General features: G+C 37.8%; 1 protein-coding gene across 2 annotated transcripts; it reads left to right on the forward strand.

The window, feature by feature from the left end:
- Window positions 1–23963: 23963 nt before the first annotated feature.
- ANO5 (anoctamin 5) lies at window positions 23964–115218 on the forward strand. 2 transcript variants are annotated; one of them, XM_030333175.1, is made up of 22 exons: window positions 23964–24358; window positions 36828–36874; window positions 40390–40440; window positions 48400–48441; window positions 51381–51494; window positions 54455–54523; window positions 55820–56104; window positions 60283–60396; window positions 63225–63340; window positions 77728–77862; window positions 78212–78317; window positions 78414–78474; window positions 91078–91229; window positions 93428–93502; window positions 95620–95842; window positions 97586–97755; window positions 98396–98493; window positions 101962–102092; window positions 104330–104535; window positions 106906–107084; window positions 108504–108609; window positions 111576–115218. In XM_030333175.1, exons 1-22 carry the CDS (start codon window positions 24319–24321, stop codon window positions 111795–111797), a joined length of 2742 nt encoding a protein of 913 aa, XP_030189035.1. In that variant the 5' UTR covers window positions 23964–24318; the 3' UTR covers window positions 111798–115218. The 2 variants fall into 2 exon arrangements, with proteins under 2 accessions (XP_030189035.1, XP_030189036.1); XM_030333176.1 differs by having other exon boundaries at window positions 40393–40440.
- Window positions 115219–132326: the final 17108 nt, after the last annotated feature.

Raw genomic sequence — 132326 nt, forward strand, 5'->3', positions numbered from 1 at the left:
TTCACCATGCAATAGCCAGAATGATCTGATATGTCACCTCTGCTTAAAACACCTTAATAGCTTTCTGTTTCTCATAGATAGAGGTAGAGATAGAGATAGAGATAGAGATAGAGAGATAGATAAAAATGCTTGAATGGTTTACAAGGCTCTGTTTGCCCTGGCCCCTAGTCATCCCATTCCTCACCCACCCCTTGCTTGCTTTGTTTTAGTCACACTGGCCATCTTCAAATAATTGAAGAGCCATATTTGCCCTGCGTTCTGCATGAAATACTCCCACTCCTTTACTTTACCCAAGTAACTCTTAACTTATCTTTAGATCCTGCTTCACTCATCAGCTCCCCTAGAAACCTTTCCTGATATCCCTGTCTAGATCAAACCTTCTTATCATATGCTCTCATGGTAGCATTTCCCTCTCTTTTATTTAATGTATCACCTTTATAATGTTATACTTATTTGTGTAATAATTTCATTGATCTTTATCTCTCCTATAAGACTATCTTTATGGAAGACAGGGAACATATCAATTTATTGGCACCCCCCAGAATCAAGCATGTCTGGTTATCATTAAGAATGTGTTAAGTACGTAAATAAATGAAAGGAATTTTACTAGTTTTTGATCTACAAAATCATTTACAGGGAGCAGACTTTCTGCTTTTGAGGGTAACATTGAACCACTTATGGGAAGGAGGCATTCTGTAAATTTCCTTTATTGGTCAAAATGTGCTCCTCAAGAACTTGGAAAGCCTCAGAGGTGATCCAGAGGTCAATTGGGATGTAAACAAGAGGGAAGGTTACCTTGGTTGGCAGGGAACCAAGACGCCTGCCAGCCTCTTTGCTCCATTTGAACTAGATTAACTTTGATTTTCCCTCTGTTTTACATTAGATTTCCATGAACTATTTTGTTTGGATAAGTGCCCACTCTTCTTCCTTATCAAAAAGATTTGAAGATGACCAAACTAGTAGATAAGAAAATGGGTAGGTAAGAAAATAGAAGCCCATATTAAGGAAATAACCCCAACTTGAAGAAGTGGCTAATGTAGAATTTCTATATTGGATGACAAATAAAGAATCCCCAAGAGGAGGAAAATCTCTTGGAAAAAATATAAGTAGTCCTCTTAAATAACAAAGAGAAATGGTTCTTTTCTCACTTCTCCTTCGTCCTCCTCGGTAGTTCCCATTTCCTCTTGCTGCTTTTATTCTCACAGTATTTGTTACATTATCAAGAAATAGACTTCACAGACTGAACATGAATGTTCATTGTCTGGCTTTGTAAAGGAGAGCCATTCTGGTAACTAAGTTTCCCAGGCAATTTTCATTCTGGCATTTGCCAGATATTGTGTGATCCCCGAACTTTCCTCAATTAAATAATTGACTGTCACTCATTTTTGTTTCTGAAGTGAATTTGAAAATATTCGAGCATTACCTCAATCCGTATAGACACAATCCATCCGTTCCAAGGAATCCTAATAAGCAGAAATGAGGCAAAATGTATTGTTATCCCTTCTTTGCAAACACCAGAGGGCGCTAAATACCAAAAAAGAAGTCAGAAATGTTCCAAATACATAAATAGATTTTCTCACTAGAGGGAGCAAATGATAAGTTTCAATAATATACTGTACATACTGTTGAAAGAGCCTATGTAGAATATATATACTACTTTAAGATAGGGGAATGAATATTTCACTCTAGAGAAACATTGCTATCAGAATTTTAATAAAAATCAACCAAAAAGATAATGTCTTTCTCAGGAATCTTAAAGCGATAGAAAATCTGTTTCCATATCATATACATCATTACTATCCTCTCTTCCTCTTTGTTTCTCCACTTTTCTCCCCTTTCTCTCCTTCTATATTTATGCCTCTATTTTTTTTTTCTTTTTTATCGTAAGTAGGCTCCACTCCTAGTGCAGAGTTCAACTCAGGGCTTGATCTGACTCTGAGATCATTATCTGAGCAAAAATCAAGAGTCAGATGCTTAACTGACTGAGCAACCCAGGTGCCCCTTATGCATTTATTTCTATCTCCATCTCCAGCAATAGGACTATCAATATATCTCTATCACGTAAAACAATGAAAACTAAAACTTCTCAATAGAAAAGTGAGTAAAGCATGAAAACAGAAGTCACAGAAATAACATGGCCCCAAAAAAATTATTAAAAAAAAAAGTTCATCGGTATTAGTAAGAAAGTAATACAATGAAAAACCAAAAATCATAGTGTGAAAAGCTAGAAAGTATACAGCATAATAGGCACTTTCACATACCACTGGCAGGAGTATTAAATTTGTTTTAAAAAATTTCAGAAAGCAATTTAGAGATCATTTGTGTAGATAGATAAATAGATAGATCTTTTTCACCTGAAAATTTTCACTTCTTTAAATCTTCCTTAAGAAAATAATCATAAATACGTAAAATATGAATGTACAGAGGCATTTGTCAGAGCAATGTAATAGTAACAAAGTGGAAGTAAACTTAATGTCTTATAGTAAAGAAAATGTTATAATAAATTACCATTATAGCCATAGAATATTATATTTTCATTAAAATGTACTTCTTCAAAAATTATTAAATGATATTTGATAACATCATAATATAATGTTAAATTTTAAAAAACCCAGAAAATATAATTATTTACCCAGTATGTTTACAATATATTTTTCAATATTCCTTTATTAATGGTGGTTAGATTTATGGAGGAGGGTTACAGATACTTTTAATTTTTTTTCTAAAGTTTTCACACTTTGTAAAGGCTGTAGGTTGGGTAATGTACTAATCTTAGATTAGAGAAAAGAACCCAGTTAACTAAACCCTTTCAACTGAGAAAACCTTTAAACCTGAGTGTTTAAAACATGTAATGCCATCTGCCTGTTTGTCTATCTATCCATCCATCCATCCATCCATCAATACACACGCATTTGAGTGGGATGTGAGAGTACTCATTTTGCAATATACTTGCCAGCATTGAATAATATAGTTTGTTTTCATTTTATGTTACATTGTTCGATTATTGTTAAAACAATATATGTCTTAGGATTTTTTGGCCATTAGTAATTTTATTACTGCAGCAAATTTTCTATTGTATGATATACAGGCCATATTCAAATTTCACCTCTATACCAATAATTGCCATTTCACAGGGTTTTTCTTCAGTCCAGAAACAAATTCAGCATTACACAATGCATTTACTTGCAATATTTCCTTAGTCTCTTTTAACCTAAAATAGTTCTTTAGGCTTTTTATTTGTCCCTGGCAACACTGACTTTTTTCAAAAGACCACAAGCCAGTTATTTTGTAGAACATCTCTCAACTATTTGTGGAGTTTTTTTTTTTTTTTCCTTCTAGTTTAATTCATGCTATTCATTTTTGTCTGGGACAACAATGAAGTAATGCTTTCTTCTCAGTGAATCACATCACATCTCCCATCTTTGGTGATTAATAACTAATTTCTGGAAGGTGCTTTGATATAATGTGCATACCCTGTATCTCATCAAAATTTACACTTTAGTTTTATCAGCTTTTGATGATTCATGCCTGAATCAATTATTACTAAGATGATCACAAGATGATTTTTTAATACCATCATTCCTTCCACTTTCAACAGTTTCATTCTTCTATTACAAAAAGTTGTCTTTTCTATTCATACATATTAGCAGTATAGGCACATGGATTCTTTTTTTAGTCAGTGGGCTATAATCCATAACTACTATTTTTAATTGTGATATTCCAACTGTGCCAGATTTGACCACTGTGGCTCTCCCACACAGGGAGGGGTCCCTCCCGGCCCTTCGGCCCTCCCACCTCCCCCAGGCTGGAGAAGGTGCGAGGTGGTCTCAGCCTGGAACCTGACACAGCAGCGGAGGCAGGCCAGGTGCCCCCACATAGAGCCGCCAGGTCCTGGCATTTCAGCCCCCCAGCCCCAGCCGGCACCCAGTCTTGAGCAGGCAGGGGCAGTGGATGGGTGGGGACGGGCTGTGACACCCCTCAACTCCAAGCTCCGAGGCCCAGGGACAGAGCAGCGAGGCCAGGACAGGGACCGTGGCAGGGCTGGGGGCCGGCGGCGAAAGCTGGGGGGGTTCAGCTCGGCCCAACCCTGGGCACCCAGCCCTCGCTGCGCCCCAAGCTGGGAAGGTGACATCACTGCCTTCTATGGGGAGGGCCCAGCCGCCACACAGACAAGCCCACCCACGGGATTGCGCAGGAAAGGCCCCTGCCTTGGCCCGCCACTAGCACTTCTGGAGAGCCCCTCGCCCCCCCCCCCCCACAGCCCCGCGCCCCCCGGGGCGTGAGGTGGCCATGTCCTCCTCAGGCGGTGCCCCAGCTGGGCTCCCTCCATCTTTCTCAGAGGCCCTCCTGGCAGGGGAGGGGGCCGGACCCCCACCCCGCCGTACGGCCTGGGGGCCCTGGGCTCTGATGCTCTGAAAGGTGTGGGTGGGAGCCCGGGGTGGGGGGGTCAGATGCCAGAACACGGGCCCCCCTCGGGCCCCCACATACTTGAATGTACAAGCATATTTATTGCTCACACGCGTTTGCCCTGTTGTCAGTGGGTCCTTTCCAACCCAAGAGGTACATGGTTTTTGTTTTTCCCAAAAAAATAAAGTCTGCCAAGTGAATGCTGTCGCGTCAGGGTTAGTGCTAAGGGTGCGGGGACGCTGGTCCTTTGGGAGGCCCCAGGTGGCCCACTTTAAAAAAAAAAAAAAAAAAAAAAAAAAGGCTTCCTTCAGGAGAGCCTTTTGTCCTACTGACATGCCCCCACCAGCTTTTTTTTTTTTTTCAGCACTTCCTTACTTTGTGGCACCACAGAATGTTCCCAAGTCATCTTGTACTTTTCCTGTCTCATCCATGGAAAATTCCAGTCTAAAAGTACAGGGTTCTTTCTAGCCTTCCTCTCTTCCATATTTGTATCTTCCTTCTCTAACAGGGAAAACCCTAGCTCCAAACATCATCAGCGCCTTTACTCATTCACTCAATACTGCAATACACAGAAAGTAGTATCAGATTTGCTATGCGCATACTGCTGTGAAATCTATCAAGTAGAATGAAAGCTTAGTTTACACTTCTTTTCGTCTTTAGAATACAGATATAGTTCAAAAGTTATCTGAGTTTTAAAAATGTTTTTAAATGTTATTTGTTTAGTCCTTTTATCCTCCTCATACGGTTATGTTATTTGAAAATTTATTTTTTTCAAATATAATTACATTTGATTAAGGTTGCCTTACTTGAAAAAGTTAAATTGAAGGTACTTATGGTTTGTTGATGCATTTCCATGCAATGCCAATTTAGAAATATTTTCATTTTTACAATGTCTATTTTTGAGGATGAAAAGCATCATATAACCCAAAGTACAAAATAAATATCAATGAGCCCATACTGATACAAGTAAATGATTGAATAAGTAAACAGGGAACAAGAGATAAGTCTTCCATGTAGAAGAATTCCAAATAATTTGTGTAGTTATTTTGTCCTGAAGGAGGTAGCGCATAACTCTTTACTCTCTTAGTGTGGGCTGTACATTGTGACTTCCTTCCAAAGAATGAAAAGGAGATAAAAAAGTGACTTCCTTCCAAAGTATGAAAAGGAGATAAAACCAAACACTGTGTCATCCAATTAACCAAGGTTAACATCACTAGTGATAAACCATGTTGATAGTACTTACCCTTGATATGATGGGAGGAAAGTGGCCCTTTACCTCTGGTCTTCCTGCTCAAATAATGTCTAATCATGAGAAGAACACCAGACAAATCCCAGTTGAGTGACATTCTACAAAATATCTGGCCAGTATTCTTCAAAACTGTCAAAGCCATCAGAAATAAGGAATGAATGAGAAAATATCACGGCCAAAGGAGTCTATGGAGACACGACCTACTAAATGTAATGTGGTGTCTGGGTGGGATCCTGGAACAGAAATAGGGCATTAGGTAAAAAATAGGGAAACTTAAACAGGTATGAACTTTAGTTAATGACAGTATATTAACTTTGGCTCATTAATGTAACAATTGTACTATATTATTGTGCGGTGTTAATAAGTAAAACTGGTTGTGGTGTATATGGGAACTCTCCCTACTGCCTTTGCAATTCTTCTGTAAATCTAAAACTATTTTACAATAAAAAGTCTATTTTAAGGATCAATATAAACTATTTGGAAAAAGCAAAATGTTTGGAGGGCAAAACTTAAATTATCTTTCTCACCACTCCAGCATAAACACATTAATATTTTTAACATATTTCTCTTTCTCTTTCTCCCCCCAATCCTCCTTCCCTTCTTTCCTCTTCCTTATTTATCCTTATCTGTCTATTTCTACCTCCATTGTTTTCAACAGTTTTAGTACACTCCTCTTTCTCCCTCTCACATACACTGACTCTATTTGGGTAAGCATATGTGTGATTTGACCAGGATCCCAAAATAAAATAGATGTGAAATTGTAACTGACTCTTGAAAATCTCAACCAAATCAAAAATTTAGAGGGATTGGAAAGTAGGCAGAAGAACTGGCAAAGAGATGTCCTTAGAGTTGTTTCTACACTGTGAGTCCTCACTCCTGGCTACTCCAGGCGTTGGATAAACCTTTACCTGAAGCTTATCAAGGCAGGGTAATATTTATAGGACCACTCGTAAGAATTAAACTGTGTTTCTGAAATTGAGAAAACTTGAGAAAAATTTATGTCTGAGAATACCACCATAGTCTATGACAGCAGACCACCTACAGGGAGCTAGTTACATTGGGATAGGTATGAACTCTCAGACTTTATTGAAGGAAGGGAAGGGAAAGAGTTGCCCATGAACCGGGTATAAACTATGCAGGAGCAAGGGACAGTATTTGGGTTATCCTAGGTCCTCTCCTGCAAAGCTATCTAAAAGTGCAGATGAGCCCTAGCTGCAAGAAGCTGGATATAGCCAGTGGATTCCTGGGGGCTAAGGAAATGAACTATAAGCAACTTGGAATAATGATGCATCTGCCCAGGTCAGGGGAATTGAGGGAGAGAGTACTTATTGATGGCGACCACTAAGGATCCAGTAATGTTTGCAGGTGACTGAGATCACAAAGCCATCCAGGCTAGTCAAGATGCCTGTGTTCTTGCCATGGGCTGGATGGATAGCTGTTCATATGTTGAAGCTCTAATCTCTAATGTGACTGTATTTGGAGGTGGGGTTTTGGGGGGGATAATTAAGTTTAGAGGTAAGGTATTTATTTAAAGAAATAATTGGGGTGCCTGGGTGGCTCAGTTGGTTAAGCATCTGACTCTTGATCTCGGCTGAGGTGATGATCTCATGGTTTGTGAGTTCAAGCCTGCATCATGGGGCTCTGTGCTAACAGCTCCTGGAGACTGCTTGGGATTCTGTCTCTCCCTTTCTGTGCCCCCCCACCCCCCTTAAAATAAATAATTAAACTTAAAAAAAGAATTAAGTTAAAATGAGATCAATAAAATGGGCCCTAATCCATTATCATTAGTATCCTTTAAAAAAGAAGAAATCTAGGGGCGCCTGGGTGGCGCAGTCGGTTAAGCGTCCGACTTCGGCCAGGTCACGATCTCGCGGTCCGTTGAGTTCGAGCCCCGCGTCAGGCTCTGGGCTGATGGCTCAGAGCCTGGAGCCTGTTTCCGATTCTGTGTCTCCCTCTCTCTCTGCCCCTCCCCCGTTCATGCTCTGTCTCTCTCTGTCCCAAAAATGAATAAACGTTGAAAAAAAAATTAAAAAAAATAAAAAAGAAGAAATCTGGAGACACAAAGAGACACATCACAGAGGGGAGACCATGTCAGGATACAGAGAAAAGATGACCATTCACAAACCTCAGGAGAAACTGAACTTAACTAAACGGGAACTTCCGACACCTTGATCTTGGACTTCGAGACTCTGGAACTTTGAGAAAATAAATTTCTGTTAAGCCACTCCATTAGTGGTATTTTGCTATGGCAACCCTAGCAAACAAATACAATATCATCTATATATCTTTGACATATCACACTTAATTTCCCTTCCTGTTCTCTTTTCTGACTCAGAACTCATTCCTCAAACATAATCATTCTCCTTTTCTGTTATTGTTCTTGGCTTCTTTCCTTAGCTGCAACTGGCACCTCTTCTATTAGGCCTGCTTTTAGCTTCTACGCGTACACAATGGATCTAAATGGATGTTGGCACTTTTCCTGAGACCTTTTACACAGAGCTAATGGACCACCAAATCCCATCCTTTCCATTCTCAACCCAAATCCTGTGGTTGAATTGAACCAAAGCCTGGAAGCAACACCTTATAAACTTCTCATCAACGAATATCCCACCAAGACTTGGAGGAGTGAACTTCTTCCCCTAGGTGGGTGTTTGAAATAGTAAAAAGTCACACAGAACCTGGAATACAAGTTCAAAGTCTCTGCTGGCTCCTCAGCAGAATAGGCTCAGCCACGGGAGAGAAGCTGTTTGCCTCTGACAACCTCAATTTGCTCTATACTAACAATCACCTCCTTTCCTTCTCTTTTTCCTTATGCAGTGAGGCTGTTACCTGGATTGGAGCTGTGCATAGTTAGGCGATATTCCTCTCTTTTGCCAAGTGTTCTTTTTACTTAAGTTGTTATACATGGTGGGGCTTTTGCTTTGGCTAAAGGAACAAAGTTTATTTCCTTTTTTTTTTTTTTTTAACTCTTTTTTTAGAAACAGGTGCCAAGACAAAGGAAGAGATGGAAAGAGCAGAGACAATGAAATGAGGTTTGCTGCCCAACAAACGCCTTGGGTCATGTGAGAGCTTCTGGGAAAGAGAGAAGTTAAGACCTGAGTGTGATGGACCCCTTTTGTGAGGGATCTGGTGAGAGTCTAGGAACTTCCAATGCTGCGATGGGACTCAGTCACCAGGAAATTGAAGGGAGGATCTGTCCCCTCCCTTTCCTACAAATACCCTACTTTGACCTCCCGGAGCATGAGGAGCTCAAGCTTGACTGATTGCGTGTATTATCACAGGCATGCTGAGGTTCCTCCAAGCAGCTGTGAAATCCTGGGTTTTGACAAGGGAAACCTGAGCAAGACACAGCAAATGCTCCACAGCAATTTGCTGGCTGAGGCTGAGCTGAAAGACCGAATTCTGAGCATGTTTTACATGCTCATTAAAGATCCCTGAAAAGGGGGAAGGAAGATGCTTTGCTGGGCAAAGGAGTGTGGGGGTACATTGCAAGTACTGACTGGGGCAATTTTAAGGTGGGCATTTACTTTCCTTTTACTCCATGTTTCCATGTAGAGGGAACTCTAAGTCCAGGATGACCTCATCCCGTAGTAATCAACTTAGTTACTTCTACAAAGACCCTATTTTCAAATAAGTTCACATTCACAGGTACCAAGGGTAAGGGCTTGAACATATCTTTGAGAAGAAACTATTCAACCCACCACACTGCCCTGCCGAATGAAGTGTTCCTTCCTCTGAAAGTCACTGTATTTTCTGCTGATCTCAATCAGGTGAGAACATTTTGTCCAGCTTTATTTTCTATAGTTTGCATGAACAAAACATTAGTGTTTTTCATTTTCCAGGAAAAAAAAATCCTATTTACTTGAATTTCATTTTTTAACATACATTCTGTCTTTACTCACCTCCCATCTGTATGGAGTAAGAAGCCCCAAAATGCTTGCCAATTACACTGTGCTCCACTGATACCTACCAAGAAAGGCAGCCTCGGGCAATTCACGACACAGGCTGTGATTGATTGAACTATTTCTCTTTATTCCTGGGCACCATCAAGGCTACATTTTCCACTTTGCTTTGCAGTTTGGTAATTCAATTCTGCCCAAAGGGACATGAGCAAAAGTGCTTCGTATCTCTTCCAGCTGGCCCATCCAACCTCTCATGAGATCACACATTCTTTCCCCAAATTCCCTAACCAACCCCCAGTCTGGATATCATGGCAAACTTGAAAGCTATATGTTAATGATGGTGAATCTTTTATTAATCTAGATTCATGAATGATTAAATAAACACTGATCAGGGACACTAGTTTGAAATTTAATGGAGTAAGAAATACACTTCTCTTCCATTCAGTATTAAGTTAGAGAGATTTTGAGGGTTATCTGTCACAGGAGTGAACACTTGATTAATACAAGCAACTAAGATGATGAGTAATATTCAATTAGATCTTTCCTAATCAGGAAGGTTGAAATTCAGAGAAATAGAATGGAGGGGTGAGGGAGGAAATTCCATCAAAAATGAAAGAATAAAATTTAACTATTTTGGTGACCCATTATGTCATAATGAAATAACCCTTACTACCCCCTCCTTACCCTTCTTCTAACATCCACATCTTACTTGCTGGGTTTCCTTCACTTTGATCTCTTTGGCTGGACTTGAACATGTCACAGGGCCTTTGTGTATACTACTTTTTCTACCTAGATTACTCTTCTTTAATTCTTTGTAAGATTAGCTTCTTTTCATGATTTGGGCCTCAGCTTAAGTATCGTCTTCCCAAAGAAGGTTTCCTAGATATTCCTGTATAAATTACAAACAAAGTAACTTCCCCCACACACCCAATCCAATAATTCTTGATAACATTATTCTGTTCCTGTTCCTATAACCCTTTGAAATAATCATTTAAAATTGTTTACCTGTTTATTTCTTTCTCCCCAGACACAGAAGTTTCTTTAGAATAGGGACCTTATTTGTCTTGGCCACTTTTGTGTCACCAGAACCCAGAATAATGCCAATCAACAATGAAGATGCTCAGTGACATTTGTTGAAAGAATGAGGGAGGAGAGAAGAGAGGGAGAGAAAAAAGGAGAGAAAGACATATGGTAGAAAACCTTGGAAGATCACTTGTTACATAAACTTTTAATTAGTTAAGTCCTGAGTTTACTCCTTCCTGGTTCTGTTAAAGGACTTACTATGCACTTTACTGTATACTTAAAGAATAATATTCTTTCAGATTAGTTACCTGTATTTTTCAATGTTCTCATGTAGTAAGTGGCATATTTCACAAAGAAGAGAATGTTTAATTTGGATCCACAATATCAGAAAACGCTTGAGAGGTACAGTTTTTGCAATTTGAGGACAATTGGCTGGTTTTGGCTGCAACCACAGAAGGAGACTTGGCAAAAGACTGTCAGGGCTCAGAGATTCAACATATCTCAAGAGGGCTGGACTTGGGAAAGAGACAGAAATCAAAGCCATTTCAAAGGGCCCAGGAACAGGAGAGGCAATAACCATCTTACGGTAGAAATGGTCTAGGCAGGATACCCAGCCGTCCTCGATTTGCTGCTGCCACATCACGTACCTGAGCATGGTCCCTCTGTGAGGTCCTACCTGCCACCATGGTTGGATGAGTTCAGATCTTTTATTTTTGTGCCGTTTGCACAAGAGCCAAAGAATCAAATAGGAGTGTCTGACTGGCAAAGTCTAGGTCATGTGACTGTTCCTTAGGCATAACGCCATCAGTATCTGCTAGGAGAGAGGGGAGTACCCAGAGATGAGAGACACATTCCAGGAAACTGTAGTTACCAAGGCACAGAGGCAAGAACCTGCATGGTGAGTACGTGGAAGACCTTGGAATGAGGTCGAGATGACGAGAAGGAGAGAGTTTTAAGGTCACTAAGGAAGGCTATGGTCCAGTTGGGAAGACCCTTTTCTGCTGGGCTCAGAAATTTGGGCTGTATCCTGGACAAAATGTGCATATTATTTCTCTAACTAGATCCTAAGTTCCCTGAAGGTTTAGAAGGTAAAATATTTATCGCTCCACTCTACCGACACCGCCAACCACAAAAATACACAGCAGCAAGCACCGTACTTTATACATCACAGCCAATCAATAAAGTCCTTTCAAGTTAAGTAGAGATGATAACAAGTTGACATAAATTTATAATAAAACAATATAAATAAAAAGCCAAAACAGGGCAATCTTAGGAAATTAGAAAGAGGCTTATTCATCTCCAACCCCTTCCACTTCCCCTTTGTAGGACTCTGGATACACCTCTCCCCACTAGTCTCCCTTTCCCTAGAAGGTACACAGGGTAATGGAGGAAATGGCACATAAATACGCTGTCAGTGAGACATGACTTCCAGTCCATGCTCTGATGCTTACCAGCTATGTGACCATGGCTAAGACCTTAAACTCTCGGTCGTTTAGTTTGCTCATTCACAAACAGGGACTCATGGTAGTGAGCTCACAGTTGTGATAGTTTAACCTAACAGGGAAGTCCCTTTCTGTCCCCTCTGCCTTCCTGTTACTGAGTCACCAAATCCAGTCCTGACCTTTCTGCAGCTTTCCAATGCCCCAGGATTCATTTCTCTCCCTCTCTCCTCCTGTGCCCAGCCTTAGGTTCTCATCCATCTTAAAGGGCATAGCTTGTGATTCATATAAGTGAAACTTTAATGGTGCATTTAGATGCAGTTAGAGAGTTATCTTTGTCAGCACATCACCCAGGGGCATCTCCTGGTATTGCTTGGTAATTGATTGGTAATTGCTTTCACCTACAACACATCTGCTAGGTAGTAAGAGTTTTCAGCTGTAATGTACAAAATTAATAACCCATTAGGAGGCAGAATAGAGCAGAGACTGAGAGCGTGATTGCTGGAGTCTATTCACCTCCATGAGAATTCAGTTTCCGCCAGTTATGGGCTATGTGACTTTGCGCAAGTTATTAAAAACCCTCTGTGCCTCAGTTTCCTCGTCAGAAAAAGAGGGAGGATAGCCTCTGTTATACGAGGTTGCTAAAAAGATTAAATGACTTAATATACGTAAAGTCCTTAGAACAGTGCCAGAGATAGAATTGAAATCAGTGCATTAAAATGACTAAGAAGAATATCCCTAAATGTGAAGAAAATGATACATATTCTTGTACTATTAACTTTCTATTATTCAAAACAACTGAACTCATAGTGTGAGCAGACTTGCAAACTCTGACTCGAAGATAAACATTTCAAGCTCCTAACAAATGAAGGGAAGGCACCTGGAGATTTATGAAGTGTGACACATACTAATCATTCATTCATGCATTGAGAAGGAAAAAATAGGTGACCTGAACCAGACACAGGCATCTGTAATCATTTTCTTCCTCCACCCTCTCTCTCTTTCTCTGCTCTCTCTCTCTCTCTCTCTCTCTCTCTCTCTCTCTCTCACACACACACACACACACACACCTTTTTTTTCATGTCTTTTAGACTTGTCTGAAGGATTATTATTTTTTATGCAATTTGACTTTAATGCCATTATGAAGACTATAACATAGTATAGTTCTGAGCATGAGCTCTGAGCCATACTTAATTTCCTTATCTTTTTCTGCTTGTTTTGTAGATAAACACATTGAGAAAAGGAGATGTTAAGATACTTGCACAAGAATATTGGGAAATGGAACTATTTTTACTGAGCATCTGTAACAGGCTAGAGATTTTAGAGTTCTCGGCTCATCTAATCTCTATAACTCTTCAAAAAAAGGCATTATGCCCATTTCATAACTGAGGAAACTGAGCTCCAACAAGAATTAGAAGTTTGTGCAAGATTATAAAGCTAGTAAGTAGCAGAATTATGATTTAAAGTTCATTTTGCCCACCCAAAATGTCATGATTTTTCTTGGTTTCTCAACTCTTATAACTCATTCTTCAGTAGTTAGAAGGAACTATAGGAAATGAATATGGAATTTTTATGTCAAAATGGACACATTTGGGAATTTCATGTAATTCAATGTGTGCTTAAAGGTATGCTATGCAGAAATCATGACAACTCCTTGCTACCACTCTTGCTTCCCTATCTTTTACTTTCTCAGATTGACAGCTTGACAGCTTAATCCGTAGGTATTGACACCAATTTGAATGAAACACTATTGGGAAGGATTTTGGAGGGATCTAAGGTGTGGTCTCTGCTCTCAGATGACTACAACCTAGTTGGGGAGAGAAGACAATCACCAAAGAAACTAGCAGAGAGAAAAACAATGAAGAAGAAATTCATCTGGCTATCTATCCCTGAATATTCTTATATTAAGCCCTGTCCTATAGCCTCTGGTGGATGCAGTGATGAGTAAAATAGATATGGTACATGTTCTCATGGAGTAATGAAGGAACGAATAGTCAACAAATAATTAGATCATCACAGATGTAAAATATGCTTGGGGTTCCCGTCAGTTCTTTTCTCTTTCAGCTAACACTCTCCTTACCTGGACAAGTTGTGGTTCTTTAGACTCTGTCCTGGGGTCCAACTGTAGGGACTTCTCTGACCTCAGTGGAGTGTATATTAATTTTTGAAGCAGACCTGTTTTTATTTTATGGGCTCCCATTTCTTTGTTTCTGAAGACTGACCTTTCTGGCAATTCAAATTAGAACCATACCCTTAATGTAAAGCAACTTTGTAATTAAGTCTGGTGGGCTCATTTTTTTTTTTTCCCTGTGACTTTGCAACTACAAATAAGTATCCGGCTTGGGAGAACTAAATAAAGAATGTGATTACAAACTTTCTCCTTAAACTTTCTCTTAAACGTGAAATTACAAACCACAGTGGGTTCAGTTGCAAGTATGCTCATGATTTGGGGAGAGTCAAGTATATTCTTGATGCTTTTATGCTACTAGTGGAAACCATGTAGCCACTGGGTGGAGAACATGAAGGAGGATTTAATAAGGTAGATAAAACCCCAGATGTAACCACTGAGGCAGTGAAACTCTTTAATCACATTTTCTTTGTACTCATGGTTGAAATTGTAACCAAATTAGATACTTTGAAAATAGACTGTGTTTTCATGAACATATCTTATAAAAGGCCTGACCAATTTTAGCATACGTAATTGTACGCTTTGACTAACTTGAAGCTCCTGTATTTCAATCGAGTTTAGTTTTCTATTTAACCCCAGTTTTAAGGACTTCTTAAAATTTTGGTACTGGCTATAATATATTTTAGGGACTACAAATTGGCTAAAGCATATTTGAATCCAAGCATTAAGTCATCTTTTAATGGGAACCTACTATTTCTCAGAAGCTTTTATTTCATTGCCACAGCACAAAAGATCATCTGAATGCCACATAATGGAGCACTTTGATCAATATGTGAGTCCACTGGGTCTTAAGAGTTCCTTCCATTGCTTCCAGCAATATTTATATTGACATTTTTATGCATCATGCACTTGATTTCAAAGTCCAGAAATCTTTGGGCTTGCTTCATAGATTAGTAGAAGTATATAGACTAGTAAAAATAAATCCTTTCACACACACACACACACACACACACACACAAAAGGAATGAATAAACATTTAACAATAAAAGGCTCTAGCTTCTTCAGGACTCTACCACTTAAAATCAGCTCAACAACAATAATAGCAAATGTGATAAAATGGATATGGCATGCTATAGTTTAATATTTAAACAAATGAAAACATATGAATTATTATATTATTGCACCAAACAACCCTGTAAGTTAGGAATTACTTTCTCCATTTTATAAATAAGGGAACTGAGGCTTAGAAATGGAAAAAGCCTCACCAAATATCATAGTTAAGAACTGAGAGAATTAAGATTTGAATCAGTGCTATCAACCCCCAAAGCCAATACACTTATCTGTAAATAATATTGCGTGATGACAAGGAAGAAAATCACCTATCGGGCTGTCATAGGAATCTAAGAGGGAGGCTGTAAAGTGATAGCAGTAAGAAATTACCCATTGCGGTTTCCAACTAGATGAAAGCATTGTGAATAACTGATGAGTGAGGCATTTTAAAAGAAGAAATGACAGAACACTGGTAATTTAGATATACATCATAAACATATTGGGCAGAATCAAAGCTAATTTTAGTTTCTACCTTGAAAAGCAATATAGTGATTAAGCATGAAATGTGGAGTCAGGCTGTTCTGGATCCAAGCTTTTGCTATGTATTTTAACAGCCATGCAATTCTGGGCAGTTACTTTCTTCCTTTTTTCCTCTCTCCCTCCCCCCCCCCCCCTTTCCTCAATTTCCTAAATGCTTTAAAAAATAGGGTTACAAAAAATGATTCTACCTTAGTGTGGGTTTCCCCTAGTAACCTGAGGTAAGACTTCTGCACAGAAAAATTATTTTGAGAAGTGATTTTAAGGAAGTGGAGTGGCAAGGAGGGAATACTGGGAAGTGTCAAACATGGAAAGGAAGGAGGAGCAGATCCAAGGGCAAATGGGGAATGGTCCTTCTGTTATACCCTTGAAGAGCTAGGTTAAATGCACCCCAGAATTGCCCCATCAAAGAATGGCAATAACCCTATTGTCAGAGCCATCTCCTGTTGTGCTAACTTCCTCCTTAAAGGTTTGCACACGTGTCAGAGTAGCAGAGTGGTCACATATACCAACCCCACTTCGTCATGGTAGAGAGACCCTAGGGCAGAAAGCAAGAGATCCTCAGGGGAGTTGAGACAAGATCCTTTCAAATTATACACGTGGACAAGTAATTGTAACAGTACAAACTGGAATGGAAAGAAAGTAAGCCCCAATACTAGTGATAGAATATCAGTGATTGCCAGGGGTCAGGGGGTGGGGCAAGGGGACTGACTACAAATGCATGCAATAGTTTTGGGAAATGTTCTATGTGGTGAAAGTGGTATTTATATACATGTCACAAAATCTATCTAATTGCACACTTAAAATTGGTGAACTCAATTATTAGTATAATCATAATTATTATAAATTACACCCCAATAAAGTTGATTTTAAGAGAAAGGGTGAACCAAGAAGATGTGCAACACACACAAGAGATATCTGATAATAAGTACCTACCTATAGTAATAATAGTACCTACCTAGCTATTATATAGTATAATATATAGTAACAATATATAGTAATAATATATAGTATAATACATAGTACTATATAATTAATATAGTATATAATGTATATAATATATAGTAATAGTACCTACCTAGCTATTATAATCAGTAGCTTGAGGTAACCCTAATAACTTTGAAATAAGTGGGAGAGCTGGAGTTGAACTAGTCTGAAGGAAGATTGATTTGTTCAAATTAAGGTAATGTTAGAACATTCAAGTGACATAAATTTCATGAGAAATTTAGAATTTTTCAATGAGAAGTAAGTGTGGAGCTGGATATTTGAGAAAGAGTCTTTTTTTTTTTTAATTTTTTTTTTCAACGTTTATTTATTTTTGGGACAGAGAGAGACAGAGCATGAACGGGGGAGGGGCAGAGAGAGAGGGAGACACAGAATCGGAAACAGGCTCCAGGCTCTGAGCCATCAGCCCAGAGCCCGACGCGGGGCTCGAACTCACGGACCGCGAGACCGTGACCTGGCTGAAGTCGGACGCTTAACCGACTGTGCCACCCAGGCGCCCCAAGTCTTTTTTTTTTTAATGTTTATTTAGTTTTGAGACAGAGAGTGAGACAGAGCATGAGCAGGGGAGGGCCAGAGAGAGGGAGACACAGAATCCAAAGCAGGCTCCAGGCTCCGAGGTGTCAGCACAGAGCCTGATGCGGGGCTTGAACCCATGAACTGTGAGACCATGACCTGAGCCGAAGTTGGGCATTCAACTGACTGAGCCACCCAGGCGCCCCAAGAAAGAGTCTTAAAGAAGGATAGTTAGTGGAGAAAAACAGTAAATGGGAATAAAAGGGACATTTTGCTGAAAGAAATGAAAGAACCAAGGAAATCATTGAGTGTACTAAAGGAAGATGAAAACTTCCTTTAATTTAATTTAATGCCTCCTGTGTGCCAAGGACTTTATAACCACACCATTTGGTAGATACAACTGTTTCCATGATATAGATGAAGGAATTAAGGTTTAACAAGGTAAAGCCACTAGCTCACGGTTGTGCAGCTACCAGGGGTCTGAGGGAGCATTCAAACCTGGGATGGGTCTGCCAGATCCAAAACAGTCTGACTAATGTGCACTTTTGGAGTGGGACAGTGAGAATTATGGAGACTCGGAATGGCATAGGTCCTGAGAACCAATGGAAGGATTTGGAAGGAGGCACTTGATATAATGACTGATACACAGCAGTAAAGATAATCTCTAAGGGTAGTGTGATGACGCTTCAGTGCTATAATAAGGTTCAAAAAAGGATGTGATGGTACAGAGAATATAGAGTTAGTGAACATAGACTCACTGATGGAAAACTTTATCTGTGAAAGATGAATGAGAACTATGGTAATATAGGTATATCCACTCAAGGCCCAAGAAACAGATTCTTATTTGATGCAGCCAGTGTAGACCATTCATTTTTTATTCCCTATTTACGTATATGCCAAAGACAAATAGCAATACTAAACACCTGCCATTTAAACAAGAAAATGTGATTACTTTACACTAAAGGACACTTGTTGGGGCACCTGGGTGGCTCAGTCTGTTGAGAGTCCAACTTCAGCTCAGGTCATGATCTCATAGTTTGTGAGTTTGAGCCCCACATGGGGCTCACTGCTGTCAGCCTGTCAGTGCACAGCCCGCTTCAGATCCTCTGTCCCCTTCTCTCTGCCCCTCCCCCACCTGTGCTCTCCCCAACATAAATAAATATTAAAAAAAAATCTAAAGGACACTGTTGATACAGGAAGACAGTAGCACTGAAGCATCGGTGGCTCTTGACTTGCTATTTGCTGCCGTTGTTTGCCAAAGATCCAACATCTGTGTTCCAAGAGAAGCCAAGAGATTGGTGCTCAGATGGTGAGATGAAGTCCTGATTTACTGTCTGTATCTCTGCTGATTCTACCAGCTTCTTTAGCTTTTTATTAAAACTGTTTATAGAAGTTTTATAGTTTTTTTTTTTTTTTCAGAATTAGATTATTTTCCCAGCTGCTAGAAAGCATGGGGCATTGGGGGAGTTAGGTACTGCCTGGACTAAAAGATAGGAAATTTGGTGATAAACCTTGTTTGTATCATTCATTCAAGAAATATTTCTTGAGAGTCTTTCTGTGTCAGGCACCATTCTAAGCACCACAGAAACCACAGTGAAGAACCAGGAAAACCTGAGCTTCTATGTAGATCTTATACACAAGTAAATGCGCACGAGCGAATAAATTTAGAGTCAGAAAGAGATAAATGCTATGAAGAAAAGTAACACAAGGTGAGTAGAGTGATGTGAGGTTATTGTCTTAGGGTGGTCAGCAAAATTCTTTCCGAGGAAGTGACATTTACATAGAAACTGAATGATGTAAGAGAGTTAGCCATTAAGCATCTGTGTGAAGATCTTTATGGGGGGGCGGGGGGACTAGCATGGGCAAAGTGCTTGAGGGAAGTAATGGATAAGTGCTTTTTGTGTTTGAGGAATAGCAACAAGACAGCATAGCTGGAGCATAATGGGAGAGGTGGGAAATAATAGATTTACCCGGGCCAAATCATGGAAATGTCTGACAAGAAAGACATTTCAATTTTCCCTTCTATGTGATAGAAGCCATTGGCAGATTGCAAGTGGTGGAGTGTCATTTCTAACTTAGGTGCCATCCTAAGCAGGCATAGGAGAGAGTAACACACCCTTGTTCCTTATTTATCCTTTGCTGAGACAGTGCCCCATGATCCGTATAGTCTGGGAACCAACGCCATTTCCCTAGTAACAGGGCAGAGTTGACACGCTATCCTAGGCATTTATCTTGGTAATTATCAACATGTCCATGAGTGCCAAGTATTAAATCAGTGTTTGATGACCACAGTGGTTCCAGGTGCCAGCCTTTGAGTGAGGTTTTTTGTTTGTTTGTTTGTTTGTTTGTTTTTAGAAGAGGGAAGAATATGAGATGGTAAGCCAGTAGACAGAACTAGAGATTATTGTAAAGGTCCAGCACCAAAAAAAAAAAAAAAAAAAAGAAAGAAAAAAATAGTCAGGATGCAGAGAGATAAATTTTGCAACTAAAGACACACAGCCTGTCTTTTGAAACCAGGGAGTAGTGAATGAGGAATCTGTATGGAGTCAGAAAGTACCTGCAAATTCCAGACACATGGTTGAAGCTGCATTTTGTGGAGGAAAAACAACACCCACTACTATTCCTACCTACTAGTAAATCTAGGACTTTACCTCTGCCAGTCAATAAAACTTTCTCCTGTTTGTTACTCTTTTATTGATTCCAAACTCCTTTCATGCTTATGATTTGTTTGACTTTCACAACAACTTTGAGAGATGGGCAGAACAGGTAAGAGCCTTAATATTCACAGATGGGGAAATCTGTGGCTCAACAAAGCAAAGTCATCTGTTCAAGGTCATTGTGCTGTTCAGCTTATCAAGGGACAAAGACAAGGATGGAATGTATGTCTTTTGATTCCTGGTTCAAAGCTCCATACCTTAAAGCATGGTGTGGATTTTTTGAGGATTGTAGTGATGTTAAAAATAGTTGATCCTTGAACCCCAAGGGTTTGATCTACTTTTGCACGGTAATCTTTTTATAAATACAGTATAGTACTATAAATGCATTTTCTCTTCCTTATGATTTTAACAAACTTTTGTCTAGCTTACTTTAGTGTAATCATACAAAAAATAATGTTTATGTCATCACCAGGCTTCTGGTCAACAGTAGGCTATCAGTAGTTAAGTTCTGGGGAGTCAAAAATTATATGCAGATTTTTGACTGTGCAGGGGTCAGTGTCCCTAACTCCCACATCATTCCAGGGTCACCTGAAAACGGAGTGAATGAAATTTTTAGGGGTTAAAAAATAATAAATGCCTATTAGACCCCAAAGGAGGAAACTAATGCTAGGAGATAGAGCCTTGATATGAGGAGAAATCAAGAAAGCCAACTGATCTGGAATATTGACTGGAGGTCCCATGTCCTTTCTTTGAATACCAGGAGGATAGAGGGTGGAGGATTCATCAGATGACTTCTCAAGGCCCTTCTGGCCTCCAGAATCTAGCTCATGAACTTGTCCTCTTCAGAGTTAGGTCCATCTACTCAATCAGGTTGCTAGAATAAAACATTACTCACATGCAGGTGTTGCTCAAGTGTATACATTTAACTTCCATACAGCTCAGGCTTTCACACATTATATACTGACACTCCTTAAGTGTCTTCCCTTTTTTTTTATTATTTCAGAGAGTGAGAGAGAGAGCACGAGCTGGGATGAGTGGCAGAGGGAGGAAAAAGAGAGGATCCCAAGCAGGCTCCAGACTCAGCACTGAGCCCAATTTGAGGCTCTGTCCTGGGGTCATGACCAGAGCCAAAATCCAGAGTTGGAATCTCACCCGACTGAGCCACCCAGGTGCCCCTAAAGTGTCTTTCCCATAGCACATTCATACTTTTACTTCTCAATTGGCAATTATTTCAATCTGCCAGTTTACAGTTTGATTTTCAAAGTGTCACCATTTATATCATTATAGCTATGTTCCTATTATTATTTAAATACTTTTGCATACCACCCTTAGTCTAGGAAACATAAGGCAATGTTTAAAAATTTTTATTTTAATCATCATGACAAGTGCACTCCTTAATGCTCATCAACAAAGGGCAATTTTTTTTTTTTAAAAAGGCACTACCAGATGATTGTAGTAACATTGAGGCAAAGGCCAAATAATCTTGAAACAAAGGGAGAACTCATTTGGAAGGCTAAAAAAAGAGTGTTTTTTTTTTTAAGATAAATTTTTTATCTCAACTCAATACTTAACTGTATATTCAATTACATTAGAAGAACATGTATTCATTATTCAGAAAATAATTCTGGAAATGTATGGTCGATGATTCTGTTGAAGGATGCAGGATGTAGCAATGTAGAATAAACAGATCTTAAAACTGTAAATGGATAAGCAACATAAAATATTTCAGTGATAAGAATACAGAGAAAATTCCTTAAGAGCTCCAAGAGTTGTGGGTAAGATACAGACCTTTACAAAGGAACAAAAGAAGCCTTCAACTTTTTGGTAACAAAGTTTACAGAAAGTTGATAAAATATCAGCAAATATACCATCAAAAATTCCATTTACTTTTGTGCAAAATCATCAACATTAAATGTCTGCTCATATATGTCACTTCCAATATGGTACAGAACCAAGGAATATAAAACATGATTTTATAAAATTATAGAAAAATAATTTTATTGCATGTATTTTTGTTTAATCTATGTAAAACAAAGATTGTAGTCATCTGTTCAATGACATATCCACAGTACCTACCAGAGTTCTGGTATACAGGAAGAACATGAAACAAATCATGTTGTAAACAGCTTATTAGAATCAAACAATTATTAATATTCAATCGGAAAAACCAAACATTGTATCACAACTAGTGATTTATTTTAATCACATTTAAGACTATCGCTTGACTTACATACATTCACATTTCAAACACAGTTCCAAAGCATATCAAGTAAGGAATTGCCTACAGTCTCAAATTGCTTGACCAGCACTGATGTACTCCTAGAAGTTTAAATAGGGAACAGATAGCAAGGTATAGAGATCTCTAGGAAGGAAGGAAGGAAGGAAGGAAGGAAGGAAGGAAGGAAGGAAGGAAGGAGGAAGAAGGAAGAAGGAAGGAAGGAAGGACCAGCCCCTCCTTCCTCCTTCTCCTTCCCTTCCCTTTTTACCTTCCTTTCCTTCCTTCCTTCCTTCCTTCTTCCTTCCCTCCTTCCTTCCCTTCTTCCTCCCTCCCCTCTCCCTTCCTTTCTTCCTTCTCCTTCCTTCCTTCCTCTTCTTCCTTCCTTCCTTCCTCCCTTCCTTCCCTCCTTCCCCTCCCTTCCTTCCTCTCCTCCCTCCCCTCTCCCTCCCTTCCTCCTCTTCCTTCCTTCCGCCTTCCTTCCTCCCTCCCTCCTCCCTCCCTCCAGAATACCGAAAGCAAGACAGAAGAAACACGACCCTGTTTTAGTTCCACAGTTAACCATGACCCTTCACCCAACTATTTTCTAGGCCTGTTTCACTCATCTGAAAAGGTAATTCTCAGTTCCAAAATGTCAATAGAAAGGGGAAAAGAAAGAATGGCATAAAAATGAAGAAAGGTCAAGTCTTCCCTGGTCATCTCCTTATTCTTAAATCACTGCATCCCTGCCCCAAACTCAGTCACTACCTCCTGAGCACCATCAAGGCCTTCAGCTCAGACCACTGCTTCACCCTCAGTACACTGTCATTCATCTGTTCCCCCATCTTAGTAATTGACCTCTTCTCCCAACGTTGGGGAGCTGGCGGTTGGAAGGGTCTCAACAACACAGAACCAGTTCAGAGGAGCCTGTGAAGAGTGGGACCGTTCACTCTGCTCAAGGCACTAAGGGACACTTAGAGGCAAGGCTCAACGTAATATGGGTGAGTTCTCTGAGAGCAGCGAGATTTTAGTGCAGTATGCCATCACTCTATACTCACTACACCCCTGGGTGGTGGGTGCTGTGTTCTCATTTTTAAGACGAGGCACCTAAAGCTTATAGAAACTCGCTCAATGCCATCCAACTTTTAAGAGGCATTGCTTGAATTCGAACTCAGGCCAAAAATGTATGAGTTGTCCCCAGATTTGTTAGAGAGAGATCCGGTTCGGCGCCCAGGAGGGAGGCCCGGTCAGGAGAAAAGCTGAGACCCCGCGGCAGGTGGCAGAGGCAGGACGGGGAGGCTGCAGGAACCTCGGAGACACGCCCACGCGCCGGCCTTAAAGCAGGGGTCGCCTTAAGGAAGGGGGGCTTTTTCTCACCCGACAAAAAATAACTCCCCAACTGGGAGGGGGTTCCGTCCGAGTGCCACCCGCGGAAGGCGGAAGGCTAGGCAGATGGACGAGGACCAGGCCGCTCGGCGGAGATCAGAGAAGGAGGGTTTGGAGAGAGGGGAGGAGACAGCGGGGGAAGGCCAGCCGTCTCGGGCTTGGCACAACCGGGTGGAATGGGACCAGCAAGACCTGTTGATGGGGCTGAGCGGCCGGGAGAGCCGGGAGGCGGCGGGCCCCGAGGAGGCGGCGGAGCCGGAGCCGGAGCCGGGGGTACCGGGCGGCCGGAGGGGAGAGGGGCGGGCGGGCTGGGAGCCCGCAGGGCCAGGGGGCGGGGAAAGGGCGGCCCCCGAGGGAGGGGTGGCGGCGGGTCTGGAGGGCGGGAGGGGCGGAGAGGGGCGGGGAGAGCAGGACCAGACCGACGGGGAGGGGCCGGCCGGGAAGAGCAGGAGTAGAAGCGAGGCTCGGCAGCAGGCGGGGAGCCAGGGCGCCCCGGGGTCCGGCACGCTCCGGGGAGGGTACTGGGAGGGCTCCCGGGAGCGCCACCGGGAGAGGAAGGTGAAGCGCAGGGCCAAGCGCACGAAGCAGGTCGAGAGTAAGTCCCGGCTGGAGAAGAAGCCCAACCTCCTGCCGGAGCGGAGGCAGGCGGAGACCCAGAAGAACGTGGTCTTGAAGGGGGAGACGAGCGAAGCCTGTCCCTGCTGGTTGTCGGAGCAGCGACGACGGCCGCCCACCATCCAAATCAGCCTCTCCCCCAAACCTCGCCGCCAGTCGCAGTGGTCCTCGCTCTGCCACACCTCGGTCAGTGTCATTAACGAGCTGGCGCAGATGGGCGACCCAGACGTCCTGGAAATGGTGCAGGAGGAAGGTAGGAGCCGGCGGACTCGGTGGCGCGGGGGGAGGGCGGGCCCGGGCGCGGGGACCCCGGGGGACGTTGGCGGCCCTGCGGCCTGGATCCCGGGGACGTTCTCGGGGTGGCGTGCTCTGCGCGAGACAGGGGCTGCAAGATGAACAGCCCCTGCCCCGGCGGGTGGCTGGGTGACGGCGCGCTGTGTTTCCTCTGCTACTCGCGCGAGCCGGGGACCTGTGTCCTGTGACCCCTGCGGTTCTGAGGCCGCCCTCCTCGCTCCTGTGTGCGCCGCCGAGCGGTTGACTAATGCAGGGAGCGAGGCGAGCGCGCTGGCCGCGTGCGCTGAGGCGCTCCGGCCTCGGACTCCCACGGAGAGCCGCAGCTTGGGGTGCGTGACGGCGGTGCCATGGGTGGGGGAGCTGCCCCCTGAGTCCCTCTGCCTCTCTCCATTTGCCGATTACTGGCCAAGCTTTGAGATCCCTGTTAATTATGCGAGCGCCAGGCTCTAAGATCGATCAGCTTGGGATTCTGGTGCACCTGGGAACGCTGCTGTTTCACCAGCTTTCATGCAATCTTTAGTTCCGTGGAGAAATGTCTGTTCATTGTTTGCCAAGGCCGTTGCACAGACCTATGTTCTGTGGGTCTGTTTTGGTACACACGTGTTCCTGAGAATGCACGTATGTTTCTGGGACTATCTCCAGGACTCTCAGCGATACTCAGTTCTCTCCGCGACACTCTGTTTTCATGTCTTGTGTGGTATTAGATTTAAACATGGCAACAGTGTTTTTAGGCGATAAAAGGTCTAAGTAGTCTTATGATCCAGTCTTGAGAGGCGCTAGGAAATGCAACGCGTTACTGCATCCTCCTCTCTCTTCTAAACAGCTTTATTGAGGTACACTTTAGATACCATGTCACCCGTTTAAAGTGTGCAATTCAGTGCCTTTTAGTGTATTTACAGAGTTTTGCAATCATCACCACGATGTAATTTTCATCACCATAAAATAGAAACCTTAGCAGTCACACCCCCATTGCCTACCCTTAGCTCTAGGTAGTTACTAATGTATTTACTCTGCAGATGTACCTATTCTGGAAACTTCCTGTAAACTGACTCCTACAATATGTGGTCTTTGGCAACTGTCTTCTTTCTCTTACCGTAACGTTTTTGAAGTTCATCCGTGTTGTAATTCGCATGCTTCCTTTTGATTGCCACCTAATACTCCATTGTTAAAGATAAACCACATTTCATCCAGTCATCAATTGGTGGACATATGGGTTGTTGCCAGTTTTCACTGCCACGAATAATGCTGCTCTGAACATCCATGTACAGATTTTTGTATGAACGGCTTTTCGTTTTTCTTGGGTATATCCCTAGGAATGGAATTACATGATCATATGGCAGCTTTATATTAAACACTTTTGAGAAACTGCCAAACTGTTTTCCACGTGTCTGTGGCATTTTATATCACAACCAACAATATGTAGATGTTGCAGTGTCTCTACATCTTCGCTAACATTTGTTGTCTATCTTTTTTATTTATAGCCATCTAGTGGTTGGAAGTGGTATCTGTGTGGTTTTGACTTGCATTTTCCCAGTGATTTCCCAATCAAATATCTTTCCCACGGCTTATTGGCCATTCGTATATCTTCTTTGGTGAAATACACATTTAAGTCCTTTGCTCATTTTAAAAGTTAAATCATTTGTCTTATTATTGCGTTGTAAGAGTTCTTTACATATTCTGTATATATGATTTGCAAATATTTTCTCCCATTCTGTGAATTGCCTTTCCCTGTTCTTGATGGTGTCACTTAAAGCAATTCCCCCTTTCTTAAAAAACAATTGAAGGTAGAAGGAAATATGACTATTGAAAACTTTAAACTTTGCCTAATGGCTCTGCTAAATGATACAGTGAATTTATTTGTTAGTGAAAATGAGTGGTTCAGTGTACAAAGTGAAATGACTTTTAGGTGTCTAAAATTAAAAGCCCTTTTCTATACTTAATGGTTTCCTCAGTTGCCGAGAATTACTTTTCAGTTGTAATTTCAATAATCTGAAGGTCTTAATAGATTTTTTTCCACTTGAAACATTCAGTAATTCTTTGTAATCAGTCCTTCTAAAGTAGAGTTATGAGAAGGTACAGAAATAGTATTTCTCATTGAGGGAAGAGAGGAAGGAAAAATGTGGAGTATGTAACTTTCTGTGCATAATGAAGAAAAAAAAAATCTACCAGTGCAGCATTACAGACATTGACCATTATTCTTTTTCAGATATTAGAAGTGTGATCTAATTTAGCCGCAGGATAATTCTGCTTACTAGAATGTATAGTTAAATTAGTATAACTTCAGCCGTGAGGTCAGATTGCAGCTTGAGTCCATCTAAGGAAGATTAAAAAAATTTTTTAATGTTTATTTATTTTTGACAGAGAGAGAGAGAGACAGACAGACAGAACATGGGTGGGGGAGGGGCAGAGAGAGAGAGGGAGACACAGAATCCGAAGTAGGCTCCAGGCTCTGAGATGTCAGCACAGAGCCCGATGTAGGGCTTGAACCCACAGACTGTGAGATCATGACCTGGGCCGAAGTCGGACGGTCAACCGACTGAGCCACCCAGGTGCCCCTATCTCAGGAAGATTTTAGAACTTTTCCCAAGCTAATTTGTTTTCCCTTTGCTTGGCAAAGACCTTTATAACTTGTCTATATTCCCTCTTACTGTGATTGAAGCTTTGCCTCTGTTTTGGGCCTAGGTAGCAGAAAGGAGGTTGATATGGAACACCATGTATCTGATGGATGAGGGTGATGACCACATCCAGCCCAAGTTCCCGTTCCCGATTTGTTCATAGATCCAGCATCCAAACAGGGGAGGAGCGGGGTACTGGTGAGAGTAAAGCCTGAGGCTACTCAGAGGACTCTTAGTTTTCTAAATGTTTTTTCAATATGTCAGTTGTTTTGCTGTGTTGGTTTTACTGCCCGTTACTGAGACCTGTGTTATTACTGTAGTTGTATGAAAAGTGCATTAAAATGACAGTGTATTTTTAAAATATAATGTATTGTCAAATTGGCTTACATACAACACCCAATGCTTATCCCAACAGGTGCCCTCCTCCATGCCCATCACCCATTTTCCCCTCTTCCCCTCCCCCATCCACCCTCAGTTTGTTCTCTGTATTTAAGAGTCTCTTGTGGTTTGTCTCCCTCCCTCTCTGTTCGTAACTAGTTTCCCTCCCCCACCCCCCACGGTCTTCTGTTAAGCTTCTCAAGATCCACAATATGAGTGAAAACATATGATATCTGTCCTCTGACTGACTTATTTCACTCAGCATAATACCTTCCAGTTCCATTCATGTTGCTACCAATGGCAGGATTTCATTCTTTCTCATTGCCAAGTAGTATTCCATTGTATATATATACCACATCTTTATCCATTCGTCAGTTGATGGACATTTAGGCCCTTTCCATAATTTGGCTATTGTTGAAAGTGCTGCTATAAACATTAGGGTACATGTGCCCCTATGAATCAGCACTCCTGTATCCCTTGGGTAAATGCCTAGTAGTGCTATTGCTGGGTCATAGGGTAGTTCTATTTTTAATTTTTTGAGGAACCTCCATACTGTTTTCCAGAGTGGGTGTACCAGTTTGCATTCCAACCAACAGTGCAAGAGGGTTCCCGTTTCTCCACATCCTCTCCAGCATCCATAGTCTCCTGATTTGTTCATTTTAGCCACTCTGACCGGTGTGAGGTGGTATCTCATTGTGGCTTTGATTTGTATTTCCCTGATGATGAGTGACGTTGAGCATCTTTTCTTGTGTCTATTAGCCATCTGGATGTCTTCTTTGGAAAAGTGTCTATTCATGTCTTCTGGAGGGGGTATTTTTTAACATCAGCAATCCAAGGGGTTTTCAGAAGCCATTCTAAATATCCTAAATATATGTTTCTTCCTGGAGTTTAATGACACAGTTACAAAAACTGAAGGGTTGGTTGAAGGAGGCTGAAAATGGCTGGGTTCCACAGCATCCATTTTTAGGAGCTACTTTCAATTTCGTGTTTTAAAATATAAATGGATTTCTTTGAGTAAATTTACTGATACAGGTAAGCCTGGATCTTGCTTATTAATGTATTTCCAAAATCGTCTTTGAAGAGTAAATAGGAGAAAGTTAAATGGCTGAGTTATATGTGATGAGATTTTTTTTTTTTCCCAGAGAGAGAATACTAACATTTTACCTTTTAGACGTAATAGTTAACAAGGTATTCCTAGGATTTGTTAGGTTTTCTCAATTTATTTTCTTCAATATTGAACACATAAGCAATCTTCTCCAGTTAGCTCTTTTCCCACTATCTAGTGATTTTTAAAAGGAAATTGTAAAGGCAAAGTGTAGCAGAATGTTTAAATTATTATGTGAACAAACACTGCTAGTAAAATATCAGTGCTGAAGTTGAACTATTGACTGGTTGACATTGTAAGGAAGTCTTGATTTGAAGTATTCATTCTTAGGCTGATTTATGACTCATTCAGCATGGGAAATGACACTTTAAGGGTTTAACATTGGAAAAGGCACTTTTACAGTTGAAAGAAAAGTGTCTTGAATCTTTACAACTGCATTAAGCATTGTATTTAACTAAACCACCCTTCCTTTGGGAATGTGGATATTTATTTGATTGCATGTATTTTATTTTATGCTGCTGGAAGGGGTGTAAACTGAGAAGATCATCTGGTAAATGCAAGAGCTATTTTTGGGCTCAGGGTTTGTTGGAGTATATATTCTTAGCAACTTGCTTTCAGTTGAAAACTCAAAGCTCAGTCTTTGGGCTGGCTTTACTTTTAGCTCGCATTTTATGATCTCCATAGCAGTCAGTATTAAACCCTTCCTATCTCTGGTTTCTAGTGCACAGAAAGAGTATAGTCACTTCCATGGGGCTTAGAGGATGCTGGAGGAATGACAAGAAGCCGTTAAAGTTGTTGGCTTCAAATCTTGCCTCCTCAGATACGTTTCTGTTTTGACAGAGGTTTGGTGATTATGTGTAGCGATGCCAGCCTCATACTCTGTGACCGAGTGTGACAGTTTGTCTATATCTCTGACATGTGCAAGCATCTGATTGTGCACGTGTGTGTCAGAGAGATAGAGCTAGTGAGCACTAGGTGTGAAGGGGAGCATAGTGTGTGAGGAAATACATCTATTTTTTCTAAATCTTTCTGCTTTTCAGAAAAGGATAGAATTTACAAAGTGTGTCCCACCCTGGTGCTCCGCAGTGGAGGTGGGGAGGGAGGGCCCTTGCCCTCTCCTGAAGGGTGATATTCTTGGGCTGGGGACCCAGAGAGGGCTTCATTATTCAGGATGGTATGAAAGCAGGACGCTAACGTAGGAGGCTGATGAGGAGGTTTCTGGTCAACATTGAAAGGAAGGTGTCAGAAGTGATACAGTGTGAAAAAGAAACAGTAGTTAGCCAAGGAAGAAAACAGTTGTTAGTTCTAGGGAAAGGAGGCAGCAAGTTGAAAGGGAAGAGGGTAAGAAAGAACTAGTAGGGATAGGAGATAATATGGAGGAACTATTTTTTCCCTTTCCACATTCTCAAATAAACACACTGCATCAAACTCCGATAGCAATTTGCAAATGTTCTTTCAATGCTACATGTTCTTTAAGCTACATGCAGGAAAAATAATTAGGGGAAGGAAGGGTTAGTGCTTACAGTTTTTCCAAAACCAGAATTATAAAATACTCTATAATCCTAGCTTGAGGCGTGCACATCTTCACCCCGTACTTGGAACAGTTCTTCAGCATAATGACTGTTTTTGTTCTCAAGAAAATAAAAGCCTCCCCTAAGTCAGCGTTCAAGTACCATACATTGAGAGATAAAGCGTGTATTCCTTAGAATCCTGTTCTTTATGTACTCATTATAAGACTTTGCAAGATTGGTTTTCTTCACATTCAACATTCCAGTGAGATGGTTGCAACATTGTGCAGTTTTGAGTTGTAAATGTAGACAGTATTCATGGGTAAAACACTTTGATGATGGTACTGGACCATGTTTTATATTTTTCAAGTAATTTTTACTTCTATTTATAGTCTTTTAGATGAGAAAGCCTGCACTCAGAAAAGTTGAGTAATATAGCTATTAGCCGTAGTTTTGCTTTGCTTAAGATGACTATTAACTTTCTTTTAACAATTCTTTTTTTTTTAATTTTTTAACATTTATTTATCTTTGAGAGAGAGAGAAAGGGAAAGAGAGACATAGTGCAAGCAGGGGAGGGGCAGAGAGAGGGAGACACAGACTCCAAAGCAGGTTCCAGGCTCTGAGCTGTCAGCACGGTCTGACGTGGGGCTCGAACTCATGAACTGCAAGATCATGACATGAGCCAAAGTCAGACACTTAACCAACTGAGCCATCCAGGCGCCCCACTATTCCAGTTTTTAATCGCAGATCCTGCAACAAAAAGATCTGAATACAAAATAAGTTCTTTCATCTTTATTCTGACACTTTCAAATTTATCTCAAAGAATTTAGGTTTAAAAAAATTCCAAAGTTTATTTATTTATTTTGAGAAAGAGAGAGAAAGAGAGAGAGAGAGAGAGAAAGAGAGAGAGAGACTGAGCAGGAGAAAGGCAGAGAGAGAGAGAATCCCAAGCAGGCTCTGCACTGTCAGTGTGGAGCCTGATGCAGGGCTCGAACTCCTGAACCATGAGATCATAACCCAAGCCGAAACCAAGAGCCTGATGCTTAACCAACTGAGCCCTCCCAGGTGCCCCTCAAAGAATTTAAGTTTTGAAAATTAACAATAGAATATATCCTAACAACAATAATATCATCAAAAATAACTAACATTGACTGACCTCAGTGCTGCATGAAGCATTTACATGAATTGTCTCATTGAAATGCTTGCACAAACCTGATGACATAGACATCAATGCCATTTATATGACACTTGAAAGCTTTCAATTTATGTCTTATTCTCCAGTTGCAAGGAAGGCTGGGAAATGTGTTTTTGTTTTTGTTTTGTTTTGGTTTTGTTTTTGTTTTGTTTTGTGTTTTGGTTTTTTGCTGGAGCACATCACTTCACCTAATTAGGGTTTTGTTAGTAAAGAGGAAGGAGGAGAAAGGATACTTGAGGACAGCCAGTGGTAGCCTCTCCTGTATTTGCCCACCATTAGTAATCCTACCTATTTTTTTACATAGGATCTTCCCAAACTGCTCAAGCCTAGGAGAGTTCTCACTCAGTCTTTGTCCCTCAACTTGCACATCTGAAATTTGACAGCAGTTTATTTCAAACGTTTACGCAGATATCAGTAATCCATGGACATTCCTTCACACGCACTGCCCCCACTGCAGTCCAGACAGCCAGATCTCCCTTGTGGTTCACTGCCACAGCCTCCTGATGTCTCTTTGCTCCATTCCCTCTTCCTTTCTTTCTTCTTTGGTTCCTATTTTTTTTCTAATGTTTATTTATTTTTGAGAAAGAGAGAGAGAGAGAGAGAGAGAGAGAGAGAGAGAGAGCGCGCGCGCACCAGGAAGGGCGAGAAAGAGGGAAACAGAGGATCCGAAGCAGGCTGTGTTCAGTGAGCTCAGAGCCTGACACTGGGCTTGAACCCATGAACTGTGAGATCCTTTTTTGCTGAAATCAAGAGTTGGACACTTAACCTGTTGAGCCAACCAGGCACCCCCCTCCCTGCCCCCCACCACTTCCCTTTTAGCTCATTCTTCACTGAGGGACCAGTGCTTTTCATAAAATGTAAATGTAAAAATGACTTAAAAGCTTTTTTGTGGCTTGCTGTTTCATTTAGGAAAGAAAAAACAAAAACAAAAACGGGTATACAAAGTCTTCCACAAACTATCCCCCACTCCATCCCTCTCCAACATCACGTCATGTCACTCTGCCATTTACCTTCTCATCTCTAGCTTGGCTTTCATTTCTTTGAACACCTCAAAACTGTTCCTGTCTTACAGCCTTTGTGTATTCTCACATGGATTGAGTGCCCTCAACTTTCAGATCTCAGTATATGTATTACTTGCCTCAGAGAGATTTTCTGATTTCTTCATATCTAAACTTCCCCACCCCCAGCTCTGTTTATAGCATTTATCTCAAGCTTTGGTCTGCTTCCACTACAGTACTGCAAACTTCTTAACAATAGAGAATCAATAAATGTTAACCATTATCACATTATTATCATTGTTATATTAATGATCAATATCAAGAACTGCAAAAGGTCTGAGATTTTACTGTACTTGGTAGTTAACAGAATATCCTTTTACAGTTTCATGGATACTGGTAGAAGACATAAGATACATAGATCAAAGACAAAGGACAGTGTATTACTCACAGCATTAACAGTAGCCAGCCAGAGTGGCAGTATTTGTGCCCGTTTCTTGAACCCAAGTCGCCACAACTCAATGCAAAGAGGGCCAGATAATACCCGTGTGTGTGGTGGCTTGCAATACAGGAGAGCAATCTGAACTTAAGGAACTTGAGTCTTTTATATTGGTCAGCAATTATGCCTTCCATTTGCTCTGGAGGAAGACTTTACTCTGATATTCCTAGACTGTGTGCAGACCTGCCCTTTGCTACAGAAGGAGACTCGAGATCTTCCAAGGGTGTTCACACAACCAAGATCCTTGAAAAGACTTTCAGTCAGTGTCTCACTTGCAAGATGTACAGAAACGTGAGAGACCAAAGGAGAATTATCTCCAAACAGTAACTACCTTTAAGTATCGATTCCTAAGTAACATATTTTGGTTTTGCATAATTAACTTTATGTAAGTGAAGTATTAAAGTTTCTTCTTGTTTTTGTTTTGTTTTTGGTAAATAATATTCTTTGGAGATTTATCCACATTTTTGCATGTAATTGAAATTCATTTAACTTTGTTGCTAAGTATAATATGTGGTATTATTATACTACATTGTATGTATCCATTTTACTGTTTGTGGGTATTTGAGATGATTTCGGTTTCCTGGTTATTCCCAGCAATACTTTTATGAACACTCTTGTACATCCCCATAATGCATGTGTTTCTATTGTTTATATGTAAGGTGGTACTTCTCGAACTTTTTTTTTTTTTTATCTCAGGACTTCTCTATACTTTAAACAATTATTAAGAACCTCAAATAACTTTTATTTATATGAGATATGGCTATTGTTATTTACTAAGGATATCCACTTTTACCCCTTCTATTAAAAATAATACTGGGAGTTCTAGCCAAACTACTTGGGCAAGAAAAAGAAATAAAAGGCATCCCCATTGGAAAACAAGAATTAAATATCTTTATTAACAGATGATATGATCTTTTATGTAGGAAAACCTAAAAATTCCAGTAAAAAAAACTTTTAGAATCTATAAATGCATTCATTAAAGTAGAATACGAAGTCAGTACACAAAAACCAGTTGCATTTTTGCACACTAACAATGAACACTCTGAAAGGAAATTGAGAAAACAATTCTATTTATAGAATAAGAGACATATCTAGAAAAAGGTTGCTATGGCTAATGTCAAGCAAGTTACTGCCTGTGTTCTCTTCTAGGATTTTTACGGTTTCATGTCTCACACTTAGGTCTTTAATCTAGGAGTGCGCTTATTGTGATGAGCGCTGGGTGATGTATAGAACTGTTGAATTACTATATTGTATACCTGAAACTAATATAACACCGTAGGTTAACTAACTGGAATTAAGATAAAACTTAAAAATAAAGAATAAGATCTTTAAAAATTAGCCAAGGATGTGAAAGACTTGTACAAATAAAACTACAAAACATGGCTGAAAAAAAATAAAAAAACAACATTTAAATGAAAACATACCCCATGTTTACAGATTGGAAGACTTAATACTGTTAAGATCTCCATACTACCCAAAGTGATGTATAGATTCAATGCAGTCTCTATCAAAATTCCAATGATGTTTTTTGCAGAAATAGAAAAAACCCATCCTAAAATTCATATGAACTCTTGAAGGACTGCTGAATAGACGATCAATCTTAAAACAGAAGAACCAAGCTGAGGACTTACACTTCCTGATTTCAAAACTTATTACAAAGCTGCAGTAATTGACACTGTGGAGTACTGGAATGGAGACAGACATATAAACCAATGGAATAGAAGAGAGAGTCCAGAAATAAACCTTCACATATATGGTCAAGTGACTTCTTTACAAGGGCACCAAGACCATTCAATGGGGGAAAGGACAGTCTTTTCGACAAATGGTGCTGGGAAATTTGGATACCCACATGCCAAAAGAATGAAATCGGACCCTTACCTACCACCATATACAAAAATTAACTCAAAATGGATCAAAGATCTAAATGTAAGACCTGAAATTATCAACTTCTTAGAAGAAAACACAGAGCAACAAGTTCATGATGTTAGATTTGGCAGTGGTTCCTTGGATATGACACCAAATACACATGTAAAACAATAAAAGTAGACAAAATGACCTCATGAATATTTAAAAATGTACATCAAAAGCAACATAAACAGAGTTAAAAGGCAAACCACAGAATGGGATAAAATGTTTCCAAATCATATATGTGATCCAGCATATTTAGAGAACTCCCAAAACTCAACAATAAAAAAAAAATCTGATTAAAAAATGGGCAAGGGACTTGGATAGACATTTCTCTAAGAAGATATAAAAATGACCAATAAGAAGCTGAAAAGATGTTCAACAACATAATCATTGGGTAAATGCAAGTCAAAACTAAAATGAGATACCACCTCAAACCCATTAAAATGGCTACTGTCAAAAACCCCAAACACCAAGAGTTGGTGAGGATGTGGAGTAATTGGAATCCTTGTGCACTGTTGGTGAGAGTGTATAATGGTATAGCTGCTGTGGAAAACAATATGGCAGTGCCTCAGAAAATTAAAAATAGAATTACCAGATGGTCCAGCAATTCCACTTTTAGGTATATACCCCAAATAGTTGAAAGGAGGGTCTTGAAGAGATATTTTTTTTTAATTTTTTTTCAACGTTTTTATTTATTTTTGGGACAGAGAGAGACAGAGCATGAACGGGGGAGGGGCAGAGAGAGAGGGAGACACAGAATCGGAAACAGGCTCCAGGCTCTGAGCCATCAGCCCAGAGCCTGACGCGGGGCTCGAACTCACGGACCGCGAGATCGTGACCTGGCTGAAGTCGGACGCTTAACCGACTGCGCCACCCAGGCGCCCCTTGAAGAGATATTTTTATAGCCATATTGATAGCAGCATAATTCACAATAGCTAAAATGTGAAAGTAACCCAAGTGTTCATTAACATATGAATGGATAAATATAATGTATACATGTACAACAGAATATTATGCAGCCTTAAAAAGTAGGACATATGGTACAATACTGATGAACCTTGAAGACATTATGCTATGTGAAGTAAGCCACTCACACAATGACAAACACTGTATGATTCCACTTATATGAGGTACATACAGGAGTCAAAAATTATAGAGACACAAAGTAGAATGGTGGTTGCCTCAGACTGGAGGAGAGGAGAATGAGGAGTTAATGAGTATTGTGCTTCAGCTTTATGAGACGTAAGAGTTCTGGAGATAGATGGTGGTGATGTTTGCTCAATATTATGACTGTATTTAATACCTTTCAACTGTGCACTTAAAAATGGTTAGGATGGTCAAGTTTATGTTATGTGTATTTTACCACAATAAAAAAAGTGGGGAAAGAACAGCAAAAAAGAAAGGAAGGAAGGAATAAAGAAAGAAAGGAAAAAAGAAAGGAAAAGAAAAAGCTATATGAATGGCAGGTTTATATTTTGTATATTTTCAGCATATGTTCTAACATTTCCTAAAATTACAATTACTGTGGATGGTCCTTTATTTCACTCCCACTGTGATTTTCTCCAAAGAAATGTTTTTATATGGGAAGTTTTTGACTGGAGAAATATTTCTCAGTGTTTTTCCATGTCGGAGGCAATGGAGAATAAGAATCTTCTATGTTTAACTTTTTGTAGTGTCAGAAACTTATTTGAAGATGTATTTTAGTCCAAATGACTCAACAGATAGCTATCACGGAGATGCTTGTGTGTGAGGAAAGTAATTTGGCCTATTTAGAACTGGTAGTGCCTGTTTGTTAGTGCTTTCCTTGCAGACAGTTTGGTTCAGTTCCAAGAAAACATGCTGACAGAATATTAAATCTCACACAGTGAGAACTAAGATGTAACCATGGATATCCCTCTTGGATGTCTTCCTCTCTGCAGTTTCATGGCTATGGATTAATAACTGCATTTGTCAGGGTTAATTTTATTTCTTAGTGGGGGAGATTATATCCTACACATCAGTATTTGCTTTTCCCCTACATCATAGACAGTTTTTGGTGCTGACTTCCACTGGCAGCTATTTTGAACAACTTAGCTCCAGGAAGGGCATCTAAGACCTTCCTGTATTTTTTCTTTGAATTTTTGGTTTCATTTTAGAATTTCTATTTTCTCCTCATGCAGACTTTTAACCTGTTCTGATCAATTGGCCATTCTGACATGTTTTTTTTTCTTTCTTATTTAATTTAGAGAGAATATCCAATAGAGAAGCAGAATATATTTTCGGAATGAATGAGGTAAGTCAAATGTATATGTATTAGTTTCCTATAAGTCAGCACAAAAAATTGAGACAAGGTTAGGAATGTACTTTGTATGAATACTTAGGTCTTTGTACTTCAGTTATTTACTCATACTCTATTAACTTTATTTTGTCTTCTGATGTATTCATGTTTTTGGTAAAGAAAACAAATTCCAAGTTTCATGCAGATTTAATATTCTATCTTGCTAGGTATGATAAGGGGGCAAATAGAAGTACGAATTTGTTTTGAGGCTCCCTGTGAACAAACTCAGATATGCTGAGTCTTGCTGTGCAAGAGAATAGTATTGGGCTCAAAACTTTGCTAGAGGATGATGCAGGGAGGATATGTAACAGTCTTTGATGTTACCATTACTAGTATGTGATGAGTACTTATTACTTCAAGTGACTCAACTCAACAAAATATATTAAATGAAATAATAAATAATAAAATTAAATACAACTTATAAAAATAAAAAAAATTCTCTTAACTAAAGGCCTTATTTAGTAAAAGTTACTAAAATTTTAGATTTCTTGTATACAGAGGGTAAGCATTCTAAAGATATTTTGGATCAAATAATCTTTCTGGTAGGGGTCCAGGTGACACAACACTAGTCACGGAGGTAGATTTCCTTGAATCAGGTTACAGGTGACCAGCTGGATAGAAAAAAATTCTTTAAAATTAGTTTTTTAGGAATGACCGAAATTCCCACCCTGGGAAACACAACCCACCAGAATAGGTTGGCTAGTCCTAGCTGGCTGGATAGACTGGCTGGGTAAGCTGGTTGCTTAAGATTCCCAGAAGTTCTTGGATTCCTTTAAAACCTGTGATCAAAATGCTGAGAGAAATAGACTATGAGAACCAAGGGGGCAATGAAAATCATTTAGTCCAGTAATTTTTACAATGCAATTTGTAGACTGCCTGGATGACAATTACATTAAAAATTTCTTAAAAATGCAGACTCCTGGGCCCAACCTTACACACTTAATCGCATTGTTGGGGAATAAGGTTATGGAGTCATGATTTAAAAATAACACCCCAGGTGATTTTTATTGCTCCTAAAGTTTGAAAACCACTGTCATAAAGCAGAATCTCCACAACTAGAGTGATATAATGTGGTACAGAGTATGTATTCATTAAATGAATAAGTGAATCAAGGTAACTGTGTAAAAAACAACGTGAAAAATTAAAGTTTGTGTGTCTTTGGAGTAGACGGAAGAAAGTTATTGTATGAGATTGACTGATTCAGTTTAAATGATAAAACGTTGTCATTTTCATTTTGTTCACATCGACATAATAGTAATATACTCCTCACAGATCTCTATATGTATTGCTCAAGTTAACTTCAACTACGGTTCATATTCTTTGCTTCTCTATGTGTCTTTCATATTTATATATACTCTAAACTTCTATAAGAGAAAAACAATTTCATCAAGTCATATTTGTTCTATTCCCTAACCCTTTGCACATTTTTTTAAATGTTTATTTATTTTCGAGAGAGAGCGAGTGAGCAGGGGAGGGTCAGAGAGAGAGGGAGACACAGAATCCAAAGCAGGCTCCAGGCTCTGAGCTGTCAGCACAGAGCCCGATGTGGGGCTCAAACTCATGAGCCGCGAGATTATGACCTGAGCTGAAACCGGACGCTTAACCAACTGAGCCACCTGGGTGTCCTTCCCTTTGCACATTTAAAAAGCAATGATATTGCTTCCATGCCTTCAACCTTGGATAGGTCTTCATTTGAAACAATTTTGCTTAAAGTTTTAAGGCTTTACGTTTGGCTTGACACACTGAGAAATGTATTCAATTAACTTTAAGTTACAGTATTTTAGAAATACCATATGTTTTAATTTTTAGTTCTGATTCTATATAAACTTTACTTTTGTTGGAAAGCAACAAGTGAAAGGGGAATTGATTCAATTTTAGGAGAATTTATTTTTAAGAGAGAGAGACAGAGTGCAGGTGAGGGAGGGCAGAGAGAGAGGGAGACACAGAATCTGAAGCAGGACCCAGGCTCTGAACTGTCGGCACAGAGCCTGATGGCGGGGCTCAAGCTCACAAACTGCAAGATCATGACCTGAGCCTGAGTCGGAAGCTTAACTGACTGAGCCACCTAGGTGCCCAAAACTTTTTGAAGAAAAACATAGGAGAAAACCTTTGGAAAGTAGGTCTTAGTGAAGAGTTATTAGACATGACACAAAAGCATGATCCATAAAAGAAAAATTGATAAATTGGACTTTTTAAAATTTAAGAACTTTTGATCTGCGAAAGATCCTGTTAAGAGGAGCAGACAAGCTATAAACCTGGAGAAAATATTTGCACATCCTATATCTGTGGCATTATAAAGAAACAGCAAGGGGAGCCTGGGTGGCTCAGTCAGCTGGACGTCCAACTTCAGCTCAGGTCATGATCTCACAGCTTGTGAGTTTGCGCCCCACGTTGGGTTCTGTGCTGACAGCTCAGAGCCTGGGTCCTGCTTTGGATTCTGTGTCTCCCTCTCTCTCTGCCCGCCTTCCCTCCCCCCCGCCCCCATTCATGCTCTGTCTCTCTCTCCTTCAAAAATAAATGAACATTAAAAGAAATTAAAAAAATAAACAGCAAAATCCAGTTATTTTTCAAAACTATGTCGATAGTACTTTATATCTCCTGTTTTCAGAACTGGTCTGCCCAACATCACCTGGGTATAAATGAGATGCTGTTTGTGATTTTCTAAGAGCCAGGTAAATAAATTCTCAGTCTAGACATGAGTTTCAGGTCATTTTTGCTGGCTACTGCCTCTCCAGGCCACCCTGCTCTACCAATCACTAGAGACTGCTGAGAAGTGATGGGGAGCGGTCTCAGGAGCACGTGCTGTGGTGTGCAATCTGTCGTGGAACATGAGGATTTAAAATCCACCATATGCCAAGGGAGGCATCGCTATTGCTTTAATTACAGGTGTTTTGTGTGTCTTTATATCCATGCATGGCTTTTCTCTTGGGTTGTAAGTACAGATCCTTAGAAATTCTGGTGTTGCATTTCCTAAAGTATTCACTTTAATAATTCCAAACAAATGCTGAAAGGCCTAAAATAGCCAATTGATTCTACCTTTCATTGTGGTCCTGTTCAGGGCTCCGTATCATTAAAACAGTGGTGTACCTTGTTATTTCTCTGTATGTAGTAGTTCTTAACCATTTCTTGCATCTCAGATTTTTTTTTTATGATTTGATAAAACTACCTCCAAAAATTTCATTCTCTCTCAGGCTGTCTCTCTCCATACACACACACACACACACACACACACACACACACACACACACATACACACACACATGCAAGCACACGTGAGCATGAACACACATGCACATGTATACACATATATATCCACAGTTTTGCATTCACTTTCATATGTTTTATAAGTCCTCTGAATTGCAGGTTTAGTATTTGTATATCGAGAACCTAGGATTTTTGTTGTTGAAAGTTATATGCTCCCCACTTGCATTATTACTAATGGCATTATATCTTCCCCATGGTACTGTTAGCAGTCCCTGAGCAGCAGAGAGACCAGCTTTCTCATCAGTGAAGAACCAGCGGTAAGCATCAATCGATACTATACTTTCTTGCATGGACACAAATGGGGTATTATTTTGTAGTCAAAGATGGAGATGCTCTGTTTCCCAGGTTACAGTTATTTTTCAGGTCCTCATATATGAAATTTGAGGGTCAATTACTTTGGAAAAAAAAAACAGTTTCTTATGGGGAAAAAAAGTAACATAAGACATATTAATGAGAATGACAAAGCATGGCCATTTGCTTGCATTTTAATTTCTCAGTCTTACAAATGAGGAAAAGTGAAGGGTCTGAGAGGTTTAATGACTTGATTAAAATTATCCATATGTTTAAGAGGCAGATCCTGGGCTAGAACTTGAGTTTCTGAATTCTAGTTCAGTATTCTCTCTTCATACCTCATTTCTTTTACCTGTAAGTACATGCCTAAGAATAATCATGAAGTATAGTTTATTTAAAAATCAAATTTGAATATCAACTAAGAGGTCAGTAAAGGGATTTAAAATTTTTCACTAATTTCTTAGTAAAAAAAAAAAGATGCTGTTTGGGAACATGGGAAAATAGAGTTATATTCTTACGCTGACAATTTTAACATAGGTGATATTTTGCTTTTTGCTAGCATACTGATCTTTAATCTTTCAGAATGAAGGTTGTGGGCTGACCAATTGAAATAATTGAAACTTTGTTAGGTTTTCTTTTTTTTTGATCATGTGAAAGATATGATGTCAAAGTTTAAAACATTAAAAGGTGTCCTTTACTTTTCCGTGTGTGTGTGGGGGGTGTGTGTGTGTGGTGTGTGTATAAAGATACATGTGTAAATTTATATTCCTCCTGCTTGTTTACACTAAAGGCATCATACTATATGTACTGGTCTGTTCCTTGGTTTTCAGGATTTAAAAACATAACCCAGAGTTCATGCGATATTGTACATAGATTTTATTCCCATTCATTTGTATGTTGCATAATATTATATTGTGGGTGTTTAGCATGGTGTATTCATTCAGTCCCTTTATTGATGTATATTTGAGTTGTTTTTAATCTTTTGTTATTACAAATATTGTTGTCATATATACCTAGGGAATCAGTCTAACAATATTTTGGCCAGTGCTATCTTTATAGCTAGGATTTTGGTATTAAAGAATAAATGCATATGTTATTTTGCCATAGATAGCCAAATTCCCCTCTGTTTTGCATTTCTAACAAGTGTAGGAGAATACCTATTTGCCTACAGCCTCATCAACAGCATGTTGTCTTGAGTTTAAATTTTTGCCCATCTGATAGTAAGATAGCTAGTGGCTGTTGGGAGCTCTTTTAGTTTGCCATATATCTTAGTGTGGTTTAAATTTGTATTTCTCTCAATGAGTGAAATATTCACCTTTTCCTATGTTGGTGGTCATTTTAATTTATTTTTCTGGGTAAACAGATAAATCTATTTATCGTATCTATTTTCTTGTCAAACTGTTAGTTTTTTTTTTCTTTTGTTTTTTTGGAGATGTTTACATATTTATTGTTATCCCCTTGCCTGAGATATGAGTTGCAAATACTTTCCCAATTATGTCATATGCTAGTAATTAAAATTTGAGATTCCAAATGATTTTAAAGTGATTTATGATATTTCTTTTTTTATGATGACATTGTCTTTGGTTAAGCAATAAGTTGTTAAAATTAAACAGTAAGCTTCTTTCTTAAATAAACTTTTTATTTTAGCACTGCAAGGTGCTCTCAGCTCATTTTATACTTTCCCTGCATCAGTCCTGGAATCAACTATTTCTCCAGGGAAATTTTTCTTTTAATGTCACAGATGTGTCACAAAAGAACAATTTGTTTCAATCAGGGCCCTATTGGCCATTTTCAGAGTAGGATAGTTTGGGGAGAGCTTAATGAAAAACTTATAAATATGGGGTGCTGAAGAATCCTGCTACGTATACATCTAGTAACCATGAGTCTGTTGTCATCTATAGAACTGAGGGAATAGAAAGAGAGCATTATGTACTGAAGACCCTGAGAGGCTCAATGACCTTCAGTGGAGGGATACAGCCTTCCTGAATCTGGCCTCCAGAAGGAAGTCATTCACTCTCTTCCTTCTCTCTAATCATATTTGGGAAACTAGAGGTCTGGGGAGCTCTTTCATATCTATACCAGCCATCCTCACAAGAAAAAGCCAGGTAGAGAGCTAAAGAGAGCATCTGCTGGGATGAACCAAAAATATCCAGCAGAGTACGTGTTTTCTTTTACACTATTAATGATTCTATAAATATAGAAGAATTAACATAATTTTACATTTTATTTGAAATAAAGTGGTCAACAGTGGATTTGATTGAGTGGCTAGCTAAGAGGCTAGCTGAATTGCTAGAAGATACTAGAAGGACCCTAAAGCCATTAAATAGGAAAATTCAGAAATTCAGAAAAATTGGAAAAGCCATACCTAATAAAACTTGTCCCAAAGCAAATACCATCTGTGCTTGGGGGTATAATTTAATAAGTATTCAGAGTTTAATGAGGGATGGATGGAATTAGAAAGTCACACTAGGGGCATGCTTTAGAAACAGTATACATGCCATTCACAGGTTCTGAAGGGGTCTGGGTCTTTAACCTCAGGAATGATATTACAGATATTTGACAACTTATATGGTGCAGAAGCTACCTTTGAATAAATGGACCAGAACCAGTCAGTATAAATATGGCATAATATTTATAATTAGTCAATGTATATATTTAGATATGGTTACTCCAGGGCTCAGACATTTAATTTGCTATCCTGGCTTTAAATACCATTGATACACTGTAAACTCTCAAATTTAAGTTTCTCAATAGACATCTCTCCTGAACTTAAGACTGAAATATCCAAGTGCTTTCCCATCATATGCACTTGGATATCAAAAGATGTTTCAGGATTACTGTGTCTGAAATGTAATTTTTTTCTTTCTCATAAAAAAAATCTCCCTGGTGAAGTGTTTCATATTCCAGCTCCACACAGTCCAACCTTCTAGTTGTTCAAGCCAAACACTTTTTAAAAAATTATTATCTTTATTTTTATACATTACATACAATGAAATGCACTATTTTAAGTGTATGGTTTGATGAGTTTTAACAAACCACAACAGTCAAGATACAGATTTCTATTATCTGCTGTTTCACCTCTGTTCTGGGCAACCAATGATTTGTTTTTTATTTGTTTCTAAAGTAGTATGTGAATGGAATCAGACTCTATAGGCTATTTTGTGTCTGGCTTCTTTTGTTTAGCATAATGTTGCTGAGATGCATCCAGAGCTTAAATGATACTGATATATTGAATCTTGTTGAACACATCTATAGTTTTTTTCTTTGATTTATTTTGTTTTATTGCTAAATAGTATTCCAATGTATGGATATGCCAAAATTTGTTTATCGATTCACCTGTTGATGGATATTTATGTTGTTTTCTGATTGGGGACCATTATAAGTAAAGCTGTTATGAACATACATGTAAGACATAATATAGTTTGAATAGATGTATATTTTAATTAATCTTGGTTAATTTGCTAAGAGTAAAATTTCTGGATCATATGAAAGCATATGTATAACCTTATATGAGACGACTGAACTATTTTGGAGAGTGGTTCTACCATTTTTCTTTCCTACCAGTAATGTATGAGAGTTCTACTTCTCTCTACCCTCACTGGAACCCTCTCCACCCTCAAATTAAGTAATCTAATGGAAGGTAGTGGTATCTCGTGATTTCAATTCTCATTTCCCTGATAAATGATGACGTTACACATCCTTTCTTGGGCTTGTTGGCCATTCATATATCTTCTTCTGTAAACTATCTGTTCAAATCTTTGTGTATTTTTAAAAGTCAAGGTCTGAATGTGAGACCCTTGTCAGCTGTTTTCATTGCAAATATTTTCTCCCAGTCTGTGACTTTACTTTTCATTTATTTAAAAATATCTTAACATATTTTAAATTCTATTATGTTTGGTAAAAACTTCCAAAGTTTTTCTCAGAAAAACCCCCCAAAACTAAAAGCAAAACTAAAAACAAAGAAAATGATTAAATGAGAGTGAACAGTGACATTATTTATCCCATTACTGTAGAAGGGAGTGTCTACTCCTTGGTGAAACTGACTGAGAAATTCAGACATTGAAATTTTGATTTTTTCCTGGCCATGTAAGACTGTCATCTTTTGTCGTTTTTCCTAGTGTTCTCATAAATTGGATTCTCTATGTGCAAATATCCATTTCCTTAAATTTTTTGCTGCATAACTAGTTGTTTCTCTGTGATTTCTATGTGCCTGGTCTTCAAGGAACAATCTTAAAGCTTGGTGTTTCACTGTACATCCTTAAGGTCCACTGCAGGTATTTACAAATATTTCTGTGTCTGATTAATCCATCTGCTACTTTAAACTAGAAAAATAGGAAAGTTTTACATGGCTGTTTTTGTTTGTTTTGAAGCTATAGTTTAAACATAGGTATATGTAGACCACAGAGGCTGGGAATATGAAACGCACTCCAAGCAATCTTATCCAGATGTGGTTACGTATAACTGGGGATTTTCCAAATTAACTTCCATTTGCTAAATTGAAACTTACATCTAGAATATTAAAATGCAATAGAAGCTCAACATTCATTGAAGATTGAGACAAACATATTTTTCAAGAAGGAGTATTTTACCAGTGTCTTAAGAAATTGCTGGTAGTTGACTTTTATTGCTTTTATTATTTTATGGTTGCTGGCTTCAAGGTTGCACAGCACTTACTAGCCAGCCTTTTGTGTACTTAGCCAGTTGTATGTCTTTAGTACCTTTTGCTGATAATTAACAGGATCTACCTGATAACATTAAAGATATGAGTACACAGTATTTGGCACAAAGAAATCAAGATATGCTAGCTACTGTTTAATTGCTGTGGTTTTGTTTAAATTTAGGACTTCTGTAGGGTCCACTCAGTAAGCAAGTTTTACAGTTTATAGATTGAGTATCTACATCCTTAACATCGAGGGTTAATGTGGTTTTTAATGTGAAATCGAAGTCTCGAGAGCAACTGGACTTTTTCTTGCTTAGAAATTCACAGCATTGAATGGCTTGTGGTATTACAACTCCATGAATTATATTGATTTTCATCTCTTACAATATATATTCTAGAAATGTCTATGATATTGGATTCCCCCCCCACCCCACCCTGCTGTCTCACCAATGATCTAGTAGCTGAGACGGGAGCTGGAGCCAGCAATCTCAGAAGTGCTGCCCTCTCTAGCACACTAAGTAGTGTGCATATTGGTCAGTGGCTGGTCTGTTGATGATATTCAAAAATGGCCAAGGAGGAGTACGAGAAGAAAGAAATACATAAAGAGGACTACAGATGTGTGATACAAATTATGTATAATGAGAGGAAGATGCTATTGACACCCCCTACTATGTGGCATAATAATATAGGTGATCAACTCTCTTCCTAGAGAAAGGACTCTAAAGTGTCTTCTTACAAATAATTAAAAAAAAATTTTAATGTTTATTTAGTTTTGACAGAGAGAGACAGAGTATGAGCGGGGGAGGGGCAGAGAGAGAGGGAGACACAGAATCTGAAGCAGGCTCCAGGCTCTGAGCTGTCAGCACAGAGCCTGACACGGGGCTCGAACTCACAGACCATGAGATCATGACCTGAGCCGAAGTCGGATGCTCAACTGACTGAACCACTCAGGCACTCCAAAATTAGTTTACATTTAATGAGTTGAAATTACATGGAGAAAACTGTTTTTACGAAAAGTTTATAATATATGAAAATTTATTTTAATATTGTAGTATTATGAAAAAGGCAAGAAATGTATATTAAAATTAATGATTTACTATACTAAAAAAATTCAGTCAGTGCTTAGAGAAAACCAGAAATAAATACACCAAATAGTTACTAAGATAACAAGGAAATAGTAATGATTATAAAAATACCTATTCATTACTTTCAGTGTTGCCCACATTTTATTTATGTTTATTTATTTATTTATTTATTTATGTTATTTTTTTTTAATTTATTTTGAGAGAGAGAGAGAGAGAGAGAGAGAGTGCAAGAAGGGGCAAAGACAGTGAGAGAGAGAATCCCAAGCAGCCTCTGCACAATTAGTACCGAACCCAATGCGGGGCTTGAACTCATGAACTGTGAGACCATGACCTGAGCTAAAACTGAGCTGGCTGCTTAACTGACTGAGCCACCCAGGCACCCCAGGTGTTATCCATATTTTAATAAAAAGCAAACAATTTAGCACGTGATGACCAGCTGCTGATATTGATCCCATTGGTTTTTTTGTTTTTCAAATATTTTTTTAAAGTTTATTTATCGAGGAGGGGGAGGGACAGAGAAGAGAGAGAGGATCAGTTCTGCATACTGTCAGCGCAGAGCCCAACACGAGGCTCGGACCCACAAACTGGGAAATCATGACCTGAGCTGAAACCAAGAGTCAGACACTTAACCAACTGAGCCACCCAGGCACCCTGATCGCATTGGCTTTTATATCATGAAGATATCATATGATTTTGGAAAGCTGCAAACTAACTTGATATTAGATGTATTGATTACAGAAGGCTTTTTAGCACTCATCTAAGTAACTTTTTAAGCCTGCACTCTTAATAGCTCTTGAATATATGGTATCTAGTTAATTCATGACCCTATGGCCAACTTATTCTTTAGGCACAGTAAGCACAGTGCCTTCTAGGACCAAGGATATTTTTTGAAGCCCATGGAAGTGTTTTAATTTTAATTTCTTTTAAAATCAAAATTAAAGAAACAAAAAAAAACCACCCCATAAGTATAATAGTGTGTGTGTGTATGAATATATATATTCATTTCTTTCTTTTTAAATTGATAAAAACAATTTCATGGAGAAAGGAGCACACAGAAAGCAAATAGGCCAGACAGAACCCATGAAAGTCATAATGTGGACCTTCTTGGCCCCTTAGTGTATAACTCTTTCCTTTCCCTTAATGATTCTGTAATGAACTGAGGAAAAACATCTGAGAGTAACAGTAACTTGTGGACCTCATGAAAGATTCCAGGAAAATCAAAGTGCTAAGATGAAAAATTTCAGCCCAGGAGAAAAATACAGTTTAAAATACACTTTATGTAGTGACCAACATCCATCTTGTGTCTGTTTGCTCTAAGCAACAGCAGTATTAACTAGTCTATGCAGAGTAGGTTCTCAGGTTATGGAGCAGGGATTTTTCATCCAGTAGTCACCACTGCTTAGGGCTCTAGCTTATTTTATGAAAACAACAGGTTCAGCAAAACTTTCCATGACAGGAACTAAAACTTTTAATTGATAATTTTATTAGGTTATTTATCATTTCATTATAGTATAAAATACACACAGTACTTGCCTTTTTGTGGCATTATTTGGTTTTCTTTCAAATATTATTGATTTTCCCAGATGTTTTTCGGTACTTGCCTTGGTGTCTTAAAAATAATGGTCACCGTAACTGAAGATTGAAGACAGCTTAGCATTTAACTGAATGAGATCCCCTTTCCTTCCCCCAGTATTTTGGGAGGCTGTGAAATATTGTCTGCTATTAGGTGAACCTTCTATACCATACAGTATAATTGTAGTAATTTTAGTAGTAATTTTCTTCTCCTGATATATATGGGCATACTTAACTGATTACATATTTTACTTTACATTTCCCTTTTTTTCATGTTTTCCTTCATTATTTTTTTCTCTCTCCTTTCTTCCTTAATTCAGTTCCACTTAATGTTACAGTATAAAGAACTTAGGGAAATTTACTTTGAAGTCTCTTTTATTCCCCTTTCCTTTATTCTTCATTGTTTTCTTCCTATATTCGTTCTTCTTTCCTTCTTGCCAGCTTCTCCCACCCTGCAACTGTAAATATCACACACACACACACACACACACACACACACACACACCTGAGTAATCATACTGAAGATTTGTGTCTTTGTGTGTCTGTTTTTTGGAAATCTTTTCTTTACTCTGGCAGGATTTGCTAACTTTCTGTTGGTTGTTTCACAGTCTGCAAAGCGATACAATTTGTTCCTGAAGCGACGTCTTTTGGTAAAAAAGTGCTGAATGCTGCTGCTTACGCTTTGGATGGCTGCAGTAGTAGCCCCAGTCCTTTTTATCCAGTGTATACTATTGATTTGTGGGGACTTTGTCACTGATTCCCAGTCTCCAGGCAGTTGAGATTTTAGAATGGTGATTCTTAATTCTGTTTGGATCTGATTAAAGCTGTAGATGCTCTTTCTAAAAAATGTATATGTGTGTCTATCTATATACATATAATATATATATATTATTTATATTGCTGTGTATACATATATATTACATATATGTAATGTATATATTTGATATATAATATATTTTTTATATTTGCATATAAACACACATATATATTACATACATATACACACATATACAGACAATTTACCTACAGTTTTAGAATTTATGAACTCCTAGTGGGAATCCTGGACTATGAACCTCAGAATAACTACCTCATTCAAAGAAAATCCACCCAGATGTTCACCCATTATACACTGGAATTTCTAAGAGCAAATCAAATATAAACACAGACACGTACACACATGGCAAAATGTTATCTTTGTGTCATGCCTTGAGCAAAACAAAAGAATGATGTTTTTTAATAGCCTTCAGTTATATGTAACAGAGTTATCAAGTTTTTCTCCCCTCATTTGCTTCAATCAGTTTTTTGTTAACAGTACTAAGACAGGTACGTCATGGTGATCTACAAGGTTACCAGTGATTTCTCCATCTGTTTTAAAATGTTTATTTATTTTTGAGAGGGAGAGAGAGTGGGGTAGGGATGGAGAGGGTGGGAGAAAGAATTTAGGAAGTGGGCTCTGAGCTGACAGCATAGAGCCTGATGTTGGGCTCAAACTCATGAACCATGAGATCATGACCTGAGCTGAAGTTGGATGCTTAACCGTCTGATCCACCCAGGCAAGCCAATTTCTCCGTATTTTTAAGCAATTTACTCTTTATATTAGGACACAGCATAATGAGAGAAGTTTGGGTTTTCCTAGGTAGCATCTGGCTTTCAGAAGTATATATACCCATTTTGACTGAACACTGAGAAAACTAATTGTTTTCGGGGTTACTTTGTTTACTAAGAGTCAAATACTCTGCGTGTGATTTTTTGTTGCCTTCAATGTGCATGACTTCTGTCATCAGAACTTCTCTTTGTGGACTTAGATTTAGCTTGCCCAAACAATAAAAATACTTGTAAATGTATATTGTTTTAAAAATAATCTCTCCCAGGGGCACTTGGATGCCACAGTGGATGGAACATGCAACCCTTGATCTCTGGGCTGTGAGCCTACTTAAAAAACCATGCAAATTTTGGCTGTCACAGATTTTGCTTTGAGAGCAAAAGGATTATTAGGATTTTTACCTCTAATTTTTTGCTTTGATTATATTTAGTCTAATTGGTCTTTTATTTCCTGCCCCAAGTCCATGAGTTTTGGTGAATTTCATAAACTATGTTAATATTATGATGATTTACAAGAGCTCAAATGACTTTTTTTTATTTTGTTTCCTTTTTCTTTTTGTAGTGAGTTGTAAATCAAGGGGCAACAGGAAAATAGTTTGAGTTTTCTCAGGTTCTTTTACTTTGTTTTAGGCAAAAGGAGATGATTATGCATCTTTTGGTAAGATGCAGAGAACTCAGACATAGTATTTGAATTACTATTTTCTATATTTACTCTCTAGACTCCCTGGATGTGTTTTGTTTTTTTGCTCATTTTCCCACTCATGTCTTTCTGTGCATTAGGAGCTGCTTCTTCCTGAAACATATCAGCTATGCCTTCACATAGATAAAATACAGTTCTATTTTTCATAGAACACACTTCAAACATGAGATTTTTGTCTTATTATACATGACTGTTGTACATCTATTCTTTTTTAGGGGAGGTCTCCCTGGCTTGAGTTGGGTGAAAAACAGCATAGAATACCATAACAGAAACTCATAAACTAACACGAGTAGCAGTTACAAAAACTAGAAACATCCCGTTCTCCATTCACAGGTTAGCTGAAGCAATTGGAAAGTTGCCAGTGTTAAGTTATAACTGCTTCACAGGGTTAGAGAGATCACTAACATCCACTATATCATCTGTTTGCGTCAGTCTAAGTATTAGATATATCTGGGCTATTTGAAATATTACGTATTACACATTACATATAAACTCTGAGGAAGGCCACATCAGTCAAACGTGAAATCTCTTCTTCTAAAGCTCTCTAGTGTTTTTGTAGTTCTGAAAGGAAAGGAATTAATGAAATATACAACATGTGAATGCTGAATTTGTCAGTTTGACTATTCCACTGAGAGAATTGATAACATCCGATTTTAACCAAAGATGGTCTCGGGCTCACGTAGGGATCAGAATTGAAGGGAGATCTGCATGAGCATTTACGTGCTGTAAACCCAGCTGGCAAGCTATCTGCTTTCTGATTTTTAACTGCACTTTGATTTTACTTTAACCCTTCAGAAGTTGAATTAGAAAGTGGCAATTTTATGAAAACAGAGAAGCATTAGTCATAAGTTAATTTTCTTAGAATGAGATTCATTAATTGGTCGGTAATTAATTCCACCCCAAAGCAGTGTGTGAACATGAATTATTTGTCTGACTCATTGGCATGTTATTTAATGAAGCTAACAAGTCTGTTTCCGAATATGCATTTTGGGATCCATGTATCCATGTGTTCATTTTATATATTGGTATAATTGCACCATTTTTGTTGTGTGTGCATGTAGTTAAATGCTTACCTTCATCTTGAGCCTTCCTGGTATATGTATATATCTTCCCTATGGAAGTTCACTTTCCAAAATGAGCATAATCTGTTGGTGAAAACTCTGGCTATTTGTCTTTACCCATCAATTCAGGATTGAAAGAAATTAGACCAAATGTCAGCTAATTCGTTTCATTTTTTTGCCATTTGAAAATAAAACTGGAAAGTTGTGTCATTTCTGTCTCCTACAGTTTAAAAAAGATGAACAAAGCAAAGATTCTATCTTCTTCCGAGATGGGATTAGGCAAATTGATTTTGTGCTCTCCTATGTTGATGATTTAAAGAAAGAAGCAGACCCCAAGGCGGTAAGTACTTTAGGGAAGAGAAACTGGGAATCCTTAAAAGAAACACTTCCTGTAGTTCATCAGGGTTGTTCCCATTGAATTAAGCTGTAGAGGTCAGAGGCCTCTGAAGTGTTATTGAAAGCTAAGACTGAGGGAGAAGATTAGAAAACAGGCCTAATAATGGATTGGATTGGATGTGTAAAGTCAGTTTGTTTTTTGGGGTTTTTTTTTTGGACATCTTGAACACTACCTTCTTTTTCTTCTCCCAAGTGACTGGGAGTATGTATATTGTTTACATAGCTCCACAATATTAAACGTGACCTCCAAAATTTGAGGTGTGTGTCTGAATATAATATTTATTTTCACTTTGAAAATGTATGGCTAATCCAGGCCATCTGAAATGTCCTCCACATTGTGCTCTATTCCTTATCCTGTTTTCTTTTCATTATAACCCATCACTTTCTGAACTTGTGTATATGTTGTTTAACTTGTTTGCTGTGTGTCCAACACCCTAAATTAAGTTCATGAGACCAAGGACTTTGTCCTGTTCACTGCTGTGTACCCAAATGCCTAAAACAGTGTGGTTGCAGCATAGTGGATGCTCCAGAAATAATTATATTTGAAACAATGAATTAATACATTAATCCATATGTGTAAGTGTGTACACACACATTTACTAACATACTTACCTAGGAAATAAATGTCATATAAAATAAAAATAAAAGAACAACAGATATTATCCCCATAAAACCCTGTCCCTCTCTTCCACACTTTCCCTGGAAACCCTTCCATCAAGCCCCTGAAATTCACTCATTTGTCATCATTTTCTTTTTCTCTGAATGTCCGCCTGTAACCGGGCTCTTCATTGAGTTCCCTGCATTCTCCAGGTGTCCTCTCAGGTGATGGTTGCCTTTTTCTGGAGATGGGCAAATGCCTGCTCCGCCCTTCTTATATCTCATTGTTGATTACAGGCAGCTCTCCCTACCTCATCCCTAAAATTCCTGAGCTTTTATTCTTCTCACATTAATTATTGCCCTGCTTTACTGCTGTCATTAATGTGTCCCTGGGTCTTCCTTTCATTTCTCAACAGTTTGAGCCCTTGGTTCATTATCATTCTCTTCACCAATACTCCTTAAATTATTGATTATTGCAATTCATACATCAATGACTATTTTATTTACAAAATTTTTTTAAAATCTGTGTTTATTTTTGAGAGAGAGAGAGAGAGAGAGAGAGAGAGAGCACGATAAGGGGAGGAGCAGAGAGAGAGGGAGATGCAGATTCTGAAGCAGTTTCCAGGTTCTGAGCTGTCAGCACAGAGCCGACGTGGGGCTTGAACTCACAAAAGCAAGTTCATGACCTGAGCCGAAGTCAGACGCTTAGCTGACTGAGCCACCCAGGCGCCCCAGTGACTATTCTAGCATCCTGGCTCTCTTCCTTGAACTCCCCTTTCCATTTATCTTAGTTTCTTGCTCAGCCATTCACTTCCCTAGAACTTGTCATTATTGATAACTGCAAAAATATTTTTGAATGAATTAGAGTTTTTCCTAGAATGATGTGGTTCAGGTTCAACTATACCCCTCTCTTGTTTTTTTATGGCTGTGTCAATTAAGCTTGTTCAGATAAATGAGTAGATTGGAATAGAAAGATTATCGTTTATGCAGTTTTAATCTTTTTTAGACACTGAGTTATATCCCCAAATTACAGTGATGTATCATAAAAGTAGTGTTTAATGACCCATCACCTAGTAATCCTATTAGCTCTTCAGTTTTGGCAGTCATGTTACTTGCAAAAGCATTTGTTACTATAATGAAAAGAGTGGTTCACTTTCTCAGTTCTGATAAGAGATAACAGTAATTTGAATGCCTAAGTCCTTTTTTTTTTTTTTTTTTTTTTTTGGTTTTCTGGAAGTTTGCAGTCTGCCTCCCTCTGGTAATGTGAAAGAAGGGCAATTATGAAAGGAAAATCTGTACCACTGTCATAGGCCTGTGCTCATATGTGGCAAACTTTGGAAGTAGGGGAAAAACACCTTAAATTATCTTTTACTCTTTCTTGTAAACTTTAAGATATATCAAGGTAGACCTATCCATTTGAAGATAGGCATTCTATAATACCATAATAAAGTCTTTTAAAATTTCATTTACTATAAAATTCTTCAGACTTAGGTAATAATGAAAGCCAAAAAAAAAATTTCAACAATCAATGCATTCTTTTAAAGCCCACAAGTAATGATTGTTTTAACTTAATCTAATTTAATTAAATTAATTAATTTATTTTTTTTTCTAAGTGAAGCTATTCTTTTCTTCAGCATTAGAAAGTTATAATGAGGGGCATGTGGGTGGCTTAGACGGTTGAGCGGCCTACTCTTGATTTCGGCTCAGGTCATGATCTCAATAGTTGTGAGATCAAGCCCTGTGTCTGACTCCACGCTGAGCATGGGGTCTGCTTGGGATTCTCTCTCTCTCTCTCTCTCTCTCTCTCTCTCTCTCTCTCTCTTTCTTCCTCTGCCCCTTTCCCCTGCTCACATACTCTCTCTCTCTCCTCTCTCTCTCTCAAAAGATAAAATCAAAATAAAAACTCACAATGATACTTTGGCTTAAATTTGAATTAAATATATCCTTTCTTTTTAAGAGTGTTGATGTGTTTCTAATACCGAGTCTTTCTGACCAAGGGCATGACAGGTCTCTCTATTTATCTAGTTTTTTAAACTGTTATTTAGTAAAGTTCTATACATACTTTCAGATAGCAGTCCTGCACATTTCCTGGAAATTATTCCTAAATATTTTGGATTTTTATAGTTATATTGTGAATTTTAGTACAGACGAAAAGCAGGACATGGTGCTGAGATGGGGGTAATGTATAAAGGACTTTTATATACAAGCATGGGAGGGGCAGAGCACCATCTGGAATAACGAGTCTGTTTATCACGGGGCAAATAAAAGTGTTCTGCATAATTCTACCAATTTTTTTTTTTCCCATAGGAAAGGAGAAAAGAATTTGAACAAAATCTCAGAAAAACAGGTCTTGAGTTGGAAATTGAAGACAAAAGGGTAAGTGTAGCTGTTAATTTGTACCAGAGTCTTGGTGTTTTAAGCAATTGTTTTCTTCTGTTACGGACTTTGACCAAATAGACTTTGTGTTTGAGAGCAATACAATAGTTTTTTTGGCTACTGTTATCTGGATGGTAGGGCATATGGTCTTCCTGGTAAAGAAGTAGGTCAAGGATATGAATATAAGACAATGAGCAGACACTGAAAAAAATAGACATAATTCCATTCAGGATACAAAGAAAGTGAAGATACGGTTCTTGTTTCATATCTCTCATTTTTTTAATATGAAATTTTTTGTCAAATTGGTTTCCATACAACACCCAGTGCTCATCCCAACAGGTGCCCTCCTCAATGCCCATCACCCACTTTCCCTCCCTCCCACCCCCCCATCAACCCTCAGTTTATTCTCATTTTTTAAGAGTCTCTTATGGTTTGGCTCCCTCCCTCTCTAACTTTTTTTTTCCTTCCCCTCTCCCATGGTCTGGAGAGTGTTATGCTAAGTGAAATAAGTCATGCAGAGAAAGACAGATACCATATGTTTTCACTCTTATGTGGATCCTGAGAATCATATCTCTCATTTTGAAGGCTGTCTGTAATCTGGCACTCTAACTAGTTAACCTGGCCATCATCTGCATACCCACTACTTAAGCCAAGACAACTTTCTTTGCTCATGAATACGGCAAATTCTTTTACTTATTTATTTTTAATGTCTTGCCATCTATTGGTTTTCTAGAATTTCCTTCAAAATGTTTTTTTAATTTTTTTAAGCTTATTATTATTATTATTATTATTATTATTATTTTGAGAAAGAGCAGGAGGGAGAACAAGAGAGTGTGCACAAGCAGGGGAAGGGCAGAGAGAGAAGGAGAGAGAGAATCCAAAACAGGCTCCACACTGTCAGCACAGAGCCCAATGTGGGGCCTGAACTCACGAACTGTGAGATCATGACTGGAGCTGAAGTTGGACGCTTAACCAACTGAGCCATCCAGGCACCCCCTGAATTTTATTGTTAAAAATATTCTTTGTTTGTCTCTATCACCCACATGTGCACACACACACTCACACACACACACCCCGTGTATACATATACATACATACACATATGTAAGTGTAATAATACAGATACACGTTTTGAGCATTTGTTCCTCTGAAAATTTTGCTGAAAAGTTTCAATAAATTGAAAGTGCTGTGACATCTGTGATTTGTTCGAGTTGTCATAAAACTTTGTGTCTTTACTCAGTTCGGTAAAAAGTAAATCGATATGCTTCCTGTTATCTTTGCCTTCTTTTTCTACAGAACTCTGAAGATGGAAAGACGTATTTTGTCAAGATCCATGCCCCTTGGGAGGTCCTAGTTACTTATGCTGAAGTGTTGGGAATCAAGATGCCTATTAAGGAGAGCGATATTCCTCTGCCTGAGAATATCCCATTCAGCTGTATGCTTGAGCCTCTGAAGCTCCCAAAGAATGTGAAGCACCCTCATCCTGAATATTTCACTGCCCAATTCACCAGACATCGGCAGGAACTCTTCCTCATTGAAGACAAATCAAGCTTCTTTCCGTCCTCATCAAGAAACAGAATTGTAGGTAGAGAAGACCTTTGAGCACATCCCTTCAAGTGAGGCTTGTGTATCTGCACGTGCTAGTATACATCAATGCTATGTCTGCACTGGGTTTGTGCATACATTTTGATAAGTACTGGGTGCTATTGAGTCCAGGTCCACCTGGACTGCTTAAACCTGTTCACCTACCGACTTCTCAAACTGTTGTTTACACGTGAAAGGGTGACAGTGTGGGCATAGTCAAGACGGATGCTTTGTGCAATATCGGGAAAAGTTCTTAACGAAGAGCCAGGGCTTCGGTTTTACTGGTTCTTTGCAAAATGGTTTTATAATCTTAGAGTGGTTTTATAAATTCAGTGCATAGCAGGAGGAATATTGGTCATTCCAAATGGAAATGGAATTTTAAAATTTCTTTGTATATCGATAGCATTTGAGAAACCTCAAAACTTTTTCCTTTCATTTAAAACCATTTTCAATCATGGATAATATTTCCTCCCCATTTGTAGTCAATAAGACCTTTAAGTTTCCTATGAAGAGCCTCTCTGTAAAGAATCATGCTTTCTGAGTCACTGCTTCTTCATGTTAAGATAGGAATAAAGTCTAGGTTTGCCTAGAAAATTAAATGAGTTAAGGTATGAAAGGCTTCGATACCTGGAATATACTAGGTGCTCAGTAAGTGTTAGGTGTTATTATTATTATTGACCTGACTTGAGCGGGGGAAAAAAGTAATGTTCCTTTTTGCTCTGACCCTCCTCCCTGTTGCCTACTAATGTGATCACAGGGTCTTAATGATCACTTACTGCCTTTCCCAACTTGAGACTTATTTCTTTTCGGTTCAGCACTCTTCAGTGACTAAGGATTTTGAAATCATCATTTTTTCTAGTTTCTCATTTTTTTTTTTAAATTCACAGACAGGAATATTACATACAATACAATGCCTAGAATTTGCATATAAAAATATGAACCTACAAACTAAAAATGTTCTCCCTTTTCTTCCCAGCAATAAAAACCCACCACCACCACCACAACTACAACCTAAGGGGCAATCTCTAAAAAGGGAGTAAAGAGCCTATGACATGGAATCAGAAGACCTGGTTTCAAGTCGTAACTCTGCTGCTCTCTAAATAAAACAACCTCTCTTAAAACAGAGATAATGATGGTCAACACTGGCATTTCTGTCAAAACCAAATGAAAGAATGTGTGTGAAGCACTCTGCAAATTGTAAAATACTTTAGATAGACTTACTACGTTAAAAAGTAGCTACCAAAAGGCCGGCGAACCAGACCAAATTAGGAACTAGATTAAGTATAGAAATACTAGTATCCATTTATTTTTACTGCTTCTGTGTAAAGAGTGCCAATACCTTAGATTAATTCAACATTAAAACACAACAATTTTAATAATTTAATAATTTAAAATTTTATATTACATGGGGCGCCTGGGTGGCTCAGTCAGTTAAGCATATGACTCTTGATTTCAGCTCAAGTCACAATCTCATGGTTTATGGGATCAAAGCCCTGCATTAGGCTCTGTGTTGACAGCAAGGAGCCTACTTGGGATTCTCTCCCTTCCTCTCTCTGCCCTTCCCCTGCTCGCTCACTCTCTCTCTCTCTCTCTCTCTCTCTCAAAATAAAAAAGATAAACATTAAAAAATATTTATGTTACACTATCACTCTTGGCAAAAAGATGTACTAATTTAGGGTCCTAGTAACAACAGATGGAGTGCTCAGTGCTCCATAGCATTCTTGACACTAGTATTTACAAAGCTTTCTTTTTCTTTCTTTTGTAATTATAGCATAACATGAATAGAGATAGGCCCACAAGTCATAAATGTACAGCACACTGAAACAACACAAAACAAACACGGCCATGTAACCACCACCCATATCAAGGAGAAGACTTTGCTAGCCCCCCAGAGACCCTGCTGCCTCCTTCCAATCACTATTCCATCATCCTCAGTAGAAGTGGGCTTTAACTTCCAACAGCAAAGATTACACTGTTTTTACACTTCACAAAAACGGAATCATGCCGTATATATTCTTTTTTGAGTATGGCTTCTTTGGCTTAACATTTATTTGTGTGATTAATTTAGCTCTTATATGAGTTATTGTGCATTCATTTTCATTACTTGGTTTTGAAATTTATTTGTGTATGTGTCATGATGGTTGTTTTGTTTTGTTTTGTTGAGAGAGAGCGAGCGAGCATGTGAGTGGGGGAGAGGAACAGAGGGAGAGAGAATCTTAAGCAGGCTCCATCCACACTCAGTGCAGAACCCAATGCTGTGCTCAATCTCATGTCCCTGAGATCATTACCTGAGCTGACATCAAAAGTCAACGCTCAACCGAGCTACCCAGGCACCTCCGTCATTATGGTTTTAATTTGCCTTTCACTGATATAAATGGGATTGATTCTCCTTGTATATGTTTATTGCTTATTTAGATATGCGCTTTTATGAAGTCCCTGCTAAAGTCTTTTGTCTGTTTTTCAATTAGGTCTTTTCTTTACTTGTTGATTGGTAGGAATTGTTTATATATTCCTTTTATGAGCCCTTTGTTCATTATATATGTTTACTGATCTTTTCCTACTTCTTGCTTCCTTTTTCTAATGGTTTCTTTTGCTCAACAGATGTTTTTAATTTTAATGTAGTCCAATTTCTCAAACCTTTACTTTATGAATCATGCTCTTAATCTTTAACTACCACCAAGACCATGAAGTTAATTTCCTATATTATTTTTTTGAAGTTGTATTACTTTACTTTCCCCATTGAGGACTACTGTCCACCTGGAATTAATTTTTGTGCATGGTGCAGTTTTCCCACCATATGTGGTCATCGGTTTGCAACAATTATTGAAAACATTCAACTTTTCACCATTTTTCAGTTTTACCTTTGTCATAACTCATGTATCTATACATTCATAGGCCTACTTCTGGGCCGTGCTCTGCAGCTTTGATCTTTTTTGTCCATTCTTGCATCGATACTGGCAATGTTGAACTTTACTTGAGTTCTGTAGTCGTGGAAAACAGGGACAGTTACAGAAATCGCCCACTCTTCTCATTCTGGGCAACTGTAAAGGATCGCCCTTCACCACATGACTTAAAGAATATTCATAGATAACCACCACCCCCATCTCCCAATTTGACTTGAGAGCACCATTTGCCACATAGTTCATCCTAAATTCTCCTGGTCATTGGCATGTCCATTTGTGTTAGTTGTCTTTATACCAAGAAAAAAAATTAAGCTTCTCATGTCTCTATGGCAAGCGAGTAGTTACAAGTTGGAGCCAGTTGCCCGGGCTACACTGCCATAGAGACAGGGAGGTAGTGATGCTGTCTTTCTTGATGTTTACATTTAGAAGAGATGGGTCCTAGAAAACTTAAGAAACACACTCCTGCATTGTAAAACTGTCAAGAGGCTTATCTAGTAGATTTTTACAGATTTATATAAATCTCAAAGGGATGGAGAAAAAATTTATAAGTTCTCTAAAGAAATGCTCTAAGAAGAGAGAGATGGAGGAAATCCCTTTCCCTTGTGGCTCCAGGGAAATTTAGATTCACACTTAGCCTTATAATTTCTCCCTTTTGTTATTAGTTTGTGGTAATAAGAGTCAGACACAGGCCTTCCACATGCCCGCTCTTTGTTGGATAAATGGCTAGCTGAACTATTTATCTGCACTGACCCATCAAAGTATTTGTTAGCTAAACTGACCAAATTTTGATTAAACTTGGCTCCCACAGGACCTTAACCTTTGATGTACCTTTAACCCAAGCTGACACTGGCAGGTGTAACAGTCCTGCCTTAACACAAAGAAAGATGCTCTCTGAAACTGCCTTGCCTCTCCTGAATGAATGAATGAATGAATGAATGAAAAGACCCTTTCTGCCTGACTTTTCAGATGTCTGCAGATATCGCTCTTGCAATAGTTTTCCTCCCCCTCTTGCTTTTTGTTTTTAATGTTTATTTATTTATTTTGAGACAGAGCGCACACATGCGTGGTGGGGAAGGGGAGGGGCAGAGTTTGTGTGTGCAAACTACACCACCCCACCTTCTACATCTTCCTTCAGACAACAAAGGGAAGGTTTAGAGCCTGTGTCTACATTCAGACAAAGTTGGACATTGTTAAATTGTGATGGAAACAAAATGTGGAAAGCATAAAGTTCAGAAATGTGTTGTCTAATGCTTACTTCAAATTACGTCATAGGTTTATTATATTCTCTCACGGTGTCCTTTTGGAGTAGAAGATGGGAAGAAAAAGTTTGGGATTGAAAGACTGCTAACTTCTAATACCTATTCATCTGCCTATCCACTCCATGATGTAAGTATAAGCTTGGTTTTGAAATCCTGAATCCATTTTTCCTCTCCCACATTCAGAGGTTGCCTTGTTGCGAGAGAGAATCTTCCCTTTGCTTCCTCTTTAAGACAGGTTGCTTAATTCTTTCTCATGTTGGGAAAATCCCTCAAACTCCCTAGTTCCAAGCTGAGAACTTTAACAGCTATGCTGAAGCACATAGTTTATACATCTTTACATTGAGGTTTTAATGGAAATTTATTTTAAAAAAATATTACATTTGTGTGTGAATTTTCTTTAGAACTCATATTGAAAATAGTGGTTTTATTAAAAGAACATTACAGAATATGTGGAAATTTCTATCTCCATCAGATCTTTTCTATTATAAAGTTTTGAATCCATAAAGGACTTGAATTATGTGCATTAATGTGTTCATTTATTAGATACATAATTGATTTTAATGACAGGCATTTTCTTGTGTGTGTGTGTGTGTGTGTGTGTGTGTGTGTTTTTACAAATTGAAGGATTGTGGCAACCCTGTGTTGAAGAAGTCCATTGGTACCATTTTTCCAACAACATTTGTGTATTTCATGTTTCTTATTTATTTAAAAAATTTTTTTTTAATATTTATTCATTTTTGAGAGACAGAGAGAGAGACTGAGTGCGAGTGAGGGAGGGGCAGAGAGAGAGGGAGACACAGAATCCAAAGCAGGCTCCAGGCTCTGAGCTGTCCGCACAGAGCTTGATGCAGGGCTTAAACCCACAGACCACGAGATCATGACCTGAGCCGAAGTCGGATGCTTAACCAACTGAGCCACCTACGTGCCCCTCATGTCTTGTTTTTTTGAGACATGAGTTTTTTGGTTTCCCACTGCATATATAAAATTGTTTACACAATACTGTAGTCTGTTAAGTGTGCAATAGCATTATGTCTAAAAAAGAACAATGTACACCTTAATTAAAAAAATAATTTATTGCTAAAAATGCTAACCATCATCTGAGCCTTCAGCGAATTGTAATCTTGCTGGTGGAGGGTCTTGCTTCTGGACAGCTGGAAACTGATTGCTGAAGATTGGGGTGGCTGTGGCAATTTGTTAAAATAAGACAGTGAAGTTTGCTACATCAATTTGATTCTTCCTTTCACAAATGATTTCTCTGTAAGGTGAGATGCCTTTTAATGAACTGGGTCTCTTCAACAACTGTCAAGCTGATTAAGCAGAATTTTCCTAAATGGGTGACAGGTTTTTATTATTATTATTATTTTAATGTTTATTTTTAAGAGAGAGAAAGAGAGACAAAGTGCAAGTGGGGGAGGGGCAGAGAGAGAGGGAGACAGAATCCAAAGCAAGCTCCAGGTTCCAAGCTGTCAGCACAGAGCCTGACATGGGGCCCAAGCCCACAAACCATGAGATCATGACCTGAGCCGAAGTCAGCTGCTTCTCTGACTAAGCCATCCAGGTGCCCTAAATGGGTGGCAGTGTTTAACAGGAGTATCAATTCAGGTGAATTTAATTTAAGTGTTAGAGAAATCATCCTCCTTCCCCAACTCTCCCTCTCCCTGTACACACATTTTTTTCCCCTTGGGCAAAAGAATTTCTAGGTGATTATAGATTCAAAATAATGCCATGGCCATTTAGTAGAGAGAGAGATATATAGTCGGTTAATAAAACATTTCACAATGCATTCTCTGTCAGTTTTCACAGAAAAAAAGTCCTTTTGAAGATTTTGAGAATTATTTCTTTTTAGGGCATTCATTCTCTTTTTACTATTACCAGGTCATTAAACCAAACTAATATCCTCAGTCAGCAGCAACTTTAATCCATAAATCAAACCTTCCAGCAAGCAGGGTGCTTTATGATCACTAGAAACCTTAGCTGTTAGAGATAGATGTAACTTACCATTAATTCTACTTTTTTTTCTTTGTTTTCTATCCTGAATGTAAGTTTAGGTGCTAGATTTCCCCTTATGTGCTTTAAAGAATGGTTTTTCAAGATACCCAAATAGGCTGCCTTTTTATTATTTTGTTTCTCAAGATTCAGTAGGATTAGTGACAGAAGAAGAAAACAAGACGGAATCTACGTGATAGAAAATCTTCTATCTTATCACGTAGAGATTTTCACATGTGCTTAATTTAGATTGGATATTCATTCATGCTGTCTCTAGCAGTTCATTTGTCTGGACCAGCAGTTGAAAGAAGGTGTTGAACTGCCACGTGTAGACAGCACTAGTATTCTGCTCTGTTGTGAAGGGGTATTAATAAAGCTATTCAGTAGGTAACAATGGGGAAAATCTTAGGCATGAAACAATACTGAGGTTCTTTGGTGTAAAGTTTATGATACATATTTCAAGTTTTCTGGGAAATGACGGCAGTGATTGCCAGTGAGGACCAGATGAGTTTTCTGGAGGAGATTCCTGTCATAGCAGGATGACTTTGGATCATTCACTGGACGTTGCTTGGGTCTAATTTTTCTATATGTGAAGTAAAAGTGTTAGCCTATTTCTAATGTCCCAGCCAGTTACGTAGTTATATTAATCCCTGAGCTGTGACTATTCTAGTATGATTTGAGTAAAGAAAGGGCTTTCGACGTGAAAGAGCAGCTTGAGGAAAGCCAAAGGTTCAGACTTTAACTTGTATTTTTAAATAACTGGGTGCGAGAATTTAATGAATCCCTTGTGTCATCGTTTATTGTAGTTTTGGGGAGATAATTGCACATCAATGGGATATGAAAATCCAAATCTAAAAGTTAAAGAGAACATTTGCTTCATTCACTAAACTTCCTATAAAACAGTGTTTATTTGCTTCACCCTCATCTTTTGCTTTGTCATTCAAGTACTTTCATTTTGACTATCTGTAGGGTCAATATTGGAAGCCATCAGAACCTCCTAACCCTGTCAACGGGAGGTACACACTTTGCCAGAATTGGGCTCGGTTTTCCTATTTTTACAAGGAGCAGCCTTTAGATTTGATTAGGTAAGTTCCTTATTAAACACTATCAAACGGATTAAAACTTCATGATGTGATTTTTATTCACAGCAGTATCATATTCCATTCTTTTCACCACTGTTTTCACCCACCACATGTCACATGTCCCCAGTTTTGTACCCACACTATCACTTAGTCATTCATTTGTGAGCAGAATGCTGTCGGTGGAATGCGCTTCATCACCATACAGAAGTAGCTCAGTAGTTCAGAGGTTGGGACTTGGTGTGTAGGGTGGGCTGGGTTCAGATCCAAGTTGGTCAAATTATTTAACTTCTGTGAGGCTCATCAGTAAAATGGGAATAACAGTGGTGCTTTCCTTATGGGGCTATTTAATAATAAAATGAGATAATGTATATTTTTTAGCACAGGGGTAGCACTTAGTGCTTAATACGTATTAGCTTTGTTTTGTTTTGTTCTGTTTTTCTCTGAGTTCAGGAATTTAGAAGATAGCAGAAAGGTTGTGTATGGACGTCTGTGTGTGTGTGCATGTGTAGATCTCAGAGATCTGGGAAGGCGTTTGTCCTGTGACCTCAATTCTTTAGACAGTTTCATTGGCTAAGCACGAAGACTGCAGTAGCGAGTTCCTGCTTTGCACCATAACAATACTACATACATACAGGATGTTAGGAGACTCCTGCTATGATTTCAGTAAAGGAACGATCAGATTAGACCCCTGGTTGTTACAGACCCTGTTTTTTACTCCGTGATTTATATTTGTAGTACTGTGTTTACACAACATCACAGTATCCTTTTTATGAGACTGATTTGGATGCATACATCCAAACAGGTGAACGATTATCTCAACAGGTTTGTTTAAGGCAAATAAGAAGGGAAATTTTTAAGAATAAATGAAAGGCAGATAGCATATATAAGCTGGTACTTTTGGTAAATCATTGTCTGAACTCTTTATTTGATGGATGTTTTAATTGTTTTGAATAATGGTCATTTCATTTTTTAAATGATGAAAGTAGCACACGTTTATCAAAAATTCAAATAAACAGATGTGCAAAGCTTTTTTTTTTTTTAAAGTTTAATTTTGAGAGACCGTGCATGCAGATGTGTGCGAGCATAAGCAGGGTAGTTTCAGAGAGAGAGGCAGAGAGAAAATCCCAAGCAGGCTCTGCACTGCCAGCACAGAGCTCCATGCAGGGCTCAAGCCCACGAACTGCGAGATCATGACCTGAACCAAAACCAAGAGTCGGATACTCAATTGACTGAGCCACCCAGGCACCCCAAGATGTGCAGAGTTTTAAGTGAAATTCTACCTCTATTGAACTTTGCAGAAGTGACTGCTGTTGATTTGGTATATCCATTCAGTTCTATTTTTATGTGCATAATAAAATGCATACACAATCATATTTTTTCCTTAGAAAAAACAATGACATCTTTATTTACCTTTCAGCTGCAATTTTGTGTTTGCACTAAATAATATATTATTGGTACTCCTCCTGTGAATACATACAGTTCTATCTCATGCTTTTTAAGAGAACACAGAGTGCCATATTGTAAATTTTGCATAATTCATTTATCTGGTTTTTAATTGAAAAACAGGTTGTCCCAGATTTTTCACTGTTACAAACGTGTGGCTAAGAACAGTTGTCAGACATTGTGCCCTTGGAGGATGTTTTCATAGCATATTTTCAAAGAAGCAAAGTCATCAGAATGAAGGTTTACATAGTTTTACAGTGTTCAAAATATATTTAAAATATGTATTCATTTGACATTTTAAAACTATCAACAGGTGTTTCTGCTATGAGTATTCCCCAAAGGTTTGTATTTATAACCCTAGATACACACAAACACATTACATCTTGGGTCAGTGCCAATGTAGCTGTAATACTTCGTTAGCCCTTGCTAATTTCCTTTTACGACAAAGTGGAAGCTCAAGTATTTAATCAGATGACAGTGTCTAGCTGAAATTTAAGAACTTTTAAGTTTTTCATTTTCTTATAATAACTTATAATTTATAGCAAGTTATACTGCCTTTTCTGATTCAATAGTGAAATAATATTTTTATTTATTTAAAAAATTTGTATTGTTTATTTAATTTTGAGAGAGAGAGAGAGACAGAGCAGGTTTGGGAAAGGGGCAGAGAGAGAGGGAGATACAGATTCTGAAGCAGGCTCCACGCTCTGAGCTGTCAGCCCAGAGCCCAACACGGGGCTTGAACTCAGGAGCAGTGAAATCATGACCTGAGCTGAAGTCGGCCACATGCAAAACATGAATCTTGATCCTTTCCTATACAGAAATTTAAACTAACTTGAATGGATCAGGGAACTTAGTGTAAGGGCTAAAAATACAAAACTTCTAGAAGAATATTTAGGAGAAAAACTCATATGGCCTGAGATTAGGCATGGACTTTTCACAAAAGACATAAAAAGCCCAATTTAAAAATTCATAAATTGGATTTAATTAACATTGAAAATGTCTGCTCTCTAAAAGACACCGTTCTAAAAATAAAAAGGCAAACCACAGACTGGAGAAAATACTTGCAACACACCTATCAGTAAAGGACATCTAGAATATTGAAGGAACTCTTAGAATTCAATAATGAGACAAAATCTCTAAAAATGGACAAAAGATTATAACAGATACTGCACCAAAGAAAGATATTTATGGATGGCCAATTAGTACATCAAAAGATGCATAACATCTGTATTCACTAGAGGAATAAGAGTTAAAATGTTTGCCATTGAGATACCACCACACCACCCACTATAATAGCTAAAATCTAAAAGATTGGCAACAAAAAGAGCTGACGGGTGTGGAACAACTTGAAGACTCAAAGTGCTGCTAGAATGCCAAATGGAGTAGCAACTGTATAAAAAAATTTGACACTTTCTCATCAAGTTAAATACGCACTTTGTGTATGACCAGGCAATTCCGCTACTAAGTCTTTGCCCACGACAAATGGAGCATATATGTCCACAGAAACACCACCGATTGAATGTTTATAGCAGATTAATGCATGGTAAGAAAAAACTGGAAACAACCAAAGGCCGCCAATGGGTAAATGGATAAACAAATTATCATATATTCATACAATGGTTTTTTGTTTTTTTGTTTTTTTTCCTCTGAGAGAAATTACAGATAGATGCAACATCAAAGGATGAATCTTAAAAGCATTATGCTAAGGAAAAGAAGCAGGCCATGGAAGGCTGCATAGTCTTAGGTTTCCATTTATAAAACATTCTGGAAGAGACAAAACTATAGGGACCTAAATGAAAGTAGTGGTTGCCCAGATCTGGGGTTTGGGGAAAGGGTTAGATGCAAAGGACCCTAAGGGAACCTTAGGTTCCATCATCTGAGATGATGGAAACTCTCTATGTGTTGACTCTGGTGGTGGTTACCTGAGCGCATGCGTCTGAACTTACCAAATTATGCGCTTAGGTGTATGCACCCCAATCAATTTGATTAAAAAACAAAAAGAAAGAAACACCACTCCTCTTAAAGGATTAACTTTCTGGGATAGAGGGTGAGCTAGGGTTTGGTGGATTCCTCCTTGGAGAGATGAGCACCGTTGGCCTGGAGGAGCTGGAGTCCTTACACAGTGGCCTGGAAGCGGTGTTGGACGCTGACCCCCAAAGATATTCCCAGTATATGTGAGACATATCTGGGGGACTCCGGGGACACCGGAAAGGAAATGACGCGGGAGACGGGGGGGCCAAGGCCTGCAGTTGTACAGGTAGGAAGTGGCAGTTGAATAGTGGATTCATCAACGAACGCGACGTGATCTCATTGATACGGTGTACCAGTCCTTAAGCTGTGGTTCCTCAGCTGCTTCATGAAATTGAGGATGGAACTCTCAAAATCACGAGTATGCGTTGCCACTTGGCTCACTGGGACTCTGCCAGCAGGAAGCACTGGAGGAGGAAACAAGGATCTGTTTCTGTTGTTTTTTGTGGGTTTCCCGTTTGCTTCCTGTGAGCGAGCGATTCCCCAGCAACGCTCCTAGTCCTGGATGGGGCAGTGCCTTCCTGTTGCTGAGGCTGCACGCCGCGTACAGTTTTCCCGACCCTTGCAGACCCGACCCCGTCTGACCTGCTCTGAGGTCCCAGCACGAGCCTGCCAGGACCTCCTTCTCAGAGACCTGGGTCCCAGCCCCACTGGCCCCCTCCCGTGACTTTAGAGACACCAACAGCAGCTATGAACAGCTTCTTCTGAGATGACATTCAGCTCCGTGGAGCCCCGGGTTGTTTATGACAACTTCGGTCATCCAAAGTGTGATCCTGTTTCTCAACTCTATAGTTTATGTTTTCTTCCTTGCTTCTAATAAGTCCCCCATTTTTTATATGAATTTTGACTATCCAGCTACAAATCTTGTTTGATTTCTCCACTGTTTTCACTCTGCTTAGTAATAAACAATCTGTGGGGAAGTTCGGCTACTCATTAAAATTTCTCCCTAGACACAGCATATAGAATGGTTCTCACCTGAACCAATATTCACTGTTTTGGTTGCAACGTGAATTTCCAACTGTATTATTCCTTCCTTGTTTAATTGTTGTCACTCAGCATCCTTTTACCCAACTTCCATCAGGAGCCCTGGGAGCTGGATCCTATGTCTTTATAACATTGCTCCTTTTTCCTCACCAGAACTCTACCCCACTCACTTCACACGTTAAGATTTATTTCAGTTTGTTTTCAGTTTTAGTGAAAACCCAGGAAAGTGGCACTCTATCCCTGATCCCTTTCATCCCATTCCTTGCCCTCTTTTCTTATATATTATCCCTTATAACTGGCCAACTTCTCCATTTTCTGATTTATCTTTATGAAAAGAAGCAGATATATGTATTTTCTGAACTTTCTTTTTCATTTTTAAGTGGCATTCTATATAGACTCTTCAGCAATTTGCTATTTTCACTTAATACAGTCTGAAGATCAATCCATATGCATTCATTGAGCCACCCTCATCCATTTTTCAGCTTTCTGGTACACCATTATGTGTACTTGGACATTGAGGTAGCCTCCCGGATTTCATGATTACAAAGTGTTTCCATGAGTAAAAATGTACCTGTGTATTTTTGTATTGTTGAGAGTGTGTTTTCAGGGTAAATCCGTATGTATGAGGTTGTTGGGTTGCAGGGTAAGTGCGTATGTAGTTGTGTTACATATCGCCAAATTTCCCTTCACTGGGACTGGACCATTGGGAATTCCCACCAACAGTATATGGAAGTGCAGAGTGCACGATTAAGTTTTCTAATTCTTGCCAGCTGACTGGTGGGAAGCAGTGTTTTAGTGTAGCTTTAATCTGTACTTCCCTTATTATGTACACAATTGAACATCGTTTTGTATGTTAAGGGATAGTTTTGTAGCTTTTTAAATGAATAGTATATTCATATCTTTTGTCTATTTTTTCTATAGGATTTTTGCCTTCTTTCTCAATGTTTTTAAGTTTTTAATATACTGAGGTTTTATTACCCTTTATCTGTAGTATGTATTCTTAGTATTTTCTTCAAGTTTTCCATTTGCATTTTGACTTTGCTTATGGGTTTGTTTGTTTGTTTTTTTAACTTCGTTTGGTTCTTGCTATGTAGAAGTATTTTCTCATTTTTTTCATGAAGTCAAGTTTATCAAAATTTTTATTACATTTGGATTTTTAGAGACAGAATGCCTTTCTATACACTCAAGATATAGAGGATTTCACCTACATTTGTTTTACTTGAATAGTTTCAATTTTAACGTTTAGATTCCTGATCCATTTAAAATTTATTCTTACATATTTTGTGAGGAGTATATCTAATTTTATCTACTTGTCCCAAACCATTTATTAAGTTTATTGATGTTGCAGTAATTTGAGGTATGACCTATATCTTCAAGGTTTTTTTTAATGTTTGATTTATTTTTGAGAGCGAGTGTGAGAGGGGGAGGGGCACAGAGAGAGAGGAGGACAGAGGACACAAAGCAGGCTCTGTGCTGATGGCAGCGGGCTCAAACTCGCGAATAGTGAGATCATGACCTGAGTGGAAGTCCGACGCTCAACTAAGTCACCAGGTGCCACGTATCTTCAAGTTTCTTTTAAAAAAAATTATTTATTTTGAGAGCGAGAGAGAGGGAGGGGCAGATAGAGGGAGAGAGAGATCCTAAGCAGGCTCTGGGTTGTCTGCGTGGAGCCCGACTTGGGGCTCGTACTCACAAACCATGAGATCATGACTTGAGCCAAAATCAAGCATCTGACTTTGGCTCAGGTCATGATCTCACAGCTTGTGAGTTTGAGCCCCGAGTCAGGCTCTATACTGACAACTCAGAGTCTGGAGCCTGCTTCGAATTCTGTCTTCCTCTCTCTTTGCCCTTCCCTGACTAGTGCTCTGTCTCTCTTTCAAAAAATAAATAACATTAAAAAAAAAAAAAAAAGAGTTGGATGCTTAACCAACTGAACCACCCAGGCACCCTGGTACTCCCTTCATCTTATACTAGATTTCTATATGCAGTTGAGTTTATATGAATGTCCTGTTTTATTCCTTTGATCTAGCTAACTACTCATGCATCAGTACCAGGCTGTTTTAATTATAGCACTTTGGCTGTAGTATGTTTTACTATGTGGTGTCTTTGAGTATGTTTTAAAGTCTGTTTGGGCTCATAAACCTCATCATGGCTTTTACTCTCAGTGTTTCTTTGTATATTCTGCATGTTTATTCCTCCATATAAACTTTATTATCAACTTGTCTAGTGCTTAATAAAAAGAAAAAGATCACTGGTATTTATAAGGGATCACATGAAGTTTATAGTTTAACTTAGACTGGCCTGATAGCTTGGTGATAATTCAGTCATTCTAACCAAGGAAAAGCCATGTTAAGGAAAAGATAGGTCTTTGTCCAAACCTACTTTTGGGTTTTTCAAGAGTGTTACAGACTTTTCTTTGTATACATTAGGAAACTTTCCTAAATTTAATCTGAAGTATTCTATACTTTTGTTGCTTTATAAATTTATGTATTCTCTTATAATATATCTTTTAACTTGTTATTATTTATATATTGAATGCTATAATTTTTGCATCATAATTTTATATTCTGATGCCTTAATTTTTCATTGAACCACTTTTATCATTGATTCTTTAAGGTTATCCAGGTATATTACCATGTCATTTTTTTTTTGAGAGAGAGAGAGAGCACGTGTGAGAGTGAGTGGAGGAGGGGAGGAAGGAGAGGGAAAGAGAGAATCTTAAGTAGGCTCCACTCACATCCATCTCAGAGCTTGACTCTGGCTTGATCTCAGAACCTTGAGATCATGACCTGAGTCAAAATCAATACTTGGACACTTAACTGATTGAGCCACCCAGGCACCCTGCCATGTCATTTTTAAGTAGAAGGAGTTTACTTTTTCTTTACCAATTCTTAGGTCTCCAGTTATTTTCTTTTGTTCAGTTGCATTGGCTAGTAATTCCAGGACATCTTAAATAGTAATGGATAGTGGGTGTCCTTGCCTTGTGGAATGTTTCCAGTGTGTCCTCGTAAGTAGAACATTATTTTGGCCTTGTCCATTGCTTTATCATTTTGCTAGGAAGCTTCGAGAGTTTCTTTTTTTTTTTTTTTAATGTTTCTTTATTCTTGAGAGAGAGACAGAGACAGAGACAGAGACAGAGTGTGAGCAGGGGAGGGGCAGGGAGAGAGGGAGACACAGAATCCGACCATGCCCTGAGCTGTCAGCACAGAGCCCAAGGCCGGGCTTGAACTCACAAACCGTGATATCATGACCTGAGCCGAAGTCGGACGCTCAACCAACTGAGCCACCCAGGCGCCCCTTTTGCTTGTTTGTTTTAAAGTTTGATTGTTTTAACACGTTATGTTTTGGAGTTGATTATTCTAAGTCAGTTTTTCCTGGTTCCTCCTGGATCCTTTAATGCGTACCTTCTATTTTTGTTTTTTTGTGTGTGTTTGTGTGTGTGTGTGTTTCTGGAAAATGTTCTTGGGTTATAGTTCTAAAACATTAGTTCAAGTATTTTAATTTTCTTTGGATTCCAATTCGTTGTATGTTTGGTCTTTTTTGCCTGTCTTCATACCAAGTAATTTCTCTGAGATTCTGTTTACTTCTGCGTGTTATTTTCATACTTTTGAAAGGTTTCCTGTTTTTCTTATCATCCTTTATTAGATTTTCACTGAACCCTCCCTTTCTTCTCTCTCTTGAATACCTCATAATTTCAGCATCAATTCTGATATTACAGTATATGATTTTACTTTTTCCTCTCTTTATGGAGTTTCCTCTATTTATTCCATTTCCTCCCACTGTTAATTTTCTATTCCTGGTATTTTCTTATATCTTCAAATATTTATTTGAGGACATTTTAATTCAGTTTGTAGTGCTTTATTACACTATTTCTTTTGTTCTTTTGGGAGAATATTCATTAGCTGAAATTATTTGTTTAACATTTTCAGTTTTTGTAACATAGATTTGTATGGCTATGGTCTGCTTTTGTCTGTCTATATTTAACGCACATAAAGAGTTTCTAGCATTAGAGGGCACTCTTCTCCTAGTTCTTTCCTATTCCATGCATTTCTTTTATGGGTGATGGTATGTGCTTACCATGTGCTATTTCCCTCATTTCTACAGGATCCTAACTACCTCTCTTATTTTCTTTCTCTTTACTGCAACAGCTTTAAGAAGTACCACCCTTTATAACTGATTATTCCCCCCAAATATCGCTTCTCTGAGATGGACTCTTGCAACTGTTGCTTATTTTCAGATCCCCTCCTTTTGCCCAGGACTATGAATTTCCATGTCGCAGATAGGTTCAGTGTTGATTTAGTTTTTTCCCCCCCAGCGAGTGATTTTGTGTGTATTTGTCTAATGTCTCCACCTTACTTTACATTTTTTTTTTTTTAAATTAGAATTTCCTAAGCATCATCTTCACTGCTCTTTGGTGCTTCAGATTTGTGGCAGCAAGTGGCAGGTGGTCTGTTGGATATGGGTTTATTTTTTTACCTATAGGTAATTTGATGGTCATGGTGTTCTTTGTCATGATGCTGAAGGCCTGTATCAGGTGTGGTTTTATTTCCTCTCCTTGTTGACTTTATGGTTTTTAGGAAAAGTTTTAGAGATTTGATGGCACTTGATAGCAAGAGGATAAAAATAAAAACATCCTTAAGAAGAGAAAGGAATTGTCCATAGATGCATGATTACAATGCACAAATTCCTTTAATTTTTCAAGTTACTATTTTTGAGAAAGAGAGAGCAGGAGAGGGGCAGAGAGAGGGAGAGCGAGAATCCCAGGCGGGCTCTGTACCGTCAGCATGGAGCTTGAACCCACGAACTGTGAGATCATGACCTGAACCGAAATCAAGAGTCATACACTTAATTGACTGAGCCACCCAGGTGCTCCACACAAATTCCCTGAGTGAACATTTATTAAACATCACTGGATATCAAGCAAGAGAGTAGGGCTACAAAGATAATCAGAACATCGTTTCCTAATATGAATATATTCCCAGGAAGACACAGAAACGTATAATTATAACAGAATGATACTCATGGAAGAACAGCATAGAGGAAAAAGCACCCACTTTTATGACAAGCTCAGGGAAAATTTCACAGCACTGATTCTTGAGCTGCCTCTTGAAAGGTAAGTAGCAAGTTGCTAAGTAAGCAAGTGGGGGTAAGAATGTCTCAGACAGAGAGAAGTACAGAGTGCTGGGCTAAGAAGGAATATTGCACATTTATTTCTTCGTGTAGGAGTAGAAGCAGGTGAAACAATGTTTATCAGCAACGTCATGCAGGACACTGCTAAAAGAAGGGATAAAACTGTTGAAGGAAGAAGAGGGCAGGTTCAGTTTTTTGCTCTAAAACCATCACTGCATTGGAAATAAGGACACAGTTGAGAGGGATGCAAGACTGAAGTCAGGGAAGTAAGGAGGCTATTACAAATTTTCAGTGATAGGTACTGACAATCATATCCAAGGTATTGCTAATAGAAAATAGGGGAGACTATGGATTAACAAAAGATTTTTGTGGCAAAATTTATTGCACTTTGTAGATGGCTGGATGTGGAAGATTGGAAAAAAAAAGGCATAATGACTTCGGATGGCTAGAAAGAGATTGTCTATTTATTTGTTTACTTATTTATTTATTTATTTATTTAAAAGTTTGAGAGAGTGCTTGCACATGCACTTAAGTGGGGGAGGGGAAGAGAAGGAAGGAGGGAGGGGGAGAGAGAGAGAGAGAGAGAGAGAGAATCCCAAGCAGGGTAGCAGGCTCCATGCTGTCCGTGAAGAGCCCAAAGCAAGGCTTGATCATGACCTGAGCTGAAATCAAGAGTCAGACGCTTAACCAACTGAGCCACCCAGGTGCCTCTAGGGAGAGATTTAGAATTTAGGCGTCCGATTTTCTGGATTTCACATATTCCGTGTTACCTCTACACGAAACTTAAGTTCCATATTGAAATATTTGTAAATAGGTTTGCTCTCTTTTGGGGACTTACCATTTTGTCATATTAGATTATGTTTTCAAAGAAAAAAATGGGAATACCAAGGTTGCTATCATTGGATTATCAGTCTTTAATTTTAATTTTTTGGTAACATTTATTTGTTATTGAGAGACAGAGACAGAACATGAGCATGGGAGGGGCAGAGAGAGGGAGAGACACAGGATCCAAAGCAGGCTCCAGGCTCTGAGCTGTCAGCACAGAGCCTGATGTGGGGCTTGAACTCACAAACCATGAGATCATGACCTGAGCTGAGGTCATACGCTTTACTGACTAGAGCCACCAAGGCACCCCCAGTCTTCATTTTTATATGCCCTCCAATCCTATTTTATCTTGCCAATTTAAGAGCTCTCTATATTTTTTCTTTCGATAACCCCTGTTTTGAGTGGCTTAATACTTGATATGTAGCTATATAGTAAATAGCTTAGAATATAAGTATATTTACAGTAAATACAATGGTGCTATTAAAATGCTATTAAATGTAACAGCTAAGTGTCTCAGATGTTCATTAACTCACTATAAAATGAATCACTGTATTTTTATTTTTTTTTAATGAATCACTTTAGATCAAATGTTTGCATTTGTTTGTTCATTCCTCAAGCCTATATTCAGTTAAATTTTATCATCATTCTTTTGATTATTTGCTGTGTCTCAGACTAAGTCTTGGGAATCCAATATTAGACCAATGCTTTCTCACAAAATCTCACAATGAATGTCTTCTACCTGTCATGTGCTATTTAGATGATATGGGGCCACAGATGTGTTCAAAGTCTAGTAAGTAAAACAGGTTAAGAATGCCCTAAGTGTGAATATAAGGCACATTTTTCTAAAAATAAGTACTTAAAAAAAGAGTTCCCTTTATATTTGAGTCTTTATAGAGTGTCTCATGTTATTAGATTTCTCTCATTTAATTGTTATGAATAGTGAGATAATTTAACATCTTAAATGTTATTTCAAATTTTTTTTTTAATGTTTATTTATTTTTGAGAGAGAGAGACAGAGACAGAGTGTGAGCAGGGGAGGGACGGAGAGAGAGGGAGACACAGAATCGGAAACAGGCTCCAGGCTCTGAGCTGTCAGCGCGGAGCCCGATGTGGGGCTCAAGCTCACAGACTGTGAGGTCATGACCTGAGCTGAAGTCGGACGCTTAACCGACTGAGCCACCCAGGCGCCCCTTAAATGTTATTTCAATACTGTGTACATTTTTACCATAATATACATCTAAGATATGTCTTTTGCTTTTTTACACTCTTAGGAGATGGTTTAGTTGTTAATCTGATTGTTAAGCTTCCCAAATCCATGGTTTAGTAAAATAATTTCTATGACTCCATATATAATAAATCCTCATCTGAAAATTTCTATAAATTTTAAAGAATTTTTTAATACAAATAAAGGTCTAGAGTTCTTGAAGCCTTTGTTTTTTCATTCTCAAGGAATAAGATTCTTGATATTTGAAAGTAAGAAAAATGTAGTTCTTTAAAAATAGGTTGTTGTGGGGCGCCTGGGTGGCTCAGTCGGTTAAGCTCCGACTTCAGCTCAGGTCACGATCTCGTGGTCCGTGAGTTCAAGTCTCGCATCGGGCTCTGGGCTGATGGCTCAGAGTCTGGAGGCTGCTTCGATTCTGTGTCTCCCTCTCTCTCTGCCCCTCCCCCGTTCATGCTCTGTCTCTCTCTGTCTCAAAAATAAATAAACTTTAAAAACAAAAAATAAAAAAAAAATAGGTTGTTGAACTAGTTTCCTTATGAATTTCCAAAGAATTTTAGGTTAAATCTGTAGCAGTAATCTTGATGTCTTAACTTCAAAAAATTATTGGTTTTGTAATTTTTAAAACATCAAGTGGAAATAGATATGGTAAATAGTAAATTCCACAAAATCAAATATTTTTATCCTTTATTAAAAGAGTTTGATGTTATGCAGTATTGCAGTAATTGCTATATTTTTCAGCAAACAAAAAGAAAAAAGAAAAAACGAGTTCATGTATCCTAAGTGTAAGTGAAGCTAAGGAAGTTGTGAGTGGCAAATTAACAAGAGAAGAAGATGGGATTATAATTTAACTTCAAGTTTGTAGTGATTTGAGGAGCAGAACAAGAGAAAACAACAGTGCAAAATGTTTATAATCAGTGAAAATAATGAAAAATGGTATAAGCATAAAGATGCCTATTTAATTAGAAGAGATTAGGAATTTTGAAAACTGAAGAATATGAGGTTCAATAAAATTAGTATTGAATATGAGAAAATATTTAAATATTAGGAAATTAAGTTTATACCTTTATGTTCCTAGTTGCCTTTTTTCTGAGCATGCATGGAAGTTGTAATTTAATATTAAGTGATGTAATAGACTTATATACAGCATGCTATTAGAAGCCAAAAGGATCATATCTACCTACCTTGGAAACTGCAGAAAGGCTTCACAGATTTAGTAACCTGAGCTCTATATGAATTACGAAGATTAATCTGTTGTTTTTTTAACATTTATTCATTTTTGAGAGACAGAGAGGCATAGCATGAGCAGGGGAGGGGCAGAGAGAGAGGGAGACACAGAATCCGAAGCAGGCTCCAGGCTCTTAGCTGTCAGCACCGAGCCTGATGTAGGGCTTGAACTCATGGACTGTGAGGTCTTGACCTGAACCAAAGTTGGACGCGTAACCAACTGAGCCACTCAGGCCCTCCAGTTTTGTTTTGTTTTGTTTTTAATGTGATTTTCTGAGACAGAGAAAACTATCTTCTTTGCTTCCTTAAGAGATTCCTGTAAGGGGGACTTTAAAATAAGTCAGTCAGAGAAAGATAAATATCATATGATTTCACTCATGTACTATTTAGGAAACACAACAGATGAACATAGGGGAAGAGAAGGGAAAGTAAGATAAAAACTGAGAGGGAGGCAAACCATAAGAGACTCTTAAATGTAGACAACAAACAGGACTGCTGGAGGGGAGGTGGTTGAGGGATGGACTAAGTGGATGATGGACATTACGAAGGGCACTTGGTGGGATAGGGACTGAGTATCATCTGTAAGTGATTCATCACTGGATTCTACTCCTGAAACCAATATTCCACCATATCTTAACTAACTTGAATTTAAGTAAAATCTTGGAAGGAAAAAAATGCAAAGTTAAAATTAAAACAGAACAAAACTTGGTTTAAGACTTGAACATTTGTGACAAGTAATGCTATAATTTTTCAACTCTTTGTAAAGCAAGAGCTGAATTGCATATTTTATGGACCTTTTTTTAAATGTTTATTTATTTTTGAGAAAGAGAGAGAGGGAGACACAGAATCCAAAGTAGGCTCTCAGCGCAGAGCCCGACCCAGGGCTTTACCTGATGAATTGAGAGATCATGACCTCAAAGTCGGATGCTTAACCGACTGAATCACCCAGGGTCCCCTTTATGGAATTTTTCTTAAGCAGCCCTTTTTAATTCCTTAGTTTGCTACCTCTATCACAATTCTATAAACATCTATCAGAGATCCAAAATTGGAGGGAGATGCAACTTTATACATATAACCACTCTTGATGAATGTGGTGAGAGTACCTTCTTCTATATTAGAAAGAGAAATAAAGCGAAACTCCATGCAGATTAGGAATGTGATTTTGATTTGTTAATTGCTAGAAGTTACATCGCAGAATGTTCTACATTTTAGTACATTAAAGTCTCCTGAAACATTGGAAGCTTTTCAAATTTATACTTATTATTTCAAAATTAAAAGTTAACTTACATTCAGTTGGCTTCCTATTTATATGTGTTAACTCTTTTGGTCCTTGCACCACTTCTTTGGATAAGCATCGTCTTATATTTTAGGACGTGGAAACCAGAGTTCAGAAAGTTTAGTAACTCTACCAAAATGACAGGGCTAGAAAGCAGTGGAGCCAGGAATACATGTCTCTTCTGAATACAAAACCAAGGGTCTCTGGATTGTATCTTTCTCTTAAACTTTGATACTATTTTTTTACCTTCTTTCATAGGGATTATTATGGAGAAAAGATTGGCATGTATTTTGTCTTTCTTGGATTTTACACGGAAATGCTGTCCTTTGCGGCTGTCGTTGGCTTAGCTTGTTTCATTTACGGCTTATTATCAATGGATAATAACTCAAGCAGGTACGTGCAACTGAATTGCCCAAACAGAGAAAACATCTTGATGTCATACTAACTGAAACAACTGCTCTTATTATTTCCCTGGCATTTGTTTCAGAGTGTCTCCTGGTGGCAGCAGATAATTGATATTTCTGATAAAAACCCAAATGTAATGGCTGCCCTCACCTAGTGCCTTACAGAAAATCTATAAATGATCAGCTCTAAAGATTCTGTTTCTCAAAGCATGACTTGACCTACTACAGAGATTGCTGCTTTATTGTCCCTTCTGCCATATTTGAGAAGCTGTGTAAACTGTTGTTCTATCACCTAAAAGCACATCACTTTTAAAATCACTTTGCTGTCCCCTCTGCAGCACTGAAATCTGTGACCCTAAGATTGGAGGGCAGATTATCATGTGCCCGCTCTGTGATCTAGTGTGTGATTATTGGAGACTAAATACTACGTGTTTGGCTTCAAAGGTATGTATGTATTGTGGTATGGGAAAAGACTTGGGATTTCTCTTTTTGTATTGCGTTTGATACTAAATAGTCTTTGTGATGTTATTGTTTTTGCAGATCTCGCATTTGTTTGATAACGAGTCCACAGTGTTCTTTGCAATATTCATGGGAATTTGGGGTGAGTAAACGGCCACATAAAAAACAACTCTCTCGGGGCGCCTGGGTGGCGCAGTCGGTTAAGCGTCCGACTTCAGCCAGGTCACGATCTCGCGGTCCGTGAGTTCGAGCCCCGTGTCAGGCTCTGGGCTGATGGCTCAGAGCCTGGAGCCTGTTTCCGATTCTGTGTCTCCCTGTCTCTCTGCCCCTCCCCCGTTCATGCTCTGTCTCTCTCTGTCCCAAAAATAAAATAAAACGTTGAAAAAAAAAAACAACAAAAAAAACCAAAACAACTCTCTCCATGTTATGTGTTATATGGTCATATAACATATACTGATGGCATATCTTATATACCAAAGGTGACATGGGATCTTTGTGTGTTTGCTAACTAACAGTACACTACATCAGTGGTCTGTATTCCTTGGTCTTTGGTCCAAAAAAGGTCTTTATTCATCATCTGTTTATTTCTCTGAGAGATAATATAATTTTTGAAACTTTGTATATATTCAGCTCACACCGTCTCCCAGTGCTATGATAAAAAAAACAGTTCAATAAGTATGTAATTCAGGAGAGAGTACACATAAATATTTGCTGGCTGGAAAATACTGAATCATAGATACAAAGTTGAACAAGAATCAACAACTGTTGAGGGCTGTTAAATCAATGTTTGAGTCCAAATTCCCTGTGTATAATTCTGGTTCCAGCTTCCAGTTATATTTGTTAGAAATCTTCCATATAAAGTAGAATTCCCCTTAATTTTGGAAATGTCCCAGTGTTTCATCTTTTTTCTTCTTTTTTTTTCATCTTATTCCTGCTGTCAGTGAGGAAAATATTTTACGTAAAGACTAACTCAGCAGGAGGAAACCTAAAGACTTCCAAAACATGTCCCAAATTTCAGGGGACTCTGGGAAGAAATAGATTTTTTCTTTCCAATTAAAAAAATTATTTAGTAATCACAAATATGTGTATTTAAAAACTGGGCAAGGGAGCGAGGGTAGCTCAATCCAGGGAAAAAGACACCAAAATTTGTGGATGTGTGTGAAGATTTATGGGTTTCCACCACTTGTGCTTGGCTGCTCTGCTCTGAAGACAGTGGCCTCGATTCAAAGAACAGAGAATAGTCAAATCTTACCAGCAGTTCTCTAATAACCCCGACGTTGTTAAGTACAAATACATCTTTATCACGTAGCTGCCAAATTTTTCCTCGATCATTACTTGGAATCAGCAGTGAACGAGAGGTACACAAATTACAGCAAATATAGTGGTTTTCGGTTGTTTGCACATAGAGAGATGGTGTACCAACACCAACCTCATACTTCATCACAAACAGAGACACAGCCATATGCGGAACACCCAGACACTTGAAGTATTTTGAGGAGGTGTTACCATCGGTTCTTTCAGAAAAGTTTATGTTAGTAGTGAATTGGTTTACCTTTGGTTTTTGAGGCTCGTGGCCGAATTCTAGGAAAGCAGAACTTTAGAGATATTTGTTTTAGTACAGCCACTAATAAATCATTAAGCCGAATCAAAGGATGCGTTGGCAGAATAGATGTGAAGAAAAAAACATTCTTGGTTAAAGGAATAACACTAGTTCAAGAGGTTGAGACGTGAAAATAATGCTTCCTATGCTTTGTAGTGGCAGATAGGAAATGCTTTTTATTTTTTTAAACTTTTTGTTCATAATGAAAATACACACTCATCATAGGAAATTCAAGTAGTATATAAAAGCAGGGAGAAAATAATGTTAAAGTTACTAGAAATGGAAACATTATCATGGCCATAGTTTTTCAGAATCTTTTCTTCCATGTGTGTGGGCATGTGTGTAAATATAATTTTACATAACTGATATACATAGTTTTAAATCTATATTTTTATTTAAAACTGAGTGACGAGACTCCTTCCAGGGTAACAGATATGTGAATGTGTGTGTATATGTGTGTGTGTGTGTGTATTTATGACTGAATGGAATTGCCTTAAAAAATTTTTTTAATGTTTATTTATTATATAGAGAGATAGAGAGAGCAAGGGAGGAGCAGAGAGAGAGGGAGACACAGAATCCAAAGCAGGCTCCAGGCTCTGAGCTGTCAGCACAGAGCCCCACATGGGGCTTGAACCCACAATCATGACCTGAGCAGAAGTCAGAGGCTTAACTGACCCAGGTGCCCCACTGTGTCCATTTTCTAATCAGATTAGTTTTGTTTTTGTTTTTTTTTGTTTTTTTGCTGTTGAGTTGTATGATTTCTTCAGATATATAAAAAATGATATTAGCCCCTTATCAAATACATAATTTGCAAATATTTTCTCGCATTCTGTAAGTTGCCTTTTTATTTTGTTAATGGTTTCCTTTCCTGTGCTTTCTAGTTTGTTCAAAGTCTTACTTGTTTATTTTTGCTTTTGTTGCCTTAGCCTTTATGTTAAATCCAACAAATCATTGCTTTGACCAATGTCAAGGAACTTACCCACTATGTTTTCTTCTGGGAGTTTTATGGTTTCAGATCTTAGGCTCAATCAGTCCGTAATCTATTTTGAGTTGATTTTGGTATATGGTCTAAGACAGGGATTTGGCTTTGTTCCTTGGCAAATGAATATCTAGTTTTCACGAAACCATTTATTGAAGAAACAATCCTTCCCACATTGAATATTCTTGGCTCCTCTGTGAAATACTCGTTTATCATACATGCATGGATTTATATCTGAGCTCTTGATTATGATCTGTAGGTCTATGTGTCTGTTTTTATGCCACTATCATCTTGTTTTGATTACTATAGCTTTGTAATGTAGTTTATAAAGTGTAATTGCGATAGCTTTGAAATCAGGAAGTGTGATGCCTACTGCTTTGTTCTTCTTTCTGAAGACTGCTCTGCCTCTTCCAGGTCTTTTGTGGTTCCATACAAATTTTAGTATTGTTTGTTCTATTTCCCTGAAAAATGTCATTGGAATTTTGATAAGGATTGCATTGAATCTGAAGATTGCTTGGGTAGTATGGACATTTTTACAATATGATTCTTGTAGTCCGTAAGCATGGAATGTCTTTCCATTTATTTGTGTCATCTTGAGTTTATCAATATCTTGTAGTATTCAGTGTACATATCTTTCACTTCCTGAGTTCTGTTTATTACTAGATATTTTATTCCTTTTGATTCCATTAGAAATGGGATTGTTTTCTTTATTTTTCTTTCTGATAGTATGTGGTTAGTGTATAGAAACAACTAATTTTTGTATATTAAGTTTTATCCTCAAACTTTACTGAATTCCTTTATTCTGTTTTTGGTGGAATCTTTAGGACTTTCTTTTTTTTTTTTTTTTTAAAGTTTATTTATTTTTGGGACAGAGAGAGACAGAGCATGAACGGGGGAGGGGCAGAGAGAGAGGGAGACACAGAATCGGAAACAGGCTCCAGGCTCTGAGCCATCAGCCCAGAGCCCGACGCGGGGCTCGAACTCTCGGACCGCAAGATCGTGACCTGGCTGAAGTCGGACGCTTAACCGACTGCGCCACCCAGGCGCCCCTCTTTAGGACTTTCTATACATAATTTAATACCATCTGCAAATAGAGACAGTTTTATTTTTTTCTTTCCAAATTGTATGCCACTTATTTCTTTTTCTTGGCTGATTGCTCTGGCTAGGACTTTCAGTAATCTTTGAAAAAAAAGTGGCAAGAATGGGCATCCTTGTCTTGTTACTAATCATACAGGAAAAGCTTTTAGCTTTTCACCACTGAGAATATTAGCTGTGGGCTTGTCCCATATGACTCTTATTATATTGAGGTACCTTCCCTCCATACTCATGTTGTTGAGAATTTTTATCAAGAACTCTGTCAAGTGCTTTTGCTGTATCAGGTGAGATGATCATAAGTTTTTTTTTTATCATTTTTGTTATTAATGTAATATACTGCATTGATTGTGCATATAGACCATCCTTGTATCCCTGGAATGAATTTTACTTTGTCATGGTGTATGAACCTTTTAATGTATTGTTGAATTTTATTTGCTGCTATTTTACTCAGGTTTTTTGCATCTGTGTTCATCACGGACATTTGCCTGTGATTTCTTTTCTTGTAATTTTCTTGCCTGGCTTTGGTATCACAGAAATGCTGCTTCCTAAGATGATTTTGAAAATCTTCCCTTCTCTTATAATTTTGGCAAGAGTTGAGAAAGGTTGACATTAATTATTTAAATGTTTAGTAGAATGCATGAGTGAAGTCATCTTCTCCTGGATTTTTCTTTGTGGGGAGGTGTTTGATTACTGATTCAAGATCTTTACTAGTCATTTGTTCAGAATTTCTGTTTCTTCATGATTCAGCCTCAGTACGTTGTGTGTTTATAGGAATTTATTTTTTCTTCTAGCTTTCCCAATTTGTTGGCGTATACTTGTTAATAGTAGTCTTTTATGATTATTTGTATTTCTGTGGTATCAGTTGTCATGTGTTCTCTTTCATTTCTAATTTTATTTATTTGGGTCCTCTCTCTTTTTTCTTGGTAAGTCTAGCTAAAGGCTTATGTAATTTGTTTATCTTTTGAAGAAGAAAAACAGCTCTTAGTTTCATTGACCTTTTGTATTGTCTTGTTAGTCTCTATTTTATTTATTTGCACTCTGATCTTTGTTACTTCCTTCTTTCTACTAGCTTTGTGCTTACTTTGTTCTTTTTTTTCTCATTCCAGGTAGTCTAAAGTTCAGTTGTTTATTTAAGGTTTCTCTTATGTCTTACTTAATACATGCATTTATTACTATGAACTTGCCTCCTAGAACTTCTGTTGCTGCAGCCCATAAGTTTTTATATGTCATATTTCTATTTTCATTTCTTTCCAGATATTTTTGTTTCTCTTTTGATTTCGTTTTGAGACATTGCTTGTTCAGAAGCATTGGTCTAACATTTGATCTTTCCTAGGGAACATTCCATGCACACTTGAGAATAATGTGTATTCTGCCACTGTTGGGTGGAAAGTGCTGTAGGCCTCTGTTAAATCTATCTTATCTAACATGTAATTTAAGTTGAATGATTCCTTATTGATTTTTGTCTGAATAATCTATTCATTGTTGAAAGTGGGGCTATTGAATTTCCCCGCTATTATTTTTTAATTTTTTTTCATGATTATTTATCTTTGAGAGATAGAGACAGAGATGGAGACAGAGCATGAGCGAGAGAGGGGCAGAGAGAGACGGAGACACAGAATTCAAAGCAGGCTCCAAGCTCTGAGCTGTCACCATGGAGCCTGATGCAGGGCTTGAACCCATGAACCATTGAGTCATGGCCTGAGCTGAAGTCAGACACTTAACCGACTGAGCCACCGAGGCACCCCTCCCTACTATTATTATATTGCTGTCTGTTTCTGTCTTCAAATCTATTAATATTCATATTATTTCTTTATGTGTTCTGCTGTTAGATGCAGAAATATTTACAAGTATTATATCCTGTTGCTTGATTGACCTCTTTATCATTATGTAATGATTTTCTTTGCCCCTTATTACAGCCTTTGTCTAAAGTCTGTTTTTTTCTGATGTAACTAACCTTGCTTTCTTTTGGTTTCCATATATTTTTTCATCCTTTCATTTTCAGTATGTGTGTCCTTAAAGCTGTAGTGAGGCTCCTGCAATTCACACAGTTGGGTCTTGTTTTTTATTCATTCAGCCACTCCAAGATTTTTGATTAGAGAACTTAGCTTATTTATATTAAAGTAATAATTGTTAGGTGTAGACTTCCTTTTGTCATTTTGTTAATTTTTTTTGTTAATTTCTTTGTTTCTTTCTTCTTTTGTCATTTTGTAAATTTTTTTTTGTTAATTTCTTTGTTTCTTTCTTCCTGTCTTGTCCTCCTGATAATTTTTTCTAACATATGTTTATATTACTTTCTTTTTATCGTCTGTGTATCTATTATAAGTTTTGCTTTGTGAGTACAATGAGGCTTCTATAAAACATCTTATAGTCTCTGGTAAGCTAAGACGAGTTAACTTCAGATACATACTAAGGTTCTATATTTTTACTCTCCCCTCCATGCTTTATGCTTCTGATGTCACAATTTACATCTTTTTATCTTGTTTATCTATTAACCAGTTATTGTGTAGTTATTTTTACTCCTTTTGTCTTTTAACCTTTATACTAATTTTATAATGATTTAGCCATTACCATTACAGCATTAGAGTATTCTGAATTTAACTGTATATTTACCTTAACTAGTGACATCTATATTTTCACATGTTTGCATGTTGCTAACTAGCATCCTTTTGTTTTATATCAAAGAAGTCTCTTTAATACTTCTTATAAGGCCAGACAGACCATCCTAGTGGTGATGAACTCCTTTAACTTTTGTATTCTGGAAAACTATCTGTTCTTCAGTTCTGAAAGACAGCTTGTCAGGTAGAATATTCTTGGTTGGCAGTTTTTGTCCTTCAGTACTTTGACTGTACCATGCCAGTCCCCCTGGCCTGGAAAAGTTTCTGCTGTGAAAATCTGCTGATAGTCTTATGAGGCTGTCCCTTGTACGTAACAAGTTGTTTTTCTGTTGCTGCATGTAAGATTCTCTTTTTGTATATAACTTTTGAGAATTTAATTATAATGTGTCTTAGTGTGAGTCTTTTAGGACTCCTTTGGGACACTTTGGGCTTCTCAGATTTAATATATTTTTCTCCCCATGTAAGGGAAGTTTTCAACCACTATATCTTTGCGTAAGTTTTCTGCCCCTTTCTTACTGTTTTCTTCTTTGGCGAGCCTATTAATGTGAATGTTGGTCAGCTTCATATTGTCTCATAGTCCCTTAAGCTAACCTCATTCATCTTTTTGCTCCTCTAAATGAAGTACAATACTGTGTCTTCAATTTTGCTTATCTTTCTTCACTTGATCTAATCTGCTGTGGAATATCTCCATTGAAATTTTTAGTGCAGTATTGTATTCTTCAGCTCTCTGATTTGTGTTTATTACTTTTGTATGTTTTCTGTCTCCTAGTACATTCTCACTTTGGTCATGCAACATTCTTCTGCCCTTGGTAAATGTCTTTATGACTATTATTTTGAACTTAAAAAATGTTTTTTAATGTTTTAATTTATTTGAGAGAGAGAGAGAATGAGAAAAAAAATTTTTAATGTTTATTTATTCTTGAGACAGAAACAGAGCGTGAACAGTGGAGGGGCAGAGAGAGAGGGAAACACAAAATCTGAAACAGGCTCCAGGCTCTGAGCTGTCAGCACAGAGCCTGACGCGGGGCTAGAACCCACAAACTGTGAGATCATGACCTGAGCCAAAGTCAGATGTTTAACCAACTGAGCCACCCAGGCACCCCTAAAAAATTTTTTTTAATGTTTTATTTTTGAGAGAGAGAGAGCACAAGAGGGGTAGGGGCAGAGAGAGACAGGGAGACACAGAATCTGAAGCAGACTCCAGGCTCTGAGCTGTTGGCACAGAGCCCAATGCAGGGCTCGAACCCACGAGCTGTGAGATCATGACCTGAGCTGAAGTCAGACGCTTAACTTACTGAACCACCCAGGTGCCCTGATTTTGAACTTTTTATGAGGTAAATCATTTATCTTATTTTCGTTAAGGTCAGTTACTGAGGCTTATTTATGTATTTGTTTTTTGTTTTGTTGCTGTTATTTGGAACATATTCCTGTGTTTCTTCATTTACTTTGTCTCTCTGTATTGATTTCTGTACATTAGATAAATTAGCTACCTCTTCCAGTAATGACTGTGTGATCTGGCATAGGAGATGAATCTTTTTGATGAATCCATTGTGAACTGTTGGTTGTTTCTCAAACCTCTGTGATTGTCCCCACCGCCTTCTATGTTCTTAGTGGCTCCCAGTATTTGGGAGTATGCTAAGACCTGTCAGTATCCCAAAGGGGAGGATCTGAGTTAGCACCTGGTTCAGGCTAATTGGAAGCCAGACCTTCAGGAAGCAGCTTTTAAATATACAAGTAGATCCCCTTCAGGAAAGCATTGGAATATTAAAAGACTGCTTAATTATACTGTGCTCTTAAAACTTTTTTCTCCTAGTAGCAGTGTATCTACCAAATACATGAGTAAAGAAATGAATAAATGAATAAAATTTTCTGCCTCATGAAATTCAGTTAATATTAAATTTAAAAATGAATAAATAAATGAGTGAAATATAACATGTTTTTAAGAGGGTCACAATCTAATTGGGCCAGAATCTAATACATACTGTCATTAAATTTTAAGTGCTGAAGAAGTACAGAGGAGGACGGAATTACTTCTTGACTAGAGGAATTGAGATAGCTTTTACAGAAGACCTGCAATTTGATTTGGATTTTTTAAAATAGGAATTTGAAAGGGAAAACAGGTGGCAAAGGTATCCCAAGGATAGAACATTCTGGTGTGAGCATTAACTTACCCTCTGTGTTTTCATTGTAATGAACTATCACCGAGAGTTCCTTTAAGCTGAAGTTTTTGCCAACACCGTTTCCTATGGGACATCCCTCTTCCTCACAACTGCTTTCTTCATTTATGTCAGCAGATTTGCCTTTGCTAAGTTCCTCTGGTTGTATATGTACAGAGTCTCTCAAATGGCAACAATATCAATATTCTCAGTCTTCTATTCTTCCATAACTCCATTTATGTTTTGTTTTCATTTTCCATTTGTTTGATGTACTTACATCTTTGTTCATCAGTTCAATTTTTTAATACCCATTTTTGTAAAATGCCACATGGAAGGCAAGGAGGAAACACAAAGACATGCTTTGCTGTCTGCGCATTAATTGACTAACAAATATGCAGTGTTCAAACACCAGCGGCATTTAAAGTGATGTGATTGGTCACTAATCATGATACACGTCTGCTATTTATATAGTGATTTGTGGTTTGAGGAACTAACAGCAAAATTTGTACTTTATGCAACAGTTCATAGTTAATATACTGTGGTACCTGAAATTTGAGTCATGTTGGGGGGACTGGAGTTATGTAACTAACCCATGGAAACTGAAATCAATGCAAAGCAAGCAATAGTATACTTCTAAATATTTGGAAGAATAATATAAATTTTTTTAATGTTTATTTTCGAGAGAAAGAGAGAGAGAGACAGAGTGTGAGTGGGGGAGGAGCAGAGAGAGAGGGAGACACAGAATCCGAAGCAGGCTCCAGGCTTTGAGCTGTCAGCACAGAGGCCAACATGGGGCTTGAACCCATAAACCATGATATCATGACCTGAGCCAAAGTCAGATGCCTAACTGACTGAGCCACCCAGGTGCCCCTGGAGGAATAATATATTAAGCCATCCCATACTAATGGATTGGAAGACTTAATATTATTAATTTTTCTATACTACCCAAAGTGACCTAAATATTCAATATGATCTCTATCAAAGTCCCAGTGGCATTTTTTTTTACCAGAAATAGGAAAAACAACTGAAAAAATTCACATGAAATGACAAAAGTCTTTTTTTTAATTTTTTTAATCTGTATTTATTTTTGAGAGAGAGAGAGAGCAAGTGGGGGAGGAACAGAGATGGGGGAGACACAGAATCCAAAGCAGGATCCAGGCTCTTAGCTGTCAGCACAGAGCCTGATGTGGGGCTTGAACTCATGACCCGCGAGATCATGACCTAAGCCAAAGTCAGACACTTATCCAACTGAGCTACCCAGGAGCCCCCCCTTTTTTAATTTTTAAAGATGTTTCTATTTATTTTGAAGGAAAGAGGGGGAGAACAGAGGAGGGGCAGAGAGAGAGGGAGAGAGACAATCACAGTTGGGCTCTGTATTGTCAGCATGCAGCGCAGGATGGCGCTGGATCCCATGGATCCCATGAACTGTGAGATCATGACCTGAGCAAAAATTAAGAGTCAGATGCTTGGCCGACCTGCTGAAATTAAAGAGTCAGATGCTTGCCTGACTGAGCCACCCAGGTGCCCCTGGGATCACAAAAGTCTTGAAATAGCCAGGTAAATCTTGAGAAAGAACAAAGCTGGAGACATCAGACTTCTTGATTTCAAAATATATTGCAAAGCAACAGTAATCAAATCAGTATGGCACTGGCATAAAGACAGATATACAGACCAGTGGAACAGAATAAAGTTCAGAAATCAACATATATCGTTAACTAATCTTCAACAAGAGTTCCAAGAATACACAATGGGGAAGGAATAATCTCTTCAACAAATGGTGCTGAGAAATCTGGACATCCACATGCAAAAGAGTGAAATTGAGTCTTTATCCTATATTCAATCACCTCAGCATTGTGTAAAATCTTAAATGTAGAACCTGAAACTATATAAAACTCCTAGAAGAAAATATAAGGGAAAACTTCATTACATTGGTCTTGGCATTGATTTCCTGGGCATAACATCAAAGCTCAGAGAACAAAAACAAAAAACAAGTTTGACTACATCAGCTAAAAAGTTTCTTGCAGCACAGAAAACAGCAGAGTGAAAAGACAACCCATGGAATGGCAGAAAATATTTGCAAATCATTTATCTGCTAAGTGGTTAATGTCCAAAATACATAAGGAATTCCTGCAACTCAATAGCAAAAAAAAAAAAAACAAAACAAAACAAAAAAAAACCAAACAAAAAACAAAACAAAAAGAAAACCCTAATAACCTTATTAAAAATGGACAAAGGACTCAAATAGACATTCTCCAAATAATATATATAAATGGCCAACAGGTATATGAGAAACATTCTTAGTGTAACTAGTTACCAGGGAAATGTAAATCAAAACCACAATAAGATATCATCTTGCACCTGTCAGGATGGCTAATACCAAAACAACAAAAGACAAGAGCTGGTGAGGATGTGGAGAATTCTAATGAATTTTTGTACATTGTTAGTGGGAATGCTAAATGGTGCAGCTGGAAAACAGTATGGAAATTCCTCAAAAAAAAACTAAAAATAGAACTACTATATGATCCAGCAATATCACTTTATGAGTATTTATTCCACATCATTGAAATCAGGATCTTGAGATGTTGGCACTCCTATGTTTATTGCAGCACTAGCCATAATAAGCAAGATGTAGAAACTACCTAATTGTCCATTGATGGATAGACAAAGAAACTGTGGTATATATGTACACCATACACACACACACACACACACACACACACACACAGACACAGACACACACACACACTGTTGATATATACATATGATATACAATTCATCCTTGAAAAGAAGGGAATTCTGCAATATGTGACAACATGGATGAACCTTGAAGACATTATGGTCAGTGTAACATGCCAGTCACAGACAGAGAAATCCTTAATGATCCCATTTACATTAAATATCTAAAATAGTCAAATTTATGGAATTAGTGGAATGGAGGTTGTTGGGAGTTAAGGGAGGTGAGGGAAAAGGGGAGTAACTAATCAGTGGACATATAGTCTCTGTTAAGTAAGATAAAAAAGCCCTAGAAATCTGCTGTATGACATTGTGCCTATAGTCAACATAAAGGTATTGTGGACTTAAAATTTGTTAAGCAGGTTAAGTGTTCTTACGATAAAATAATTTTTTTTAAATGAGGAAAAAATACATAAACGAATGTATACATGAGCAAATAAACAAATAAAACTCTTTAGTAGTCAGGGATATATTTATATTGAAAAAAAGGGATATCGGAAGCAGAGAGATCAGTTAGATGACTATAAGGATACTTAAGGGAGGATATAATTAAGACTGTAAAAATGTACAGATAGAATTCATAATTCCTTGTAATTATTTAAAAGGTAGAGAATGAGTCAGATAAAACATTAAAATTTGAATTTTTCACAGGTGATAAAATTATAAGTTAATATTGTGTTAGTATTCCATTCTTAGATATATGCCCACCAAAAGACACGTGCAAGAATATTCACAGCAATGCTATAATGGCAAAAAAACCTGGTGGTAGCACAAATGTCCATGAACCCCATAATAAACAAAATTGTGATTTATCACATAATGCAATACTATGTAGCAATGAAAATAAGTGAACTTTTGCTGCACACAGCAATATAGGTTGAGTTTACAAGCAAAGTTGAACCAAAACAAAACCTAACACAAAAACTACCTGTGTATGGTGTATGACACGATTTATGTAAAGTTCAAAGACAGGCCAGACTATCCTATAATATTAGAAGCCAGGATATTACACTTACATCTTAGAAGAGTCATAGGGGAGTGTTTCTGGGGTGCTGGTCATGTTCTACTTTTTGATACAGTTGCTGATTCCACGAGAGTGTTTATTTCGTGAAAATTCTTTAAATTGTACAGTTGTGTTTTATGTACTTTTCTGTAAATATGTTATGCTTCAATTGAAAGTTTATTAAAATTATACATACATATGTACATTGAATGATTTCAGTAAAAAGCATGCAAACAAAATCTAGGTGTTAATAAAAGGTTAAGTTTAAACATTCTTTCAGATTATCTGAATGAAGAGAGAGTAATGTGCCTGAATTTTTTTCTTCCTTGCAGGGATTGCTAAGAAATTAACTTGAATTTTTATATAGGAGTTGTTTCAGTGTTTCTACATAGTATTAAGACAACATTTGTAATTCTATAATTTTGTCATTAGAGTAGTGACAGAGAGCCATCATTCAACCAAAATGGTTTTTTAAAGTAGAGAAAAGCACCGGGTTCTTTTTTTATTCACTTGATTTCCCCATCTCTTGATTATATTTGTTCATATACATTTCTTTGCCTACAGTCACATTGTTTTTGGAGTTTTGGAAACAGCGACAAGCCAGAATGGAATATGAGTGGGACCTGGTGGACTTTGAAGAGGAACAGCAGCAGCTTCAGCTGAGACCTGAATTTGAAGCTATGTGTAAACACAGGAAAATAAATGCAGTAACTAAGGTAGATTAGGAAACTGAAATGGGCAGCGTATCTCAATGGACATACCTCCCAAATAATTACGCATATTTTAATTTGCCTTTAAAATATTCTCCAACATATAAATCTTATAAACTTCTTTAGTTGTTTCTAATATGTATTTCAAATATATACAAAAAAAAAGTAGATAGACAAGCGTAATGAACCCCAGGATGGACCCATCACCCAGCTTCAATTCATATTAATTCGCGGACAATCTTGATTCATTTACACTTGTTCCTCCCTGCAACTAGATTATTTTGCAGCAAATACAAGGCATCGTGTCATGAAATAGCATGGGTTTGTAATAAATGATGTAAAAGGAAAATGGAAAATAATGTGTCTGCTGTGTGGGCATATATATATATATATATGTATATGTGTATATATATATATGTGTACATATACATGTATATACGTATATGTGTGTATATATATATGGTATATATATATACACATGGATATGATACTAAGTTAATATGCAAAAATTTAAATAGTATTGTAATAAGATAGTGGACTTATGAGTGTTTTATTAGACCTCATTTTATTCATCTAGTCCTTTTCAATTTATCATAATGGGAAGATCATTGCAGTAGTGTTTGGGCAGTAAAGTCTAGATTTGGGGATCCTTAACTGGCAAATCACCTGTATGTTGCTGACTGAGTAATTTGACTTCTTGGTAATTCTTTTTTTTTTTTAATGGGAAAATAGAAGGTATTTTGCCTTCAAAGACCAGACTCCTGGCTGCATATTCTTAGCGTCCCTACCTTTCCATAATCTATAATCACTGCGTTGCTTGATGCTGTTAAAGGTGAATAGAATATGTCTCTAACACAATCCCAAAACACAATATGTCTCTAACACAACCAGAAAAGTAGATTTTCCTACTTTGTTCGGGACACTATTCTTGTGGTATAATACTCAAAATTATTTTCACAGTTTAGGCATTCACAAAACACTTATTAACTTTTATTGAGACATTGCAAAAAATTGGGTAAATGAACAAAGGGGAAAAACACCTCAGAAAATACATTAACAACTTGGATGGCTGTATGACATTAAGAAAATATATTAAAAGAGACATTGTCCTGATGACATGAAGTGTATCTGTTCCTATTTCATGGTGTAAAAAAACTAAAAGCAGGCCTAAAATTACTGACATAAAAACAATATGTACTGAATGTTTATTTACATTTGAAACCAGCTGAAAAATAGTGTGGATTGATCCACTGTGAATCACCCACTTTAATGGTTTTGAAATCAAGGGATTTTTTACTCACTTGCAGTGCTTCAGCGGTTAAGTACAACCAGAACCCTCACATTTGAGTCTGTACTGGGAACACATATTTGTATGCATGGACACACACATGGGCACAAACAAATATGCATACACAGACGCAAACGTATCGGACACACATGCACACACATATACATAGTCACCTACATGCACACATGCACACACATCCGGGGTTTCAGTCGAGCACTTGGAGGGCTATTTTGCCTGTTGAGTTCTGTTTGCATTCAGTCTTCCCTAAAAATCCTCAAGATGTAAAAATCCTCCCTAAAAATCCTATCCTTTAGATAGGATTACAAAATTTAGATATCTGCTGACAGCTATTCTTTTACTACATGGCAGTATTTTTTTTGGATAAGATCTAACTACCTCTTGATATAGGAGAGAATTTTCAGCTGATATAATTAATATCTTCCATTAATAACTTAAAAATATGAAGGTAGAAAAGACTGGGCCCGTGAACTGTGTGGAAAAACAGAATCCTGTTAAGGGTAAAGAAGGCACCCTGTTTAATATCATACATAGCAATTATGGAGCGATGCAGTTTGATTGAATTCAGTTAGAATAAAACTGTAATATCATTAAAGCATTTCAAATTAAACAGCAGCCCTCAGACTTCTCAGGCCTGAATATCACTCCATTTCAACACTGAGGAAATAGTGTGTATCCATTGTGGCTCATATTATGTATAAAATCTGTCAACTAAGAGTAGTAGAAGGCTTCTACTTAAAGGGAAGGAACCAATGCTAGAATGTAGCTTCCCATGAGCTGTAGCGGATTCTCTGGGGGAGGTTTCTACTTTCACTGGGTTTTGTGGTTTTGACTGCTTTTTGGAGTCCCAACTTTGTGGGTAGATTTTGATATTGTTGTGATTTCTTCTAAATTACAGGAGATGGAACCTTATATGCCTCTATATAGTCGCCTTCCATGGTACTTTTTATCAGGAGCTACGGTGACGTTATGGGTGAGCATTCTTTTACAACTGCTCTCATGTCATTGACGTGCAGTCGTAGGAAGATTATCCTAGCAGTTTCATCTGCAGTGACTCTTGAGTCCCTCTCCTTCCTCCCCGTCCCCAGTCCTTTTATCTCGAATACAGCTTCTATATAAAATAAAGTGTGATCTATGTGGAGGTGCCATAATTGAACCTTGGGAATAATTGAACCTTGGGAAAAGAGCTGGGGGGAGACAGCGAGGCTTCATCTCAGAAACTGTCCTTCCCCCTCTCCTAGCACTTCATTAATTAGGTGATAACTTGAAACCTCAACAGTATAACAAACTTATAGTCTGCAGACTCTTTGGTTAGTGTTTTGGTTTTTTTTTTTTTTTAATTTTTTTTTTTCAACGTTTATTTATTTTTGGGACAGAGAGAGACAGAGCATGAACGGGGGAGGGGCAGAGAGAGAGGGAGACACAGAATCGGAAACAGGCTCCAGGCTTTGAGCCGTCAGCACAGAGCCCGACGCGGGGCTCGAACTCACGGACCGCGAGATCGTGACCTGGCTGAAGTCGGACGCTTAACCGACTGCGCCACCCAGGCGCCCCAGTGTTTTGGTTTTAATCATTAATTTATCTTTGTCTACACTTAAAATAGCTACACAAAATGCAAACAAAAAGCATATACTATTGAAATTTATTTTCTTGCTGAAATAAATAGAAGAAAGTATTACTTCTGTTTGAAAAATTTAATTAGCATATCCCATTGTGAGGGAGTCAGGTTTTCTCCATGCTTTTGAACTAATAGATTCATTCCTCCATCACCACAATTTATTTCCTGCCCTCCACTCTCCAAATCTGTGCCCTCTTACAGTTGGCCTTTAACTTTAGGAAAAGAAGAAATGTTACCCCCTGAGAGTCTAGCATTGTTGAAATATAAATAATTAGCAGCTGTAGACTATAGTTTAACCTTACCAGTGCATATTACCCCATAATATTTTAACATTTCTAATTAAAGGAATTGATTTTTCTGTTTTAAATGTATGTTTTCTTAGATGATATAACAGTCACTGAGGAGAAATGATAGAGTAAATGGAGGGGGCAATAATCAATTCAGGGCACTACTTAAGAAATAATATAGGGGCGCCTGGGTGGCTCAGTCGGTTAAGCGTCCAACTTCAGCTCAGGTCACAATCTCGCGGTCCGTGGGTTCGAGCCCCGTGTCGGGCTCTGGGTTGATGGCTCAGAGCCTGGAGCCTGCTTCCATTCTGTGTCTCCCTCTCTCTCTGCCCCTCCCCCATTCATGCTCTGTCTCTCTCTGTCTCAAAAATAAATAAACGTTAAAAAAAAAAGAAATAATATAGAATATGGTCTCAGAAAGATTGTTCTAACCTTTATTTCTAGTACTCATTCAACTTGATTCAGTCCCTCAATTTTCAGAATCAAATTTTCCGATCACTGAGGTAAAGGCATCCCTACATCTTTCTGTTTTTCCAATATGGGAAGTGTTTAAAATTTATGCAGAATCTATACAAATATCTCAATGACCAGGCATATCAGACCACTGATGGCAACACTCTGAGGGGTAATGAAATAGAATCTGTAACTGTGTTCTTCTTGGGAAAGCACATGGTTTTCACACCACCTGTTTGGAGCAGAGGTTGGCAAATGTTTTCTGTCAAGGGGCCAGATGTATTTTAGGCTTTGTGAGCCTTGCACAAATAGTCCCTGGCATCTTTGTTTTTTCTTATAATCTTGAAAAAAAAAAGCAAAAACAAAACAAAACAAGACATTTTTAACTCAAGAATCATTTAAGAATAAGTAAGGCCGTGGGCAGGATTTGGTCTTCCGGATAGTTTTCTAGTGCTTGGTAGAGGATGAGCCTAAAAGATGAGCAATGGCTACTTTTCTGTTTTAGGCTCCCCCAACTGCTGCTACTGTAGGTACTGTCATATCTCCAGCCCTTTCTCCTTGGCAGTGTTCTTTTACTGCCACCTGTCGTGAGAGAGCCTGGCTTGGTCTGCTTTCCATGTCAGAAGCACTAACCTTAACATGACGAGATGAAGAGACTAGTTATGTTTCAGATGTGTACACATTGCAGAGATGCAGAGACCCAGTGACCGATTCCTTCTTTCCCATTTCCAGATGGCTCTTGTCATTGCCTGTATGGTAGCTGTGATTGTGTACCGCCTGTCAGTCTTTGCTACATTTGCTAGCTTTATGGAAAGCGAAGCATCCTTTAAGCACGTCAAAAGTTTCCTCACTCCCCAGATAACTACATCACTCAGTGGATCCTGCTTAAACTTTATCGTCATCTTGATCTTGAATTTCTTTTATGAAAAGATATCTGCGTGGATTACAAAAATGGGTAAGCTGGCCAGATCATCTGTGTAACACTGAAAAAGTATTCCCGCCAGTGGTATATATCCACTGTGGATCATCCCCTGGGGTGTTCATATTTAAGGCAGTTCTTAAAGTTCTAAAGCAATTTTGTTCTACAGGTAGATGCATAGGCTGGTACTCAGATCCCCCAACAGTCATATTTAGGCCCATCGTAGTGAAAGCAAGAAAAAGAACTAGACAGAAGAATTAGGACTCTGTAGATCTTTTTTGAGTATTTTTGTCTTAATCCTCCCTTGAGGGGGCTAGTTGAATTTTAAGTAAAATCCTCACTTTCCTCAAGACACAGGTTATTTTTATTTCCTGTGTATGGTTTTTAGAAGGTATTTGATTTTGAAAACCATTGTAGGAAAAACAGAACAGTCGGCTTTTCCTGAGTAAATCTTACACGTAGTGCTTTTCTTTTCAGTTGCCGTGTCTTAGATCCTGGATTATTCTCCTTTTAAATGATTAAAAGTTCTCCCACAACCATGAGGGATGCTAAAGGCGTCACAGGTGAAATGGAGATTTAGTTCAGAAGAGGAGTGCAGAGCACAGTTTTTTCTGGTCTTGCCCCCCAGCAAGTTAGAAATGAGATCGGAGGCCCCTCTCCAGACCTCAGCTTTTCCCCTGTGCACTCAGCTCCCTCCTCTAAGTCAGGACACCATCACTGTGTGCAACAGTAACCAGAAAGAGCACAGTATTCACCGAGCACCGGAGTACGCACTAGGAAGCAACTTTAATTAAATGCTATCCTCAAATTTGTAGTTCTTTTTCAATTTTACTGCTTTTTTTTCTGCTAATAACAACAACAAAATATCTAGCAGATAGCACTTAAAAACAAAGCATCTAAAAAATCAGTTTTCAGTGAGAAAAATTACTTGTGTTCATATTAGAGATTTTTTAGCAATGCAGAGGAATTATCTGTGTCTTTAGAATAATATGTGTTACTATTTCAGTATTATTGAAGCTGTCATCAATTTGGCTGGAACAGCTCATCCTGTTGGGAGATAATCAGCTCAGAAAAACATGCTCCCTGACTCTTTTACACCTACTGATGCTTCTCTGTGGTGTGAAGGGAATTATATATATATATATATATTTATATTTATATTATATATATAATATATATATATTTATTTATCTTTGGAATTCAGGATATATGATATATAAGGGGGCTTATGCTCGCCATTCTGATAAGGGTTTAAATGCCATATTCTGACTGTGTGATTCCAGGCAAGTATTTTACCCATCTAAATAAAGTAATGACAGCTTCCTAGGCTTCTCCAGTGATTAGATTAATACAAAGTCTCTGATAGAAAGCTGAACACAAGGGGTGCCTGGGTGGCTCAGTCGGTTAAGTGTCTGACTTCGGCCCAGGTCATGATCTCATGGTCCATGAGTTCGAACCCTGTGTTGGGCTCTGTGTTGACAGCTCAGAGCCTGGAGCCTACTTCAGATTCTGTGTCTCCCTCTCTCTCTGACCCTTCCCCGTTCATGCTCTGTCTCTCTCGGTCTCAAAAGTAAATAAACGTTAAAAAAAAATTAAAAAAAAAAAAAAAGAAAGCCGACCATAAATCTTGATATTGGTCTGTTAGAATGAAGAGTGGGTCACATTTCAACAGGTTATCTGAATAATGTGACTAATAATATGACTTGAACCAGGGAATACAGAATTAAAAGAGAAACAGGAAGGCACATAATTTAACCTTGGTGTTTTATTACTTAACAGAAATTCCTCGAACTTACCAGGAATATGAGAGCAGTCTTACCTTGAAAATGTTCCTGTTTCAGTTTGTAAATTTTTACTCGTCCTGCTTCTACGTAGCTTTCTTTAAAGGGAAGTTCGTGGGCTATCCCGGAAAATACACGTATTTGTTTAATGTGTGGAGAAGTGAAGAGGTAGGAATTCTCTTGAGAGGTTTGTGGCTTTAGTAACTCAATAATTAACTACATACTTTTTGTGTGTCCAGCACTAACTCAGATTTTATCAGGATTTAAGAGAAGTCTAAGACACCAACTCTCTCCACAGAGAGTATTGGTCTCACAATCCTGTTATCTGGGCAAGAAGTGATATTGTACCTATTGTTTAGTAGTAAATATGAGCTATAAAATGGGATAAGTACGTTTTATATTCCTGAAGATTTCCTGCAAAGGAATGAATGATAGTGTTCCACAAGTATAGCAGAAATGGCTCCACCATGGGTTACAGAGTTAGACCAGTAGGTGGTTTCCATATGTGGTTGTGTATCTAAATCACATGGAGAAAATAACAACTTCCAGCCCCCATCCAAATATAAAGATTCAGATATAAATATATAAAGAATCTTCTAAGAGTAAGACCAGAAATCTGAATCTAATGCAGCTATCTCATAACTGGTTAATGAACATGCTTGAAACTGTTGAGCTAAATATCTCTTTATACCCCTTTAATATCCATTTCCATTAAAATCTTTAGATTGTAGTCTTTTGGTTTGAGATTTTTTTTTTGAAAAAGTCTATCTTTCATCATTCACTCTTTTTTCTTCTTGCCTCTGACTAGTGTGATCCTGGAGGCTGTCTAATAGAATTGACGACCCAGTTGACCATCATAATGACTGGGAAACAGATCTTTGGAAACATTAAAGAAGCCATTTATCCGTATGTATGACTTACAAGTTTTTCCTAAATAACCGTAAGAGCTTTCTTCTGGAAGAAGATGGAATTCTTTGATTATCATGGTATCTTTGTTAGCAAATGCTTAAGTCAACAACAACAACAACAACAAAAACTCACTTTTAATCAATAGTAATGCGTTTAGGTAACACAGGCATTTAAATATGAATTTTTATTGCTTGAGTGAAGTTGAGGGAAATGTATTATCCCTCTCTCCTGTGGAGATTCCATTGGGAAATCTAAATATTGTATCCTCTGTATATTATTCTGTATGTCACATATTATTTCTCAAGATTACTAAATGTTGAACTCTGTTAAAAATATCCATGTGAGGGGCACCTGAGTGGCTCAGTCAGTTAAGTGTCCCACTCTTGATTTTTGCTGGGGTCATGATTTCATGGTTCATGAGTTCAAGCCTTATGTCGGGCTCTCTCTCTTTCCCTCTCTCTTTTCCCTCCCTCCCCCACAAAATAAATTAATAAACTTTGTGACATGGACACACTTAGGCACAAAAATTGGTCATGAATGAAGTTTTAGTATATGAAGGAATTGCTCCCTAGTCCAAAAGCATAGCAATAATGAATACATTATCAAAAGAGAAAACCAGAATGACAGTTGATCTCAAATATAAGTTGAAAATTTCCATGGATAAAAAGAGAAAGAATCATAAGCCTGTAATCTTGCAGGTCTCCCAGTTAGGAAATGACAGTGCCAAGGTTAACACCTATAGTGTCAAGTGGACTAAAGTGCCCCACTTAGGACTAGGGCTTGGCCAGTGTAACTGTACTTGATGTTAGGGATTGGGTTTATTCTCACTTCTTTATGAAAAAGTTGAAAACACCCTCCCCTTCTGCTCCTACTTCTCCCTACAGTTCTGTAGCACTCCTGGGGTTCTATTTCATGTGCTGACAAAGGGAGAACATAGACTTATCTTTTCAAACAGTATTTGATGCACTGCATCCCAATTGCCCAGGGAAATAACTCTAAGCTGCTCTTTTAAGTCCTAGCTGTAAACTGAGATCTGGAGGGCAGAATGGGGATAACCCCTAAACCAAACACAAGAGGAGAATAAATACAGAGAGGAAAGGAGACAGACACACAAGGAAGTAAAAGAAAAAAGAAAAAGTAAAATTAAACCTACAGAAACCAAAATTCCATAACTTATGATAAAATTTAATGCTACAGAGACTGCTAACAAAATCAAGTTTTAGAAAGTGAACTTACTCTAGCTAGAAGCTTCTGGCAAAGCCTAAAAGCATAAAAGGAAGTGATACTGTCATTTAGAAGGATCAGGAAAGAATTTAAATAAAAACATATAAATGAAACAAAAATAAATTGACAGTAAAAAGAATCAATTATACATAAATGAAAAAAAATTGTACTTTAAATAAAGAGTACAATAGGTGACATCAATTGCAGACTGGACACAATTGAAGAGTGAATTAATGAATTGGAAAATAGTACTGAGACACTCCCACGTTATACAAATGGCAATAGAGTGGCAATGAAATTAAAAAAATGAAGTGACAGGAAACTATATTAGGAGGCTTCCACATCAACTTAGTAGCAGTTCCAGAAAAAAGAGAATGGGTAAATGGTGGGAGGGAAAAATTCTTTGACTAGGTAATTGCTGATAATTTTCCAAAACTGAAGGAAAACATGAGTTTCAGAAATGAAAACAAATTCGGAGTATGAAGTAAGATAAATAAAATTAAATTCACACCCAGATATGCTATGGTGAAACTCCAGAACATGAGAGGTAAACAATCTTAAAATCTTCCAGAAGAAAAAAGAGTATCATCTACACTGACAACAGATTTTTTACTCATAGCACTGAATACAGAGGACGGTAGAGTCGTTTCAAGATTTGGAGTAAAATTAATGCACACCTTAGATTTCTAGAACCAGTTTAACTGTTTTATAAAGTGCAGGTGAAATAAAGACACTTTTAGACATAAAAACAAGAATTTACATTTATAGACCCTCAATGGAAGAACTACCGAAAGGTGTAGTTGAGCAAGAAAAGAGCACAAAATCAAAGTATGGGAAGCAAGAATCATCGATCAGTACAGAAAGAGTAAGCACCAAAATAAAATGAAACAACTGGTACAAATTTTTAAAATATATGGGATTTATATGCCAAAAACTACAGATCCTGGTGGAAAAAAATTATTTGGGGAGAAATGTGCTCACAGATTGGAAGACTCAAATTAGTAATGACGCCAGTTATCCCCAAATTGATATATAGATTTGTAATTCCAATCAAAATATCAGCAGAATTTCTATAGTTATAGACAAGCAGATTCTAAAATTGATATAGAGGGCAAAGGAACTAAAACAGGCCAAACAATTCTGATAAAAAATACAGTTGGAAGAATTGCACCACTCGATTTTAAGGCTTATTATGAAACTATATTAATCAAGATGGTGAGATTGGTGAAGGAATGCATGTATGGATCAGTGGAACTGAGTAGAGATTGCAGAAATAAATCCATGCAAATGTAGCCATTTAATTTTTGACAAAGGTGCAAAAGCAGTTCATTGAAGAAGCTGCTGGAACAATGTAGACCTCACACCTCATTTAAAAATAAAAAAGATATTGTCGTATCTTTATCCCTTTATCAGATAAGCCATATGCATATCCTCTCCTATTCAGTAGGTTGTCTTTTGGTTTGTTAGTTGTTTCCTTTGCTGTGACTTTCCCTTATTCAGGATGATGTTCACCCCAGGATTTTGGTAGATGCTTTTGATCCAATTGAAGTAATTTCCTTCTTTTCCTACTTTTCTGTCATATAGAGGTTTTAATAGGTGCTTGAAATGTATCAAATGAATTTTTCTGCATTTGTCAATGTGATTTTATCTTTTTCTACTTAAATCTGCTAATGTGACTTATTACATTGATTGATTTTCTAATAAAAAGCCCTTTTGTTCCTTAAAGTAATCTAACATCATAATATATTATTTTGTAAATAATATGGAATTTAGTTAGGCAATATTTTGTTTGGGATTATTGCATTTATTTTCACATATTAGATAAGCCTCTTTGTTTCCTTTGTCATATATTTTCTCTTGTAACCAATTTCTCATTTCCTTGAGCATTCTTCACGACAACATAAAGGTTAATAAATTAAATAGAAAAAGAAAGGTGCCATGGTGACCCTCTTGTCTACATGCTCTTTAACAGAACTGTCTCTGAGTAAATATATTTTCATAGGGGAGAGTCAGGGTTGTCTTATTTTCTTTATCACCCCAATAAAGAACTTTGACCGCAGCATGTGTTATGAAAAGAACTCTAGATTTTTATTTCAACTTTAGCTATAGTCATCTCTCCTTGCTCTGTGATCTTAAGTTACCTACCCTGTCTTACTGCCAATTTCTAGATCTAACCCCCTTATTCTCTGACCCCTTACTTTTAAATTCTAATCATGTATTTACTTTTATCACTTCCAACAGTATGGTTCTGAATTGGTGGAGACGTCGAAAAGCTCGGACCAATTCTGAAAAGCTATACAGTCGATGGGAGCAGGATCATGACCTTGAAACTTTTGGATCTCTTGGGCTGTTCTATGAGTACTTAGAAACAGGTAATTTTTAACCACTGTCTTGAAACATAGAGTCAGGTTGAGTAGAGTAAGTGTTTTTCCAGCTCTTTATATTTCTTCCTGCCTTGCACATGGTAGGTGTCCAAAAAATTATTGAATGGTAGGTTAAAAGACACATGGATGGATATGGAAAAGATTGATTCGGTATTTATATCCTTACCCAATAGAATGCAGAATGAAGTTTAATTTCAAAACACCAATGGTAGAGATATTTTTCCTATCGATTGAACATTAAGATTGTTGAACCACATAAAGTATGGATTACTTTTAAATTCCTATCTCAGATTAGCTTGCATGGTTGTCCTGTTTGCCACACCGACAGCCCAGAGAGAGAATAAGTTGAAAGATGTTTCCAGAGTCTGACATACATTTAGGTAAGTTCTTTATTTCAGGCTGAAAAGAAGCAGGCTAAAAAGAGTTGTGCAAGGGAAGCTCACATTGAATACAAGAATGCATAAAAATGCTAAGGATTGAACGGAGAAGAGATTTTGAGGTGAAATTTTAGGAAGGATGATTGCTGAGGACTACTTATAAAGTCTACTTGAGTGTTTCCCCTCTTTTTTTTAAATATATGAAGTTTATTGTCAAATTGGTTTCCATTACAACACCCAGTGTTCATCCCAACAGGTGCCCTCCTCAATACCCATCACCCACCCTCCCATCCCTTCCACCTCCCATCAGCCCTCGGTTTGTTCTCAGTTTTTAAGAGTCTCTTATGCTTTGGCTCTCTCCCACTCTAACCTCTGAGTGTTTCCTCTCAAGTTACCCTCTCTGCTTCTCTGGTGGAATAATATTCTTCACTTACTCTCTAATCCCATAATGATAGAATGAAAAAAATGACCTGAAATTGTTATTGATTCTCCACTGTGATACATACACATGGTACCTGGATTGAAATAGGTAAATTTAAGACAAATTGAGAGAAGTCTGTTTCATATAGCTGACTGTAAAATTGGGCAGTCCTTGCTTTAGGGGTGATGAGGCTGTAATTTTTAATTAAATTTGTAAGTATCAAATGCATTTGTGCATAGATGCGTTAGGGATTATCACTGCAATTTTAAAAAAATGAAATCAAGGTGTCATAAGAAAATTAACTACCATTTATTGAGACACAGCTAAGAGTTAGTTTATTCTGGTTGTTTAATGAACATTATCCCTAATCTTGAAACGTTCTGCAGAGGAGTCATTATTCACTGCATTTTGTTTTAGAGGATACTGAAATTTGGATAGGTTAATTTGTGTTATGGGCTGAAAGATTTTAGGTAAAAACCTGGGATTTGAACCCAGAAAATTCAAGCTGTTTCTACATAACACTTCCTCTGAATTTTCTGTCTCTTAGTTCAGTAGAGGTGTTCAGTAGATTTAGTAAATGGCAAGACTGATTATTTTGAGAATTTTTTGTGAGAAAAGTTGAAATTCAGAAACACTTGGGATTCATCTAAAAATAGAGGACTCGTGGAAGAGACTTTTTTTTTCCCTTTAGTGGAAAGCCATTCCTGTTCTCTTATTACATTTTTCACTCACGGGAAGCCCAAACTGCCAGTTGAATGGATTCTTGTACCTTAATCGTTGTTGGAAGCAAACAAAAATAGGAAGAGAAGCTAACTTACATAGATGCTAAGTCTTAATGCGAAAAGAGAATAAAATTTATTTAGAAAGATGTCAAGATAGTATAGAGGATCAGGACCTTAACCAACCTTAAATAATGTATTCATTCATAAGGCTTATTATAGTTGAGTATGTTTATATACCCAACACATGCTGGCTCTTGGAAGCGTATAAATGAATCAGTCCTTATCCCTGATCTCACAGATTTAGCAAGATAGAAAAACTTGATTACCCCACTAATGTGCCAATACCAGTGTAAAGGCTGGGCCAGCATAGGCATAAACATAGCGCCAAATAAAAGGCTATGTTTAAAAAGAATAAAGAGAATCTCTTATCTGACAAGAGGAAATGCTTTCTTCAGAGAAGCAGATGTCAAAAGAAACAGCCAGGACAGAACTGAGTTGTACATGCTCAGTTTCTCCTTTCTCTTCTAGTAAGCAAACAAGTCACTAGGCTTCCAATGAGGAGGAAGGAGTGGGCAGATGGAAAGAGGCCTGGAGGGTTTTGCTGGTGTAGATCCCTCTAAAAGGAGGGAGTTGGAGGTATTGGGCAGAATGTTCCCCTTTTTCTCTTTCATAATAATGACTTCACTATTTTTTTTTTCCCTACAGTTATCCAATTTGGATTTGTCACATTATTTGTGGCCTCTTTTCCTTTGGCTCCTCTTCTTGCTCTCTTGAATAATATTATAGAGATCCGAGTAGATGCCTGGAAACTTACAACTCAGTACAGGAGACCGGTAGCTGCTAAAGCTCATAGCATAGGTGTTTGGCAAGACATTCTTTATGGAATGGCTGTCCTTTCTGTTGCAACTAATGTAAGTGGACCCATTTTGGTTGGACGGCTTGGTATTTTATTTCGTTTTCTTGGGGTTGGGGAGATGTGAATGATGCTTAACTCAATATTTATTTATGTTGCTTTCATCATGGTGACAGTCCATAATGATAAACCATCCCTACACTTTTATGCACTGAACAACATAGAGAAATTTGTGACATGCAAACTCTTAGAAATACAAAGAAAATTGTAAAACCACTGTCCTTAAAATACCATGATATAGTTTCATAGCATGTGACAGAGTAGACAGAAAATATGTAATGGTATAAAAGATTTGAATAACACAATTAAAGCTTAATTATACAAGGAGTTGTATACTACAAATAGAGAATATAAAACATTAATGTGTTTTGCTTATGGAGCACTTATTAAAAAATGATAATGAGGGGCTCCTGTGTGGCCCAGTCGGTTGTTTCCAACTTCAGCTCAGGTCATGATTTCACGGTTCGCAAGTTCAAGCCCTGCATGGGGCTCTGTGCTGACAGCTCAGAGCCTGGAGCCTGCTTCATATTCTGTTTCCTTCTCTCTCTGCCCTTCCCCTGCTCGTACTCTGTCTCTCAAAAATAAATAAACATTAAAAACATTTTTTTAATGATAATGAAACTAAATTCTCCAAAGCAGAAATTTTATAACACTTATTTGTATATAATAATGTTATAAAAATTGAAGTCGATAATAAAGATAATTTAAAAAAAATCTAACTACCTAACGTTCACACTCCCAAGTAAGCTTTATTGTATAAAATGGAAGCAAAATTCAAATTATAGAGAGCTTAATTAAAATGAAACCCTATAGGAATTAGCTAAAACTATAGTTACAGAAAAATTCATAGCAATAAATGCTTTTGTTATTTTTTTAAGTTTATTTTGAGAGAGAGAGATTGAAAGAATATGTGTGTGAGCAGGGGAGGGGCAGAGAGAGATTGGAAGAAAGAGAGAATCCCAAGCAGACTCTGTGCTGTCAGTGTGCAGCCCAATGTCAGGCTCAATCTCTTGAACCACGAGACCATGACCCGAGCCAAAGTCAAGAGTCAGACACTTAACTGCCTGAGCCACCCAGGTACCCCTGAATGCTTTTATTATTAAAAAAGAAGACTTGAAAGCATAAGCTGAGCACATAATTTCAGAAACTAAAGAAAAACATAAAACTAATCAACAAAAAGTAATAGGAAAGAGTTTATAGAGATGCAATCAGAAATAATCAAAATAGAAAATAAATTAAAAAAGCAATATAATTCCTATGTGAATCAAGAGCTGCTTCATTGAAAAGACATATACAACTCTGACAATCCCAAACAAGAAATAAGTTATAAGATACAGGTAAGAAAATTGTGAAATGGTTATATATGTGCCTTTATTCAAATAAATTATAAAATCTATTTGAAATTGTCACCTTTTTAGAAAATAAAAACTGCCAAAGTTTATTCAGTAAGTGGTAGAAAACCTGAATGGACCAGTAGCTATAGAAGTAATATTAAAAGTTTTTAGGGGCACCTGGGTGGCTCAGTTGACAGACTTGGGCTCAGATCATGATCTCTTGGTTCATGAATTCGAGCCCCACATCAGGCTCTGTGCTGACAGCTCAGAGCCTGGAGCCTGTTTCAGATTCTGTGTCTCCTCTCTCTTTGCCCTCCACTTGTGCTTTGTCTCTCTCTCTCTCTCTCTCTCTCTCTCTCTCTCTCTCAAAAATAAATAAACATAAGTAACTAGCTAACTAACTAACTAACTAACTAAAGTTTTTTTAAGCATCTACACTAACAATGTAGATGGCAGAGCCAGATGGTTTTAAATGGACTTACCTAACCTAAAAGAAACAGGAATTCCAGAGCTTAGGTAAGAATGGGAAAATACCATTCCTATAGAATTAAATACTAAGATTAATACACTGAACTTTGGGCAATTTACCATCACATGGTCTTCTATCTCTCCTTTGCTTCCCACCAGCCACCAATAGTGCACACATGTGTGCAAACTCACACCGATGCTGGCACACACACTGTCCTAGCTTACAGAGTTGATTCAGCCAAATGAATTTGGTTAGGGACAGTAGAACTATGCTGTGAAATAAATGGAAGAAATAACAAGGCATTGTGGAAAGAGCATGGTTTTTGGAGCTAGATCCATTTAGGTTCACTTTTCACCTTAGCCACTTTCTAGCTGTGAAATCTTGGAATACTAATCATATGCTTTAAAAGGCCTATTTCATGTTTTAGGCCAAAGACTCATTTATTAACATGATTTGTAATGGCATTTTAATCATTTGTATCCATATAGAACTGAGACATATGCAAATCAGATATTCTTAAAACGAAATTGTTAGCTCAAAATCTCCCTCTTACTTTGTTCTTTAGGCTTTTATTGTTGCATTTACCTCGGACATCATTCCCCGTTTAGTTTACTACTATGCCTACTCAAAGGATGCCACTGCACCCATGAAAGGATATGTCAATGACAGCCTGTCAACATTCCTGATAGCTGATTTTCCAAACCACACTGCACCTTGGGAGAAACGAGACTTCACCACTTGCAGGTTCCTTCTTACGTTCTTAGCTTTTAATTTTGCTTTTTAAATGTATTTTTTTAAATTCTCCATTTTCTTCCTGTCTTACAATGTGAAGGATTTATTTGGGGCAATTAAAATCCTGGGTAAAGTGTGTCAATTTTGGAATTCACTCATCATATGAATCTGGTTTGGAAAAGTAGAATGTCCAAAAGTAAAAGAATATCATGGGTAAAGATATCAATTCTGAATTGTTTCTTATTTTTTAAATTTATTGGAAAGACTTCTGACCAACAAATATATCTTGGTCCCAAAATGTAGTATCTATAGATCATACAGCATGATCATATTATATATGCATTTAACCTACTTGAATTTAACTATGTGTCCTTAAAAAGAGAGTGAGAAAGGGAGAAATAATATGATAAGTTCACCATCCATCCCACTTTAAGGGTTTCTTCCATGTAGGAAGCATGAAATTAGATTTGTGAATGTATTTCCACATTCAGTGTCTCATGTACTGTGAGGGTCTTTTTACCCTATGAATTAAAGATTATATATAATAAATATATATGACATAAATGTATATATATATATATATATATACATATATATGTATATAATATATACATATAATACATACATATATACGTATACATACACGCACGCACGCACACACACACACCCCACTTAACTTAAACCTTAAGCCAGCTACTTCATCTGGGATTCCAACAAAGAAACAGCAAAATGTTGATAGGACAGTAGACAAAACCATTGTTATATTTTAGATTTGCATATAGAGGAATCATGTATACTGTTTAAGAGCATAAATGTGGGTCAGTTTTCTTGATTTCATCACTTCCTAGTTGGACTAAATCTTTGAAGAACATCAATCTCTAGCAACTTTGTAGAAAACAATGAGCCCCCAAGGTTGAGCACTAAGAAAAGTCCAGAAGAATAGTAAGAAAAACAAAAACAATGCAGTGTCAAATAAGCCAAAAGAAAATAGAGTTTCAAAAAATAGAAAAGGTCAACAATGTCAAGTCCTACCGTCTAAATATCAAAAAAGATGAGGATTAGCGTGTTTCTTCAGTTTAAGGATAGGAGACAATGCATTTCAGGGAAGTGGTGCATAGAACTGCATTAAAGAGCAGGAAGAGGGGGAACAGAGACAGCATCATTTTGGTAACTCTTTTGAGAAATTTGACTTTGAAAGTCAGGTGAGAAGCTTCACTTGTGTCTTCTGCTACACCAAACTAGATACAAGTAACATATGGCCATGATTTTTATCTGTGCTAAAAAGAAACATTTCATAACAGGAGTTATCTTCCTATGACTTGACTTTTGTAGTCAATTAAAAATGTCTCTTAAGAGAAATAGTAAGAATTTATGCTAGGTCTCTATTGGAAATCATACCTAATTTTTTTGGCATTTACTTCTGTTTTTCAGGTACAGGGATTACAGATATCCACCTGATCATGACCAGAAATATTTTCATAATATGCAGTACTGGCACGTCCTTGCTGCCAAGATGACTTTCATCATTGTTATGGAAGTAAGCCTTTCTTAACTTGCATTCCAGCTAGTCTGTCTTCTGCCTTCAGGTTTCTAAAGGTGTCTGCTCAGCAAAAAATTATCTCAGGAAATTATTTTGAAGGAAGTATTTGTTGTCCTAAAAAGCAACTTAGGGATATTTTCAGTACAATGGGTTGCCCTATTATTCACCTACTATTGTTGAAGATATCAAGGTGACATAAAAGAAAAAAAGAAAAAATGTGGCCTCTTCTTTCAAGGTCGATAAAAGGACAGAGAACTCATTGATGTTACTGAGTATCTATTATATAGTGATTCCAGACACTATAATAATAACCCTGTAAATTAGACTTTATTAGTGACTCTTGAGAAATAAATCTGAGACTCAGCAGAATTAGCAGTGGTTTTAAAGATAATCAGCTAATATTGGAGCTGAGTTTCATTGCCAGCTATATCACTCCCAAGCATGTGCTCTGTCCACTGTATTATGTTTCCCCCTTTGTGGATTATCCATTCTTGTTATGGATATAAGGCGTGTGTTCAAAGAGAACAAATACAGAGGGGGGATTTGGGCAAGTTACATATTGAGTGTTCTACATCATAAGATGTGAAGGCCAATAAGGGAGAGAAATAAAGGTGAGGCACTTTTTCACTCTGCTGTGAAATCTAATAATACACAAGTCTAATGCAAGCAGACACAGATTCTACATGATAAAAAAGAGAGCAGTCTTATGTGTATCCCTCCCCATGTTTTTCTTCTCTTTCTCTCAGTTCTTTATGACTTTATGACTGTTTCATTCCCATATTTTACATCATCAGTTTAGCTCACCATTCAGTCTGGTCATTTGCACCAGTATTTTTTTTTTTCGTTTTTGAGTTTTGTTTATTTATTATTCTTATTAATGTTTTTAATCATCCAGCTCTGATGACCAGTTTTTAATCTGGTGATCTCTGACTCACCATCATCCTGGGACTTCTTTTCACCTTCTCTTGTATTGAATGCTATATGCTACATTATCTGCAGTCTATGTTTCTCCCATTCTTGGTTTACTAGCTTATTTAGGTGAAGTACATTTTTCTGTAATTTTCTGAGGAAAATTATGGGTGGTCAATTTTTGAGACCTTGAATATTGAAAATTTCTTTTCTTTCCACACAGATGACTAAGTGGTATAGAATTCAAGACTGAAAGTTAATTCCCTGAAAAATTTTCAACCAACTTTATTTAGGTATTCCTGACACTTTTTTAAAAAAATTTATTTATTATTTGAGAAAGAGAAAGAGAGAGCACGCACGTATGGGAGGTGCAGAGAAAGAGGGAGAGAGAGAATCCCAAGCAGGCTGTGCTCTCACAACATGAAGCCTGACGTGGGGCTGTATCTCATGACCATGATTGTGACTGAGCCGAAACCAAGAGGTGGCTGCTTAACCAACTGAGCCACCCAGGCACCCCGGGTATTCCTGACATTTTTGGAGACATTGCACCATTTTCTGTCAGCTTCAATGTCAGCATTCCAATTCCCCAGTCTTTGTTTCTGATCTTTTATTAAATCAATAAGCTTTAAGGATTCTCCCACTAGTCCTCTTCTATGAAACATTACAAGACAGCTTCTTGTTATTGGACAGTATTCATTTTTTTGGACACTTTGCTGGACTCTATAAATCTGAAAACATACTTACCCTTCAGGGTGAGAAAATTTGCTTGTATGTATTATTATTATTTTTTATTCTTTCTTTCTTTTCTCTGTTCTGTCTTTCTGGAACTTCTGTTACTCAGGTGTTATGCTTTCTGTTTTGAAATTCTTATTATTTCTCTCCTATAAGTAGTTGGTCTCCTATTTTTTGTCTTTTTGTTCTGTTCTTTTTGTTCCTTCATTATTTCTGTTGCCTCTTAGTTCCCATTTGTCTGTTTCAAACTTTTTCTTTTACATTAGAGACTTTCTTACATAATGGGTGATTCTTGCCAACCTGCTCATACTTAAGAGTGAATAAATGAAAGCTGATTATAAGCTTTGTGTGCATACAAGAAGAATGTCACTTGGTGGGTTTCACTATAGGGTGACGAGTTAGGGAGGGGGACCTTTTCATTTGAAGCCTACAAAATTTTGATATCGACCATTCTAATTTCACAGACTGGTTACCCTCCCCAAAGAAAAATCCTCTGAACTCTTTTCTGTTGAGCTATTTTATGGCTACCTGTATTCTGAGAGTGGAGCAAGACAGAAGAAGACTAGGGATCTTAGGATTCACTGAATTTCACTTAGTTGCCCTGTTTTCAGAATGCTGCCACTTCTCCATTCTCTGGTGTCTCTGGTGCTCCTGAGTTCACAGCTTTCTGTTTTGATTTCTACAGAAAGTAAATTACTCAACTGCTACCAGGGTGAGGTTGGAGAGAAGTAGTACCTGGATGAAGGTGGGAGAGAGGTCCTGAAAATTCACCTGCTCCTCCTTATACTAAATTTTAGCTAATCCTCTTGTTTTCAACTCCACCCACATGCATGCTTTCCAAGTCCATAAGACCATCTTTCCTGATATGTATTGAAGATCTAAAATAAAGTTGGCTTTTGTCTTCTTGCTTTTTACCATCACCATATCACCAATTGCAAGTTTAAGCGCCAGCTTTCTTCCATCTCTGGAATCTGTTCCTACTGTTTCCTCCTTCCCCCCCCCCCTTTGGTCTTTGTGAGTTATACCATTTTTCAAAATTCCTTTACAAATATGTATTGCGTTTTCAGGAGTGAGCATAGAAAAAAGTATATTCAATAACCATGATCAACTTAAATGTCTATAATTACACATTTTAGTATATATTCATTTGCTTAAGGTTTGTCTTTCTGGGAAAGTTCTGGGACAACGACCGTATCTTTTGCCTTTTCCTCATACTTCTGTGTTGAGCACAGTTTATTGAATGATTAAAGTGGTTTGTAAGAACTTCCTGCTGAACATTTGACAGTTCTAATGTCCTTGATTTTCTTTTATTTTTCCTCCAGCACGTTGTGTTTTTAGTTAAATTTTTGTTGGCCTGGATGATTCCTGATGTTCCAAAAGATGTTCTGGAGAGAATCAAGAGAGAGAAGTTAATGACTATCAAGATTCTCCATGACTTTGAGCTTAACAAATTAAAAGAGAACTTGAGAGCTAATTCAAGTGAACTTGCCAAAGAAGTCCTGATTCAGGAAAATAAAACACAACTGGCTAAATCAACAGTCTAATCAACATAATGAACAAGCCACTGGTTGCCTGTTAGGCTTCACAATTTTCCGTGGGTTTTCAGGCCAGAGGCCAGAAGCCACATGTCAGTTTCACCCTGCCTCCTCCTCCTCCTTCTTCTTTTTTAACTGAGAGTTTTCTGTACCCTTTTACAGAGGCCAACTTTGTGAGGTTGGAAGAATACCACTTGTCTGCTTCATTGACTGAGCCCTCTGCAGATATTGTTTTCTGGAGTTCTAGAAATGATTGTTAAGAGTGCATATCAAATCAGAATAGTGGAAAATCATGGGATGTTGCAGTTTAGAATTAAACACTGGACTTGGGCTATCCCATCATGTTCCAGTGCATCTGCACATTTTCATGGTCTCCTATTGGGTTGTTTTATAACTTCTTCCCATCAAGAAAAATGTTGGGACATGGAGAAAAGAAGTGAAGAGGCCTACTGAGCCATCTATATCCTGCCATCTTCGACTATGTGAATGAAACCCCCAAATTAAACAACTTAAGAAAACTCACTTATTAAATGCGTTGAGTAAATATCATAGCAGGGATTTGTTCTTGAAATCATCCTGAATAAGGTAAACTTCCATCAGAATCCCAGATAGCCCTTCCAGGTCAATGCAGAATTGATTTTTCAAGAGACTGGACATTTGGGTTTCAACAAAAGTCTAACATCTCAGTTCTTTAAAGACGACATTTTGGTAACGGCAATTTCAAGTGTGGATTGTTATCTGGAAAACAGCATTAAGTTGTTAGGTTGCTTCAGTTCTTCAAGTAAATGAAAGATATTGTAGAGAAGTAAATGTGTCTTCTTACTAGTTAACAAACACAAGACAATGAATATTGATTAATTTGTTGAGCTTAATCTAAAAAAAATCGTTGAATTTTCAAAAATCATTTTTCTTCTACAATGTGTATTTTGCATCATGAAACCTGTTTGAGCATTAGCTCTTTGTATAAGTTAGGTACAAGTTGTTTATGAAATTTGATCTCTCTGTTTAAAGCGATCTCAAGTCTTTTAATGGGTTTACACTGTTTTCTATTGATGCATTCATTGCTCCATACAGTGCTCAGTGCCTTGTCCCTATGCCTTTGACACAAAAGAAGTGGTTGTGCTGTTCATCTGATGTGATGTAACATCTCAAATGTTAGCTTCTTTTAGAGAAATTGTCAATTTAACATTAGTCACGGAGTTTAACACCAAAAGTAGATCAACCAAGGAAGAAGGGGGTGATGGATTTGATAGCTAAGTGAGAAAAAATTAATTGAATGATTTCTCTCATATGTAGGCCTATGGCACATGTACACCTGTTCTTCTTTCTCTTAAAAATACTTCATCCATATTTTTAACATTATAGAGTGAGAGATACAGTTCAGTTATATACTATTTGCGCCCGTAGCTTCAAATTACACTTCAGTTCCAAAAAAATGGTGTTTTTTTAAATTGTATACAAAAGGAGAAACTTTATCACAAGATTTTTTTAGGTAGTATTTCATTATTTGATCCTAATACATTTTTGTAGAATTGCCAATATTAAGTATATGGCAGGTGGTATTAACTGGTGTTCAGTACTAGGCATTTAGAAATGAGGATTATGAATTTTATAAAACCATGAGACAGTTACCCCAATATTGGCAGTAATGATTTGGCATCCGCTGGGTATATTTTATAAAAAAAACATTTTTGTGTAATTTAAAATGATCTCATTATTGAAAAAATGATTTCATATGAAGAGGAGACCTATTTTTTGCTTGAGAACACCAGTCAATGTTACTATGAAATAAGCCACAGATGCAGTATCTTTGGCTTGTGAAATCAAACTCTTTGTTACTACAGTGTTGTCCCTTGTGCACAGCTCATACATATTGCTTTCTTCCAGGTGCTAATAAAAATAAGGAAGAGTGTGGAAATTGGTTTCTTGGATATAAGTTTTAGTTTGTATGGCTTAACAGTATTTATAGATCTAGAGTGTTAAATAAAGACAAATCAAACTCGTAAAATTATCTGTACACTGCAATCTTAAAACAAAATCAACTCAAGTGTCAGGTTTCTAGAATGTATGGAGAAACTAGCAAGAGAGGAAATCATTTGAAGACAAGTGAATAGTTCCAATCATTGGTAGAATCATTGTGTTATTAATGGAGGGCTGAATTTAGAGACTACCAAGTGTAGGTTGAGATTTATCAGCATGGCTGATGTTTTTATCATCCAGTCAAACCCAAACTTTCTTTTTTTCCAGAAATGTTCCAGGAAACACTTGAGATTTTATTTGAAATAATTTTAAGTGCAAAAGCCAAAAAAATTACATAACTCTTTTCAAATGTCATCTCTAATCCTTGCCTTCATCAGTTTTGTCTTTGCACACAAGAAGCAAAATCCACCTCAAAACATTTATTTTAGAGGAATCCATCAAGAAGGGAGTATCTTAATTAAATGGGCTGCTGTCTTATCTTTGTTGCATCTCATGATTTCTCTTGGCTTTAACATTCTTCTCTCAGCTAAGCCATTAAGCAGCTTATCAAGGAGAAGATGCAAAGAAGATGATAATGAAGAGGAGGGACAGAGGAAGAAGGAGATAAAATAGTGTTCTCTCCTTATGAAGCTGTGCATGCTTCCATGGGGAGAGGCGCAGTGACGCAGCATGGTGCGGCTGTGGGTAGTGAGAGGAATGTCTCTCCTAAGCCATCTCAGTGAGGATGAGAGAAAAGCCAAAGAAGTTTCAAGCTGAAAACTACTAGGTGTCAAGAGTAAAACTTGGGATTCCAAAGTGCCTGTGTAGCATCAGCTGCTATGGGTAGCCCTGGATCTCTGTTGATGGACTCCAGTTGAGGGTGAGGAGTTTGTATCATTCATTCAACAGGGGAGTCTGTTTGTTTTGAAAGAACCTCTCTATAATAGTTGTTTTTAATTAGCAATAGTTATTATGTTATCAAAGAATGTTAATAGGGAACAGAGCATTGCCAGAGTTCCATTGACTAGACTTTGAAGTCTGCCACCGTCATTGACTATAACTATTATGTTATTCTTTTTCTGGACAGATTTTTACTCTTCTGCTTTATGTATGATAATTCAGGTATGTCAGCTATTCCAGCATTATGTAAAAATTCATGGGAATATTAAAAAGAATAGCAAAAATTCATGAGAATATTAAAAAGAATAGCATAGTTCAAAGTATATGAGATTCCAGCTTCAACTCCCCCACCCCCATATTTGACTAGCATATCTTTCCTGTGAGTGATTCTGTGCCATGGTGTTAACCAAGAAAATGGGTACTCCTTTTTCTTTTCTTTTGTCTGTTGTTTTCCCTCCCCCGAGGAGGTGGGAATGGAGGTATACAGGGAAAGTTGCTCTTAAGTAACCTGTACATCAATCTCAAGAGATTCAAACTCATGCAGTGAATAAATACTTTGACATGAACTCAATTTATTCTTCCAGTAAAACATTGATATGATTCCTCTGAATTTGAGTACTCTAAGAGATTTTTAAGTCTTGTTTTTGTTTAGAAACCTTAAGATGCATTACATGTAAAGTGATTACTTCACAAAATTCCATGTTTGTCACATTTAGAGATGCAAATTCCTTAAACTAAGAGGCTGTTCTGGTCCAGAAAATTTGGAGAAGGTGGTACTTTTTTTGTTTTGTCTCTTTATTTTTTTTCTGCTTTGGGGGGTGATAAAGGTGAAATCTCCCAAGTAATGTTTTGGTGGGTATAAGAATTGACAATTTCCTAAGAATGCCAAATTCCTAGCCTAAAGCATTTTCATACTCTCAAACTTATCATTTCAACCCATGAGGGAAGTATGTCAGGGCATGTGAACTCAGGATTTCCAAATGTGTAGAACTGTCCTAATTCTGCAGTGTGCAGAGGTAACTGAAATCTTATACCCTAAGAGCCCTAGACTTATAGTTTCTATTTAATTTTAAAAAAGAGAGAGAGTGAGAGAGATATATTTGCTTTTACTAACATATTCAAGAAAACAAAAGTGCATGCTGGCCAGAGATTGAGATGAATACATCACATTCTGTATGTGAAAGACACATTCGAGGTTGAAAGAATAAACAGATTTTCAGGGGTTAATCAGGACAGCAAAACTATGAATATTGTACAATAAAGGGTTTGTTATAGAAAATAGGCCTTTGAAACTGGAAGAAACTGGGAAGTCGTGGTCTGGAAGGGCTGAAGGGTCAGAGAAAGGCACTATTCACCTCTCCTGAAACACTGCCATAGGTGGAAAACTGGAGCACATATGGATATTCAAGGGCGGAAATGAGACTAGGCAGGAAGACTCATGAAGAAGTCTATAGAAGGCCATTGCTTCTGTATAGCTACTTCTGTGAGTTTGCAACCAAGTTTCACCGCTGGTCAGGAAGATCTGGAAATGAAGTGGAACAGAGTGAGGACAAGCCCAACTGGAGCCCCGTCTGTGTGTCCTTCCTATATCTGGCTGCAAAGACCTCCACAGAGAATTAGCTGCTGCTTCACTTATGTTTGCCTCTTTTGCAAATAGAACCTGACACCCCATAAGGAAAAAAGAAAATTTCTGGGAAATACAGCTCCAGCTTAACCAAAACTACCATATAAACAAAATTCTACAAAATTAATGAAACTATTGATCATTTGAACAATGTGGTTAAAGAATAGAGCCAATTTGCCTTCATAAAATGTTGTATTCAATAACTAAGAATAGGAGTCTTTTCTCAGGAACATTCTAAACTCTTACAAAATCTGACCAAATGCAAGGACATTAAAATAAGAAATTTTCAAATAACTATGGATCCAAAAATTTATCAAAGTTGATTTTAGAAGATAATTCTAATTACATGGAACCAAAAGTACTGTGCAGCTCACATTTTGTGAGTACACTAAATACTTCTTGTGGGTTCTTTTTTTTTTTTTTAAGTTTATTTATTTATTTTGAGAGAGAGTGAAAAAGCATGCACAAGCAGGGGAGGGGCAGGGAGAAGGAGAGAATCCCAAGCAGGCTTCCAGCCATCAGCACAGAGCCTGATGCAGGGCTTGAACTCATGAACTGTGAGATCATGACTTGAGTCAAGATCAAGAGTTGGACACTTAACCCACTGAGCCACCCAAGTGCCCCAATTCTTTTTTTTTTTTTTAAGTTTAGTTCTGAGAGGGAGAGAGAGCACCAGGGGAGTGGGGGAGGGGCAGAGAGGTGGAGAGAAAGAGAATCCAAAGCAGGCTCGCACTGTCAGCACAGAACCCAAAGCGGGCCTCCAATCCAGGAATCATGAGCTTAATGGATTGAGCCACCCAGGCTCCCGTTTTGTCGGTTGCTTTTAGGGGAAATGTATAGTCTTCATTTGGCTATTCAAAAAGAACAAAGGAATATAAGCTAAGCATCCAAAGAAGTTAGAGAATGGCAATATAAACAAAAAAGAAAGGAAAAGGAATATAAGTGGAGAAATTAATGAAAAGCTTAACAGAAAACATTTATTAATGGGAACATGTTAGACTCACCCCTTTTATATTCAGCAACAAGAAATTACACTTCCAGTAATAATAGCCTGGGTTTTGTTCAAGTCATTGAAACTCTGAGAACAACCAGAAAAATTGGGTAAGATGTTTAAAAAATTGAAAATATCAGAAAATTGCAAAGCAGAGGGGGACTTGCAGCCTTCTAGAATCAGTATTTAGGAGACGTAAGCCTGCTTTTGTGGTGATTTTTCTCCTTGAGGAAATTTTAAAAATATCTGGAAATTAAACAACATAGTTCTCAATGCCATATGGATTAGGGGAAAAAAACTCAATGGATATTAGATAACATTTTTAAATGAAAATATTGACATTTCATGATTTGTGGGAGGCAGCTAAACCACTGCTTTAAGAAAAAATATATGGATTGTAATGCATACATTAGACAAAATTATAAAAATCAATTAAGCTTCTATCTCAAATATATAGGAAGAAAATAAGCAACATAAACCCAAAGAATGGAGGAAAGAGAAAATAACAAAAGTTAAATAGAAAGCAACCATACAATAGAGAAAACTAACAAGGACAAAAGTCTGTTCTTTGAAAAAGCTAACAAAATTTATAACTACCTTGCAAGAAATGATAAAGAAAAAAAGAAATCACAAATTACCAAACTCAGGAGAGTATCTTCATGACTCGGGCTAGGCAAAACAATAACCATTAAAGAAATGATAGACACATTAACTTCTTCAAAATTAGGAAATTCTATTCAATAAAAGACAACATTAAGAGTGTGAAAACATATGCCACAGATAAAGAGAAAGTAGTTCCAAAATGACTCATACCCAGAATATATAAATAAGTTCTGTAAATGAAATTAAAACACAGCCCTATTTTAAAAGTGGGCAAAGCACTGTAAACAGACATTTTACAAAAGAAATCCAAATTACCAATAAACTATAGAAAGGTGAACAGCATTGTTGGTCATAAGAGAAATTCCAGAAACGCTAGTACACCCACACCTGATGGAAAATATGAAATGACTGATAATACAAGTGTTAGAAAGGAGACGAGCAAGTGGAATTCTCATCTATTGCTGATGGGACTGAAAATTATTACCAACACTTTGAAAATTGTTCAGCATGAGCGATTAAACCTTATAAGCATTACGCTATGACTTACCCTATGACTGAACAATTTTTAAACACTTCTGTCTATCAAAGCACATGTAAAGAATGCCAACAGCAGCCTTATTCATTGTATTCCAAACTAGCTATAATCTGAAAATCTACAATGCAATGGAGAATTAAGCTATGCTATATTAATTAAATAGAATACTAACAACAATGAAATAATGCAGTATCATTGATTAGATTTCACAGAGCTTAAAAGAAGCTTAACCGAAAGGAGCACACTTGCATGTCTAATGGACATGTTTTTGATGTATATAAAGTTTAAAAATACGGTAAAATGAACCTGTGATAGAAAGTTCAGAATAATGGTTACTTTTGGGAGGAGGTGTCATTTGGGAAGATGCATGAAGAAACTTCCGGTGCTACTGAAAATGTGTTCTATTTTCATTCGAGTTGTGGTTACACAGGTACATACAGAGTACACCTGTGGTTGTAATTGTGGTTGCGGTTGTGGTTACACAGGTGATACATAACTGTGAATTCATTAAGCTGTATATACTTGTTCACTGTATTCTATGAATATTATACATCAATAAAAAAAATTGAAATTGTAACCATGGAATGGGAAAAGATATTTACAACATACATTTCTGACAAAGACATATCCACAATATTTTGGGAAACTGCTACAAATTTATAAGAGAAAGACAGACAACCTGTTATTGAAAATGGTGAAGAGGCTTGCACACACAATATAAAAAGAATCTTCAAGTGGCCAATAAACACGTGGCAAAGTGCTCAACTTCATTATTATGTAGGAAAATTAGGATGCAAATTGTGTACACCACAACCAAGTGGGACCCGTCCCAGGAATGCCAGACTGGTTCAATCTTCACAATTAGTTAATCCATCACTTCAGATCAACAGGCTAATGAAGAAAAATGACATAATCATATCAATAGATGCAGAAAAAGCATTTGATGAAATCCAATACCCATTCATAATAAAAAGTTTCAGAAAACCTTTTTCATCTCAAAATGGATGATATGGCATGATAATGATATTATTTCTATAATTTTGAGAGTATATATTCTTTAGAGAAATATCCTAAATATTTGTGGGTGAAATGACATAATGATTATATCCTTCAAAATAATCCTTGATGGGGGAGGGGAAGTTGAATGGGAGGAGATATAAGTAAAACAAGATTGCCAGGTGTGAGAACATACATGTTTTGAGAGCTCTTCTTTCTGCTTTGGTATATATCTGAAAAATATTCACAATTAACAGTCAAAAACGGCAAACTACAAACTGTCCAGCCAGCAACTTAACTCTAGAAATTTATGTACAGAAATAACAAAACAAAAAAATTGTAAACTGCAGAGAGAGAAATTTTTTCGAAAGTTGATAGTTCAAGTATATTCTTTTCACTGGGAAATATAATGTGATAATATAATTCACTGTTTATGAGAGGCAAAAATTAGAAATAACCTGAAAGTAGTTAGTAAAGATTAAATGAGTTAACATTATGGGATATAGCACAGTATTTATATTAAAACTAATATGGAGATTCTACAAAACAGTATTTTCATTTTATACAATTGAGTTCACAATTTGAGTCACATTAGAAGCTGAGGTAAGCAACAAGAATATGGTTTTTGTCCGTAATTACTCTTAGCTTGATCGCCACCTGCTGGTAGCAAGGAGAAATATAATTTTTAACCAGTATCCAGTTTCCAAGTTAGTTGGATCCAAAGAAGTAAACAGTACCTTTAGGTGAGTCTCAGTAATTCCTGGATAAAAATGCTCAGCCTCTCAGGGAGCCTGTCTTCCCTCTTATTTCTACAGCAAAGATGGTGTCCCAGTTTGTTCTTGGAAGGAAATGTGGCATGGGAGAAGTGTCTCTGGTCTCACACTGATTTTGGAGTGTGTGTGCTGCTCTCTACTGTCTTTTGGCAAATAAACCTCATAGGTCTGGCCCCTGGGAGCACTGGTGGCATCCTATGGCAAGTAGACCTGTGATATTGGCTTGTATAATACACCTCAGGAGGAGCAACTATCTTACACTTGCCAGCTCTGTTTGCTCTCAGGTTTTGCTGGCTAACTGCCTCTCTCTCAGTTTCTGTCATAGTGCCCTCTAGAGTCTGGCCCAGGGGCCCACTAACCTCTGCTGGATAGTGCCCCCAGTCTTCCAGGTGCACTGCATGGCAGCTTCACAGATTCTCAGCTTAGGATCCACTATACATAACAAATGAGGGAGGCTTGAGGAGGACAGCTGTCTGATCACGCTCATCCACTCTTGGTTATTGTGTTGGGCTGGTCCACATTAGGGCAGAGTCCACTATATAACTTCCTAGTTTCCTCCTGGAGACTCTAACTGGCTATCAGGGCAAGCACTTCCTGCTTTCAGTGTTCCCCTGCTTATTGCAGAGAATGCAATAAGGATTTGGGTGACGTATTGTCTTTAGGATGTGATTCGAGGGAGTGAGATGATAAGACTGGGGATAAAGCCTATGTTTATCAGTGGGCTACCATTATGAGAAACCAGAGTTCAGACTCACTGAGAATCCTCAGAGGGACTGTTGAAAACAAAGCTCAGAATTGTTACACTGAGGGAGGGACGAGATGGGGTCTTTCTCTACCAACTCCCATCGCTCGTTGATTAAAGGTTACTTCTAGAAATAACTCTTATGAAGTTCTACCTGCCTCTGCAAGCCGAGAACACTCCCGCAGCTAGGAAAATCATTCCGCAAAAAGTAAAGAGATGCAGGCATTGGGGGTGCGATGCCAACAATATGGAAATTGTCCACTGAAGCTGCAGGTAAACTCTAGGTGAGTGAGGAACAGTGGGTGGGGTACCAGCGGCATCTGCTTGCATCCCTTCACTTTATTAGGATACATTTTCCTCTCTGGACCGAAGCCTAGGAAGAGGTAATTGAAATTCATGTCTGATTTATATGCTTTCCTCCTTCTGATTTCGTCCCTTTGTCACGATCCTCCAAAGCAGTGAGATTTCCCACTTGTCATACCTTGCCTTTCCCCAGTTCTAAATCCATTCTTGTTGAAGATTTTTTAAAATAGCAAACAGAGACTTTTTTCTTTGCACTAGAAGAACTCTATGGGTGACACCTCTAAGCTTAGCTCTTGGTTTGCCGATGAAGACAAATGTGTTTATTTTTTTAAAAAAACAGTTTTATTGAAACATAAATATATAGTATACAACTCGTTTAAGTGTACAGTTCGGTGCTTTTTAGTACATTCACGGATATATGATGACTGAATAATTTGCTAAACGTTGAATTATTGCCACGGCAAACTGAAAGGTGGGCAGGTGAGGGAGAACAGTAATTATCAACACCACCATTCATGACTTTATGCTAGAAGACTCACACATGTGAGTATTAAATTCCAGTGTAATACTCACATATAATTAAGACCCTATGAGGTGCACTTCTGCTTCTGGCAGATCAGAGTAACTGGTCCTTGACTTGTCTGCAAACAGTAAACAACTAGACTTCACTGGCTTGGGCTTCTTGAGAGAAGGGGAAGGAATAGAGACAACCCTCCTATCACTTGGGCTGTCCACCCAGAGGCACTTACACAGCTGAAAAATAGGAAAAGGAAGCCCAAGCAGGGCCTGGCTTATTGAGTGGAGGCAACAGATGGGGCCAGGGAGCTTGGGAGGCTGATATTTGTAGGATGTAATACTGGAAATGAAGGATTTATGTAGGAGAAAGAGATTCAGAAATCTGTACTGAAACTCGCCTGATTCTGTTGCCAACTTCAAAATTGTGTGTGAGATCAGGCAAATAATTACCAGACAACTGCAAACTGAATAGTTCTCAAAGCTCATGTTGGCATGAGAGACAGCAGAGTTCTGTGTAGCGTGGAAAGAATTTGTGAACACCTGTGGCAATCAGTAGAGATCCTAGGATGCCTTAGAGCTGTCTCATGTGAGACAGATTTAAATTAGCCCTAGATTACAGGCTACTCTTAAGCCAACTTAACAATGCTTAAAAATAAGTCATGAAAGAATCACATGGATTTATAATAACTGCATTTCAAAGACACTTTATAAAGGAAGAAAGAAGAATCTAGACATTCAACAGTGTAACATTTACAAAGCTCAGCATGTAATAAAAAATGATCAGACATGTAATGAAGTGGGAAACTATGATCCATAACAAAAGTCAACCTAGTCAACAGAAACAGATGCAGAAATGATGCAGATGATTAAATTATTGGTTATTGACTTTATAATGGCTAATATCTCTAGTATCTATCCATCCATCTCTCTATCATCTATCCATCTATCATTATCTATCTATCTATCCATCCATCCATCCATCCGAGGACTTAAAGGAGAGTCTGCTTCCAACTCATTATGAGGCCAACATTACTCTGATACCAAAATCAAAAGGCAATATTACAAGAAAGTAAAAGCACAAGCGTATATTCTTCATGAAGCTAAACACAAAAATCTTTAAATTGATGTTAGACCAAATGGGGTTTATCCCAAAGAAGCAAAGCAAATTTGGTTTCATATTCGATACTTAATTAAAATAATGGGTCACATTTAAATAATAAAGGAGAAAAATCAGGCAATCATGTTATTTAAAATTTTGGAGGGGAAAAAAGTGACAATTCAATATGTATTCATGGCAAAAACACTCAGCACACTGGTAACAAAAGAGATATTTTACAACTTGATAAAGGGAATCAACAAAAAAAACTACACTAACATCAAACTTGGGAAAAATTTTGGGAACAAAACCAGGGTTTTTGCTTTAATCTACTTCTATTCAACGTTGTGCTGAAGATCCTAATCAGTGTATAAGGCAATCAAAAAGAAATAAAGAAAATAGAGATTGGAAAGTAAATAATAAAACTGTATTTATTTGTCAGTGGCATGATTGTGTATGTAGAACAACTTAATGAATATGCAAAAAAGCCAACAAATTAATACTTGAATTTAGCAAAGGTCATAGCATTTAAAGTCAGAACATAAAAATACATTTTAATGAATGGTTGGAAAATGACTAAACAATCTTCAAGTTCTAAAATTACATTTCTCAGCAAAAAGAATTGTCATTGTTTCAGCTCCCTCTATTTAAGGAAATATAAATGACTTCAGCCATCAAACTGCCAGCCCCTAAAAAGTAGATTTAAAACCTGTGTGATTCATGACTCACTTTAAAAAAAAAAGTGACATTTCCATCAGAGTTTTAAACCAGGCCAGTCTGATGGCAAAGCTGTACCACTAAATTGTCTCCACTGCTGTAAAGGCAAGGCAAAAATAATACTGCATACTCTTCAATGGGCATATCCATTGAGAAAGGCCAATTTCTTCTTAGGGTAGTGACTACTCTTATTTAAAACTTTAAAGCTGCCTTTTTACGTTCACACAGCATTGTTGTTTTCCTAGACTATAGAGAAGCACATTAAAAGCTGCAAGGTCCTGATGGGTTTCTGTTCCTCCTTACTCTAAAGCATTGCTGCCTCCAGCCTCCCTTCACCTGATAAGGAACTAGGCTTTAGGCTTGCTTTACCCTGAGTTTTCACTGCCCTTCCAGAGGCCTTGCTTCACCTCCAAAAGACCACCCTAGGGCTAGAAAGAAATTGGATTCTCTGAACATTTTTTTTTTTAATTCTGGTTCTAAATGGGATTGTGAAGGCTATAAGAGAGGAAATTATTTGAGGGCAGTGATGTTAGGCAGCCCTTCCCTTGGGCTTTCTAGCTCCTTTGGTTAGAGAAAATCTCTAATGAAGACAAGGTCACTGGAAACTATTGAATTGCCACACTATTCTGTGGCACAGATTGTATTCCTAGATTTGATGAATAACTTGGCTCATGGCTCATTCTTTCATTTAACTAAATGCCAGAAGCTGAAAAAACAAAATACTGATTAGCAATTTTTAAGCACCTAGCATATAAACTATGTGTTTTACATACAGCATCTCATTGAAACCTCACAACAACAATTATTTGAGGTGATTCATGTTGTTAAAGTCATTTCATGTGAGGAAACACTTGGGCAGATGGAAGAGCTTGGCCAAGAAGGAAGAGTGAAGGGGCCAGATCTTTATCTCAGGCAATCTGAGGCCCTATCAAACTAGACAGAGTTCTTGTCTCTGTGGAGCATATACCTCCAAGGGGAGCCAGCTATCAAATGTTAATTCCCTAAAGTGCATTCAACTATTGTTTGTAATAGTCAATCATTATAAGATTGTAATAAGGTCTGAGAAAAGGAGGGCTATTGAATTCCATTGAGGATGTTAGAGGTTGCCTCCCCATGGAAGTAAACCTTAAGCTGAGACACGAGTGTTTAGAAGTTAGGTAGAAAGTGGCAAGGTGGTTGAGCCTTCCAGGCAGAGACATGCCCTATAAAACTAAAAGAATAGATCAGTAAAATAAGAAGCAAACATTTATTGATTGATTAATGACAACCAGACTATATTAAGCCCTTTGTAAGGATTCTTTATTTTATTTCACACAGAAACTCTTTAATATAGATATTATTATTATCCTCACTTCACTTATATAGAAAATGAGACTTGGCATAGCTAAGTAATGTAACCAAAGCCACATATCCCATAAAGGACAGGGCCTGTGCCAATGCAGCATGGTTCTAAAATTTGTTATAAAAAAGAATGAGACTTGAACATACTTGTCATGGATTGAATAGTGTCTCCTCTGAATTCAAGTCTACCTGAACCTCAGACTGTGACCTTATTTGGGACTTAAGATGAATCATTCTGACTTCAGGGTAGGCCCTAAATCCAATGACCAAAGTCCTCGTGAGAAGAGAGGACACAGAGACATAGAGAAGAAAGCACTGTGAAGACAGAGGCAGAGATTGGAGTGACCCATCCACAGGCTAAGAAAGTACAAGGATTGCCACCAATGACTAGAAGCTAGGAGACAGACACGAGATGATTTCTCCCTCACAGAAGGATCCAATCCTGTTGACACCTTGAATTTGGACTTCTATCTTCCTAAACTGTAAGAGAATAAATTTCTGTAATTTTAAGCCCCTCAGTATGTGGTACTTTGTTATGACAGCCCTAGGAAACTAATATAGTACCTTTGCCACAAGCAGAACCTAGTAATAAAGTTTAGGAGTATATGTTTATTCAACCTTGTCTACTGTTTGCCTGTGTGGCGAGAGTTATGGAAAATGCATATAATGCAAATATGAGCTCCATTTTCAAAAGACTGCAGGGTTGAAAATGACATTTCATATAAGAGTTTTCGATAAATCATCATCATCAACAATATCATCATCACCATATTAATAAATACTTTCATGTGCCAGGTGCTGTGAGAGATGGCTTACATGAATTATTTAATTTCACTTACAAAAGGCAGGTATAGCTCATTCCATTTGAAAGATAACGAAACCGAGGCTTGATGAGTTTTTTTTATTTTTTTAGTATTTATTTATTTTTGAGAGAGAGAGACAGAGTGCAAGCGGGGGAGGGGCAGAGAGAGAGGAAGACACAAAATCTGAAGCAGGTTCCAGGCTCCTAGCTGTCAGCACAGAGCCCGATGTGGGGCTCAAACTCACAGACTGCGAGATCGCCCAATGTGGGGCTCGATCTCACAGTTAGAGATCATGACCTAAGCCAAAGTCGGATGCTTAACTGACTGAGTCACCCAGGCACCCCAAGGCTTGATGAGTTTTAATTGCCTTCTCCGAGGTTGTTCATTTCTTCCAATGACAGGGCTGGATCTCACTTTCCAGTTAGGGGAGAAAGGAAGAACTTCATTAAAAAGCATGCATTTGATCTGGGTGTGGAATGATGAACCATGCTGGGCAACTGGTGAATGGAGACAAGGGAAATGGCATTATGAATGAGTGGGAGTGAGCATATAGCCAGGAGAGCAGGCAGTGGGGCTCTTGTGGGTAATAGCAGGCTTCAATTTGTTGGAGTGTGTAGAACACTAAAAAGGAAAAGTGGGAAATCAGTTTGGAAAGGCAGATTCAGACCAGCTATTGACTAATGAGCAAATTTCAGGAGGAACTATGAAATGATTTTTAAAAGAAATTAAAGTTCTGAAAGATTTTGCTAAAACAGGTGGAAAGCTCTGAGTGTTGCTTCAGGCAGGTAAGTCCCATAGGAGTGTGAAAAATGGAGTGGAGACCGAGAAAGAATAGTGACCAAGGATCCATTTAGGAGCCATGTTATAAGAGAGGGCAGAATCCATTCACATTCCTCAGAAAACAACTCTAAGTTCAAACACCATTTACTCACTTATTCAAAAATACTGGCTGAATCTTTCTGTGCTATCCAAACAGCACTCTGTCTGTATGGCAATGTCCTGGGTTTCCGTCCCCACTTAAAGGGAAATGTTCACAATGTGTGGAGCCCAGATAGCTTATGAGTGAAGAAGGATGTCCTCAAATTTCTTACAGCAGGAGCCCACTCCAGTGGCACCAATGTTGACTTCCAATAACCATACATCTATGGAAAGAAATTCATGACGTGATGTGATGGTATCTATATCATAAATCTGAAGAGGACCTGGAAACAGGTCTGCTGATGGCTCATGCCATTGTTGCCATTGAAAATCCGGCTGATGTTGGTGTCACATCCTCCAGGAATACTGGCCAGGGGGATGGGCTGAAGTTTGCTGCTGCTACCGCCACCACTCTACTGTTGGCTGCTTGGCTTCTGGAACCTCACAAACCAGATCTAGGCAGCCTCCCAGGAGATAAGTCGTCTTGATGGTTACTGATCCCAGGGATGACCACCACCTTCTCAAAGACATGTGTATGCCAACCTGTCTACATCACTCTATGCAACATAGACGACCCTCTGCACTATGTGGACATGCCATTCTGTGCAACAACAGAAGTTCTGATGTGGTGAATGCTGACCCAGGAAATTCCAAGTACATGTAGTGCCCTGTGAGAACCCATGGGAGGTCATGCCTGATCCCTACTTCTACATGTATCCTGAAGAGATTGAAAAGGAAGATCAAGTTGTTGCTAAAAAGGCTATGCCCAAGGAGGAAGTTCAGGGTGAGTGTGCTTCTCCAGCTCCTGAGTTTACTGCTATTCAACCCAAGGTCTAAAGGCATCCAGGTGCCCTCTGTGCCTATCAAGCAGTTCCCTGGTGAGGACTGGAGTGTTCAGCCTGCCACTGGAGACTGGTCTGTAGGCCACTGAATGGATATGGACAGCACTGTGTGGTCTTAAGCTGTTCTTCCATAGGCTCTAATGCAGAAAAATAAAAATGTGGTTGACTGAATATAAATACTGTTGTTTTTTTCCTTTCTCTTTATTTATTTATTGTTTTAAATTTACATCCAAGTTAGTTAGCATATAGTGCAACAATGGTTTCAGGAATAGATTCCTTAATGCCCTTTACCCATTTAGCCCATCTCCCCTCCCCAACCCCTCCAGTAACCCTCTGTTTGTTCTCCATATTTAAGAGTCTCTTATATTCTGTCCCCCCTCCCTGTTTTTGTATTATTTTTGTTTCCCTTCCCTTGTGTTCATCTGTTTTGTATCTTAAAGTCCTCAGATGAGTGAAGTCATATGATATTTGTCTTTCTCTGACTAATTTCATTTAGCATAATACCCTCTAGTTCCATCCACGTAGCTGCACATGGCAAGATTTCATTCTTTTTGATTGCCGAGTATTACTCCGTTGTGTGTGTGTGTGTGTATACACATAATATATATATTATTATATTATGCACATTATATTATACACATATATTATACACACATATATACACATATACACATATATATATTATATTATACACACATATATATACACATAATACACAATGGAGTATTACTCATATATATATATATATATATATATATATGTGTATTACTCATATATATACCACATCTTTATCCATTCCATCCATCGATGGACATGTGGGGTCTTTCCATACTTTGGCTATTGTTGACAGTGCTGCTATAAACATTGGTGTGCATGTGCCCTTTCGAAACAGCATTCCTGTATCCCTTGGATAAATGCCTGTAGTGCAATTGCTGGGTCGTAGGGTTGTTCTGTTTTTAGTTTTTTGAGGAACCTCCATACTGTTTTCCAGAGTGGCTGCACCAGCTTGCATTCCCACCAACAATGCAAAAGAGATCCTCTTTCTCCGCATCCTCGCCAACTAAACATGTTTTTTAAAAACAATGGATAACAAGAACAACAAAAAAACCTATTGAGGACCTTCTTTGTGGCAGGAGTATTTTGGTTGCCAGGAATAGAACTGAAAATAAAATAGGCACAGTTTCTGCCATTTAGGAGTTTTCTCTAGCTGGCTTAGAAAGGTACAACAAAACACAAAACAAAGAACCAGTGGATACTATGACAGGCCAATTGAAAGATGTTCTTGTCAAAATCCGCAGAACTTGTTAATATGTTTTCTTTCAGAAGCTAGAGAAGACAAGGAATGCCTTCTCCCCTATAGTGTCCAGAAGAATGCTGCTCTCCTAACACCTTGAGTTTGGCTTAGTGAAACCTGTGTCAGACTTCCAGCTACAGATCTCTAAGATAATAAATGTGTGCTGTTGTAAGCCACTAAGCTTATGGTCACTTGTTACAGTGATAATAGGGAACTAAAAAAAACACAGAGAGTAAGCAGAAAATTAAGTAAGATAGTTTTTGGTAGTGATATGATCAGGAATGAAGAGAATTTTAAAAAAAGATATGATAGTAAGCCAGTGAATAGTCCCTAAGACAAAAACGCACTTATGTAACTTGTGTTACACTGTGTTCATGGTGCATATAGAACAAGAATGAGATTAATTAAGATGAAGGTTGAGAGACAGGCTTCACTGGGGAAGATTCAGCTAATCTTTATCAGAATGGTATAAGTTGAAATATTAGAGTTTTTTCCATGATAAATATGCTATGTTTTTTCTATTCCTGAACAAGAGAAACATGAGACCTGCTTCAAGGTTTACACTATAGTCTCTTTAAAAAAAATTAAGACCTGGGGCGCCTGGGTGGCGCAGTCGGTTAAGCGTCCGACTTCAGCCAGGTCACGATCTCGCGGTCCGTGAGTTCGAGCCCCGCGTCAGGCTCTGGGCTGATGGCTCGGAGCCTGGAGCCTGTTTCCGATTCTGTGTCTCCCTCTCTCTCTGCCCCTCCCCCGTTCATGCTCTGTCTCTCTCTGTCCCAAAAATAAATAAAAAACGTTGAAAAAAAAATTAAAAAAAAAAATTAAGACCTATTTTTTTTAAGAGAAGTTTAAGGTTCATAGCAAAATTGAGGAAAAATACAGAGATCTTGTGTATGCCCCCATTCCCCACAGCGGATACCAACAACCCCAACTAGAGGAGTGCATTTGTTATAACTGACCTACGTGGACACCTCATAATCACCCAAAGTCTATAGTTGATGTTAGAGTTGACTCTTGCCCTTGCACATTCTGTACGTTTAGACAAATGTATAATGACATGTATCCATCAGCGTGGTATCATATTTCCACTGCCTGAAAAATCTTCCACGACCCACCTATTCATCCCTCCCCTCCCTGCCCTGCACCCCCCACAACCCCTGGCAACCACTGATCTTTTCACTCTCTTCATAATTTGGCCTTTTCCAGAATGTCATATAATTGGAATCATACAGCATGTGGTTTTTCCAGACTGGCTTCTTTCACTTAGTAATATGCACTTAAAGTGCCCCCAAGTCTTTTCACGGCTTGATAGTTCATTTCTTTTGTAAGTTCTGAATAATACTCTGTTGTCTGAATGTATCACAGTTTGGTGATCCATTCACCCACTATAGGCATCTCAGTTGCTTCCAAGTTTGGGCAATTATAAATTGCGCTGCAATAAACATCCATGTGTAGGTTTTTGTGTGGACATAAGTTTCCAATTGAGTTTTTAAAAACTATAAAATAGACACTGATTTCCATTTAAGTCTAGATGGTTGAACATATAGCTTATGTCCACTTTTTCCTAGGATTTCTCTGAAATGATAGTAAAGCATTTTTTTAAAGGTGTCCAAGGAGAAGGAGAAGGAAACATGAAATTCTGATAGTTAGGGGATATTAACAAGATTTTAGAAGATGGAAAGCTGATGGACAATTGGAAAGTGGTCCAGATAGTGGGGAAAGATGAAGTTTAAATGCCTTTCCCTGGGAAGCCAACAGGAGGCAAACCCTGGAAAAAACTTGGGAATTGGAGTGACCAGGTAACTCTGAAAGCAGGATTTTGGGCCTAGGGTTAAAAATAGATGGTTTGCTGCAATTCCATATAGAGAGGATTTAGACCTACCGCAGCCTGTACAAATAGGCAAATATACCTCACCTGTTCAGAATATGGAAATTTATCTCTGCAGTATGAATTGTGCCTCAGTGAAGGCAGGCACAGCTGAGATCTGAGGTGAAATGTCTTACAAAAATCAGGAGGAAGATGAAAGTTTGCATACTGAATAACAAGACTCTATATCTGTCTCCTTTGTCTACTCAGCTTCTAGAATACTGGTTGCCAGATGTGTAATCTTCTTTAGGAAAAATATTGGAAGACTCCTATATAGAGAATCTCATGGAAGCAAGAAAAAAGGCATATTGTTGCTATCCAGAACCCACAACTGAAGGGGGGAGTTTTTGTGTGAACTCAGTTGGTAAACCCCATACCCACAGTGCCTTACTTTTGGATACAAGTGGACCACTGGTGGCCCTTAGCTGTTTAAGGAAAGAGTCTAAAAGAGTCTAAAACAGAGTGAAAAAGAGGAAATTAACAGAAAAACAAGGACAAAGAGAAAACTAAAAATAGTAACAGCCTTCTGAAAGTATTAATATTGGCTGCTATTATTTTTAGTAACAGCTGGATCATACTATGGAAAAAAAAAAGACTAATTTTTAGAATATTTCACCAGATACACTATTGCAATATTGTTTTCTGAACTGAGAATGCTACCTGCATCTTCCCTCCTCAGCTTACCACATCATTGCCTGATTAAACTTCTAAGAATGTTACCCTGGTTATTTATAAGAAAAAAACCACAATTTTTTAAATTAAAATCTGAGTTCTCTGAGAGCAAGATCTGTGTATTATTTTTCCACTTCCCTGGTATCCAGCAAAAGACCTAGCACATAATCATAACTTAGAAATATTGAATAAAAATGTAATGGAATTAACTTGAAACGCGAGACTTTTTTGTCTTATCCTATTCTGCCTTTCTAGTAACCACACGCGAAGTAACCGCTTGAGCTAAAGCCGACCCTCTTCTGCCTTTCTAATATGTTGTTCTATAATTAGTTTTATATGACCCCTTTCTCATTCCAGTGTTTTTAATTTATATTCTAGACCTCAAATCTATCTATTCATCCTTTTTTTTTTTCCTATTCATCTATTTATCTATGAAGTACTTTTAAGGTGATAAATCTTAAACTGTATTCTCTCAGTTACAAGTAATGGAAACCCCAATTCAAACTGGCTTAAATATTAATTAAAAGGAACTCAGTGGCTCCAAATTTTGGAAAGTCGGTCTACATAGAGAGTAGGCTTCAGGTGTGGTTTGATCAGATCTCTGACTCTGTTTCTCCACAATGAATGAGCAAAGGGATCGGCACTCGATATCCAAAGTGTCAGCAAATGACCGTAGCCTCTTCTTTTTACACAATAAGATCTACTCACCACCGTCCTCACCACAGCATAATGGTATCTTTACCATTACCATATTTCCATAGGCTGACATAAAAATGTTGTTTAAGTTGTGACACAATTTTTCAGTGCTCGCTAATCGGTGCCATTTTACTCTTTGTACTAGGGAAAACCCCCACACAAATACTATTAATGTTATTTAAGACATGTTTACCGGCTGATTTTAAAATAATTTAAATCAGCATGCTTTAGGTTAGCCTTTTTAACTCAAAGAAATCTTTTTCTTTTTCACCACTAGAGGGCAGAGCTTAGAAAAATAGCCCCCAATGTATTTCTTTACATTTCTGTTGCTATTGTTATTGCTGTTGGTT

This window comes from Lynx canadensis, chromosome D1 (assembly GCF_007474595.2).
Source record: "Lynx canadensis isolate LIC74 chromosome D1, mLynCan4.pri.v2, whole genome shotgun sequence".
Taxonomy (NCBI): domain Eukaryota; kingdom Metazoa; phylum Chordata; class Mammalia; order Carnivora; family Felidae; genus Lynx; species Lynx canadensis.

Bases quoted from the DNA above. Each gene is read 5' to 3' on its own strand.
- ANO5 (XM_030333175.1), top strand. From the start codon at position 24,319: ATGGGCGACCCAGACGTCCTGGAAATGGTGCAGGAGGAAG. The intron at 54,524-55,819 runs GTAAGTGTAGCT...CTTTTTCTACAG, and splicing joins TGGAAATTGAAGACAAAAGG to AACTCTGAAGATGGAAAGAC. The intron at 98,494-101,961 runs GTATGTATGACT...CACTTCCAACAG, and splicing joins ATTAAAGAAGCCATTTATCC to TATGGTTCTGAATTGGTGGA.